Source organism: Acomys minous (genome assembly GCF_964271855.1).
Source record: "Acomys minous genome assembly, chromosome: 9".
NCBI lineage: Eukaryota > Metazoa > Chordata > Mammalia > Rodentia > Muridae > Acomys > Acomys minous.
The window spans coordinates 47,300,491-47,444,111 of NC_140490.1; the positions used below are offsets into that span (position 1 = coordinate 47,300,491).

Sequence of the window (143,621 nt, forward strand, 5' to 3'; positions counted from 1 at the left end):
TAGACCAGGCTGGCCTTGAACTCACAAAGATCCACCTGCCTGTACCTCCCCAGTGCTGGGATTAAAGGTGTATGTCACCACACCCTGCTCAGGTTTTCTTATGACTGCCAAACCAGTGGCATGTAGCTCAATTTTTTTTATTAATTTATTCAGATTACAACTCAATTGTTATCCCATCACTTACATCTTCCCATTCCTCCCTCCCTCCCGCTTTCACCCTGTTCCCCTTCCCTAGGTCTATGACCGAGGGGGACCTCCTCCCTCACTATATAGTAATAGGCTATCAAGTCTCATCTTGGTAGCCTGCATATTCTTTGTAGCTCAGTTTTTTTAACCACTATATTTTATTATGAACTTATTAAACGAGCCTACCTTTTATACAACTCGACTAAGCCAAACAATAGGAAAAGGAGATTAAAGAACACGACAATGAAACCTTAAAGATATTAGTTCTAAGGAACATTCTTCTAGGGTAGTCAGCAGGACCTCAGCAAACCAGCAATCCCATCAAAGCTGCTGCTGGACCCTGGAGCAGCAGCTGGAACCTGAAGCCTCAGCTGGAGTCCAAAGCCTTGAAGCTTTGCCTGCAGCAGTCCTCTCTAGGAGCCCTCTTGAAGTGTTGCAATCAACAGCCAAACAATCCCAAGTCCTCTCTCCCAAGGCGCCTGTTTTGGGCTCTTATATATATCTCCTCTCAGAGTCTCCACTAGGATGTTCTCAGCTGGCAACATCCAAGCTCCCCCACGAAGTGGTTCAGTTTCTAAGGGGATAAACATCCTGCTCTTTCACAAGTCTGTTCCCCATCCCACACTTGGGATCAACACTAAAAAACATGTTTATCTCTTCTATAGTGGCATACATGTGCACACTCAAAATAAATAAGTAAAGTGTAGTGATCCTTTAAAAGGTTGATTTGTAACTTAACAGCAGAATAAAATAAAGGGAAATTCGACATACACGAGTCACTATGAGATTGCACATACAGAATATATATGTGTATATATGTGTGGGGTATTTAGGTTCCCCAGAACAACAAAATCTGTGAACACTTCAGTCCCAGTTACAAAATGGTACGGTATTTGCATATAACCCATTCACCTTCAACCCTACACCTGTTTTTGTTGTTGTTGTTTTGTTTTGTTTTGTTTTTGCTGTTGCATTTGTTTTGGAGATAGGGTCCAGCTATGTACGAACTGCTGATGTTCCTGCCTCCGTCTCCCAGGTGCCAAGATTACAGGTGTGTACCACCGCGCCAGGCTTCTCATAGAACCCCAACACTTGAACTCATCTCTAGATGACTTCTAACACCTAACTTGAGGTGAACAGCAGTTACACTCTGTTATTTAGGGAATAGCAAGACAAAAGTATGCACATGTCCAACCCAAATGCCACCATCGGCGCCTAAGCACGTTTTTTAACTTTTTATTTGTGTGTGCATGTATGTGAGCATGCCACACACGTGTGTAGAGATCAGAAGAAAAAATTTGGGGGTTGTTTCTCTTATTTCACCATGTGGGTTCTGGGAACCGATCTCAGGTCATCGGGGATGGGAGCAAGTGCCTTAACCTGCTGAGCCATCTCGCCAGTGCTTAACAACATTTTGGTTCCACGGCTGGTTGAATTCCTGACTTCAAAATCTGTGAGCATAGAATCCACGAACGTGTAGCAACAACTGTGTGTGCATGTACATAGACAAGCATATATATATATAATATATGTATGTATATATTATATATATGTGTCTATATATACATACATGCACACAAACATACACATGCACATGTGTATGGTTCATACGTGGAAAGACAGTGAGAAAACATGTTATATTCACTGAAAGAGATGGGCTCATATGATATAGATGCCAAGAAGTCCTTCAGTCCACGGTCTCCACGTTGAAGAGGCAGGAAAGCTGGGTACAATTCAAAGACCTGAGAGCCAGAAAGGTGGTGGCGGGGAGACTTCTAGGAGTCAGGACAGCTAAGAGCAGAGCGTCAGTGTTTCCGCTTAGAGCGAACTCAACCCTACTTTGCCTTGTCACTCCGTTCAGGCCCTCTGTGGATTGAATGGTGTCCATTCATACACTGAGGAGAACTATCTGCTTTCCAATTAAAATACTAACCTCTTTTGGAAACACCTTCGCTAGCATACCTAGAAGTAATGTTTACCTTTGTATGTGGGCACTCTGGACAACAGTAAATATCATTGCCTTGTCTTGATCGTCTTTCATTTTCATTTTCCTCCCTGTAGTTCAGGATTTCTCTCAATAATAGTAAACATGCCCTATATCTCCTAGTTGTTTTATTGTTTGGTTCAGTTTGGTATTTTTTAAAAGATCTATTTATTATTAGTATACAGTGTTCTGTGTGACCACCAGAAGAGGACAGCAGATCTCATTATAGATGGTTATGAGCCACCATGTGGTTGCTGGGAATTGAACTCAGGACGTCTGAAAAAGCAGGCAGCACTCTTAACCTCTGTGCCATCTCTCCAGCCCCACACTTCCTGACTTTATATGTTATAGAGGCAATGATCAAATAGAATCAGTATCTCTCTCAATTTCAAATTCCCAAAGAAGAAACCAATTGTCCTAACTGAGGTCAGAATCAACATAAAACTGTGTCTACAAACTTCTATACACAGGAGAGTGCACACAGGTTGGAAAGATAGAAGGTGCTGTTTTGAATAGATGTTTCCCAAAGGCCCATGGTATGTGTTTGGCCACCAGCCTTTTGCACTACTAGACACTGGTGGTACTTTAGGTGTGGGGCGTAGTGGAAAAGGTAGGGTCACTGGGTGCATGCCCCAGACTGGGATGCTTGGAGCCCAGCCTCTCTGCTTCCTGGCTGCCCTGAGGTGAGTACTTCTCCCACATGCCCTTACTCTTATGTCCTACTTCACCACAGGGCCAAAAAAAACAAAACAAAACAAAACAAAACAAAACAAAAAAACAAAAAACAAAACATGGACTAAAACCTCCAAAATTGTGAACCAAAGTAAGCCTTTTTAAACTGATTTAGTAAGCCAGGAGGTGGTGGTGCACACTTTTAGTCCCAGCATTTATAGGCAGAGGCAGGTGGATCTCTGAGTTCGAGGCCAGCCTGGTCTACAGAGCAAGTTCCAGGACAGCCAAAGCTATAAAGAGAAACCCTGTCTCAAAAAGCAAAGCAAAAACAAAACCTGATGTATCTCTAGTATTTGTTACACTCTCAGAAAACTAGCTACTACCCAGAAGTATTTCAGGAGGTTGAGATGGAAGGGACAAGGCAGTTTTTCCTCAAAGGTTACTCTAGAACTCTAGACAACTCACTAGATATTTATTATAAAGACATAAATAACTAAAATATAATTTTACAAAGAATAAAAAATGTAGATACAAGGTGAGCACAGTATAGACAATAAGAAAAGGCATTTCAGCAGCAGAGGCCTGAAGGATGCTCATGAGGAAAAGCAATGCTTGGGCATTAATTATCTCTTTGTGCCAGATACAGAACTAACTAGCCTATGATACTGACAAGATTACTACTTGTTTGGTGGGTTGGCTTTTGGGTAATTCAGAGAAAAGATAAGGCTACAGAGAAAGAGACCAGTAAAGAAACTCTCAACAGTTTAGTTAAAACCTATGGCGTGGTCTGAAGGAAAACAGAACTGGGGGAAGCTAAAAAGATGGCTCAGCGGCTAAGAACACTGACTGATCTTCCCAGGAGCCTGGGTTCACCCACACGGCAGCTTACAACTTCTAACTCCAATATCTAATGCCCTCACACATACATACATGCAGGCAAACACCAATACACATAAAATAAAAATATTTTTTAAAAAAAGAAAGAAAATAGAACGGATGTAAGAGCTATTTAGAGGTATAGAATCCAGATGACCAGAGGCGTTGAAAGTGGCAAAGGTCAAGTCTGAGAGACATGGTGGACAACAATGAGATTAAACGAACCAGTAAAAAAGCGGGGGGAGGGGGCGGGGGGGAGCTGCTATAGAACAGGTTTCCCCCCCCCTAATATTGAACTTCAAATTTTGTTATCTGATGATATACAGAGCGAAGGCAGCCAATTGATAATACATTGTGGGGTTTTTGGGGTTTTGTTTTTTGTTTTTTTAGTTTTTCGAGACAAGGTTTCTCTGTGTTACCTTGGCTGTCCTGGACTTTGTAGACCAGGCTGGCCTCGAACTCACAGAGATCCACCTGCCTCTGCCTCCCGAGTGCTGAGATTAAAGACGCGTGCCACCATGTCCGGCTACATTGTATGTTCTTACGACACCAAAACAGAGTAAGTTGCTATACTGATTTAGATTTAAAAACTCTAATAGAGTCCATTGATATCTGAGGTGTGGATAAGATAACCCCGGAATATCATGTATGGGGGAAGAAGTAAGTGTCCATGTTGGATTCCTGAATAACCCTGAGTGGCCACTAGACTAAGGATAGCTAGCCAAGAGGCCTGGCCCAAGCAACTATTAAAAAAGCTTTCATCTTGGCTCACAGTACAAAGTTTGCAGTAAGGAGAAACCAATATTATGTAGAAAAAAATGTATGCAGAAAGAGGTGATAAACAGTGTCAAAGCTGAACAGAAACTCAGTAATAAGCTGGGCTTGGGAATCACACCTGTAATCCCACCCCTGGGGAAGCCGAGGTAAGGCAAATCAAGAGTTAAAGGCCAGCCCAGCCTGTACCTTAAGACTGCCACAGAGAAAAAGAAACCAGCACACAGTAAAGTAATTTTCCTACTTAGAAAGAAGGAAAGGTGGGAGGCAGAGGCAGGCGGATTACTGTGAGTTTGAGACCAGCCTGGTCTACAAAGCGAGTCTAGGACAGCAATGGCTACACAGAGAAACCCTGTCTCGCGGGGGGGGGGGGGGGGGCGGAAGAAAGGAAAGAAGGAAGGAGAAACTAAGGAGAACTAAAAACGAGGGCTTTTGACTGGGTTTGGAACTTCTTATCATAAGAAGGGCAATCTTGGTGAAGGAGCAGAATTGTACTCAGTTTTCCACTCTCAGCACGTGGCATTTTGTACCGGGTATACCTGTTGTCTGCGGAGGTCCTGGGCATGGCGTGTCCAACAGCATTCTCCGCCTCATTGCACTACATAGCAATAGCACCTCTCCCCCGTTTTGAAAGCTCAAACTATGTCCAGACATTAGTTATGCTTCCTCTATTCCCTTCCGTCCTTTCCTTGATGATCATGAGGTTAGCAGTTCTGAACACACGTTCACACTGTGATATGTTGCCCCACTACAGGCCTAAAGCGGTAGGGAAGCCAATCATAAACTTGGTACCTTTGAAACCTTGAGCCAAAATGATCTTTTTCTTTTTTTACAAGCTGAATATGTCAAATATGTGCTATAGTGACAAAACGTTGACTAACACACATGTAAATGGAAGAGAGACGTGATAAACTTATCTTTCAAAATCACATTGGGAGGTATTAACATTGTTTTATTTATTTTTTCATTATTTGAAAATATTTAATTTTTAAAATGTCTTTGGGACAGGTACTCATTGAAACCTCTAGTTCTAAAGAATAAATAAAATCTAAAAGTGCTTTATTTGTAAGAGATTCAAAATAATATTTATAGGACTATTTTACTAGATATATTGGTTTAGTAATAACACTATTTTGACAGTCCTGTGGTAAGGATATCTAACACGTTTATATTGATAAACATTTTTCTTCCTTTAATGTTATAACCTGACCTACAGTAACAACATTAAATACAACCATAGCCCTGGATGTCAATCCACAGACAGAAAAGCCCTCTTCTACAAAAGATATTATTTTATAGCAAACAAACAAACAAAAAATCTAAGTTCTATTGTTTCTCTATTCCTTCAGTTTCATTCCACTACTTGTTTTGTCAAGGTGATGCCTGACAAAGCAATTATTTAAAAAGAAGGCTTAATCTTGGCTCACAGTTCAAAGTTTATAGTAAGGAGCATGTTTTTCCTCCTAGCCCCACGCTCCCAGAATGACAACTCATGAGACTCAAAATACTATTTACAAATAACTAGGCCATATAGCTAGGCTCTTCTCTAACTAGCTCATAACTTTTATCCCATTTATTCCACTCTAAGTTCTTCTGCGTGGCTGGTTACCTCTGCTCAGGCACCATGGGTCTGTCCTCACGTGTTCCCAGGCGACTCTCCTGTGCTTGGCTCTATCCCAGAATCCTTTCAGCTTGCTAGACGTCCCACCTTCTGTTCTACTCTTTCCTATAGGCCATGGGTTTTTTGTTTGTTTTTTGTTTGTTTGTTTTTTAGTTGACAGGTAATGCATCCATACAATATACATATCCTCTCTGCATTTCCTCCCTTTAATCCAATAAAAGGCTCTTTTTCTTTTTTTTTAATTAATTTATTCTTGTTACATCTCAATGGTTATCCCATCCCTTGTATCCTCCCATTCCTCCCTCCCTCCCATTCTCCCCTTACTCCCCTCCCCTATGACTGTGACTGAGGGGGACGTTCTCCCCCTGTCTATGCTCATAGGGTATCAAGTCTCTTCTTGGTAGCCTGCTATCCTTCCTCTGAATGCTACCAGGTCTCCCCATCCAGGGGACATGGTCAAATATGAGGCACCAGAGTTTGTGTGAAAGTCAGACCCCACTCTCCACTCTACTGTGGAGAATGTCCTGTCCATTGGCTAGATCTGGGTAGGGGTTTGAAGCTTATGGCCTGTATTGTCCTTGGCTGGTGCCATAGTTTGAGCAGGACCCCTGGGCCCAAATCTGCCTATCATAATGTTCTTCTTATAGGTTTCTAGGACCCTCTGGATCCTTCTACTTTGCTATTCTCCCATGCTTCTCTCATCTAGAGTCCCAATAGGATGTCCTCCCCTCTGTTCCAGTTTCCTGGTAAGTGAAAACTTTCATGGGACATGCCTCTTTTACTTACATAATAAACTATGTACAATAAAAAAAACTATGAAACAACTATAAAATCTATCAGGTAAGAATTACATTCATAATGTCCAGTCCATTTGTATTTGGCAACTTTGGAGAAAGTACTGTACTATCTATCCTGTCTTGGTGAGTTCAGTTTTGTACTTAAGTCAGTTTGTTTGTTTGTTTTTATTTTGAGACAGGGTCTCTCTGTATAGCCTTGGTTGTCCAGAACTTGCTTTGTAGACCAGGCTGGCCTCAAACTCACATGGATCTGCCTGCCTGCCTCCCTGAGTGCTGGGATTAAAGGTGTGCGCCACAACATCACGCTTTTAAATAGTTTTCTATCACAGCTTGCATTTATCAACCTAAAAAAAAATCTTAGACCTAAAATTTCCTTTTTAAAACATTTTCTTAAATCCTAAACAACTTGAGCTTTATTGTAAGACTGTATCTGGTCTTCAACCCCATCAGAGACTTAAGAAGTAAGTGTTACCTGAGTATGCAGGAAATGCACGCAAACAGCCTCCAAAATAGAGAATTGACAGACAGCTGGCTACCTGGACAGGCACCAAAATTTCTCTGTAATGTTAGAGCATCAATTTTCAGCCTTATGGCATATTTGTGAAGTAGGAATTATGAAGGACTTGCTTACTGTCTTGGCAGAGCTTGGCAGTCGACTTTGCCTGCATCCAAGTTTGCCCACTTTGGACACCATATAATCTGCAGAGGGAGTGGGGAATTTCTTTGCCTAGTGGCCCCTTGCCACTTTTGATGCCAACTCCTAAAGAAGACTCCTCGGTGCTCGTCATCTTCTTTCTAGTCGAATGGGGTACTGCCAGGGAGCTAACAAGTCTCCAGAAAATCCTTAAAACAACAAAACACATTTTTAAAAAAAGATTGTATTTATTTTATGTATATGAGGGCTCTATCTGCATGTATACCTGCATGCCAGAAAAGGGCATCAGATCTCAGTGTAGATGGTTGTGAGCCATCATGAGGTTACTGAGGATTGAACTCAGGTCCTCTGGAAGAGCAAACAGTGCTCTTAACCACTGAGCCTTCTCTCCAGCTCCATAAAAAAAAATCTCTAAATGCCATATTCTGTGGATCTCTGAGGTTACTGAGTACCATCTATTATCTATAGTATAACTGAATAGACAAACATTGCTTGTTTTTAGCTATTTACTATCTGTTCAACCTTGAAAAAATATTTCTGTAATAAACTAAACCAGTATCTAACATGCCATGAGTGTGATTATCTGACTGTTAATCTGCACTACTTAATTATCCTAAACAGTTTATAATAGTAGCTTTTAAAAAAATTTCAGGACTTGTTTATTTATGTGTGTGGGTGTTTTGCCTGCATTGGCACACCAGAAGATGGCATTGGATCTCATGGGACGACAGTTATAGATGGTTGTTGAGCCACTGTGTGGGTGCTGGGAACTAAACTCAGGACCTTTGGAAGAGCAGGCACCCTACTTTTAACCACTCAGCCATCTCTCCAGCCCTGTAATCATAGCTTTTAAAAGGACCAGAATTTCACATTGCATTTTTATTTTTTTAAGATTTATTTATTTATCTATTCATTATTTGTTTATACAGTATTCTGCCTGCAGGCCAGAAGAAGACATCTACCCTTATAGATAGTTGTGAGCCACTGTTTGGGTGCTGAGACTTGAACTCAGGACCTTTGGAAGAACAGACATTGTTGGTAACCTCTGAGCCATCTCTCCAGCCTCACATTGCTTTGTAAATGAGTTACATAGGCCCTATACCTTATACAAGAGCTGAAACAGACACACATTATGTGTATCACAATATATTTAAAATTGTATCAATAATCTAAACCAATGAAAACCTTAAACCTGTGTCACTATGCAATAATCTATATCAATGTAAAAGTATTTGAGAATAACAGTAGCTTTATAATTGAAGAGTTGATTCAATAATCTACTCTTTTATCCCTATTAGTCCTATATCATTTCTCTTATCTCAGCCTCCCCCCTTTTTTCTTTTAAGCCCTTCTCTTCCTATATAAGGAAGAAGGATTTTTAAAAAAAAGGGGGGGGGGAAGCAAAGGGAGAGATCAGAGCCTAAATTCCTATACCATGTTTTCTCCCTGACAAAAATCCTAACAATTTGCAACCAATACCCTTTTAATGACAGCAAATATTTATGAGCATCCATCACCCATTGCACGGCCAGAAATCCCCCACTCCACCTCTCAAGAATGAGGGTGTCATGTTCTCTTAAAATTGTTTTTTTGTTGTTTGGGGTGAAGTTTCCCTTTTGGGGGGCCCAAAGAAATTAGAAAAATGATTAGGTCTTTAAAAAAAAAAACTAGCTGTAAATGGTTGTCCAGCCTTTAAATGTAGTGACAATGCAGGCTTCAGTGAGGTTTCAATTGGAACAGTCTGAAAGGCTGGACCAATTGGGATTTGCAGCTTTCTTTGAAGCTGTCTTGGAAACAAGCTGCGATGAAACATAGGCAGTCTGAGGTTGGATCAAACAGCATGCTGCAATAAACATGTGTTTGCATCTCAGCATCCTGAAGGATGAGTCCTGTCAAGGCCATCTCCATTCTATTGGTGTTCGCTCCTTTTGTTCTGTAAACATATAAACTCTCACAAGTAATACACAGTTATGTAGTTATGCAGTATGGAATGTGCAATGTGCACAGATCAGTTAAAGATGATGCTCGGGTCTTTGTTTGAGCAGATGAAAGAAATCATCTGTCTGTCTTTATAAGCTAGTTTGGACTGTCTAACCTAACTGTAATATAAACCTCCATCCATGCCATATGAAAAGACGGCATGTACTGAAAAGTCACGAGGACTCTGTAGCCAACAGGATTTACTGGTTAAGGACATTTAAGTCTCAGCCACTCTCAGAGCTGTTCCCTTGTAGAGGGATCAGTGCATACCTTACCTGCCTCGACGATCCTGATGCCCTCCCTCTTCCCGCCTTCAGCCAAGATCTTCAGGGTGCCTCCCTCTGTCAAACCTGATGTCTACTAATCTGAATGGGAGACCTAGCTTTCCTTTTCCTGTTGGAACAAATGCAAAATCTCCTCCCCAACGCAACAGACCTCCTTCCTCCCACTCTGAGGTTATCACATGTAAATGTCATCAGTCCTTTCTAACTGCCACTGTATTTCAGCAGCAGTGTTGCTTGTCTTGTTGACATTTTAGAAATTTAAAGTCAATAAACCATTATTTAACCTATTTCTTGGAGATACTACGTCCCTCTTCTGTTCTATGAGAACCCCTTTAAAGTCCTGTTAGATTTCTCCCTAACTGTTTGACCTGTCAGACAGTAAGTTGTATCTGTAACAGCTTTCATGCCATAATATCTTTAAAAAGAAAAAAGTTCTATTCTATTGAATACATATGTCAAAGTTTCATTAGCGTTCATCTGCAAAGGAATTTCTGAAATAGTCATCACTTCCAACAATCTCAAGAATCATATTCCTCAGAATTCAAGGCAAAAGCCCACTGGAGTTCTCAATATGAACCTAAGGGATGGTGCATATATTTTAGTCCTTTAAGCTCTGTAAAATGAAAACCATAAGCCATTGTATGACCTTGCTCCAAGGCAACACCAAAGAAGATCTGCATTTCTAATTTAGCATACAGACCTTCCTCCAGTAATTGACCCTTGGTGATGCATACCCAGTCTGGCCGTGTTGGCTCTACCTGGAGCCTTTCTACCCAGCAACTCGATGGGCTGCCGTTCTGGAATTTCCTCAAGCCTTTGTGGACTTTCCTCATCTGGAACTACTTTTTCTAATCTCTGTTCTCAGTGTCCTCCTTCTCCAAGCCTGTCCCATTTTGATCTCTCCCAAAGAGGATGTACAAAACCGCAATCTTCACTGAAAAAAATATTTCTGTACTAAGAGAAACAAACTCAAATGGAATTCGGATGCACTGTGTCATCGTCTTCCTCCATTCTTTAAACATAGGAAATACTTTTCCAGCTCTCTCCCTAGGACTTTATTTCCTTATTTTCAAACCAACTTATTTTTTCCTATGATATTTTTTTATGCTATTTCCCTTTTCTTTTGCGGTTCCAAACTCAGTACTTGTTCAGTTTAGATGCTTGGGGCTTCTCAGTTTGCATCTCATGCTGTCCTGAGCCCCACCCCAGCCCTTCTGCCCACTTGCCATGCTTCTGTGCAGCCTCAGGCCTTCACCCTGGGACTGTTGGGGCCACAGCAGGTTGGTGTGCACTCCCGTTCACCCCTGCAGTTCACAGGCCTTCTTTCTCCCTAGCAGCAGCTTTCCTAAAAGCATGGACCTTCTTAAAAAAAAAAAAAAGCCACATTCCACTGTGGCTTCCTGCTCCTTTTTGGCTCTTTGGCTAGAAAAACCTCCTTCCCAGCCTCTTTCCCCGGCTCATTTCACTCAGCTGTTCTAGCAGTGTTTTTCCTTCAGGGCGAGCCTGAGGCTCTGGTTTGAGAGAGACTTCAGCGTGGCCCCCACTGGCTTCCCTCTGCTAGCTTTGCCGGGAAGCTTCTCTTAAAGGCAGTCCGGCTCTGAGTCCCACCCCACCTGCCCCCTTCTGCTAGGAAACCACCTTTCACTGGAGATTTCTCGGGGCTGTAAACTTAGATTCCAGCCCCACATTCAGTGCTCCATCTGAAGTAAGGAGCAGGTTTTTCATCCTGGCCCCAGGCTCTGGGAATAATAACTCATGAGATTCAAAATATACTTACAAATATCTAGACCATATAGCTAGGCTCTTCTCTGACTAGCTTATAACTTATATCCCTCTGCTCTCGTACGCTGCATCTGTCCTCACACCTTCCAGGCTGACTCTCCTGCACATGGCTGTATCCCAGAATCCTTTCTGCCTGTCGGATGTCCACTTTCTATTCTACCCTTTCTTATAGACCATAGGCAATGCATCCATACAATATACAAGAAATTCTCTCTACAAAAGTTATGGTCCATTATGGGGATGAGTCTGCCATGGTGAAAGATGTGGCAACAGTTTAAGGAAGCTAGCTAGTCACATTGAGTCCACAGTCAGGAAGTAAATAACGATGAATGCTGGTGTTTAATTCAGCTTTCTTTTTGTTCAGTCCAGGACCTCAGCCCATGGAATGGTGCCACCTACGTTAAGGCTAGTCTTTCCACTTCAATTAACTTAATCTGGGAAATTGGGAGACTAACCTAATCTAGATAATTCCTCACAGGCATGCCTACAGGTGACCCTATCAGTATTAACCACCACAAGTCCATCCCTTCTCAACTTGACATCCAAATGCATCACTTTTAAGCCATAACCTCCCACTCCTTGTCCCCACAGGCCCATGACCATCTCATAATGAAAAGACATAATGCACTCTCCAAACTATGGGTGTCTATGGTGGCACATACCTTTAGTCCCAGCACTCAGGGAGGCAGAGGCAGGTGGATCTCTGTGAGTTTGAGGCCAGCCTGGTCTACAAAAGTAAGTGCAGGATAGCCAAGACTACAAGAGAAACCCTGTCTTGAAAAACCCAAAACAAACAAACAAACAAACAAACAAACATGGGGATGGCCTACATTCACATTGTATTAAGGTGTGATTCTGTTACTTGCTGAGCTGGCAGTGAGCTAAATGCTAACAGATTCTGGTATTGCCATTATTATTGAAGAATCTCCTGTCTCAGTGTTGTGTAAAAATTGTTCTCCATCATCTCTGATTGGTCAATAAAGAGCTGGACAGCCTGTAGCAAGGAGAGTTAAGGCAGGAATTGCAATTCCCAATCCCTATGGGGGGTTGGGGGGGAGGGGAAGGAGGAAGAGGAGGAGGTTGCCAGGCCTTGAGAAAGAGGTCCCCATGGAAGAGTTGCTATGAGAACAAAGATGGCACAGGAGTGGCCAGGGAGAGACGAGAAGACAGGTAACAGGGCATGTGGCTAGGAAGTAGGCCAGGCTGGCATAGATGGGTTAGAATAGTGAGAGCCGGGCGTGGTGGTGCACGCCTGTAATCCCAGCACTCGGGAGGCAGAGGCAGGCAGATCACTGTGAGTTCGAGGCCAGCTTGGTCTACAAAGTGAGTCCAGGACAGCCAAGGCTACACAGAGAGACCCTGTCTCGAAAAACCAAAAGAGAGAGAGAATCTGCCCAGCTATTGCGCTTTAAACTTATTAATAAATCTAACGGGTCTCTGATTCATTATTTGAGAGCTAGAACAGGTTAATGGGGAAAAAAATTATTTAATTCAACAAAAGTTACATATTCCCAATATACAATTGTACATTGTAAACATTTTTATTCCAAAAAAGGGAAGGATGGAAGAAGAGCAAGGAAAGAATGAACCAGAGTGAGTCCAGAAGGCAAACATCAAATCCTGAAACTCCAGAAGACCTTGGGTTTGCGATAGAATCATCTGGGTTCTGACGAGCTTGTGTAGCTCAGCCCTTCCAGCACTGCCGCCTGCAGCACACACAGCCTTCCTCTCGGGCCAATCCCACTCTACACGTGCCACTTTGCTCAGTGGCTATCAGTGTCCTGGTGTCTCCAACACCTTGTAGTCACCACTGCAGCTTAGCTTTCATCTTCAACTTAGGTAGCTTGCCACAGCCTTCTTGCACGAACTCCAACCCTGAAAGCTATTGCCTGGCCTCTAAAGCCATGGTGCACGACTCCACAGCCACTCAAACTTGCATCTTTCATGTCTGCAAAACCAGCAGCATGTGGACAACACTGCCAATCTTTGCTGCCAGCTAAGGATGGAGCCTGGTGTCCCTGGACCACAGCTGCAGTAGCCATTATGTGCTTACCCAAGGTAAATATTTTACCAGACAGTAGCTTTCCCAGATCAGCGAACACTAGCATTCAAAGTGGATCCTTTTATAGGTGGGGACTAGCCTCACTGAGGACTCCTTTCCTATTGGCCCACTACTAAGCTGATGGTTTAACGATTAATTACAGCCTAATTTTAGTATAGGTCTTGGCTGCAGCTTTAATTATATTTGAGCTCTTTTTCTTGACAGAATGTACTTGGGGCGGGGGCTGTTGAGACAGGGTTTCTCTGTGTAACAGCCCTGGACTCTGTAGATGAGGCTGGCCTCAAACTCACAGACATCCTCCTGCCTCTGACTCTGAGTGCTGGGATTAAAGGTGTGCTCCACCACATACCACACCTGGCCCTTCCCCGCCCCCCCCTTTTCTTTTCTTTCTTCGTGAATGCACCTTAAAAAAAAAAAAGATTTATTTATGTAGTTTGTGTATATGAATGCTCTGCCTGCATGTACACCTGCGGGCCAGAAGAGGGCATCAGATCACATTATAGATGGTTGTGAACCACCATGTGGGCGCTGGGAATTGAACATAGAACCTCCAGAAGAGCAGACAGTGCTCTTAACCACTGAACCATCTCTCCAGCCCCCAGAATGCACGGTTTTAAATGTCTTTTTGCCCTGCTTGTTGCTCTTTTTCACTATAGACCTGATGAGAATAGCAATCCCCATGTCATAGATTAAATGCTATCCTGCCATGACATTTTCTCTACCAAACACATTAGTCTATTAATTTTAAATTCATTTCAGACAAGTTCTTAAGACATGGGCAGAATGCAGTCATATCTTTTTCTAGAATATAATCTGAAAGGCTTCTAGACCTAGTAAGAATCCCCATTTCCCTCTAAAACCTCATGAGCCAGGCCTCAGTGTCATTTCTCTTGGTTTTCTGCTTTTCCATCAATATTTGAGGCCTTTTCTAGCCCAAAGTTCCAAACTCTTTGACATTCTTCCTGCAACCAGTTCTAAGTGTCTATAAAATGTATACAGTTAAGGAGCCAGGCACTCAAGGAGGCAAAGGCAGACAGATCTCTGTGAGTTCCAGGCCAGCCTGGTCTACAAAGTGACTCCAGGACAGCCGGGGCTACACAGAGAAACCCTGTCTCGGGGCGGGGTGGGGGGGTGTAGGGGGAGAATGGACGGTAAGGTTTCTCACAGCCACACTTCTCAGTACCAATGATCTGTATTAATTATGTGTCTCAGAGCTGTAATAAAACACCTCAGGAAAGCAACACAAGAAAAACAAGCTTTATTTTGGTTTGTCATAAAAGGTACAATTGAATCTATGAGGGTAGGAAAAGAAGTCATGGTCACAGCAATCTGAGGCACCTGGTTACACCTTATCCACAGCTAAGAAGCAGGGAAAAATGAATTCTAATGCTCAAAGCAGTTTGATTTGTGTCACTCCCAGACCCCAGCCTATTGGATGTTGCTACCCACAGTGTAGGTAAGTCTTGTCACCTCAACCTAATCTAGATACCTCACAGGCATGCCCAGGGGCTAATTTAATCTAGATAATATTCCAAGGGCTTGGGGCTTGCCTTCTAGGTGACTCCAGTCACACATAGGAAGCAGCTAATATATTAACTAAACGAAACCCAGCATGGTGGCACATACCTGTAATTCCTGCCACTTGGGAGGCAGAGGCTGGAGGATTTCAGGTTCAAGTGATACATAGTGAGACCCTGTCTCAAAACAAATCCAGATATATTAATGGCATGTGTTCTGATAAACTTGATTCCTAGGAGCAAAAGTTTAGTAGTACTGTTCACTGTTCTCCAAGAGTTCCTTATCTTATGTACTCTAACTGCTTACCTTGAGTAGTCCTCCCCAGCCAATGTTAAGCTACAACAACCAGTTTATCACCAACTGGCAGGACACTACAGCATTCAGACAGACTAAAACCATTATAATCTTGATGTGTACTTTGGCTAACTCTTTCTACCAAAATAGAGTAGGATATCTTGTTTTTAGAAGAAACAAATGTGTCACTATATTTACATTTCTGACCAGGCTTAAAAAAGAACAGGTCATCAGCTTATTCAAACCATGTTAACCCACTGAGTTAATTTTGCTGAACAATCTTTAAATAGCATCCAGACAACAGACGTGTGCCACTGCCTAAGAGGGGCACGGTGTAATTAAATATTCTTCTCAAAGTATCAGGTCCCTATGCCAGCACTGGGAAAATAAAAAGCATGGACATGGTCTCTCGCCTATGAGGCTTACAGGGTGGGACAGATATGTGTGTGTGTTTGATAAACGCATGAGAAGCACAGATACAGCTATGTAATGGAGGTTTAGAGCTATCAGGGGCAGGGTGACAATTTATGAACCTTTTAACAGCTGCCCAAATAAAGCTAACAGGTACAGTCCACTGCATCCTCTGGTCATTCCCAGTGTACCACCTAAGTGTGCGGTTGTTGTCCCTCTGGATGGCAGAAAGCAGCAGCACTCCCCAACATACACCTTCATGCTCCCACACTGGCTAGACCGTGCAGTGGGCAGTCTTACAACTGACCCCTAGCCAGGCTTAAAGAAGAGCAGCAGGTGTCACTTCTTTTGTTCTTTCTCTACTCTCCGGAACATGAAGGGCGCATGCCAGGAGGGCAGATCTTTTAAGATCAAAGGAGCCTGCAGCAGTGAAGACATTTCATGAATGGAAGCCCTAGAGAGCTGCCTCAACAGACCAGAGTTTTATAGAGCACAAACCAACCCCGAATGCCAGACAGCTGAAATAGCTTGTTGCATCAGTCGCATTGTTAGGGACGTTCTAGGTCCTCGTGACACGAGTTGACTTCGGCTTGCATTCGTTCGTTAGGCAAACACTGCCTGCTAAGGCAAGGCTTCCTGTGCTGAGGATGGTGATGAACGAGACAGAGCAACGCTACAGCATCTGAGAGCTACATTTTAAGGCAGACAGACAGACAGACAGTAACACAGAACTTGCAGGCGCCGATAGGAATGTACTGCCGAAAGGACCTCCCCAGCCCCGCCCCTCTTCTTACTCGGGGTCTGTAGTCCATTCGCCACTATCAGTGCATCTTCCCAACTCAACCTTTGCCCTTCTATTTGTAGCTTCCTGTTTGCTTAGAAACATTCCAACCTAGTTAAATGTGTTTTCTGTCCCTCTCGCTCCCTTCCTTCCTTCTTGCCACCTGTGTACCTACCACTGGGGAGCCAGATATGAGAACAACAAAAGGCTGACGTCATTGATTTCACACCCACTAATCTCGATGGGTCCTTGCAGCTGCCCTGGCAATGCTCCCTGCTTCCTCCAGTCATATCCCATGCACCTACAAGACTAGCTCAATTCCCAGCCTCCTCAAACCTCCAGCAACCTTCTCTTGAACTCATTATCAGTGATTTTATACTTAAACGTACTAAGAAACTCACCAGGAATCACAGCTTCTAAGATTTTCATTGGATCTGCCACTCTGAATTTGAATGCATGCATAGCTTCTGAATTCCCTCATGTGACCCTGGTGCTAGGGTGTGAATATGGTGCCCAAATTTCATGTGTTGAAAGCGTATTAGGATTAGAAAAGGCTTTGAGATCTGACCTAGCACAGCTGCTCTCTCTCCCCATATGATGGACTTTTCTGTAGTGACACAGCAGCAATGCCTTTCATGGTTGGTGGCACCACGCTTTTGGACTACTCAGCCTCCAGAACGATAAGCTAAATAAACCTCGATTGTTTTATCAATTACCTAGTCTCAGGCACTTAACGGAACAAAGATTAAGGTATATGTAGGAGCTGTTTGCTATCTTACTTAAGGACAACTCTTCCACTTGTGTACTAGGTCCCACGTCCTCTTAGCTCCTGTGACAGAGTTGGGCTGGTGCCACTCATGTCTTTCTCCAGCTGTAAAGCTGTGGCCAGTGGACAGCTCCCACTTGTCAGTCCTTCAGGATGTGTCAAAGTTGTTGTCAGGCCCCATCCCTACCCCAGCTCAAGCCCTTCCTGGAGCAGCCTGAATGCGAGGGCTGAGCAATTAGCGGGTCAGCATTCAGGACCTCTGAAGAGCAGTACTCACTCCACGACTCCAGGGCTGCCTGGCTGACTGTGGGTTCCGCTGCATGCTTCCTCTGTCCAGCCTTGCTTCCTTCTCCTTCCTCTCACAGGTCTTGACCTCTTCAAAAAATATTTAGTGTTCCAAATTCTGTTTCTTCATCTATTCACAGAGACCCCAACCTGACAAACCTGCTTCAGAGGCTCCAGCTGCCGTCCTCTCCTTCCTTTGCATTCTCAAGGCTTCTCTTTACCAATTCACTCATATCACAGCACAGTAACATCTTCTTCCTTAAAAAAGCAGAGGCCCTGCTGCTTTCTTAGACTCACTGTAAAGACAAATTCCTGGAAAGTGTCTGGATTTACTTTCTTTTTTACCTCCCGAGACAGGGTTTCTCTGTGTAACAGCTCTAGCTGTCCTGGAACTTGCTCTACAGACCAGGCTGGCCTCGAACTCACAGAGATCCATCTGCCTCTGCCTCCCCAAGTGCTGGGATTAAAAACATGCACCACCTCTGCCCAGCTGGATTTACTTTTTTAAAAAGATTTATTTATTTATTTATTTATTTATTTATTAATTATTTGTACAGTGCTCTGCCTGTATATGAGCCAGCTGACCAGAAGAGGGCACCAGATCTTAACATAGATGGTTGTGAGCCACCATGTGGTTGCTGGGAACTGAACTCAGGACCTTCGGGAAGAGCAGCCAGTGCTCTTAACTTCTGAGCCATCCCTCCAGCCCTGGATTTACTTTATATCCCCACTCCTAACACCTGCACACTCACTACCTAACAGAAATGCCGTATCCGGGTTATTGAGACTACTGTTGTAGCCAATGGTCAATTCTCCATGCATATGTCACCCAGTTTGTCATCTCTCCTTGGAAGACACTATTAGTGAAGAAGTCCCTCGGCTTCTGGGATGCGGCTTTGATTCTCCTCCATCACTGCTGGTGCTGCTCTCCAGCTTCTTAGCTGCCTTTCCTTCCCTCTTGAACCCATAATCCCTGGAGCATTCAGAGATTCCGTCTTGTAACTTTCTCCTTGCTCCTTACAGTAATCTCTCAGCACTACCTTTATTCATCCTGTCTGTGACCTTATCCAGTGCCAGGGCCTGAAACACCAACTACACGTTGACAACTGCTAAGTTTGTATCTTGAGTTACTGCGTGCTTCTTCCTTTGAATGCTAGATGCTCAAATCCAACTGCTTATTTTTAATTTCCACTTTGATGATCGTAAATTTCGATCCTAACAGAGATCTCATCCCTAAAACAAAGTAAGTTCAGCTCTCCCACAAGCTGTTCCCTAAAAGACGTTTGTTCACCCTCTTTCCCTAAGTCTTCCTTATCCCAAGAGGTCGTGTTTGCAGTTGTCTGAACCAAAATCCAGTCATCATTGATTTCTTCTTCTCACTTCCCACATCTAGTAATTTAGATAACTCTTTAGAGCGCACCTCTTCTCTTTTTTTCAGATGTCATTTTATTAACAAAACCTCCTTTCACTGTTGAACTTGTAAAAGGAAAGCCCATCTGCCCTGCTGGTACTCCAAATCTCCCTTTAATTGTTATTATCACTACCATACAATATACACATGTTTCCTCACTGTCTTAAATACAGTTCAAGACGACAGGCACTTAACCCTACTCCAGCCTCTAGCGAACAAGAATGAGAATAGTGTCCAAATAGTGGTGGCCTTGAGGGAGGAAAAGGGCTTGGTGAGAGAAATCAGTGGCGGGAAGAAGCAAGTGAACTGAAGATTATCAGGAAGCAGCAGCCGTGGTAGTAGAAGTGTGTACTACTTCTGTGTGAAGCCCACACAGTATGAAAGACAGCCATGTGAAGGAACATGAGGTTAGGCTTGTGTGACTACACAGCCAATGCGACACAGGGCCAGGGCCAGCAGCTGGGTTATGTAGCCTCTTACACATTGTGATAAGAAATTTGGAGGTTATTCCAATTATGATGGGACCATGGTAAGCAAGGGAGTCTCTCTCTCTCTCTCTCTCTCTCTCTCTCTCTCTCTCTCTCTCTCTCTCTCTCACACACACACACACACACACACACACACACACACACACACACAAAGGCTTTGCCTGGGGTGTGACTAGTGGGGGGGGGGCTCCGTTGCTATGCAAACTGAAGAGGGGCGAGCAAGGAGTTACAACAGGGAACTGGTCTGAGACCTGAAAGCAGCTGTAACAGGACTCTGCTTATGTTTCAAAAAGGGGCACAGAAGGGAAAAAAAAAAAGTCAAACTATTGTCCTGCAACTTGGAGTCCATTAAAGCAAACGTTAACTATATTTCACCAGATCTATTGGATTAAAAAGAGGGCGATCATTTGGCAGCTAGTGTTCTCGGGGTAGGGAGAAAATGAAGATAATTACACGTAGGAGGGCACGTGAGGGAATATTGATGAGTTTTAAAAGTGTGGAATCTAAACGGTATCCGTGGGGGTTTGCCTAGAATTCTTGACAGGAGGGTGTGCACTGGACAAATGCCGTATTTGCATTATAGGGAAGACCGAAGGGGAGGGAAAGAAAGAGAATTAATTTGTCTTACATTCATTGGTATGAAACCTATTTACGTCGGGGGTGGTATGAACACTTAACGCGGTGGGTCCCTGTCACGGGGTCCTCAGAAGTAGGTCACATTTGGGAGCCTTCAAATCTACAACGTTCTCTAGGAGACATACGACGTGATGGCTACCTGGTCAAGCCCCTCTGCAGGGTAACTACTCTGTGAAGTGATGCCGAAAGAGACTTCCGTGGACCCGCCAACTTCGCCACCTCCAGCCGCCCGCCCTCCCGGCTCCGCGGCCCAGGACGGCCCGTCATCTTCTCCCGGAACGGCCGCGGGAGACAAGAAGCTCGCAGGCGCCCTAGAGTCGGACCGTTCGGCGCGGAAGCACCGCTCGTGCCCGCCATCCCGAGCGCCATCCCGTCCGACTCCTCCCGCGGAAAGAAGACCCTCGCGGCCCCGCCCCGGCTGCCCGCGGGAGACGCCGCCGCCGCCGCCCCGCCCCCTCCGCCCGCGCGCGCCAACTCCCAGCGCAGCGCGCTGATTGGCCGGCGCATTCCCGCTCTGCTTCCCGAACCGCCATTTTGAAAATCTTGTTGATTCTGAGGAGCGGGGAGAGAGAGCGAGAGGAGAGCGCGCGGCGCGAGGACCTCGGCCCGCGCGCCTTCTACTCAGCGGCGGCCTTCTCGTGCGCACCCGCGGTGAGGACGGCATCGGGGAGGCGCGGCTGCAGCCCCCGTGGCGGAGCAGCGAGGAGGAGGGACGCGGCCATTAGCACGGCGGCCCGTCGCGGGGCGGGGGGGGAGGGGACGCGGCTCGGCTCCGCTCGGCTTTGGCCGGACTGGACTGGCCCGGGCCCGGAGCGGCGCAGGCCGGGCGGGAGCGCGCGCGCCGGCGGCGGGAGGGCGGCGCGGTTTCCCGCCTCGGGCATCCCTCTCTCCCACCCGCCCTCCGGGGAGGCGGGCGGAGTGACAGACCGGAGTAGGCGCCCAGGAGGTGAGCTTCCGCTGGGCGGTCGCCACGGTCCTGCCTGCCGGCCCGTGCGAGCGAGTGAACCGAAGCGTGCGGCTTCCTCCCGGCCCGCAGGCCCCCAGCATGTCGGCGGCGGCCCCCGCTGCAGAGGGAGAAGACGCCCCGGTGCAGCCCGCGTCCGAGAAGGAGCCGGAGATGTCGGGCCCCCGGAACGAGAGTGAGGAGGAGGAGGAGGAAGAGGAGGAGGAGGACGACGAGGACGAGGAGGAAGAAAAAGGTGGGCAAGGGACGCGCGACCCTCGAGGGTGGATTTTTCAAATCAAAAGTTAATTCCCCCTCCTCCCCTGGGAAACAGTTGTCTTGCTTTTTGGCGCTTAGAGGCATCAAATCGGAGTGGTTGATTTCACGCGAAGGATTTAGTGTATTTTTGCTAACGGTCAGCGGCAGAGAATCTGTGGATTCTTTTTTGGGGGGGCGGGGGGGGCAGTAACTTGCCAGGGTGTCGGTGCCAAGTGTAGCAGAGTTTTCGCGTTGTGCCTTCGGGAACACTTCACTCGTCAGGAAGTTTGTAAAACTGGGATCTGCTCTGTTACACCAGTGCCGTGTTGCTACCAGAGTGTTTTAATTGTGCTGATTTCGTTCTGAAGCCTTTTGAGGTTGCCCTAAGGTCTGTAATGTAACCTAACACTACCAGTATTCTTGCTAATCCTGGAGATGTTTTCATACCCTCAACTCCTTGTGTCTGCTGATTTTTTTTTCAGTAAGGGTTCTTGTGGGAGCGTTTTTTCTTTGCCTAGCAATCACCAGTGAAAGCTTCTGCTGTTGGGGAAAGTAGTTTAAAAACGAGGAAACTGAACTGAAAGTTAAAATACGAAGCCGCAGCTGTCTCGGTTTTGGACCACCACTATTTGACTAGAGGATGTGCAGAGCGGTATCAGTTACCCATGATGCATGCTTTTTGTTTCTCTGTGGGTACAGCCGTTTTCATCAGACAGGCTCAACTTTTGGAAAATCCGAGGCACAACTTAACAGTCCAGCATCACAGTGCAAATGGCCACCGCTCAGCCAAACTTGGGAGCAGATCTCCGAGTTATTAAAAAGTTCTCTTCCCAACCTGTCTTTTTTGTGTGTGTCATTTTCTTTTTATAAATACAGTCTAGGTTTTTTATTTGAAATGGTACGTGCCCTAAGACCTTACGGGAGTGTGTCACTTAAGTACAGCACTGGCTTTAATTATAAATCCTAGTAAGAATTGTTTAAATCACTTCTAGGTCGTTTATAATATAATAATTGAAAGTTGGCTGCAGTATCTCTGTATAACTGAGACTTTCTTAACCCTTTTACCTCTGATATTTTACCTTTTTTTTTTTTTTTTTTTTTTTTTTTTTTTTTTTTTGGTCTTCCTAGAGGGGACAAAGTTGTGATTTTTAGAGTGGTGAGTTCTTGGGCCAAAGAAATTGAGAAGTTATATATAAAAGGCCCAAACAGTAATATTTGGAGAGGCTAACATTAATTCATAAAACCCTGGATTTTGTTCTAGTTGAATACATTGTTTCTGTTGTTTTGTTTAAGATTTATTTATGTATAAGAGTGTTCTATCTGCATGTACACCTGCATGCCAGAGGAAGTCATCAGATCCCAGTATTGGTTGGGAGCCACCATGTGCTTCGCTGCTGGGAATTGAACTCAGGACTTCTGGAAGAGCAGACAGTTCCCTTATCTGCTGAGCCATCTCTCCCCTAAATTGGTTGTTAAAATCGATTTTGTAGGTTTAGTCATTTACAGTTTCAGAACTGGTTCATTATTACTCATTTTTCTCTTCGGTGGTGTTTGGGATGGCTGGAATTATAAATTTTTATTCTACTTAGGCCAGAATACTCACCTTAAGTATAATAACGGAAAGGTGCAGACAGTGACATTACTGAAGTCTGTCATATAAGGCAAGAGTTGGAAGTGATTTGAGGGAGATGAGAAAGATGACCTGGAACTGTGACTGTCAGGCTTTCATTTGTAGGGTTTGGGTGATGCTGGTCTGTAGAAAAACAGTTACAGGAGTGAGCAAGTTTGGATATGACAGGGAGTTCTTTCAGGTGTGTTGTTTGGGTTCCTGTAAGATATAGAGGAGCTGTCGAGATTACCATTGGGTATGCATTAATTTGAAAGCTTTGCTCCAAGGTTAGACTGAGAACTTACTGGTAGTTTGTAGATCCTGACCCAAAGCAAGTGAATGACTGAAATTACTAAGGAAGAGGAGACTGAGTGACAATAGACCAGTTATAACATCCTTACTGCTGTCTTTCTTCATCATTCATTATTTTTTTTTAAGATTTATTTATTTATTATATATAGTGTTCTGCCTGCATGTACACCTGCAGGCCAGAAGAGGGCATCAGATTACATTGTAGATGGTTGTGAGCCACCATGTAGTTGCTGGAAATTGAAAACTCAGAATTTCTGGAAGAGCAGTCAGTGTTCCTAACCTCTCAGTCATCTGTCCAGCCTCCCCCCCCCCTTTTTTTTTTCAAGACAGAGTCTCTCTGTGTAACCTTGGCTGTCCTGGACTCACTTTGTAGACCAGGCTGGCCTCGAACTCACAGTGATCCGCCTGCCTCTGCCTCCCTAGTGCTGGGATTAAAGGCGTGGCCCAGCTCTTCATTCCTTCTTTACAACTCCTTATATTCCCAGTTCTGAACTATCTTGTAAAACCTACACTAATATTTTGATCCTTTTCCCTCCCTGACCCCAAAATAATTCCCCTTCAACTCAAAAAAAAAATTTAAGATTTATTTTTATTTTCTCTGTATGAGTTTGCTTGCATGTGTGTATGTACACCAAGTTCATGGATGGCCTGGTGCCTGATCATGCCCTGTGGGTGAAGTTAGAGACGGTTGTGAGCTGCCATTGGTGCTGAGTATCAGACACCAGTCTGAAAGAGCAGTAAATGTACCTCACCTCTGAGCCATGTCTCCAGTCCCTCACAAAGCATTTTGTAGCTTTTATTTCTTGTGTGTGGCTAGGAGTGGTACATGTAGGGGTCAGAATGGACTATATGGAGTCAATTATCTCCCACCATATTTGTTCTAAGGCTTAGGACTAGGCAATTGGATCACCAGGCTTGGCAGCAAGCACCTTTACATGTCCAGCAATCTGGCCAGCGAGGCATACAAATCTTATATTTCTTATCTTTTGCTCTTTCCAAAGTTGAATGTTAAATCCAGGGACTTGAACATTTTAGGGAATGTTGGACTATCTCTCCAGCCACCACAACTTAATTTTTAAAAAAGATTTATTTATTTATTATTATATGTACAGTGTTCTGCTTGCATGTATATTTGCATACCAGAAAAAGGCACCAGATCTCATAGATGGGTGTGAGTCACCATGTGGTTGCTAGGAATTGAACTCAGGGCTTTTGTAAGAGCAGGCAGTGCTCTTAACCTCTGAGCTATCTCTCCAGCCCCACAACTTAATTTTTTAAGGAAGTCTGGACTAAACAATACTTAACTTTGTCAGTGCCTTAGGGCTGTTGTGAACATTATTATCAAACTACAAAATAATATCCAGACAGCTGTCTTACAACAAGTACCAAAATACAGTTAGATAGGAGAAATATGCTCTAGTGTCCATAGCATAGTAGGATGCAACTAGGCCTAAGATAATTTTTTTTAAAGATTTATTTATTTTGGGGCTGCAGAGATGGCTCAATGGTTAAGAGCACTGTCTGCTCTTCTAGAGGTCCTGAGTTCAATTCCCAGCAACCACATGGTAACTCAGCCATCTATAATGTGATCTGATGCCCTCTTCTGGCCTGCAGGTGTACATGTAGTCAGGGCACTATATAAATAATAAATATTTATTTTATGTATGAGTGCTCTTTCTGCATGTATACTTGCATGTCAGAAGAGGCCACATATCCTAGTGAGCCACCATGTCGTTGCCAGGAATTGAACTCAGGACCTCTGGAAAAGCAGACAGTATTCTTAACCACTGAGCACTCTCCAGCCCAGCTTAAAATAATTTATTACATGTTTGTATGAAAATTTAGGAGAGGCCAGGCACAGTGGTGCACACCTGTAATCCCAACACTCAGGGAGGCAGAGGCAGGCTGATCTCTGAGTATGAGGCCTGCTAGGTCTACAAATCAAGTTCAGGACAGCCAAGCCTATACAGAGAAACCCTTTCTCAGGGGAAAAAAACAAAAAAACCCGAAGAAATAGAATTTAGAAGAGCTCAGAGGCCCACAACATAAGATAATGAGATTAAAATACTAATTGATATGATATATGCATGTAAATACATTTCTCTTGTGTATCAAAAAGAAATAAGTGAGAAACTAGAAGAATTTCCACAAGTCAAATAATTAGATTGTAATAGTGACCATTGTAATTGGCTAAAAGTTTTAGACTCGATGCTTGACAAGCTTGAGGTAGCATTAGTCTTAAAAGCTCCATAGTGCTTCATTTACGTCTCAAGACTGGCTTAGGGGAGTAACCTGTCGAGTTTGGGAGAGCTTTTCCCTGCCTGCTTATATATTTAAGAATTATTAAATTAACTTCTAGAAAAGAGTCTTATCGTGGAAGGCAAGAGAGAAAAGAAGAAAGTAGAAAGATTGACAATGCAAGTGTCTTCCTTACAAAGAGAGCCATTTACAATTGCACAAGGTAAGTTTATTCTCTACTTTATAATGAAAATGCTCAATTAGGCAAAAATGATTAGCTAGTAAATACTTGTTGATAGCAGCATACCTGTTAGAAAGTAAGATATATTGATTGGGCATACTTTTAGTTTTTCCTATTAGCACAAATTTAGCTGTGAGGATAATTTTCATTACATTAATTTTGTAAATGTTATTAAGGTGGAGTGTTTAACTGTGATTTTTTTTCCCCCTCCCCCAGGGAAGGGTCAGAAACTTTGTGAAATTGAAAGGATACATTTCTTTCTGAGTAAGAAAAAAACAGATGAACTGAGAAATCTACACAAACTACTTTACAACAGACCCGGCACAGTAAGACGTTTGAAGAACATTTTTACCACGTTTTTGATACCTAATATATTAAGATGCCTCACTATACAGCCAGAATTTTAACTCTGTAAGACTTTAGTGACCAGCTAGTTCAGTTTTGTACTATACCAGCGAGTAAATTTGAGACACATACTTCGTAATGTATCATACTAGTTGCAGACATACGGTGCACATAGCTAGTTATTAAGAAGTGATATCTAGGGTTCTTTTGTTTTTCCTCCTAACTAGGACTAGAGAAATTAGTTTAAAGATAGATTGTTTATCTGCAGTGTCCAAGGCCCTGAGCTGGGTCTCCCATCAAAAAGAAAAAAGAAAAAGAAAGAAAATAAACTTTGCTCTAAACTGAAAGTCTAAATTATGTAATACAATCTGTTGTGATTTTTAATGGCACTAGAATTAATTTGTTTTTCAATGTTCTGGCCATTCACAAATAATTCTTTGTAATTATGTCTTATTTTAACCAAATCCCCGTAAGAGTGGTGATTTTTTTCCCCAAATGATTGGTTATTTTATTATACTATATGTAACTATATTTGAAATGAGAGGGATGGTTTCATTTGGGTGCGTGTTTTGCCTGAGTGTATATCTGACTGTCATTGTGTGCTTGGTTGTGCCTGAGAAGGAGATATTGGATCCTGGGCTGGAGAGAGCTAGCCCACCATGTGGATCCTGGGCTGGAGAGAGCTAGCCCACCATGTGGGGCCTGGGAGTGGAATCTGGGTCCTCTGGAAGAGCAGTCAGATACGTCTCACCAGCCTCAGTAACTATGGTTGATATAAGAAACTGCTTTGGGTTGTATGTATGTGAAAAAAGTTAGATGCTATTGAGGATATCTGAAGCATGGTCTGGTTTATTTTCACATGTACTCACCTCAGTTTGCACAACAATCTAATTTACACATGTCTTGTAACTAGTAAATGGCATTAACTTTTTAGAATACTTAATTATTTACTTTTCAAAAAATAGTCGTTGACAAGTAACTTTCCACATCTGCCTTAGGAACCATTACGGTAAATATTCCTAGGTAAAAAAATACATCAGAATCAAACTTCAAAGAATTCAGTTTGTAGGATTTTTGTAATGTTTTGCTGAACAAAACAATATTTAAACTTGAAAGATGGATCTGAAAATAAAGACTGTACAAATTTTTTTCTCTTGTACATTACTGGATAGTAGCATTAACAATTAAAAACATTTTCAGGTGTCCTCATTAAAGAAGAATGTGGGTCAGTTCAGTGGCTTTCCATTTGAAAAAGGAAGTACTCAATATAAAAAGAAGGAAGAAATGTTGAAAAAGTAAGTTATTTTTATAAATACTGTGTTTGATTTAGCTTGCCTTTAATATTAAAAAATGAATGCCTATGCGTTTTTTTAGTAGTTTTCTAACCATGTGTCAGGATTTGACAAGATTTTTTTTTTAGCAACAACTTGGTTATCTCTTATATTTAGTAAATAATGATTGCTATAATTATTGAAAACCTTGAAACTTTCATTTCCTAGCTAAAAGTTCATAAGATCTGAAAGAAATGTAGTGAAATATATTTCTGTTTCCTGCAGTTACTGGCTCTAGCTAATGTTTTAAACTTGCTTTGAAGATAATTCCTTTGATGGGATACTGTTATTTTCGATAATGCTAGCAATGTTGCAAACTTTTAGGACTTTTTTTTATTAAAGGCCATAGATGAATTTAAATAATAAAAACTATTAGTGTTTTTTATTGAGACATTGTGAATCACTAACACAAACCATTTTTAAGTCCATGAATTTTGTAGTAATGGAAACTTATGTGATTTTTCTAGTGAGTTTACTTAAACTGTTAGTAAATATTTTTCATTTTTTAATGGTTGTACACTGGTCAGGTTGATTAAAGAGTAAGCTGTGCAGAAATACTTGTAATTGCTAAGTAAGCAAAGCAAACTAATTTTGTTGGCGCTTGTCTTTATATTGTGAAGAATATTTACAAATTCTTACATAGTCACCTTGTTTTTCCCCTTTCTGTTTCAGGTTTAGAAATGCCATGTTAAAGAGCATCTGTGAGGTTCTTGATTTAGAGAGGTCGGGTGTGAACAGTGAACTAGTGAAGAGGATCTTGAATTTCTTAATGCATCCAAAGCCTTCTGGTAAGGTAAGGATAAGTTTTTACCATTTCAGGAATTTGGTTATTAACAGTCTTTCCTTTCTCTTAATGGAGAGTTTAGCAACAGAATTATCACCTGCATGTAAAATATATGCCTTCTGTTGCCAAAGGTGCAACATTTCATAATGTAAGTCAAATAGCATATTTGTTCCTTCAAATCAAATATGAGCAGTATAAGATTAAGAAAAGTACCCAAATGTCATGTAAGGTAAGATAAAAATGTTATGATTAAATGGTATTGGAATAAGGGAAATAAATGAGGAAATAGTTAATGTAGGGGTGTTACCTAGTTTTTAAATTTTAGAATTTAGCAAATATTTTTTGTTTTGTTTGTTTCTTTTCTTTTTTCTTTTTTTCTTTTTCTTTTCTTTTCTTTTCTTTTTTTTTAGACAGGGTTTCTCTATAATGGTTCTAGCTGTCTTGGAACTTTCTTTGTAGACCAGGCTGGCCTCAAACTCAGGGATCTGCCTGCCTATACCTCCCAATTGCAAATACTTCTAAGAAAGCATTTAAAAATAAGTTCATTGGCTGATCAAATCATTTTCCTCATGGGATTATAAATGCATATGGTTTAACTAAAGGCAAAGAATAGCAAGTTACTTCATGCCTGATGCTAGTTTCATAATTAACATACTCAACATTTATTGCATACTGAAGGATGTCATTGAGAACTTGTTATTACTGAAAGAAGTGGTACAGTTCATTTATAAATTTAATGTATATTATGGCTAATTGAGTTTTATTTTTCTCTGTGAGTGGTTCCTCCCACTCTTTTGATTCATGGGACCTATAAAGCAAGGACCTAGTAATGGCATCTTTAGTTCTTAAAAAGTGAAATAAATAAAGTATAATTTCACATATTCTTTTGATCTAATGTAAACACTAACTGAACTCATTACAGTGCGGACTTCCAGTCCTATTTTAGAATTAAGGGCACCCTTTGCAAATGGACTTGCCAGGTGTTTATGACGCAGATGAGAATACCTATAATGAAGCCTGGCATATTTAAAGATGAGCCCTCTGCCAAGCCTGGAAATACTTTCTGACATACTTTGAGTTGAGAATTATCAAAGGAGTTGATTGACTTAGAAATAACCTTATTGATGTTACTGCTAATACATTTATATATACAGCCATTGCCAAAATCTAAAAAATCTTCAAGCAAAGGTAGTAAAAAGGAACGGAACAGTTCGGGAATGACAAGGAAGTCAAAGCAAACTAAATGTCCTGAAATCCTGTCAGATGAATCTAGTAGTGATGAAGATGAGAAGAAAAATAAGGAAGAGTCTTCAGAAGATGAAGAGAAAGAAAGTGAAGAGGAGGTAAAATACTATTTTATACTATTGTTTTCTGTCAGAGAGATAAATACTATCTAGACAAGCAAATGGTTTAATGTTGGTTCTTTTTCATTGTGAAGGTATATAAATAACTGAGTAAGCTTATATCCTTCCCCAGTCAAACATTAAAGTTTCAGAACAGTTGAGTTTGTTACCTAATTTGAAGTAGTCCTTGAGCTGGCTATCACCATATAGAGTGGGGAAATGGTAAAGGAAGCAACAGAGGTGTACACTGTAAACACAGAGCAGCGTGTTCTTTATTCTTTAGTATTTTACATAGGGTCTTTTATCTGCAAGTATGTCTGTACAGTGCCTGCAGAGACCAGAAGGGGATGTCAGGATCCCTGAAACGGGAGTTATATGGGACTGAGCCCTACCATTTAGGTGCTAGGAATTGAATTTGGATCCTCTGGAAGAGCCACTAGTGCTCTTAGACCAGTGAGCAGTCTCTCCAGTCCATCGGAGCACATTAAGAGTTTTTTTAAATAGTATATTAATATTTTATAATTGACTTGAACTGATTTAATTTGCTGCAAAAAGTAGTGTTAAAGGTTGACATTTTCCCCCAGCCTTTTGGAAATTATTTAATGAGTATAAGAACATTTAAAATTTATGTTACTTAGAAATTGAACATCTTTTGTTTACAAGTATTTATAAAATGTTTCCAAAGTGCATACTAGGTAGGAGAACTTAATTTAGGTTTTGCTATATTCTCAGTCAATGTCTAGCAAAATGAATTCCTGTTCTTTGTTTTTGGTTTTTGGAGACAGGGTTTCTCTGTGTAGCCTTGGCTGTCCTGGTAGAACAGGCTGGCCTCGAACTCACAGCAGTCTGCCTGCCTCTGCCTCCTGAGTGCTGGGATTAAAGGCATGGGCCACCATGTTCTTAATGATGTGTTGTATGTTGTGTTTTTTTTTTTCTTCAGAGATTAGAACTTATTCTATAAGTATGCATATAGGCTTCATTAATCCTGGATTCACATTGTAGTCTAAATAGTTCCTTGTTGTGGGAAGTACACACAGTTGTTATAGCCAAAAATGTCTCTGAACACTTAAAGATGTCACTTGTCAATCAGGGAAGGTGCTTTTCAACTCCTGAACACAGAATTGGAAGAGTATGGGAGTAGAAGAGTGGCTCAGTGGTTGAAGAGCTTGTTCTGCTCTTGGAAAAGACCAGAATTGAACTGCCTGTTGCTCCAGCTCTAGAGGTTACAATGCCCTCTTCTGGTTTCTGCAGGAAGCTATACTCAGGTGCACGTTGTTGCACAGACACATGCATACCTATACTTTGTCCTTTATGTTGGTTTTTGAGACAGGTTTCTCTGTGTGGCTTTGGCTGTCCTGGAATTGACTTGTGGACCAGGCTGGCCTTGAACTCAGAGATCCACTTGCCTCTGCCTCACTGAAAGCTGGGATTACAGGTGAGCACCACCACAACTGGCTGCATACCTATAATTAAAAATAAATCTTTTTTTAAAAAAGACATGGTAAGCCTGTTTTATATAAATGTTATTAGTGTATATTATTTGACCTGAGATCTCAATTTTAATATTTATTTATTTATTTAGTATATGAATACCCTATCTGCATGTACCTCTGCATGCCAGAGAGGGCATCAGATCCCATTATTGATGGTTGTGAGCCACCATGTGGTTGCTGGGAATTGAACTCAGGTTCTCTGAAAAGAGCAGGCGGTGCTCTTAACCACTGAGCTGTGTCTCCAACCCCCAAGATCTCAATTTTAAATCCATGCTTGTTTGAGTGTCTGTTGCCTACAGAGGCCAGAAGAGGCCATTAGATCCCCAGGGATTGGAGTTATACACAGTTAAGAGCTGCCATGTGGGTGCTGGTAATTAAACCCTGACTCCTTGGAAGAACAGCTCAGCCATCCTAATTTCAGGTTGTTAAAGATGTCTATGAAACTAAATATGAGCTACTTTCATAATGTGGAACATTTTTTAGAACTCTTGCAGGTGCTTCATATATTTGTTTTTATTCATGTGCATGTGTGTTTATGTATGTATGATGGGTGCAGTGCCATAAGAGGGCATCGGATCCCCTGGAGCTGTAGTTACAGGTGGTTGTAAGCCGCCTGGTATGAGTGCTGGAAATTAAACTGGTAAAAGAACAGCAAGTGCTCTTAATCACGAAGCCACTCTTCCAACTCCTACTTTATAAATTTTTTAAAATGTATTTTGGTATGGCGGGTGTTAGATTAAAGGTTTGTTTTTGTTTGTTTTTTTCCTATACCTGCTGCTCTAGCTCCCACTAATGGGACGGAGACTTGTTACATTTATTAATAAGCTTTAAAGCACTATAGCTGGGCAGATTCTCATCCACTCTAACCTGACTGTGCCAGCCTGGCCTCCTTCCCAGCCACATACCCTGTTACCTGCTATCTAGTCTCACCCTGGCTGTTCCTGTTCCATTTTTGTCTTCCTAGAAACACTCATGGCTACCTTCTCATGCCCCAGGGACCTTCCTTCACTCTTTATTGACATATCAGAGATGATGAGAACAAGTTTTACACAACGCTGAGACAGGAGATTCTTCGATAATAATGACAATACCAGAATCTGTTAGCATTTAGCTCACTGCCAGTTTAGCAAGTAACAGTTGGTTCAGCAGCTTACAGTCGAATAGACAGACACTCCATAGTACAGTGTGAATGAAGGTCACCTCTACAGGAGGGAAGATGAGCAATCTGAATACTTGCACTCAGATACCTGAGAGGAAATCATTTGTTCATATTTATATAATTAATTGTGACATTTGTGTGTGTGTGTGTGTGTGTGCCAGAGAAGCAACCCTTAAGAGCCAGTGCTCCCAACCTTCCCCCTTTTACTGACTAGCCTGGATCTCACTGTATAGACCACGTTGACCTTGAACTTACAGAGATACGCCTTTTTAGTGGTAAATTAAAAGCATACATCACAACATGCCTCCATCCACCTCTCCCTGGGGCCTGGCCCTGGGCCATACCAAATAGTTATATTGGCTGGCCAGCAAGCCCCCAAGGTCTTAGTGGTTGTTTTTAAAATGTATTGCAATCTCTCCCCTCCCCCTTTCTTTTGTTTTGAGACAGGATTTCTCTATGTAGTCATGCCTGTCTTGGAATTTGCTCTGTAGACGACGCTGGCCATGAGCTCATAGAGATCCGCCTGTCTCTGCCTCCCAAATGCTGGGATTCAAGACTTGTGCCACTATAACCTGGCTGCATTTTCTATCTTAATCAAGCTAGCACCCAAATAATTGAGACTGAACTATTTTATTTATTTAACAAGATTTATAGCACAAGAACTGAGAAGTATTACTCTATTTTAACCCTTTAAACTAATCTGGGTCCCTTCCAGGGTAAATCCCCAAGATAGCTTTTTATGGCTTTCTCTGCTCCAGCTCCCTCTCTCATGATGTCTCCTGAACCTCTCCTCATGGCTAAATCTCTACTTCCCCACTTTCTCTTCTCCCTTAGCTGACAGAGAGTCCAGCCTTATTCTCTTCCCTGCTCAGTCATTGGCTGTCAAGCCTCTTTATTGATATATGAGGGAATAATTGGGGAGCAGTGTTCACACAACACTGAGACAGTAAATTCTCAGAACAAGGGTTGCAACCAGATAGGGAGGCAGCAGAAATCAGCATTTAAATCTTTACACAGTGCACAACAACATGCCTACACCAGAGGTTCTCCTGTCTCATAGCATACTGTGGTAATGATGATGATTCTTAGGCATTGCATCACTGAGTCTGCTTTTATGTGGATGCTAGGAGTTAAATTCAAGTGTTTACGCTTACGTGGCATGAACTGTCTCAACAGCTCCCATGATTTTAAACTGTTTTCCTTGTTCAATTTTTTGCTCATTTACCATGTCACTTTTTTTGGCTTTGGTTTTAACTTTAAGGAAAAATCATGAAAGGATAAATTAGAAAAAGTTGTTACGTAAGCTTTCTTTTCCTTGAAACAAATCATGAGGTAGAGACTCTGGTTTTCCACTATATGACTTTATTATATATGACTAAATTACATAATCTCTACACTCAAGATTCCCATTAGAAAAATTGAAAGTTGCCATATAAGGTCATATTAAATTAATTCAAAGTGCTGGCAACACATTCTGTATATATTTTATATTATTACTATTAGAATCCTTAGCCAGGCATGGTGGCACATGCCATTAATGCCAGCATGCATGAGGCAGAGGCCACCCTGGTCTGCAGAATGTATTCCAGGCATCCAGAACTACAGAGAGACCTTGTCTCAACACCCCTTCCCCACCAAAAAACAACAACAACAAAAAGAATACTTAAGATATTTTATTCTAAGTACCATTCTTTTTCTTGTTTTTCAAGACAGGGTTTCTCTGTGTAGCTTTGGCTGTCCTGGACTCTTCTTTGTAGACCAGGCTGGCCTCCTGCTCACCTCTGCCTCCCAGAGTGCTGGGATTAAAGGTGTGTATCACTACCCCTAGCCCAAGTACCATTTCTAGTCTAGTCTTCTTGTTGCCAAAATAAAGTCTAGGAAGATGATGCTTGATGGACAAATATAAACCGTCCCATTTACAAATCAGAGATTTGCTCTCCAGTGAGAAGAACAGAAATCCAGGTCAAATGATGGAAATCCATGAAGAATTAAAGAAAATGTGCTATAGACATTAAATCCATCAAATCACCCCATATTAAAGCTGTTAGGGGATTTTCCTGCATGGGTTTGTCCTGACAGGCTTTATGAAGTACAATTCCAGTAAAGTCTGTAGATTGGTTTGTTTAAAGTAATTTTCCCTCCAACAAGACTAATTTTATACTGCCCAAAGCTCCTTAAACTTAGAACTAACTACCTCAAAAACTTTATGGCTGAATTAGTTTCTGCAAAAGGTTCTAAGTGACTTTGAAAGGTAAGTTCTGAGAAAAGGAATAGTATTTTGTGACATGTTGATCTTTTCTCCCCCCTTTTTTTTTATAAACATACAGTGTATTAGGCTTATTAGTATCTCCCATTACCCTCTAGTATCCCTTTTCCTTCTGAACTCTTTCTTCCCTCCTAGTTTCCCACGACACTGTCTCCACCAGCAACCACTAATAGTCATTAGCTCCTAAGGAAGTCATGGATGGGCTTTGTGGTCGCCTCTATCCATGATGAAAAGTCAAAAGGCCAGTCTTATTCAGTATTCAGAACTGTTGTGTGCTTGTGCTTGCAGTAGCAGTGTCTTGTCTGGAGGGCCGTGTGCTGTGACAGTCGTCCCCATCCTCCAGCTCTTGACTTCATTCTGTTCTCTGCTGTAATGTTCCCTAGGCCTTGGGTGGGAGTTGATACTTAAGACTTAGTGCTCATCACTTTCTCTGTACTTTGACTAGATAGGACTCAGTGCATTAATTGTTACACTTTGCAAAAGGAGCTTTTCTGCACTAGGCTGTGAGCTGCACTACTTACAAAGCAATTTGACTACATATTCATGTAGGTAAACATTAGTAATATGATCCTCTTCTGGGCCCAGTTCCTTCTCATCTATTGGCTCTTGATCCAGGTTTTATAGTACTGATGTGTACTCCTTCCTGTGTCCTGGTTCTCAGATAACCATAGACTAGTTCATATGAAAAGCAATCTTGTCACCAGTAGTGGGAATGTGGGAATACATACATGTTTTGCTATTCTTAAATAATGTTTTTAGAAACAAACTTCATAATTTAAAAGAGGAAATTCCAAAACTGAATAATTATGTAAAATGAAAGATCACCTTGATTAAAAATCCATTTATAGCAGGGCATGATAGTGCATGCCTTTAATCCCAGCAGAGGTAGGAGGATCACTGAGTTGGAAGCCAGCCAAGGATACACAGAGAAACCCTGTCTCAAAAAACTAAACAAACAAACAAAAAAATCCATTTACACTTATCTTTTTGTGAACTATAACAGGAATTACACATTTCTTTTCTCTTGGCATTTTGGGTTTTCTTGGCCAAGTTGTTAGAAGAATCCTGTATTTTAAGCTAATTTTTATTCTGTTCATTTGTTCATTCATCCAGTACAACCTTTCTGCTGTGAGGACAGAAATCTGGCTCTGTGACAGGCGTCTTTTTTGGTGACCCTCCTTCAAGAGCCCTGCTGCCTATAACAGATAGGTAAGCCTTGTTCTCGCAAGATTTTTGGGTTTTTGGCCAGAAAGTGTTTGTGCCATTTCTCAATTCTACATGGAAAAAGCTCTCCAATTTTTTGAAAATTTATTTTATTCATCTTAATGCTTTGGATTGGAGAGAAGTTCAGCTGTTAAAACCTTTGCTGCTCTTCAGTGAACTCAAGTTCAGATCTCCATACACATGTCAGGGGACAATACCTATAAACTCCAGCTCCAAGAAATCTGATACCCTCTTCTGGTCTTCTAAGGCACCCAGCACACAAACACACATTTACAGAAACAAAAATAAATCTTTGAAGGCAAGTTACAGTTTGGGAACTAGCTTTTTGTTTATTTTTCTTCCACTTTGAAACTTGTTACTTAATTTTTTTCCACATTTTACAAACAACCCAGTCTCAGTATCTGTTTGGTTATATATCAAAGGTGTCTCTTAAGACTTTTGCACCTCTTAAATTTCATAAATTCTTAACTCTTGCTTGTCTTTGGAGAGGTAGAAGGTACACTTTTATTAACATAGTTTAAGCATTATTGTGAACCTTTTAGAAAGTGTCTTGTGTATTCTGCTGGCCTTGAACTTGTAATCCTACTGGCTCAGCCTCACTAGTATCCTAGGATTATAGGAGTACTCTTGATGTCTTGATACAATAGTCTTTTCTTCCTTTTCTTCTTTCTGAAATAAAAAAATCTACATGTAAATTATACCAGAATATAATGATGATACAAATCCAGAGGCTTGGTGAATTTCTACTAATAAGAGACTCTGTGGCATAGCAAGATGACTAACAAAACTGAACTTTAGGGTGGACTGAAAAATTTAAAACTTATCTAGGCCTCAAGTATCACTTTCCACTTTAATAATTATGTGGCAATTAGAAATGTTAGTTCTAAGCTCTATAGTCGAGATCAAGATGTCAGTAACGATCTTTTTTTTTTTTTTTAAGATTTATTTCATATACAGTGTTCTGCTTACATGATGTCGACACACCAGAAGAGGGCATCAGATCTCTTATAGATGATTGTGAGCCACCATGTGGCTGCTGGGAATTTAACTCAGGACCTCTGGAGGAGCAGACAATGCTCTTAATCTCTGAGCCATCTCTCCAGTCTGTTATTCAGTCTTTAGCCATATGTATCCTTATATACTTTAGTAACTGAGGGTTGGCCACTTACTAGAAGGAAAAAAGGTGTAGTCAAGTGAAACTTAAACCAATTAGCCAGCCAGTGCACATTTGTTATTAGTAATGCTTTTACAATAGAAAAGATGTACATTCAGCATATAGCAAATAGGCTGTCATACCACTTGGTTTGCTACTGTAACGTAGTTTTGTAGTTTCAACCCTAGCTTAAAGGAACACATAGGTAGGTAGGTGGTTCTTAATCCTCCATATAGGTAGGACACAGTAGCTGTAAGGTGCAGACTCACTTTACTACTGCGTTTCCTCATTTATTACTTCAGGAATTTGGTTGTTGTTTGTTTTTGGTTTTTGGAGACAGCCTCCTGAGTGCACCCAGAAAAAGGGGCTGGAAGGGGTAAGTAATTTGATTGAGAATGCAGAATTAGTAGTGAAGTCCAGATTTAAAGCAAAGCTTGATGCTCTTATTCATTGTTGTACTGTATCTTCCACAAGGTGGGGATTATAAAGGCTAGGTGTTGTAGGAATGTGAAATCAAATTGGAACATTGTAAGATGTCTAATGGGTAGTAAGCCGGTTTTACAATCTTAAGGTTTTCATAAGGATTGAAAGTTAGTGTAAAATTACAGTGAGCATTTTTGACTTGTCTTATCAGATGTCCCATTGGTGTTTTTGTGGGGGGGGGGGTTTGTTTGTTTGGTTTGGTTTTTCAAGACAAGGTTTCTTTCTCTATTGATAGCCTTGGCTGTCCTGGACTTGCAGAGATCTGCCTGCCTCTGCCTCTTGAGTGCTGGGATTAAAGGCATGTACCACCACCTACTGGCCTGTATTTTTCCTCCGTTATTTAACTTCTAAAAATGGGTCCATTGTTGGGAAACAGTTGACCCAGTTTTAGAACTTAAGGTAAATATGGATGTTGTTTGAAATGTCCATCTTTTCCATAGTCACCTGTACCTAATAGTAGGTGAAGTGATTGTTACATTCATAGAAAAACAAGGTATAAGTCCATCGGCTATTTTACTGTGCCCAAGATTGTACCACTTAAGTATGAGCTTGTTGGTGTACTGTTCAGTTTTTAGTATTTCCAAGTCATCAAGTCTAAACCAGTTTCTACCTTAAGTGTGTCACAAAATTTACAACTGACTAGGTAAAATAAGTGAAACACTGTATAGCCTTATGGGAATGAAGATGTTTGTGAGGCATGGTCAGTGACGTGTTGATTTTTATAATTTTCATTCTGTAATAGCTACTTTGCTTTTAAACGTTATTTACAGCATCAAATTTTAGGGAAATTAATACGCATATGAAGGAATTTCTCAGTCACCAAAGGAAACACTTTGGTAACACTGGTGAATAGTATTGTTTCCTGTACGCCAGAAAGCATCATTTTCACACAGCTGTACATTAATCTCCTATAAAGAAATAATTTGGTTCCTTTATTTGGTGAGTGGGGAATGTAGGACCTGGAGATGAACTGAGGCTATAATTTAAAGTAAGCAGGTTGCTTCAAGACCCTACACTCTAGCCAGGTGTGATAGCACATACCCGTAATCCCAGCACTCAGGGAGGCAGAGGCAGGCAGTTCTCTGTGAGTTCAAGGCCAGCTTGGTTTACAAAGTGAGTCCAGGATAGCCAAGGCTACACAGAGGAATCTGGTCTTGAAAAAAACAAAGACCCTACACTCTATAAACTGTATTTATCTTACTCTGTAGTGCTTGTGTGGCATAATTGCATTTACATTTTTATTAATCAACAGTGGGCTAGTGTTTATATTTTAAAAGCTGTGGAATGTTACCCTTTCTAGAAGAAGGTATCAAATATAGATAGATGTATTTGTTTGTACAGAGGCAAATTTTCTAACAATGGTTTCCCTACCTACCCTCTTTTCACCCAGATGTTTAGGTATATACAATGGTAACTAACAAAAAGATAAACACTAAAAGTTGAACTAATTCTGCTTAAAGATATTCATTGTTTCAGTCCACCTAGTTTCTGAAGAGAAATTGGTCTAAAGGACTGATTAAACACAAGATTTATACCCTTTAAAAAGGATTAAGTCAGGTGAGGTATGACATGCCTGTAATTGAGGGCTCTAGTGGCCATTGCAAAAAGATTGTTCAAGGTTAGTCTGGGTATGTATAGCAGCAGTATCTCACAACAAAAGTTGATTTGATGATGTAACTCCAACATCAAGACTGTTATTTGTGGTAGTTTCGATGTATAAAGATGAGAATCTTAGTTTTGTTTTGGGATTTTTCTCTGTAGCCCTGGTGTCCCAGAACTCGCTCTGAAGACCAGAATGGCCTCAAAGTTAGAGGTCTGCCTCAAATTGCCTGGCCTTAGGTGGTGTTGTTGTTATGTGTAATACTTTGAGAATGTTGAATTATACTTGCTAGTTCAAACAGAGTACTTTTAAGCAGTAATTTGTGCAAATGTCCAGCATTAGCTTCAGAGCATGTGATCTGGAGTCAGATCTGTATTTGAGTCTTTGTATTAATCAGATTTCCACATATATTCACAAATTTATAGGAACAACTGCTGTATACCAGGCCCTATTTTAGAAGTTATCAGTGAACACAAAGGGATAAATAAAAGCTTGTCTTCTTGTCTTAAAAGCTTGAATTCTAGTTGGGGAAGAGAATAGGAGATAAGAGGTAGCTATATTTTGAGTTACCTATCATTCTCAATTAAATGGAATAATATATGTGAGCTATGCTTAGGCTTGCATTGAAATAACTAGTATTAGGGTACAATTGCTCTCACCAGTTGATAATTAGTAATGTTTAAGCTGAATTAGGTAGTGTTTTCTGTAAGAAAGGAGAGGAAGGAATAATAGTGACTTGTGTATGCCTTTTTTTTTTTTCTAGCAACCACCAAAAAAGACATCTAAAAAAGAAAAAGCAAAACAGAAAGCTACTCCTAAAAGTAAAAAATCTGTAAAAAGTGCTAATGTTAAGAAGGCAGATAGCAGCACCACCAAGAAGAACCAAAACAGTTCCAAAAAAGGTACATTAGAAATGAATAACAGAACTGTCAGCGTACAGCATATGTATGTACGTTTTGAGTGTATGGAAAACAAACTGAAAAGAACACTGGGGGAAGTAGCATGCCAGTTTTCAAAGGTAAAATATTTCCAATGCATGCTTTCTTTGTATGCAATTTTAAGGTAAAAGTTTTGTTTTAAAATGAAAACTAAGCAACGATTTATAGTTGGGAGCTTATGCCATGAAAACTTGTTATGCAAAAGGATTATTCACATTATCTTAATCTTTTAGAGTCTGAGTCTGAAGATAGTTCTGATGATGAACCGTTAATTAAAAAATTGAAAAAACCACCTACAGATGAAGAGTTAAAGGAAACAGTGAAGAAATTATTGGCTGATGCTAACTTGGAAGAAGTCACAATGAAGCAGATTTGCAAAGAGGTAATTGGCACAGGTTCAAACATCTCTGTCCTAAAGAGTTTTATAATGTTATCCCTTCACAACACATTTTTCTGGTGTGGAAACTTAATAATGCATTCTTAGCTTGTATTGGCTTAAATATAATCTTAGGAGTCACCTTATTCCCTTGTTAGTATGCTAAATGACTATCAGATTAGGTTTATTAAATTTCTGGAATTCTTTTAATACATCTTAGGGAAATAAAGTAAGTCATTATCCATATTGTAGACATAGTTGGAGATGTACAAGTTTTTGGGTTTTATAGTTTGCTTGTTTTTGTTTTTACCAGATAGTGTTTCTCTGTGTAACAGCATGGACTCACTTTGTAGATCTCAGAGAAATCCACCTGCCTCCTGAGTGCTGAGATTATAAGCGTGTGCCACCATACCCGGCCTAAGCTTTTCCCCCCCTTTGAGACAAGGTTCCTCTGTGTAGCTTTGGCTCTCCTGAACTTGCTTTGTAGACCAGGCTGTCCTCGAACTCACATCTATCCGCCTGCCTTTGCCTCCCAAGTCGGCCTAAACTTCTTAATGACTACTGAAGTTAAATTGAAATTCACCAAACTAATCTATGCTTTTATTGAGTTTTTAACTCATTAGATTGAGCCTTTACTACATACTAGGCTGAAAGTAGGTGTTTAGAGTTAAATCAGGGGCTGAGATGGCTCAGTTAAGAACATTGACTTCCTCCAAAGGTCCTGAGTTCAATTCCCAGCAACCACATGATAGTTCATAACCATCTATAGTGTGATCTGATGCCCTCTTCTGGTGTTCAGGAATACATGAAAGCAGAGTACTCCATACTTTTTTTTTTTTTTAAAGGAGAGAAGTTATTATTGTCTTTAAATATGCCTGCTATTCAGTGAGGTAGAGAAAGAAATATTCCAGCAGTGGGCTGTGTGAAAGCTGTTAAGAAAACTTTGGGAAGAGCACAGCAGCACAGAACAGATACATCCCCACCTGGGACTGGGCAGGGCTTGAGAGACCTGGAAAAACACCTAGAATTATTCACTGAGTTCCAAAACAATAGACCATCACACCTTTTCTCCATAGCAGTGTTCTTAGCCTTCCTCATGTTGTGGTGACCACCAACCATAAAATTATGTTATTTCATAACTGTATTTTGCTGCTGTAAAACACTGAGAATGTCAGTTGATTCATTGCTTTGAATACAGTATTAAATATCATTTGCAAGTACAAGTCTTTGGTTAACTGAGAACACTCAGAATCTACATGTAATTCATAGCAAAACTGACTTTTAATTCAAAGACAGTATTATGAATTTTTAAATCTGTTTTTAATGTTTTTTAGGTATATGAAAATTATCCTGCTTATGATTTAACTGAGAGGAAAGATTTCATTAAAACAACTGTAAAAGAGGTAAATATTTTCTCCCTTTCCTATGATCACTTGACATAGAAACCATCTTAGGTATTGATGTCAGTGAAAAGTCAGAGTTGGCATCCTAGGGTTGGTAATAAACACAGATGAGGAAATATACTGAGTAAATTTGAACAGTTTTGAGAGAACCTAGATTAAGATAGAGTCCTAGTTCGCATGGTAGTTTGAAGATGCGAGTACAATTTTGTGGTATATATGTACTTGATTTTGTGTATTGGGAGTGGTAAAGTGGTTTTCTTTTTCATTGCAGCTAATTTCTTGAGAGGACAGATGGCGTGTTCTCAGATTTGGAGATCTGATTTATACCAGCAAAGAGAATGTATTCTTTTTTAAGTCTGTTGTTGTAGGTAGAACTTGCTGCTGAGTCCTTTTGAGTGTTAAATATATTTGAGCTTGCGGTTTTAAATTGCATTTTCTTGCAGTTTTCAGTCTTGCATGGCTGTAATTGTTCCTTGCTTTTTATAGTTGTACATTTTGGATTTCTTAAAGGTCATAGATTCCTGAACTGTTGTGAATTTTAGTGCATTTAATGTTAGCTTGCTTAAGACATACTTTTAATCAAAGCAAAAACTATTATAACCAGCATTTATACGTGCAGAGACTAGTATATGAAATATTTTGAATACACCTTCTGTCAGTGTGAAAACCTAGTGGTGGTTTGTTCATATTAGAGCACAGCTGTTCAGTTGACCGAGTTGGAATTTTTTTCTGCATGTGTATATATGTCAAGTTGTCGGCATGACAGAAGTGACAGATGTTATTTTTGTATTTTTAAAAAACAATTTGTTGTATATAATTTTTTTTAATTTCTTTTGTGCAGATCAATTTTTAAACTCTTGTAGGTGTCTTTACACTCATAACTAAATGTCAGTGTTCAGCCAGGCAGCAATGACAGCAGTCAGAGTTCAGTGGTGGCAACACTGAAGGACTGTTCAGTTCTGCTTTGCTCTGAAAGTGTCATCAATTTGTGGTTGTGTTAACTTTAAGTGTCATAGAAATTTTATATAGAGGATCAACAAAAAAACACATCACAGCTTCAAAAACTGGGAGCAAGTGAGCACACTTGACTTATATGTAAGTGAACTGATTTTGACCATATAAATATTAGATACAAGAAACCCAGTTACCTTCATAATTATGATTAAAAGTATCAGGTGTAATGCCAGAATTGTGTGGGCAGTGTAGGTATCTCTGAAAGTATTTCTCAAAAACTATACATTAAATTTCTTTAAATTAAGTATTACAGAATCAAAGTTTTTTGATTTCCCCCTCTCCCCCAGACAGGGTTTCTCTGTGTATCCGTGGCTGTTCTGGACTCACATTGTAAGCCAGGCTGGCCTCGAACTCATAGAGATCCACTTCTGCCTCCCAAGTGCTGGGATTTAAAGGTGTGTGCCACCACGCCTTTTGTTTTTTAAAATTTCGGTCAATCAAGATTTTAGGTAATAAACATGGACTGCCCCTGAATTTAGATTTTGTCTTTGACTGTCCTAATGACCTATTTGAGTTACAAGAATATGCTGCTTGAGGAAGTGACATTTGATGTACCAACCAAGTGTTTAATCTTCACATCATAGATTTAAGCATTAACAGGTATTTTCACACATTTGAACTTTAGTATGCTTTGAAATGGAACAAGCAACTGAATGGGGACTAAAAATTGGCCTTTTAAGTAATTTGTTATAAATCTTGGCAATAAAGAATAAATCAATGTTTTAAGTGTCTTGTATTAATCTTTCAATATCTGCTTAAGTGTCATATCTCTGGGGTAAGAGGATTTAGTCCCCTATCATATGACTTGGAGTTCTTCATCAGTAACAATATTTCTTAGACCATTTACTATTAAAGAAATAGAAGGGGCAGGGAGTGGAAATGAGGTTGACAGAGTGATGCTATGACCATTTATTAAGGGTATTTGCAAAAGTCTACTTATTAAGCAGTTTTACATAATCAGTTATCCATGATATGTAGCTAAATCACTGTAAGTATACTTCTGCTCATTAACAAAAATCTTAATTAAAAACCACAACTCAAAAGTACCATAGTTCCTATCGAACACAATAGGAGATTAAGTATGTCACTTGAAATGGGAGAAAATTAAATACACATTTATATTTGAAATAGTATAACAAGCTCCAGTGCCTAGAAACTAAATAACTTAAGACGGAACCATTTCAAATTTTAACACTTTGCATTTCTCACTTCACACACACAGTAAACATTGTGATTACTTACTCTTGAAAGAATACTTCCCTTATCAGTACCAATGAGTCTCAACAAATAACCTTCAAGTACAGTGAATAATTAACTTTTAAATATGTAGTCATTGGCCTTGTATCATACTTTCACTGGAGAGAGTATATTATATTGTCTAAAGCTTGTTTCACTGTACATTCTTTAAGGTCTTTTGTTAACAGGTATTCTTGAAATTCAAAATTAGCTTAGTATTTCAAAAAGTGGCTGTAGCCCCCTTTTAAAAGCAGCCCAATATAATTCAAAGAAGAATTGTTCAAAGACTTTTTAAAACAAAAGCATTTCTAACCTATCAACTGAAGTTTCTTGGCAGAATAGGCATCCTAAAGACCCTGAAAACCCATGTTTATTAAATAGTCTGTAAGTGGAAAAGTTTTGCCATGCCCAGACTTTCACATATGGCTTATAAAGTAATGTGCTAAAAGTAAGATTTTCTACAGTTTTCCAGTGGACCTGCCTATGGGAAACTCACTGTAAAAGTCACATTAAAAATAAGAGGGGCTTTTTAACTTCTGGCAAGATTTTGCTAAATTTCAGGTGCTATCCACCCAAAAATGGTTTTATAGTGAAAAACCTGCACCTGTTGAGAATGTATGCACACATACTCACTGTTAAGGGACTGTGAGTCTTGTGTTGCTGATCTAAAATACCAAAATATATCTAAGTTTCAAAAACCCAATGAAAAGAAATATATGTAGTATAAAATAGCTCAGAAATGTCATGTCATACCTTCAAATTGCTGTATCAAAAAAGAATTGTAGATTTTAAGGAAAGCCCAAGATTGGAGCTTTGTAGAAATATTAAGGCTCATTGGTAAAGGTACTGATAAATTGTCACAGAAGAACACATGGCTTTCTCTAAGTTTGCTAGTGACTCCTGATGGATTACTTGGTTTCACAATATATGAAAAGTAATCTGCCAACCAGAATGTCCAAATCTGAGGGGAACCCTCAACCAGAACTAAGGTCTCAATGGTATACTGTGCCATCTTCTGAAACCCACAGGACTTAACACTAATTTGACATGGAAAAATACAATTAAATATAAGTGCCTAGAAGGATTTTGAGGGTCAGTGATTTCAGAAGAGTGAAATGGGTTTATGTTTTCCTATCACCACAGAAACACTTCAATTTTACTATACCGAGTCCCCCCTCTTACAAAACTTGTGTTTCAAACTTTTCCATTTATGGTACAGAAAGATCCATATAAGTTCTTTTTAATAGGCTGCAATCTTGCTTGCTTCTCGAACACCACTCAGATATGCCCCAGTAACGGTTTGTGGGAAATGCCTGTTTGTTGCCTGCAGGGAGGGGGGGAAAAAAGAAAGCTGTTTCAGACTGCATAAATAATTTAGATGGCATCAAAAGGTAATATGACCTTAAACTTTTTCTAGTCCACCTAAAAAAAGATTTGACTGTTTGTGACAGCCTTTGAGTTTTCCTTTACTATGCTTGCCAGGTACTTTCTTTTACAACATACATCTAATGTCCCTTGCCAAGTACTGTAGCATTCATGGAACTACCTTGGACAGTGAAGTTGTTGAGGGAGAAAGCATGAGAAGGAGTACGAAGGAAAGCATGAAAGTTCTACCTTAGCCTAACCCTGGCATCTCTAGAAGCAGATTGCATTCTGCCCCACTTGCACAGCTGGCTCTTTAAGATGTAACAAAACCCAACTTCCTGATAAAACTAGATTTGTAATCCCAAATTACAATATACACAACATGACTACAGATATTAGACTTGTAATAGAGCTGCCTTTATGCTGGGATGGGAGCTAACAAAAGGCAAAAGAATTCTACAAAGAACCCTTGGGAAATTTTACTCTTAAAAGAGCTTCAGGTACCAAATGCTGCTATCCCTCTAGTTGGTAAAGTATTTCAAACACAAAGACCTACACTTCATCCTCAGAAATCCTGTCTCAGAAAAATAAGGGGATGGGGAACACCCAAGCTCCAGGGGACTGGCACATAATTACCCCTCAAACATATGCCCCTCTCCCTAACAAAAACATAGGTATGTTATATAAAAAGTATCCTTCATAATTATCAATGAGTGTTCTAGCATCCAGAATGCTTCAGAACAAAGTTACTACAAAATGGAAAGGTTCTCAGACTGTTGGAGCTATCAGAAAGCTTTTTAAAACTGCCTACAACCAGCAAGGAAAACAAAACATTTTTCAAGAGCCTAAATAACCAATGGGTCAAGTGTGAAGACAGAATCAACTTTGGGGTGGGGGGCAGGGCGGGAGGAGATGGCAACACTCATTTCAGAATGGAAAGATTACCAAAAGTAGGAGACACAAGAAAAACGATTTTAGGAGAACGAAACGTTGAAGAATTAAAAAATGGGGGAAATGATCAGAAGTTACTGGAGTACACCAAGCAGAAAACCTTACTACAATCTCATGTCAGTGAACAGCAGGGCAGAGACTCCAAGGTTTCAGACAATGAGCCAGCTAGGCAAGAGATCTGAATTAATTGTGAACTGGAGATGACTGAGGGGCAGGGGAGACAGGCACCAAAATAGTTGCCTTACAGCCATCTATCAGAAAGCTGTTTAATAATGGGACCTATGAACACCTAGGCTCAGCAATAAACATTACACTGAACATGATAGTTGAAAACACAAATACCAAGTGGGTTGATTCACACCTATAATCTCTCCAGAGTCTGGGACAGGAAGACTGCTGTAATCCAGCCTGAACTACAGAGAGAGACCTGATTTTATAAGAGCATGAATAGCAACTAGGTAAAATAGCTCCATTAAAAGAATGGTGCAGAGACTAAGTGGGCTATATCTGTAACATGACAAAGCAAGCTGAGTCTAAAATAAGTCATACAGTGTCAGTAAAAACACTTTAAGAGAGGAAGGTAAGTCTACAAGAAAGATTTGCTCACAGGAAACTAGACAGTTAAAAGTGGCTGCCAGTAAAGACTAAAGTGAGGCTTGCAGAATGGAGAGCTTCTGCCATTTGCAGTCACAAGACCTTCAAACACCTGATTTGGGCTTTAAGACTGTTCATACCATTTTTGTAGAAATTAAAAAAGTAGAACTGAGTTTGGTGCCAAGATATGTACCTCACCAGCAAAAAAGACAGTTCCTTGTATTTCTTCAGCAATGATGTCATAGGCCTCGCCACTCCCAAATGTCTTCACGAAACTATACGCCATCTGGATCCATGGCTCTGTGCTCCACCGTGTGACAAAATACTTTGTGGGATCTGGGATCTCCTTACGTGCAAACAGAAAGATTATTAAAAAATGTGGATATACCACAACTCAATTAGAAATAAGTATTTTCCTCTTCTAGGCTTGAGTTCACTGTGGTAGCTTCCTAGTATGTTCCTCCTACCCATGAACTCTTTCCCTACCCCAGCCATATTTGATCCTTTTATGTCTATGTTTCACCTACCAAAGACACATTCTGTACAATAAATCATTACCAGTGGCTAATAGTACCCATAGCCTGGCTCATGTGAAAAGAAAGTAAAAGTGGAATGTGGCCCAATGCAGATAGGAGGGGCGGTAACACACATTATAGTTTGGAATTTTCAGAAGTCTTCCACAAGACCACAAAAAGGTATGTTTAAGTCACGAAATTTTGTTTGCAGGCCTCTGGCAGGCTTTTTTTTTTTTTTTAACATGAGAAACACTTCCCTATAAAACTACAGTCTCAAACAACTAAAACTCCAGGTGAAAACCCAAGCTGATGAGAGTGTGGCAGAATCAGTTAGATGCTCTTTTACAAAGAGCTGGCCAGCAACTGCTCCTTAAAATCTATTTAGCATTTGAGTTATTTCACTTCTTTTTCTACTCTTAGTTACAAAAGACAGGTCAAGTCTACATCCACATCTCCCAAGAATGGAAAGTAAGGTTCTTTGAGCTCCTTATAGGAGAGACTTGTATATGTGGTGCACTAGAAAATCTCAGAAAACACCCCTCTCTAAAAGGAATGTTATATTTACTGCCCACTAAGCTCAGTACCCAATGACCTGAGTGATCCTCTGAAACTCACAAAGTGGAAGGAAGTTTTCTTCAGACGTATACATATATGTGGTGGCATGCACATGCTCATTTATATACATAGTTTTTTGTTGTTTTTAAAGAATATTGTCAGCCAGGCATGGTGGCGCACACCTTTAATCCCATCACTTGGGAGGCAGAGGCAGAGGCAGGTGAATCTCTGAGTTCGAGGCCAGCCTGGTCTACAAAGCGAGTCTAGGACAGCCAGTGCTACACAAAAGAAACCCCGTCTCAAAAAATAAAACAAAAAAATGTAGTCAAAACTGTTCCAATGGCTTGGGTAAACATGAGAACTTTTAAAAATATGACCTTTTACAGTTTTAGGAAAGGAAATCAGTGTAAATGTTTAAGGAGACATGGCCCCTGACAGACCCAAGTTCAAGTACTAAAACCTATCAGAATGGAACTTGGAAACTTTAGTCTTTACAATAGGGATGTTAGAGACGAGCTAATTCAAAATTACCAGCATATGTCTTTAGAATACAGAACTTTGTGTGTGGCATTTTGCTAAGGCAGTCCTAAGCTGGATACTCAGGTGTCGAGGGACACTGCAAGGAAAAGCAATGTGGTGTCATGCCTTGTCCCTCTGAACTGAGTAACACAGATGGCTTCCAGTCCCACCTGCTCACAAGATGACACTGGCAATAAGCACTTTCTTCCTTTCAAGGCGGCTTTTTCTCACCTGCTCCTTAAACAGCTCCCGAAGGATGCCCATGCACTGCTGCAACACCTGCTTGTCATCCATGGTCCTGAGGGATGCCACTGCCTCCCCTGTGATCACGGACATCAGTACACTTTGCTGCTTTTGCAGGCACACAAGGAAAAGCATAGGACACCTGCTTTAAATGCTCAGTTCCACAGACAAGGGCCTCATTCTCCTAAGCTGGATTTCATTACATCCCATTTTCCTCTCCTCATGCACATTACACACACACACAATCTCTCTCTCTCTCTCTCTCTCTCTCTCTCTCTCTCTCTCTCTCTCTCTCTCTTAGAAAAAAGGAAATGCTCATGAAATATGTCAAATTCAAGGTTCCCTCAGCTGTTTATGAAATTGAGAAGCACAGAAAGATTTAAAAAAAAAAAAAAGTCTGCAGGACAAATTAATACTTTCCTGTATGGCTTCTCCATGAAACCCCCTTAAACCATCCCCAGAGTGAGGACAAGTATGGACAGTGGCCAAGTCCCTTTGTGCTGGCAGCTCGGCTCAGGGGAGTTCCCACAGCTTTCTACTCCCTGCTGTACTCTCTCTCTCACACATCTGCTCCCATCAGTGCTCGCCATGGACGTTCTGGTGCCAGCCTGCCAGCTCAGTAGAGGCAGTAGTTAAGAAGTGTAGTCCACTTTCCCTGACCTTACCAAAACAATTCACGTGCACCCTGAAATAAGCTTTCACAAGTCATGCCCTGGGAGCAGAAATGATACTCTAAGAAAAAAGGGCAGGGATTGGGACTCCTTTCCCACAGGGAATGCCCCAGTCAAAGCATTTCCCTTACATATCCTGATCTATACACTTATCACTCATTTCTGAGCATGGCACATAATTAGAAAACCCTAACCCTTCAAAGAAGGAAATTCAAACCATACCAGAAATTTTTACCTGGGGGTCCATGTCATAGAATACAGCAAAGAGCCCTCGCTGGCTGGCACTGGGAGGGACATGGCCAAAAAAGTCAGCCCCTTGAACTTTACTGTCCCAAAATCTATATGGAAATTGCAAGGCAATCTGGAAAGCAAGCATAGAATGGTTAAGCATGCCCTGTGTTAGTCACAGGCCATCTCCCATGGCAAGCTAGATGTCTACTCAGAAACAATCGCACTAGCTTCAAACTGTCCATTCTCCCCACCTACTTCGTTCTCTAAGCTTCCTGCTTACGTGACACAGCACTCAGGAGGCTTCCAGTCTCCATGGCACCTGACTGCTAAAGGTGTCCATAGTGGTGCAGAAAAGCACTGGGCATACTGGGACCAACCACTGGGAGAAAGGGTGAACATAGAAAACAGAACAAACTAAGGGGGGCTGGAGAGATGGCCCAGAGGTTAAGAGCACCATCTATCTACAGAGGTCCTGAGTTCAATTCCCAGCAACCACATGATGGCTCATACCCATCTATAATGTGATCTGATGCCCTCTTCTGACATGCATGTGTACATGCAGACAGAGCACTCATATATAAAATAAAATTTTTAAAAAAGCAAGAAAAACAAACAACTGCTTTAGCAAAGCCAAATGCTGATAACCTGGATTCATCCCCTGCTGGCTGTGGTAGGCAGGCCAATAATCTCAGCACCTGATAGGTGAGGGCAGGAAAATCAGGACTTCAAGTGTGTCCCCTAGGCCACCCACACAGTTTGAAAACAATCTGGACTACATGAGACCCTATCTAGGGGTTAGAGAGAACTGATGATTAGGGTCACCTAAAAGTCAAAATGGAAGTCAGCTGGCCCTTTTTATCCAGATTATATTGAAAAATTTAAAAATAGGCCTAAATTTTCTTAATATTTTTTTTTAACTGTTTGACAATTCATTCGTGTATATAGTACATTCCGTTTACTTACTCCTTTCTGTTTGTCTAATTGTACAAAAGGTTATTATCCAAACAAAACTATCATCCAGCCCTGAGCTCTGAGGTAACGTAGGTCACCTTTTCGATGATGCCTGCACCCAAGCTACTGATGGCCTTCATCTTCTTCTCTGACAATGGTGGATTAAACTGGATGGCACCTCTCTGTAGTATGGCCAATGGTACAGTGACTAATACCTGTGGGAAACAATTAACAGGTAACACATGACAGCAGCTGAAATTGCGCTCACTTCTCAGTGGCCCATACAACATCTGCACGTTTTTCTCTTCTGTCAACACCCACTTTATGTTCTGTGATCTCCATGTGAGAGCACACAGGTTGCTCACTGCACACAAGTGCCTGGGTGAGCAGAAATAGCATCCACACAGGAGTGTACCTGAAGGACTTCCCTAATGGCTATGATAGAGCTGGGTCACGGGGGTAGCCGACTTCATTTCCAAAAAGGAGTGCTATGGAAATGCCCAGCCAGGCATGGTGGTTAAACACTCGTGATCTCAGCACTCCAGAGGTGGAGTCAAGATGATCATGCCAGCCTGGACTACATAGCAAATCCCAGGCAAATCAGATACACAGTGAGACTGTACAAAAATTGAACAAAAAGAGGGAAAGAAGACCCAAAATAATCAGCTTGTTTTGTTACTCTCAATACCATCCCTGTCAACAGCCTATAAAATAAAGGAAATGCCCATCCTTACTAATCTCAGAATCAGAGTAATATTAAAACTAAGAGGCAATAATATGTTCTATAATTGATAAAGCTTATCACAACTATTAGGGTTTTAACTGTGGAACCACATGAGAACTTTTTTTGTTTTGTTTTGTTTTTCGAGACAGGGTTTCTTTGTGTATCCTTGGCTGTTCTGGACTAGCTTTGTAGACCAGGCTGGCCTCAAACTTACAGCGAACTGCCTGCCTCTGCCTCCCAAGTGCTGGGATTACAGGTGTGTGCCACCACGCCCAGCTCACATGAGAACTTTTTAAGCACAAGTACTTTAGTACTAGATCTCCAAGCAGTTCTACATGTCAAACTGAGCTCTTTTTAAGACTGCTGGCTAGGTGTGGTAGCACAAACCTATACTACTACTAGCATTTAGAAGAGTAAGGCCAACCAAGGCTACAAACCAAGGACCTATGGGGGAAAAAAGATCCTTGAGGCCACATAATAAAACCAACCCATCAAGGATGAACTGTTACCTAACCTTACTGTTCAGAAAGTTCTAGTTCCAGAATCGAATCACAGCTCAATCAAGAAGTCATCACTACTGCTACCAGCACCAGAATGAATCACCTCACATATAGCAGGACCTGCACCAGCAAAACGGGTGTCTCCGGCCCTGTCTTTTAGCTCCCTAGGATCTCTGCTGTTCCCTGATGCAGTAGGACCAGGAGCCTTGCCCACTGTGTTGTCAGCAGAGGCAGCAGTAGTGAGGCAAAGCCAGGCAGGCCACACACCCCAAGATATGTATATAACTATCTACTCTCATCCTCAAATACTTCATATATTTAGGTTTACCTTTCACTCCCAAGTTCGAGAAGACATCCAATACAGACTGTGATGAGTGCTAGTCACATAACAAAAATATTTGCTTTAAACACTTCATCTGGAAGGCCTAAAAACACAAACTCAGAATGCATGTGTCTAGCTAATGTGAGCAGAGAGGGTCTCACCCAACAGGGACACCAAGTAGCATGTCATCCTAGACACTAAGATGTGGGCCGGTAAGTCCCTCAGTTGGGTAAGATGAGGTGCAATTTTAAAAGCTTGTACTTAAAATGCTAACCTTAATAAGAAACTTATTGAGTTGGAGCTTACAGACAGTGACACCACTGCCCAGGGGCTCCTAGCAAGCTGCTCAGAGAATCAGGAGAGAGGCTTGTCAAGCCAAATTCAGTGAGAATCTCTGCGGGGTGCTGAGACCCAATGCAAGGTCTCCTAAACAGCGGATGATAGTTTTAGGATATCCCCAACCAAAGGCATCCTAGGCCCTGTCTTCTCCCTGACATACAATCCTTTGTTTCTGTATGAATAACCACGGCTTTGGAAAGGTGTGGACAACAAGGAGAAAGCAAAACTAGTCTGCCAACAGGGGAGGTCTCTATCATCATTCCAACCTCAGAAATAAGCAAGCCTTCAGGGTTTATTAAATTCCTTCTGCCCCAAGTAGCTGCCTACTTCGCACTGTCCCTCCAACTTAAGATGTTTACTGAAAGTCCAAAGTTACATGAAAGCACTTCAACTACACTACATCAAACACCACTTTCAAGACGAAACCTGAATTTGACAAGGGCTCCATGGCAAAAATAAAGAACTGAAGCAACAGGTCCCTTCGACGCACAACTTCTCCAAGCCCTTTCACCCCTGAGAGGTTTCTGCCATGACACTTCCCAAACTCATCTGACCAAGGCACTTTCAGGAGGAAGAACGGAGAATGGCACCCAGGCCCTCACACTGGAGCTGGAGCTCCACTACAGCCCTGGGAATTTTCTTGTTCAATTATTAGAACCAACATACCACAGGACCCACTTAGAGGGACAGTTAGAATTCCATCTGCCACATGTTTCAATGGTGCTCAACTATTTCAGACTTGCGAGCTACATACCACTACTGGGTAGATCTACTTCATCAGAAACCAACAAGTCTCTAGGCAGAAGACTGCGTTCTTCCCCACAGGCCCTCAGCAGTACTGTGCTCTACCTTAGTAGGATCCCAGCACCTACCTTTTGTGCAGAATGCTCCATACCATCTGTTGTGGTGACTTGTACTTCATCTCCGGTATAATCTATACTTTGTACCTGTTTAAGACAAACATTTCAAAACGACATGAGGATTAGGACCTTTCCAGCTCCCGTGGCATATGTGAACTGCTGAGGCTATGGGGACCCAGTGAGTGTGGGACTCAAAGTTTACAAGCATGTCAGGATACTAGGAAACCCTTTATATTACAGCACAAAGTAAGGACAGATCGTCTCTGATGCTGTTAAGCCCACAGGGCTGAAGACCTGAAGTGTTAGGTTAGGATGAGGGGTTAAGCAGGATGCAATACTTAAACAGGGCATCTTTAGTGAAGTGTCCCCAGGCTACTCCAGGTTTCCAAACCCCAGGCACTATTTAATTGAATGGGTACTGTGCTTCTCGGGCTACAGCTGTACCCTCAAAGTGTTGGGAGATACTGGCTGGCTGCCCAAACGCCCCTATCTGAGAATCATATCCCCAAAACTAACTTCCCAAAACTTCATATCCTCACCAAACAAGGAAAAACCAGAGCCTCCCACCCATCCATACTCACTGGAGATTTGAGGCGAATGTCTAGTCCTTCAGCTAGTTTCTCAATAATAGTGGAATAGCCAGGAGTCAGCAGAGTATGGTCACCAGCAAACTGGGCAAAGAATTCATTGTGGTCCCAGGAGCGAGCAGATACCTTAGAAACAACATAAGACGTTAGGATGCCCCTGAGGACATCAAAAAGAAGCTTCAGGAGGGAGAAGCCACCCAAGGCAGCAGGGCAGTGAGGACAATCAACCAGCCCCAGTGGATACCTATTTGGGGAAGGCAAACCATGTGACACACAGAAGGTCTAGACAGACATGGTTGCCTTTGTTATTCTAGCAAGAAAACTGAGGCACTGGCCTAAATTCCAGGCCAGCGTAGGCTACAGTGAGACTGTCTCAAAATAAAAAGAAGTAGACAGCACCTGAGGAACAGTATCTGCACGTGCACATCCATGATAAGTAGGAGTGATGGGGAGCGGGAGAAGGTTTAAATAGTTTGGACATGGGTACCACTCCTTGATTATGCATCAGCAGCTCTGGCCAAGATAAATTCTATGGAGATCAATCTGCATTTGATCAGCTCCACAGGAGAATACCCAATGTTCTCTCTTCCACAAGGGCAGGAGTCCCAGAGAGGCCAAGCTGCAGCACACTTGGGGGAAATGCATCAATTCAAATTGTAATGCAGAGTGGCATGGAGGTGGAGGTCCTCAAGACTATGCTTAAATCATCATGCAGCTTCTACGCAGGGTGATAGCAGTGGTAGAAAGAGGAGCTGGAGGTAAAAAGCAACGTCAAGGCCAGCCTGGGCTACAAAACAGGGCCAGGAAAATGGCATTGTGGGTGAAACTGCTTGTTGTGTAAGAGCGATGACCTGAATTTTTTAAAAAAAAGATTACTTATACAGTATTCTGTCTGCCTGCCAGAAGAGCACACCAGATCCCATTATACACAGTTGTGAGCCACCATGCGGTTGCTGGGAATTGAACTCGGGACCTTTGGAAAAAGAGTCAGTGCTCTTAACCTCTGAGGCATCTCTCCAGCCCCCTTGATGACCCGAATTTGATTATTAGAACTTGCAGTGAAAGCAGAGAACTAGCTCTCGACAGCTGTCCTCCAACGCTCAAGCAACTATATGTATATGTACATACACAACCCCCAAAGAGGGGGAGGGGAGAAGGAGAGGGAGGAGGGAGAGAGACAAGAGGGAGAGACAGGAGAGGGAGAGAGGAGAAGGATAGAGGAGAAGAAGAGAGAGGAGAGGGAGAGAGGGAGAGAGGGAGAGAGGGAGGAGACTGGAGAGGGAGAAGGAGGGAGGAGAGGGGAGGGAGGGAGAGGAAGGAGAGGGGAGGAGAGGGGAGGGAGGGAGAGGGAGGAGAGGGAGGGAGGAAGAGGGAGGAGAGGGGAGGGAGGGAGAGGAAGGAGAGGGGAGGAGAGGGGAGGGAGGGAGAGGGAGGAGAGGGAGGAGAGGGGAGGGAGGGGGACAGAGGGAAGGGAGGGGGAGAGGGAGAAAGAAAGACAAGAACTTTAAAAGAACAAAACCAAAAAACACTAGAATTAATACACTATAAAGCCATGATTATCAAAGTTCTGGGCACCAGAACTATTCTTCCTTGGTCCCAAACAGCCTAAGTTCCATATTTATACATATAATATGCACATGGTTATAAGCGTTCTTTTGCGTATGTGTACACAGATATAGAGGCCAGAGGTGGACACTGGGTACCTCCACTTCCTTCCCTGCCTTAGTTTTTGAGATGGGGGTCTCTCCCTGAAGAACCTGGAGCTCCCCAGTTGGCTAGGCTGGCTGGCCAGCAAGCCTCATAGAGCCTCCAGTCTCTGCCTCCTCCGCACTGAGATCTCAGACACATGCCACCACAGCTGGCTTTTTCATTGGTGCTGGGGATGCAAACTCAGGTCTGCATGCTTGCGTAGCAGGAGTTTTCTGAACCAGCCAGCTCCCCTGGGGCACGCCGGAGTACTTCCCGGCACATTTCAGGACCCGCTGGCTTACCTGGTGCAGGCTGCTGCCACAAGCATACTCCAGGTTACTCAGATGGAACTGCAGCACCTGTCCCTCCAGCTCGCTGAACTGGATGCCAGACTCCTTCACAAAAGCTCGGTAGATCTCCTCTATCTTCTCTGTGGTAGGAATGGATCAGAGCAGAAAAGTCAGCTGCGATGCAATTTCCTGTCCAATCCTGTTTTCCCCAACAGTGCCCAAACTTCCAGTCTTCCCCAGCAAACTCAGGAGTAAGTGAGAAGTAATAAACTCTTGATGGGACCAAGCCTTCAGCTGGTTAATGCTGATCTTTATGGAGACAGAACCACAGAGGAAACTGTACATTAACACATGTGGAGTCACTGCTTAGCTGAGAAACTGTTCCCTCTCTGCTCAAGAAGTAGAAAAACATTCTTATACATGTATGTATAACATATAATTACTATTCCATTTCTGATCTGACTGCTATGGCCTGAAAGTTCCTACAGCATCTCCCTTAACTACCGGAAGCCTGCAAGGCTGCATTCTCTTCTGTGGACTTCTGCTGTGTCAGCCATCTTCCTCAATACCATTAATGAATTCCTGCTGCAGCAGACAATTAAGTTCCATAAGCTGAGAGCGTGGGCACCTATGGCCTCGCCCAAGCAGCAGCTACAACCTGCCCACTTGGAAGCTTGGCCACACAGCTCTTAAATGCTTTCAGGGTAAGTCCCAGCCACGTTGGGCGTGCTTCCCTTGCTGTGTAGCTGAAGTACACTCCCCAGTGCCTGGGCCTTCCGCGCCTTCCAATCTAGTGTTTCCTAGCTGCTGCTGCCTCGGCCTCCCCTGTGCTGGATTACAGGTGTGTGCCTCCAGTCTCTGCTCAGCTTTCATGTTCTGTTTTACAGACTGTGCGATCTTTCTCCACTATCAACCTCAGCATTTATCTACCCCATTACTATAGACATTCCTGTGAAACCAGACATAGGGGAAAGGGGGGACACACTGAGGTATCTGAAGTTCTGGCCTCATGCCAAGCATCCTAACTGTTTAGTAACGACAATCACCCGCACACATTACAGACTCCGGGTTTCTATGAAGTGCCGTGTACCTGTCTACCTAAAAACCCTAGTAAACATCTGTTCTGTTTTGTTTTCAGAGTTGGAAAATGGACTCAGTGCCTTGGGCAGGGTAGACAAGTGGTCTCCTACTAAGCCCCAGCCTTGACTTTCTGTGACAAAGTAAGTATGTATCAACAATGTGATTGTGGGTGTGTGGGTGGGGGTCCCCACATCCTGACTCCTCAACACCTTAAGGCCAACTCAACTTTTGTTTCTTTGCCAACTCCTAATTCTGATATAATTCTTACACTAAATTGTAATATTGAGATACCTAGGGACCCTGAGTTTTTGACAGATTTCTGCCCTGGAGTCTTGAGCTCTTTGTCACTCTCAAGGGCCTTTGCTGCTGCAGCCCGATCCTGCTGACAGAGTCTGTACACTTCTGTCACTTGTGGAAAGGAGAGAAGCACATTGTTACAGCCCAGCAGAAGTTAAGCATAAGCAGGCTAAGAGGGGCTTAACCTAATTTCTACGTACTATTTTACAACTTTACTACATATTCCTTGTGAAATGACCTCCAGCCCCTTTCTGTCCCCCCCCACCACCATGTGCTGAGATTGCAGCAGAGAACTGATATATTGATAGGCAGAACACAACACTATATCTTCATACACATTACCAAAGCTTTTATAGTAAAATATCAAGCTTAAACAATTACTTATAAGTTATTCTTGGGCTTCCTTTAACTTCTTAAAAGCAAGGCCAAGAGAAAAAGCTTCATCAACAAGGTGGGTAACTAGGAAAGAAATATAAAGAGAACCCAACCAGTGTCTGTCATACAGGTGTAAAAAACTGAGAAGAGAGCTGGTGTGATGACGCCTACCTAAATAAAATTCCAGAACTCTGGAGGCTGAGGCAGAAGGACTCCAAGTTCAAGGCGAGCCTGGGGTACATAGTGAGAGTCTCTCAAAAAGAAAAGAAAAAAAGTAAAATTTGGAGAAATCTTAAGTCAGCCTAACAATTTTCATTCCAAGAGGTTAATCAACTGGTCTACACACTGCATATCTGTTTCAATAGACCTGCTGCCTGAAGGGTACTTCTGGGAATTCTGTCATGGTTTGTCTGCCAATACTTTCTTCCAACAGTGATTCAGGTCTCTCTCAGAGGTGTCAGGAAGGGACATGCCTGGTCTGCCCATTAATTTTAATTGTCAACTTGACACAAAGTAGCATGTCCTGGGAATGGAAGTGATCTCAGTGAGGGAGTCACATGATTGGGGTGGTCTGTGGGGATTGCCTCAGCTGCCCTAATTGCTATGGAAGACAAAGCCGAAAAGTGGGCAGCACCAGTCCTGAGGCTCGGGCCCTGACCTATTACTGAAGTAGGGAAGCCGAGGCACGCACTGCGGATGTGACGTGACTCTCCTGCTGGCAGGGACTGTAAACTCCGATAGATAAGCCCTCCCTTTCCTGAGCTGCTCTTGGCCGAGTGCAAGGCAGCAGCAGCAAACTCAAAACACGCAGGGCTGAAAAGTGCGCCATGAGTTGAAGGACTGAAAACACGCTCCTCAAAATACAGGGTTAAAGAAATTACCACATTACAGAGTTTAAACATTCATGCTTAAAAAAAAAATGCCTCCCTCTAAGAACTACAAATGAAAAATGCAGATCACAAAATTTCAGGTGATGTAAACAGAAATGTAAGAGGCAGCACGCAGAGTCCCAGCTGGTACCTTCATGAAACCATGTCACCATAAGCAGTGAAATGCTGGAAAGTTACCAGTGCTATTGCCCATTTAAGCACCACAGTCTAAGTTCTGATTCTACATGCTTACTTTTAATATACATTAAGCAAGACATACTAAAAACTTAACCTGTTACTACTGAAGCCAAAGAAAGAAAAGAAATCCTGATATCCAAAGACCTTCAGAAAGTATGTATGAGCTAACAGCCGTATACATGGAGGGCTTATCATGGGTTTCCACAAAAGTAAGTTTCTCTGGGAGATTGAAAAGTTTAGATAATTTTGTTAATGTACCACTCCAAGTAAGGTGCCTCTGTGTGTGTGTGTGTGTGTGTGTGTGTGTGTGTGTGTGTGTGTGTGTGTGTGTGTCTGCATATCTGTGTGTAGCGTACATACATGCATGCCAGCAGCACAGGGGCATGTGTCTCTGTGTGTGTGTGTGTCTGTGTGTGGCACCAGCACATGCACTCCAGCAGGTCCCAAGGAAGTACTGCCGACCTCTGAGAAAATCTGCAGAATTGAGCCAGTGATGCACGTAAGGACTGGCTTTCCTGCAGATACTACGAGGGAACCATCACACCACCGTTCTCCCCATACCTCCTAAAGGGACATCTTGGAGCAGAGTCTTATCCTTCCTCCACTCAGAGACAACATCCAAGAGAGCATTAAAATGAAAATCCATGCGCTTGTCAATAGTGGGGTCAGTTATCCGTCCACCTTCCTGAATTAAGTCACATCTCTCTCCCAACTTATGCATGCTGATGCCAAGCTTCAAAATAACAAGAAGAACATGGTGAAAGTCTTTCCTGGAAAAAAATATCTACAAGTTCTAAGCTGAAGTTAGGCAGCGCTCTCATGAGAGGAGTCTAAAAACTCAAAACCAGGGCCCAGTACACTTGCTGGGGTGACAGCCAAGCAAGGCAGTAGAAAATAGGAAGATGAGGGTGACAACAGCTTCCAGGCAATGCACTCTGACTTTTCAGCTCGTGTTTCTGGGGCTGTGGGCTGCCTGGCCTTACTCAACATTCTGTCTGTACTTCAGACTGTCATGCAAATGAGTATACACACTCAGAGAAGCTGAAACCTTTAGGGGGAAGGGGTGGGGGGTGGGGTGGAAATCACCTTATATCTACAAGTTAGCAAGACAGCAGACGGGATGCCAGGTGACTGGCTCTCAGAGAAAGACCATCCTTTAAAAGCATTACTTATGCCAGAAATGTTACATGTAAATTATCTCAGGTAATATTTGGAACATATTTAACACTAAAAAAAAGACTTGTTCAAAGACAAACTTATCTAAGAACCCTACATTTTCACCTGCTACCTCCAGCAACCCTGACCTTGATTACAAACCAAGTAAATAGCCTGCAAATGACCCACCAATGAAAATGAAAGGTCTTGGGAAAGTCTCACATGCCAAACGGGAAAGGCATATTGTAACCATTCTTATTTACTCTGCAGAGGACATGAAGGAAGTTATGCATGCTGCCCACTCTGGAAGCACAATTACCCCACCCCGCACACCGAGGGTGAAACCAGGCAGGTGTTCTACCACAGAGCCACACCCCCAGCTCTGTTACTACTCTATGCAAAGACAGACAAGCTTTATCCTCCTTGTCTACAAGTCCTCAAGACACTCACTTGCTCACACATTAGTGCTACTGGGTTATTAATACAGCCATTGACTATCTGAGGTCCTCTTCCCACTACGACGCCTTTAAAAGACTTGTCATCCCATACTCGGCCTCCAATTCGGTCTTTGGCTTCTAGGATAGTCACCTAAAAAGACAATTGGGGAGTGTAAACAGAGCAGTCATACCAGATGCAGAATTACAAAAACAGAGGATGGCAGTGTTAATCCTCACTGGGAGACTTACTTCTACAGGAACAACTCTAAAGCATGGAGAGAAGCCCTGGCACATGCGCAGGCCAGACTAGGCCCCGGCAGAAGTGGGAGGGAGGGCTGCACATGGACACCCTTCCACTGCTCTTTCAATTCGGGCAAGATTCAAGGACCCAGGTTGGCAGCTCACCCCTGTAATATCGCAGCACACTGGGGGCTGAGGCAAGAGACTGCCAAGAGTTTGGTAACACCCTGGGTACACAGAAACTTCTAGGCCAGCCTGGGCTACAGAGTGAGACCCTATCTTAAATAGATAACAAAGAGAGAAAGATGTGATGAATGAGTGCAGCATTGAAATTTGTTAACTGAACAGCATTCCAAATTACTTTGTTTCGCTTTTTCATTTATTTAATCACTTTACAGCCCCCACCTTCCTCTCCTCCCAGCCCCACCCTCATGCCCCTCCCAATCCTCCCCTCTTTCTCAGAGAAGGGGAGGCTCCAAAGGGGTCCCAACCCACCCTGGCATCTCAAGTTGCAGCAGGACTAAGCACATCCTGTCCCACTGAGGCCAGACAAGGCAGCCATCCAGGGGAAAGGGATCCAGAGGCACGCCAGCCCCTACTCCCATCGTTAGGGGACCCAAAAGGTGACCGAGCATCTGCTACATATGCATATGTGTAGTTTTTTTTAATGTGTATTTTATCAAAACACACACCCACACCTGTACCACATGTGTGCAGTGCCCTTGGAGGTCATAAAGGGGCATCAGACCCCCTTGTAACCGGAATTATCGTCAGCTGTGTGCCACCGTGTGACTACTGGGAATCAAAGCCAGATCCTCTAGAACTTCCAGTGCTCTTTACCACTGAGCCAACTCGCCAGTCCCTGCACAAGTTTGTTTTTTTCTTTTTTCTTTTCATTTCAATTCGTTTGTGTAAGAGTGGGTCTATGCGAGCTGGAGAGATGGCTCAGAGGTTAAGAGTACCACCTGCTCTTCCAAAGGTCCTGAGTTCAATTCCCAGCAATCACATGGTGGATCACAACCGTCTATAATGTGATCCGATGCCCTCTTCTGGCCTGCAGGTGTACATGCAGGCAGAACACTATATACATAGTAAGTATTTTTTAAAAAGAGTATGTCTATGTGTGTACATATATATGTGCTTATTTGAAGCAGACTCTCTCGCACTGAACCTGGAGCTCTCACTTCCACCTAGACTGGCTGGACATTGATCTCCATTCTCCCAGCATGATGGGATTACAGACACATGCTGCCACATCTAGTTTTATATGAACACAGGAAATCTGAGTCTTCATGCTCACATGGTGAACAATTTATCCATCTCCCAAATCCCTAGAAGTCACATTACAATCTAGTCTAATTCATGAATGGTGGCATGTGCTTGTAAACCCAGCACTCAGGAGACAGGCAGATCGATCAAATGTGAGGCCATTTTGGGTCACCTGGGAATTCCGCCTCAAACAAATCAAACAAGAACTATCTTTAAGAGCTGAGTTGTCCATGAAATCCCTATCCTTTTCAAGTATGTAGGTATGACCTAACAAAGCTGGCTGAATCGAGCGAGTCCCACACCCATCTTCAACTTTCTAATGCCAGTAAGATGCAGAGCTGCTCTGGGGGCACGTGCGCACACCCGCCCACCATGTTTCCAAGTACCCTGGGATACAGTAGGTGCAAATAGAGTATTCCTTACTGTAGTGTCAGCCATTGGCCCCCGGATCCTCAGGAGCACTACTCTGAATTGTTCCAGCAGCTGCCCAGGTTACTCACAGGACCCCCCTCCTGTCAAACCTCAGTGGGACAGAAGGTCTCCTAGCCTGTCTCAGTCACTTGAGAGGAGTGAATCCACTGGGCCTTCTCCACCAGCCGTAACTAGAAGGGCTACAGCTTGTGGCTCCACCTTCTCCACCCTCTTTCTCTGAATTAACAGTGGCCAGCTTGTTTCTGTGGGCAGAACACTAAAGGCCGCCTCCCCAGACTTTGGATGTTAATAGCCTTCCCTGTAATATAAACTTTAAGTTTCCCAGGTAAAAAGCAAACAAGAGACACTGACCCTAACACCTAATACTGAAACACCACCAACACTTTTATAGCTCACAGCAGGGACCTCCTACTACAAACACTTCTTCCAACCCAACCAGCTTTCCCCCTTTGCCAACAGTGTGATGTGATCCACAATTTGAGTCCTCAATCCACCCAGGAGAAAAGTGTGTATGCATAGCCAACACCCTGAAATGTGACTTTGAATGTCTACTGCAAAGAAGGTACTGTTTACATTCTTTGGGCAAGATAGGGAAAAGTGAAAGGATTGAAATCTTAAATTTTATATTTGTGTGTGTGTGTGTGTGTGTGTGTGTGTGTGTGTGTGTGTGTGTGTGTGTGTTTCGAGACAGGGTTTCTCTGTGTAGCCTTGGCTGTCCTGGACTTGCCTTGTAGACCAGGCTGGCCTTGAATTCACAGCAATCCACCTGCCTCTGCCTCCAGAGTGCTGGGATTAAAGGTGTGTGCCACCGTGCCCAGCTTAAATTATGTATTTTTTAAAGATTTATTTTTATTTTATGTGGATTGGAGTTTTGCCTGCATGCATGTCTGTGTGAGGATGTCAGATCCCCTGGAACTGGAGTTACAGACAGTTGTGAGGTGCCATGTGGGTGCTAGGAATTGAACCCGGGTCCTCTGGAAGAACAGACTGTGCTCTTAACCATTACAGGCATCTCTCCAGCCCCAAAAAGACTTTACTATTTTTAATTATACACAGAAATGTCAATGTCAGTGCCAAGACCAAAAGAAAGTGTCAGATTTCCTGTGATCTGTCTGTTGTGGGTACTGGGAACTGAACTCAGGTCCTCTGGAAGACTTAAGTTATATTTAACTGCCTCTGCCAGCACTCAGGAGGCAGAGGCAGGTGGATCTCTGAATTTGAGGCCAGCCTACTCTATAAAGAGAATTCCAGGACAGCCAAGTCTATACAGAGAAACCCTGTCTTGAAAAAACAAAAAAATGAAAAAAAGTATATTTAACTTTGCCATCAATGAAAACCAAAGTTCTTGCAAAGTTTTAAACAGAGGTAATGGGTCTAACTTAGCAAATCAGAGAAAGCCAGGGGAAGGTTCCTGATATGATAAAAATTTAGATACCAATTTCTGAGACAGTCTCACTATGTAGTCCTGACTGGCCTAAAACCAGGCTTGCCTACAGCTCAGGATCTGCCTGTCTATCTTGTCTCTTAGTGCTGGGATTAAAGGTGAGCACCACTGTACCCAGCTGAACCATCCTCCCTCTACTCTCTTGCAGTCTATCTTGGCTAGACGTAAGGCATTTTCCAGTAACTGGCACGGTCCACATTTGCTAGGCAAAGCCAGCTTCCTTACACATCTATAGTCCTCAAGAAATCAGAATTCTAGTTCAGCCAGGAGTTAAGAGTCCAAGGAAATCTGAGGGCTAGTACAGAGTGAGGCCGGGGTGCCATCCTCAGTACTAAGGGTTTAAAAAAGGAAAAAGAAAAACGCTGAGTATTTCAAAACTTCCCCAAGAGACAATGAATTTCTGTGCTTTCATCTGTTGCCACAAACTATCCCATCACCTCTACTGGTTAACAATAACCTGCCAAGAACTTCTGTGGATTCCAGGTTAGAATAACAAAGTTCCTTCCTACCATCTAGGACCCTCCAAAGCTCTACCTGCTCTGACTGGCTCAATGCCAAGGCTTCTCTAGAACCTACTGTAAAGATGTAGCCGGGCACCATGGCGCACGCCTGTAATCCCAGCACTCAGAGGCAGAGGCAGGCAGAAGTTCGAGGTCAGTCTGGTCAGCCAAGGCTACACAGAAAAATCCCATCTTGAAAAACAAACAAAAACCAACCAAACAGAAAAAGGTGTGAGCTGGTACAGTTGTCACAGGCCTTTAATGTTAGCACTTGAGAGGCACAGGCATGTGACCTCAGTGAATTATAGACTAGCCTGGCCTATATAGTGAAAACTATCTCAAAAGGTCAGTGTGTGTGTTATTCTTCATTAAACTTAGGAATTGGTTTTTATGTCTTAGAAAATTTAGAGCAAAGGAGCCGTGAACCATCTGTGCCCAGCCCCACATCCCCAGAGTCTCACCTTCATCCCAAAGTTATGTAGTTGCCTAGCCGCTGCTAAGCCTGCTGGACCAGCCCCAACAACCAGAACTGATTTCTTTAAAGAGAAACAAAATACCAGTTAGAAGAGTGGTAACAAAATGCTGTTACAGTTGCTCTGGAAAGTTCTAACTGCCAAGCAATGCTAGTCTCTTTCTCTGGAGTCACTGGGGGGTCTGTTCTCCTATAGTGTGTGATGGCACCTGTGCTTCCATCTCCCCTGGGGCAGTCTTCACGGGCCTAGCTTATGCCTAGCAGTTGATGTGGTTTCTAGTACTGTCACAGCAATACACGAGCCTCTTCTCACCACCAAAGCCAGAGCTACTGCTCACCCAGTTGCTTACATTGTGATAGTGTTTAGGAAGAAGGTACTGGCCGGCTCCCACAGTGAGAACTCCTGTGTTGATGAGGCCTTTCCTCGTCATAAAGTAAAGAATCCGCTCCACTTCCTGTACGCAGCGAATGCGCACAAGGCCCCGGACGATGATGTGGGGAATGCACTTCTGAGGGGTAAGAGCTTCCTGTGTTCACAACAAAACCAAACCCAACAGCAAGGAAGTAAGTAACCCAATGAAAAACAAAAACCTAAGGCTAAAAGCGTATTTTTACATTTTATCGTTGAGACAAGGTCTAACTTTGTAGCTCTAGCTGGCCTTGAACTCAATAGATTCCCCTTCTGCTTCCTGAGTGCTGGAATTAAAGGTAGGTGTGTGTGTGTGTGTGTGTGTGTGTGTGTGTGTGTGTGTGTGTGTGTGCGCGCGTGCGTGTGTGTCACAAAGGCTGACCAGTTTGCTTTCTTTAAACCTAGCATTCCCTGCTCTTCCTACTTCCAATTTGCCTTCAGCCTTTCAAGTGGATGCTATGTTGATGCCCCAAATATTTATGCAGTCCTAATAAAAGCACTGGTCTTGCTCGGCTGGGGACAGAGGTAAATAAAAATCTTTGTTCAAGGGCTTATAATCCTCTTTTCGATTGCTTTCTGCCTTTCTGATAACACCCCTCAGCTCTTTGAACCAAGCTTTGCACCTCCTCATGCATTCTGACTCCACTTGGTCCAAAGCTGTTCTCAACATGGGCTGATCCTGTCTCCACCTGAAAATGCCTGGATTCACACAGATGAAGCACCTCTGATTAGAGAACATGAAATCTCAAATGTTCTCCAAATCTTTTGGCACTCAAGTCTCAGATCTGAGAGCATCTGGTCTGGATTGGGGATGCACAGCTGGGGAAGCCTATTCCAATAACTCAGAAACCTTTTTTTTTAAATCTATGTATTTATTATGTACAGTGTTCCACCTACATGTACACCTGCAGGCCAGAAGAGGACATCAGATCCCATTATAGGTGGTTGTGAGCCACCATGTGGTTGCAGGGAATTGAACTCAGGACCTTTGGAAGAGCAGTCAATGCTCTTAAACCTCTGAGCCATCTCTCCAGCCCCAGAGACTTCTTGAAAATTCCAAAAGCTGAGACTTCTGTTGCCAGTGTAAGAAGTAATCAACATGTATCTATTCACTTGTCTCACGTGGAAGTAGCACTGGAGTCCCCAGAGCAGAGGCCAGAGATAGAGCAAATACACCACGATGCATATAGAACGCACGGCCTCCTGAGCCATGTGCCCCAGTGGCCCTCTGGAGAGCCCGTGGTCTAAGGGCCTTGCCCTCCCTCCCCCTTAGCACTCTGTTCTTCACTGATACCCACTACTCCCATGATGCTGTACAGCACGCCCTGACTTACTTTGCAGTTCGTGTACCACAGAGCAAGGATGAGGTTTCTCAAAGCCAGGTACATGGTGGGGTCTCGCGAATACTCTGGGAACTCATAGAGTTCATCCAGCTCCATCACATCCGGCCGCACACACAGAGCTTTGCCACACTCGTTGGGCTGGTAGAATGGCTGGAAGTAGCGGTTCATCCCTAGAACTGACAGGTGGCGGACAAGCAGCTCTGCAAGCTGTAACCTTCACATCCGTAAGAAGCATCTGCACACTCGAGACTGTACCCTCAACAGTGTCCCCACATACACACACGTGCACGATCACACCCTCAACACGCACCCTCCCCCAATACACGTGTGCCCAGGCATACACAAAGGGGCTGGTAAGATGGCTCATTGAGTAAAAATTCTTGACATCAAGCCTGATGACCTCAGGTGAATCTCTAGGACCATATGGAAGGAGAGAACTGACTTTCCCAAAGGTGTCCTCTGACCTCCTATATGTGCTATGGCACATACATACATATAAATGCAATTTTAACAATTAAAAAGAAACCAAGTTCACTCTTTGGCACTTTCTGATTGTAAAGTGGAATAGTCCCAAAGCTCTGGTTACGTCCCTTGTCGGGCTGTGTTCCAGGATCCAGAGCACCCTGTTACTACCATTCTAGATACTAGTTTTTTACAAAGCTGGACAAATGCCATGAAGATGTTGTCTCCCAGCCTGCTTTAAAAAATAATAAAACAAAATTTAAAAAAAAAATCAAGCTGAAAAAAAAAGAGATGCAATAAGAGATCAATAACAACAACTAATTATGAAATAGAACAATGATAATATCATTATAATAAATTTATGTCAATGTGGTCAAAAATAAATAAATAAAAATAAAAAAATAAAATAAAGTTTACAGTGTTCTAAATGTTTTCGTATGTCATTAAATATACCCTCAGTGGCTTTGGGTCTTACTATGCAACCATTCCCCTCTCCTGGGCATTTATATCACACCTATTAAAACCATAAGCAACACTAAAGCACATTTTATATGCAAATGCAGTTTTGAACCAATTGGCTTTAATATATTAGCTTAGAAATTTTTGATAGTTCAGAAGTCCTACCGTAAGGTCTTTACACACTACCAAACTGTCCTCACAGATGTGTACTCTGGTAGCACTGACAGTAAGGTCTTTACACACTGCCAAACTGTCTTCACTGATGTGTTCTCTGGTAGCACACAGGTATATACTCTGGTGCCCAGCTCAGTGCACCTTCCAAACACTGGGAGCTTCCACACTAGCACTAGCCTCGATCTCCCTACAAACCCACTGTTAAGGATCACCCAGTATTATCAGCTAAGTCTTACTATTGGACCTTGATGGAAAAATCTAATTTCACCATAAAAAAATGGGATTTGTTCATGTACAGAGGGAAGATGAGGGGTTGTTAGAATCTGAAACCAGTAAGATATACTGCCCTGACATGAACGTCTGAATTTTTTAGAGTAGATCTCTACTGGTATTATTAGGGACAAAAAGAAACAAAACAAAACGAAACGAAAAAGCAGTGCTCACATGGCATAAAATTTCATTTTGATAAGTCAGTTTGTAAAATCTGTAAATGACACAGCTGTCCAGCTTGGAGATAAACACTCATCAAATCCTATATGTAACTCAGTTAGGAGTTATAGGCTTTCCAAGGTAAACTGTACATGTATGCTAATGTACAATAGACCCACAATGCCATCCTTCCTCAACATCCTCGGAGAACTAGGTCTGGGGCCCACTACCACACAAGTCCCTCAAAGCCATACATGCTCAGGTCACTCAAACGGTGAGCAGGCCCATCTCTAGATGACTTAACACCTAATACAATGAAGAGGCTATGCAGAGAGCTGCTCGTGATCAGATATCCTCTCTTCTGACTGCCACGGTCATGCACAATAAAGGCTACAATAAGGAATCTGCATACAATGAATACAGGCAAAACTAACCTCTTCCCACCAAGGTTGGCCGAATCCACAGATGAACAGCAGATGTACATGAAGGCCAACTGCACAACCAAATGCATGCACTACTGAGTGCTTTATATCATGCCACATACAGTGAGAGTCTTCCGCAGTTTGCTTACCCTTAAATTTCCAAGGAGAGGGCAAGGGGTGTAAGGGAAAGGGTACCAGAGCATCTCTCACCAAGTGGAGAGGGGGCCACTTTGGAGGGCTCCATCTTCCCTGGGCTGGCACTGCTGCTGGTGGTAGTGGTAGTGGCTGTGGCAGCGGCACGGTTTGTGCTGGTGCAGGAAGGGCTCATGCCAACACAGTCAGGGTAGTATGCAGAGAGCAGCGGCGCTGCCACACTGTGTTTCAGCAGAGGAGGCTGGATGAGCATGGAGTACCACCAGTGGTTGGAAACTTCCAGCACTCTCTGTGATGCATCGGCGGGAGGAAGAGAGGAAACGCACATACTGAGAGATGAACATCTTTATCCACAGCTCGCCTGTCCCCCCACATCCAGACTCAACAATTCTCAGAGTTTCATACAAAGAATCAAAAACAGCTAAGGACACCAAGAGACAATATTTCTTAGGTAAAATTCTTCCCCAGGGACAGGAAGGCGCCCCGAACCAGAAACACCCACACACTAACACTAGGTAAGCATGCGGCTTCCATAATATCCCAGGTCCGCCTTCCCCAACCCACTTCTTTGCGGTGATGGTTATATTTTAAAGGTCAACCATTGGCAACCTAGGAAGGCCTAAGGAAAGATTTTCAAATGAGGAACTGTCAGCATCAGGTCAGCCTGTGGGGGCTGTCTTGCTTGCTAACTGACCCAGCCCACTGTGAGTGGCACCTTCCCTGGGCTAACCCCTCACCTGGGTAAACGTTAAGAGAACTATCTACACAAAAAAAGCAGAAAGCAAACAAGCACGCATGTGTTTACTCTGTTTGGTCTTGACTACACTTATGATGTAACTAGCTGCTTCAGTTCCTGCCTTGATTTCCCCTCAATGATGGAGTCTGAACCAAATACACCCTGTATCGCTCCTACACCACTTCTCATCTGGATGTTCTACCACAGCGGCAGAAATGAAACTAGGACGTTTGCTCAGCTCCAAGCAAAGAATTCAGCTACTGACATCCAGAATCTGGCAACTTAAAAATCATGAATCCAGGCTGATCCCATTCTGTTTCCTGGGCCACGCCGCTGAGAAGGAAGCTGAGCAGACCCACCCTAACATCCTGCTAGGAGCCTCTAGCTCTCTCTCTGCTGGAGGCCCACTGTAGGGGGATGCTCCAACTGGTCTCCCCATGCTGCCAGTGAAAAACAGCAACCAGTAGGCTCTTGCTAGCTGCCAGTCCAGGACGCCTGACCATGGTGGCTGCTTGGCATGCCCAAGGCCAGGCCTCGTTACCCAGCAGCACAGAAGCACAGCAATGCAAGTCTTTCTGCCTTGCGCATACAGCCTCTGCCTTAAAGTCAAGGCTCTTCTGAGTATAAAACAGCCTTAATATTAGAGCCAGTGGAGAAGGTATTCCAGTTGCACTTAAGCTGTTTCTCCTTCTTTCTATAAACTCATCCTGTTTACCCCCAATCCAGGAACCACCTGCTCCATATGGGAATGACACTTAATAAAAATGTAAACAGAACCACTCATTTAAAGAAGAGAATGGATTCAAAGTAAACATAATATATACCCCTTCTCCCTTTATCTGAAAACTTGCTATGGTCCTTGAACTTGAGACACTGAGGACAACCCCAAACCACTAATTCTGAATCATGGATTAGACTTGGAATTTAGAATATTCAAAATCATTTTAAACCAGATCAGGTTACATGGCAAGTAGAGTTTGCCAACTCAAGTGGCAAAATTTGCCAGAAACAGCTGGATTGTGCCAGGGCATGGCCAGCTGGGCATGCTAAACCCCCTTCTGTGTCTGAGCAGGGGCATGGCAGAATGGCTACCTTTTAGTCAGAAAGCCCCAGAGCCCTCTCCTGCTGCTGAGTCCAGGCCAAGAGAGTCAAACCATGGCCAGCCTGTTGTCTTGGAAGGACTGAGTGGAGCAAAGTTCATAGCCACGTTTAACAAACAAGCGTATGAAGCTGATCCCTGCAGCAAGGTGGGGGCAGCATCTTCCCTCCTGTGCACTTAAGTGTGAAGCAATATAACTTCACACTCTACACTGTGAGGGGCAGTGAGTCTACAGTAGTGCTACCACCGTCGCCGTCTATGACGATGGGCATTTTCACAATGCAGTCACCATGGCAGAGTCGAAGACTTTGCTGTACATCCAAACAGACCTTATCGTTAATAGCCCAGTTAACCCTGATCCAGAGCACAAGTACTCACTAGATCCTCGGGGAAAGAACAGTGGTCAGGGCTGTCCGGCTGCAAAAGAAGACCAGATCTGAATTAAGTGTCTGTGAAACATACAGTCTTAGGTGTCCATTTTCTTCCAATATGGTACCTTTTTTTTTTTCAAACCTATTTAACTGGCAAAGAAAAATGTCTGACGTGCACTAGAATGAGAGTGTGGGAAGATGGTACTTTAAGATGTTCCCCAATGAAAAAAGGGCTGTACTAGCGCAGAGAAGGCTGTGACAAGATACACACGTTTGGAAGACATGCAGGCCTGGTGTTCTCTCATGGAACTAGCGCTGTGCATCAGATAAACACACCCAGTGACTTTCACCTCGGAGTACATTGCTACAGGCCCTGTAACGTGTGCGCTAAGCAATGCACAAGAAGGTTCAAAGGCTGAGGACAATGTTCATGAAAGAGTCTGTGTGCTGGTTCAGTCCTCGCACTGCACCGAAGAACCTCAAAAAAGGAAACATGGTCAGCAAGCATGGTGGCAGCACCTGCAATCTCAAGTGCTTTGGAGGGTGAGGCAGGAGGATGGACAGTTCCAGCCTGTAGCAAACAGTGAGTTCACAGCTAGCCTGGATGACTGACTCCAAAGCCAGCCTGAGCTACACAGAAAAGGACAGAAAAAGCATTTGAAACAAATTTCACTGTACATATTTCTGAAGTCCAAAGAAGTTCTGTTTGTGATAGAAGAAAGCTAAGTACAAAGTCCATCAGCAATAGAACAAGTAAGCTAAGGATATTCAAACACTGTCATGCTACACAGCAGTGACAGAACAAGTGGCAACTACATGCCACAACACAGATGGACCTCGACAGCAGTTCTGAAATAGCACACTGCACGAGTCCATTTATGTGAGAATCAAAAACAAACAAAGCCAAATCCATAATACTGTAAGCTAGAAAAGCAAGCAGGTGATTTACTCTACGGAGCAAAGTCGGAGGCTGTGATTGACAGGAGTCACCAGGCACCTGCCAAGTATTCCATTTCTATATCGGGAGCCAGATGAACAGGTACTTGTGAGAATTCACTGGGCTGGGCATTTTGATATGTGTGATTTCTCTTTCAACACAAAAATACTGCCTAACTGAAGGCTGGGAGAACACAGAGCCTAGCAGATCCAATCTCCAGACTACATGCCAAAGAAACTCCTCTTACACGAGTACATTGGTAGAGACCTGGGCAAGCTGAGGCAACAGCACTCCAGGAAACACATCGGAAGCAGCCAGGACTTAGAAAAAGACACTTTATCTCTCCTTGAACAGGGAAGCAGATGCGGTACAGGAGATCCATGGCTCTCAGACACTACTCAGCAAGGATAAGCCAGAGCTGTAGGCATCAGAAGCCTTGGGTTGAACAGAGAGCAGAGGAAGAGCAAAGTGGTGTGTCGCACACACAGTATTCTCCCTGACTGAAACACACCCTAGGTACCTTCCTAGGCCCGGTACCCACAAGAGCAGGCACTCATTTTCCGAGGCACGTGTACTTTCTCTTATATCGTTCAGAGGCCTTCTACCTGGAAGGTGAAGCTAAGAATCGATCATGGCTTTTTAAATTACTAAACCAATTACAAGTGTTCTCATAAAATTGTGTGTGTGCGTGTGCGTGTGTGTGTGTGTGTGTGTGCGCGCGCGCATACAGACACATGTATGGTTATGCACATTAGCCCAGACTAGCCATTCTAGAATGTATACATATTCCAGGATATATATGTGAATATACTTAATTTGTGTATTAAGATCAGCCTGGCCTACATAGCAAAACCCTGTTCAGAACAACAACACACTTCACAAGTCTTGGCAGGTGTCAAGGATTGCCATAATCCCAGTCCTCAGAAGGATAGGACAGCAGGGTCATCCCAACCTCAAAGCTGGCCTATCTCAAAAATGCCATTATTCTTCCTTTTTTAAGGCTTAGTGACAATAGAAAGAGTAAATATAGTCTTTGAAAATACTCAAAATGTATGCATATCTAGATTGTGTAAAGAATTATATACAAATCAGGAAGACTGACTGTCCAAAACTATTGAACTAACACAAGCACAGCTGAGAAACAACAGAAGCCACAGATGTTAAAATAGACAACCGTGATTCCTTCAGAACCCAACCCAGTTCTGCCACGACACAAGGCTACTCCTTACCCACTCACCCACAAAAATGAAACACAAGACACTTGCACAGAACCGTCACTAGTTCCATTCACACAAACGTTTACAACACAGATGTCCTTCCACTCGGCAGTGTGGAAACACTACGGCATGCACACAGACATTGCAACACTCCTGAGAAGTATAAATATTGAACAAGCTCGGCTTGCAGGCTGCGGCCTGTACCATAGCTCTGCAGGCCGACGATCTTCCTGGAATGCACAGAGTGAGTTCAAGGTCAGGCTGGGCAGCTTAAAGAGACTCTTCCCCAAAAAGGAGAAAGAGGGCTGATAATATAGTTTTGTACTTCAATGCTTGCCTATTATTTGTGAGGCCCCAGGTTCAGTGTGCAGCACGGCAAGAAACACCGTCAAAACAAAACGCCCTATTGATCCACACACAATCATTTTTTAAATGTATTTTATACAGCGAAAGACCCCAAACACTGAAAGAGCACACCAGGCTGATTCCAGCTTTATGAAGCTAAGAGTCAGAAAGCCTATGGCGATAGACAGAACGGCTGACTCTGGCGGTGGGGAGGAAGGAACGCGAGTGCGCAGGATGAAGGAAATGCTGCGACGCAGATTGGCATTCTGGCTGCACCCTGTAGACATTTTCTAAAACTCAACAAGACCCCATGCTCCACGCACAGAACTACAGTATGTACTCATCTCTCAGAAATGAAAACAAGATGCATGTTCTCACATGTAAAAAGTACACCAATATGCTTAGGGGCTGAGCTCCACAGTACAGCGATTCCCTGGCGTGTGCAAAGCTACAGGTTCAATCCCCAGCACCACTCGGTGTGGGCACAGTTCCTATTTGATCACTGAGTCTGACTTTAAGATACAGCCTAACACTGGGCATGGTGGTGTACGCCTGTAATCCCAGCACTCGGGAGGCAGAGGCAGGTGGATTGCTGTGAGTTCAAGGCCAGCCTGGTCCACAAAGGGAGTCCAGGACAGTCAAAGCTAACACAGAGAAACCCTGTCTCAGAAAACCAAAAAAAAAAAAAAAGACACAGCCTAATGTATTCACATAGACCAGGCTGGCCTTCAACTTGCTATATGGGGAACACTGGCCTTGAACTCCTGAGTCTCCCGCTCCACACTCAGCTGACTTTTTTTTTTTTTTTCAATCTTATAAAAGCAGTTTGGATACTCTTATTAAAGCCTTAAAGTGAGTCTGTCATAACAAATCTATGTTTAAAATTGTATTGGAAAGATGAATGAACCATTAAGACTATATCCTCCGGCCTGGAGAGATGACTCAGATGTTAAGAGCACCACCGCCTGCTCTTCCAGAGTTCCTGAGTTCGATTCCTAGCAACCACATGATAGTTTACAACCATCTATAATGAGATCTGGTGCCCTCTTCTGGCCTGCAGGTATAAAGCACTCATATACATTAATTAAATAAATAAATCTTAAAAAAAAAAAAAGACTATATCCTCCACTCCCCACCCACAGCCCCACCCCCCTGCAATGCTATGTTAATGTTTGTACCCAGGGCTCCCGGCCTGCTAGGCAAGCACTCTACCACTGAGCCACATTCTCCAGGCTGAGAGTTCACCCTTGAAGACAGGGAGAGAAAAGATGGCTCAGAGAACTTTCTGTTATGTAGCTGTGTATGTATTTATAAATACATACAACCTGCTCTGGTTAAATCTTAAGGTTATTATCATGTAACACGTATATACAGCATACTTATGTGAGTGCCCCATCCCTGAGCTCTACCCATAGGCCTCAACACTGTTTTCACACAGTGAGTGCGGTCACTTTAGTTTTACCCACCCACGGGAGGGAGGAGGCGCTTTCCCTTTGCAGAAGAGAACAAATCCCGGGGCTACTCCAAACACTGTGGCACTGAGCTACATCACCAACCCAATAACATTTCCTAATTTGAACCATAAGTTTAAAAAACAACCCTTTGATCATAAACTTCACAAAACTTTGCACTTATTGTTTAGAATGGATGTGTTTAAAGCAGCAGAGCCCTTCGTGGGCAAGGACTTTGTGTCCGACTATACACCGAAAACGGCTGTATTTACTATCTGCCATCACCCTTCAAGTCAAGAAAAAGAGCTATTTTGACTGTGGGATTTGATACCCAATATTCTTTAATATTCAAAGTAGGAGACGTTTGTGTAGATCAGTACGTTTCCCACATTTCCAAACCCTAACTGGCAAATTTCAGAACAGGCATACTAACTATGGCTGATGCCTAACTGCCCGTCATAGCCATTCACCCTGCCCTCCTCACTGACAAAATGCTGCTTTGCCTGGTGTTGTAATATACAGGGAAACACACAGAATGGTGAAGCATTTCCTTCCTTTGCCCTCATGCAGTCTAGCATACAGTTGTGCAACTCTGTTCTAGCCAATGACATGAGCAAAACCCTAACAGGCCAGCTGCTACCCAATGAAAGAGGGACAGACTCAGCTACGACACTACTCTTGCCCTTTGCCTCTTTTCTGCTTTGAATTCAGACATAGTCCCTCGTCACTTGAGGATGGAAGATAAACTAAAGATGGACTGGACAGGAAACTGTGTTCTTGGGTAACTAAACCAACCCCAAACAGCTCATTACCAACCTGCCTATAGTAAAGGAAAACTCTTACTCGATTACCCCATGTTGGGCTTCTGTTTACATACAGACCAACACAGCCCTATATAATGAGAAAATGACACAGAAAATGACAAAGACATGCTACCATTACAAACAGGTTGGTGTATAAACTATTCAAAAGGCCGCCAATTCAAAGGCCACCACAGAACTCATACCTTGGTAATAGTATTTGGTTTCATGTCACAGCGGTAAGTCCTCGCCATGTGTGGGGTAAGCTGGATTTCCTTGGTAAGCTGCCTCCACTTTCCACACTCAGGTTTTGTGCACTGAACCTACACGGGAAATTAAGGCAAGATCAATAAACTGCCTAACCTTGAGCTACCACATCTGCTCTCCAATTACTCTCCTACATCTGTGAGCCTAGGACTTGAGCCTGGGGCTTAATGCATGGTAGGAAGCTGCTCTGGCATTCAGTTACATCCGCAACCCCGTGGCTACCCTAACAATTCCAGCATTTCTTTATTTCCCTTGCTTCATCATACCCATTTTAACGCCATCGGGGTAATTTCCGATTCAATGCTATCTCACGCTACAGCATAATGAAAAGAAATTTTGAAAACTGTCATCAGAAAGACTTTCCAGCTCAAGCCCAAGGAAATAAAGAGTTAAATTTAGATACTACTACTGAAAAAGTATGGACATGAACTGTTCCAGGGTCACTGAAAGGGTGAGAAAACTGATAAAAATTCAAATCAAGTTTGGCAATGCAGTTCCTCACACTGTGCCTGCGCTAATTTCTCAGCCTGACAAACAGCCACAGTGCGTGCCAGGAAGCACACGGCTTTTAGGGGCTAGCTCTGCAAGCTCGTTGTATTATTCCAAAACAGAAAATTCTGCATATCCGTATGTAGACAGAGGAAGTTAGATCTGGCTCTCCACATACCCAGAAATGAAAATGAGTCAATGAGCTAGATGTGAAATCTAAATCAGTAAAATTCTTCTATGAAAGCACAGAGATGGAGCTTTATGACCTCAGATTTGGTAGTGAGTTCCTAGCAGGGACCAGAGACATAAAGAAAATATGATAAAAGTTTATCATCAGAACTAAATGACCCATACAAAGGAAAAACAACCTGCAGAAAAAAATGTCTGCCAATCGCAGAGCTGGTAAGGGTTTTATATCAAGAACATGTAAGTAATTCTCACGAAAAGAAAGACAGCTCAACTTGAAAATGGCCAAACAGCACTAGCACTCAGAAATACAAAGCAAAACTACAATGAGTTGCCTATTCACATCCACTCACACAGCTGGCTTTGCAAAACACAAATAAGAGTTGGTGAGGATGAAGGCAGGAGAGTCAGGAGTTCAAAGTCACCCTTAACTACTTAGCAAGTTTGAGACCAGTCTGCTCTACTTGACACCCATCTCAGAAAAGGCAAAAATAGCAAGGTGTGGCAGCCTTTAATGCCAGCACTGGGGAGGCAGAAAACAGGTGGACCTCTTGATTTTGAGGACATCCTTGGTCTTCTCAGTGAGTTCAAGGCCAGCCAAGGATACATAGGGAGGCTTCTGTCTCAAACAACAAAAAGCTAAAACCAAAAAAAGAATTGGTGATGGTGTGGAGAAACCCGACCCCCACACACTTCAGACTACAGTGAAAAATGATGGATTGGCTATGGGAAGAGTTTGGAAGTTCCCGGAGTTAAATTCCAGCCTTTCAGGAGCATGGCAAATACAAGGCCTCTTGGGCAACTTAGCAAGCCCTGACTCAAAATAAAAAGGAGGAGTGGGCTGGGAGTGCACCTCAATAGTACAGGACATGACCTAGCACGCTCAAGCGCCAGGACCACCAAAACCTAACCAACTACAGAAATGCTATACCCTAGGTATATATGCCTAAAGAACTGGAAAAAGATGTCTGATTATTTGTAACCCTGGTCATACTAGCTGAAAGATGAAGCAACCCAAGTGCCTATCAAAAGATGGGTGGATAAATACAAAGCCAGATGGTAGTGTGTGACACTACTTTCTTCCTTAGGCAATACTGAGTTAGCAGAGATTTCTGCAAAACTTAAAAGTATTTGCTCTAGTAAGTCTAGAAATAACTCAAGAAACATTTCCTGCAAAGCAGTACTGCTACCACCACTCAAGCTTTTAGTGCACTGGGCAGCAGTGGCCCTCCTTACCCAGTAGGGCAGCTGCTGGTCTGCCATGAACGCCTTGGGGCTTGGCTCAGTCTTGCCATTGCTGGTCCACACTCTCTTCCATGCGCTGTATTTGTCATATCCATCTTTGTGGCTAAAAACCATTTTAAAAAAAAGTCAACCTACAGGTTCATCAGGTTTCACTATAATTTGGGTTGATGTCGTTTACTTTTGATGACTTTACTATTCTTAGGCACATGGACAGATGTTATGAGGAATGTTATAACAGCACGTCTGTAACAGACTAGGAGGAGGAGGGGCCTACTCTGGACAGTTACATCTATAATAAACAAGGGCAGAGTCCTAGATGGTGAAAACTTTCACAAGGCAAATCCTACAGCAACCGTTAAATTTTTAATAGGGGAAAATAAACATTCAATTAAAATTGGAGGGGGGAGCCGGGCAGTGGTGTCACACACCTTTAATCTCAGCACTCGGGAGGCAGAGGCAGACAGATCTCTGGGTTTGAGGCCAGCCTGGTTTACAGAGCTAGTCAAGAACAGCCAGAGTTGCAGTGAAACCCTGTCTCAAACACTCCTCCTAACCCCACCAAAAAAAAAAAAAAAAGAACAAAACAGAAAACTATTAATAAAAGCCAAAGCAAGGCCTGGTGACATAAGCCTGCAATCCCAGCTACTCAGGGTGGAAACACAAGCTCAAGGCCTGCCTAGGCTATGAACAATAATAAATAAAAAGAGAGGATGGCAGCCCAGGGCTCTGCCAACTCCTCCCAAATGTCTGTACCCTATCTTTATACACTGTGACCAAGCTCTCCAGAGCTTACATATACCTGACATGTGTCATAGCAGACACATGAGCCTGCACACATACCAAGTTATAACAGTTTTTCCTCTTAAATTTCATACATGTATACACTGTATGCTGATTACATTCTCCTTTTCTTACCCCCACTTTGTTAACCCCCTCAGCCCCACTAGATAGTTTTGCTTCTACATTTATCTCATGCATACCAATGTGATTTTGTTACCTATATAAAATCTAGGAACCACAATTGAGAAAATGCACATACTATGTAATAACCATCTTTCAGAATATCTTAATTCACTCAGTGTGGGTATCTCTAGTTGTACCCACTTTCCTGTAAGTAGCATGACTTCACTCTTACTGTATGTTTTCCCCGTCCAACCCTGTCCATGCACACCCAGGTTTGACCACTGCGTGTCATGCTTACAGCACTGAATCTCTGGCCACACTTCGGGTCATCACAGGCATTAGATGGCCCAGTAACTTATGAAGCCCAGGAGGTCTCAGCTTTGTCACCATTCTCCTCAGGCCTTTTCACATCCCTTCCACCACAGAGCTCTCACTCAAGAAACAAACCTTCTGTAGTAGTGGTCAAAGCATTCATTGCAGAAATGTTCCCCACAGGAAAGGTGGTACCAGCGCGAGGTGTAGCCATTTTTGGCACATCTGAAAAGAGCAGAAACATGTAGCTTTGGTAATGAAGGCTTTTCTTCCCACTTGTTTTTATTTAAGGAGCTTGTCACCTGGGCCCATCCTGCAGCATTTCCACTTCTAATAGCCAGGGGCTAACAGGGGAAGCTAGGAGGAGTTGAAAGGTCAAACAGGTTGAGGCTACCTGAAATGCTTAGGATCAAAAAGATGTTCTATGGGTTTCAGAATGCTTACTCATGTACAGTGAGACCTCGGGAGCAGAGAGGAGGGTGTGGGACCCAAATATAAACATAAAGGTTTCTGGCACTCAGAAGTTCCAGAGGTTAAGATTTTGCATTTCAAGTTACAGACGTACTTGCTTCCTCAGAACAGTGGCAACAGGGGGCGTTGAGGCTGGGTGGCTGGCTGCCTGGGGCCCTGGAGTCCAACCACGACTCAGGAGCATGAATGGTGTCTCATGAAGCAATGACTCCGCAATAGCATCTGCTCAGCTGCGGCCTCAACAGCAAACAAGCAGGCTGGCGGTACCACTGATCAAGCGGCCGGTGGCACAGCACAAGAAGTCACATCACCATGGACATGGCCACCTTGTGTTCGGACCCAGGTGCATTTTGTTTGTTCAGATTTTACTGAGCCAGCCTTTACTGAAGAGTTCTCTATGGAACTAAAAGTCCTAACTGTGCCACAGCAGTCACAAATGCATGCTGGGACTAGAGTTGGTGCTGTAGGTTTCTGGGTTTGGTTTTGTCTTGAGGCAGGGTCTATAGCAGCCTGGGCGAGCTTCCAGTTTACTGTGTACTGAGGAAGACCTTGAACTAACTCTTGGTGCTCCTGCCTCCACTTCCCAATTACCAGGCGTGTGCCAACACGTCCAGTCTACAGAGCACTGGGGTGGAAGCCAGCTCCTGGCACATGTTAGGCAAGCACTGTACCAACCAAGCTACCTCCGATCACCAACTCTAGAGTTTGAGACCTGCACACGGATATGAAGAGGCGGCATGCTATATGAGGTAAACAGCCAACAAAAAACCATACGTGGGTTCCTACCACAAGCCTGAGCCTGTAATGTCCTACACCCTGAACCTCAAGGCCCAGGGCTGCTACAGAGAAGGCTGGGTGTCTGAGGACCCAACTGATGTGGATGTGACCTCTCCTGCTAGGTTAGATACTACCAGAGTGTCGAGGAAGCTGTGGTGTGCGGTGACTGTCTACACAGTCAGAATTAGCAGGTTACAGTTCCTGCACTTGTCTTTAGAAGGACAGCTTGGAGGATGCTTATCCCCACAAAGCACATGCTCACGGGCAGACACACAAGGTCAAGGTAAGCCTTCAAACAGACCTCTCAGAAGCGCTTGCAAAGCACACAGGATACATTGCCGTGCAGCCTGCCTTTTCACATTTCCTGTACTTCTTCTCTGACGAACCATCTTCATCCTCATCTGCGTTCTCTACTACTTTCTTCTTTGCCTATGGAAGAATCCGCTGATGTCAAGATTTCACTGCGTACAGGAGGGCTCGTGGCAACTGAAGGTTTGCTACTGAGGTCACACGAGAGCTGGAACTTCTAAATGTCATTATGCTTGTAGCATTTGGGATTAAAACGTGTGCACTAGGCAAACACTTAACCAACTGACATTCTAAATGTGAAGGTCAACAGCATCCTGGCGATAGGACAGGGCTGGGCAGTACTGGGCAGTACCACAGCTTGTATAAACAACCCACTGTCTTACTAGAGGAGCTAGAAATACCATCTTAATGACAGGTAAGTTCAGAACAAACATCCATGAGCTTTTCTTAAGGAAAAAAGTGACAGCCAAGATAAGTCATTTTGGAGGACTGGAGAGATGGCTCAGAAGTTAATAATAGCACTTACTGCTCTTATAGAGGACCCAAGTTTGTTTCCCGGCACCCACAGGGCAGCTCACAACTGTCTAACTCCAATACCAGGAGATCAAATGCCCTCTTCTGACCTCTGTGGGCACTAGACACATATGTGGGTACACATACATACCTGCAGGCAAATGTTCATACATACAAGATTTTTAAAAACCCTTAAAAACATAATTTACAAACTAAGAAATGTTTTTCCTCGCTTAAAACAGGTAAGTCAGTATGGAAAAATTTAAAGCTAGAGGGAAAAAAATCTAGAGAATTAAAACACTCAGCTTTTACTGAATACTCTTCTATACACAAACCTTCCAACATCAAGCAACAAGCAGCTCAAATCCAAATTCCCTTGAATGACATAAAGCCAGGCATGACCCGGCCTGAATGCCACACTCTGGAAGCAGCCACCTGGGCTGCGATTTCTCCCAGCACCCCTCTGGGATCCAGTCTTTGCCCTCCCAGCCCCTGCTGCACACTCCACACGCGACCATGAGCCCCTCCACAGAGGGCAGCACAAGGTGGTGGCTGTGCAGCTCTAACTCTCCAGTCCCCGTCATAATTATGTCCTTGAGTGAACAAAGAGTACCTGCCGCCCGGAGCTCCTCAAAGGCAGACTATCAGGACAAAGCTCAAAAGCACCTCTCTTCTTTGACCTCCCTCGAGGTGCCGCCATTGTTTTGGAAAATCTGGAGAGGGGTGGTTAAACCATTAAATTATTAGTATCTGCGAATATTTCAATCCATTGTCATGGGGTGGTGCTGCTTGACTAAAAAGCCCCCTCATGATGCCTGTGTTGTCACATACAGAATGACAACAGCCCAAGCATGCTGGGGTGCACCTGTAAAAAAAAAAACTTGGGAGGTAGAGGCAGGAGGATCAGAAGTTCCAAGGTTATCCCTTGCTACACAACAAATCCAGGGCACTGAAACCTTGTCAGTCTGTTGTTATGGCCCCTTCACCTACTATGTTTCCTATTTCCTGAATCGTGATGTTTTAGTATTAAAATTACTCATTTCTTCTTGGTCCAAGCTGGCAAATACCGGGCACACTGTACTGGAATACTCAGAAATAGAATACAGGAATCTGGATTCCATAAAAGCACTAGTATCTCCTATCAGACAAATACTAAGAATTTTCAACCTCAGCTGGACATGGTGGGACACACCTGTAATCCCAGCACTCTGGGAGGCAGAGGCACGAGGATCTTTGTGAGTTCGAGGCCAGCCTGGTCTACGAAGCAAGTCCAGGACAGCTAAGGCCACACGGAGAAACCCTGACTCAAAAAACCAAAAGAAAAGACTGTGCAAACTAGTCTGTTAACAGCATGGTTAGACAAGCGTTACGAACAAACAACTAGTTGGGCATGGTCACTCATGCCTGCAATTCCAGCAGAGACGGAGATGGCGGCTGAGGGCTGGAAATTCATAACCAGCTTCAGCTGCACAGTGAGTTCAAGGCCAGTCTGGACATGAGAGACTATCTCAAAACCAAGCCCCCCCCCAAAAAAAAAAAAACCCAAAAATCTCTAAATTAGACACTGAAACCACGAAAGATTATAAGCTATTAGAAAATATTTAGTAAGAAAAAGCTTACAGCTAACAACATATGGATCTAATTATTCAAGCCTTCCCTATCATGTGACCTCTCTCATACATCAAATGAAGGAATTAAAAATAAGTAGGGCATTGTATGGACAAGTGACGTGGAAGCAAGGAAGTGGTACCACAGAAGACAGTAACCTTAAAAGTCACACCACGTTAACCTTGTAGTACTCAGTTCCCATCTGTATATTCTTGCCCACAAGACCAGTTCTCATAACTTATTAAAATCACAGGGAAATTCTTATATTCACACATTTTTTTTTCAAGACAGGGTTTCTCTGTGTAGCCTTGGCTGTCCTGGACTTGCATTGTAGACCACGCTGGCCTGGAACTCACAGAGATCCACCTGCCTCTGCCTCCCTGAGTGCTGGGATTAAAAGCGTGCGCCACCACCGCCTGGCCTTACATCCACACAATGCAAGAAATCACGACAATACTGTAAACAGTTGAAGTTTTCATTACTTTCTTAAAGCCAGTATAAAGCTAACTACAAACACATAAATCCTGCGTATTCCAAGACGCAGAATACTTCTTTTTAAAGAGGTGTGGTGGTTTTTTCCTTTATGTTTATGTACTTGGCAGAGGTGGGCACGTACCGAAGCACAGATGTGGAAGTCAGAGGTCAAACTCTGGGAGGAACCTGTTCTCTCCTCCAATGTGGGTTCCAGGGATCAAACTCATTAAGTTTGGCAGCCAATGCCTTTTTACCTGAAGATCCATCTCCATGCCTCAGTGGCCCCCAGCAGGGGTGGGGTGCTAGGAGTTCAGTCCAATGATAAAAGGCAAGCCCAGTATGCATGAGACCCGGAACTAAATCCCCAACGTGCACAAAAAATAAAATTGGCCATATGGAGTCTACTATACTGATAAAGTACTAATAATATTTTTGAAAACACCACCTACCTCCCACTATTGTTACACAAAGGCTTTCTAGATCCCATTGCACTTTAACTTATTCTATGCTGTATTGGGGAATACAAGCTACTAGGCAAGCACCTATCACTGAACTACAGCTCATGCCTTATTTGTACTTTCAAAAGGGTGTCCTACTTAACCCTTCACATAAATATAATTTTCACATAAATAAAAATACATGTAAAAACATGTATTCTGCAGTCCCAAAATGAGCCACAAATAGAACATGTAAATATTAGAATATATAAATATTCTATGTTTATGAAGCCTAGTTAGCATACTTAAGTACTGTAGCAAAAAGGAAGCCCAATGTGAGGTTGAGGACCATAAGGAATCAGTGCTGATTCATCCAACACTGAACAACACCCAGCAGGAGTGCACAGCTCCTAAAGGCAAGCAAGCATGGTTGCCAGAGGTCTCAGGCCTTTACATCTACACCATGGAAAAACAGGCACAAACGGGCACCACGAAATGTCTGAAGAAACGTGAACCCTGTAAAAGCAAGAAGTGCACATCTCCACCTTCAGCTATACAACTGAGAGTGATGTGTTTCCACTTTTCCACTGCTGCTGACTCCATTAAAATGAAGGGGAAAACAATGGGAAGTTGGAAAACTACTGTTGTAAATCACACTCTCAGAAATGAAGTGTTGTTCTAACGAACAAGTACAATGAATGAATGCTTTCCCACCTACCTCTTCTCGTGTTAGCGCAGGGTTTCACATGTAGCCCTGACCACTCCGACTACTGGCAATCCTCCTGCCTCTGTCTCATGAATGCTGGGATTACAGGGAGAAGCACAAACTCACAGCTGCTCCTGCCCGCCTGGTTCCTCAGTGAAGACACCCAACAAAATAGAAACAATCTGCTTTGTGGTCAATACTTTATAAGCCCATTTCTTCCTCGTTTTAAAGGCAGAGCTTTAGGGTTTGGTTTGTTTAAGCATTAAAAATAAACATACAAGTGAATATGTCAATATTTAGAATTATGTTTAAATAATTCACAGGTGTTCTGAATGTAGCTTATTCAAGAGTTTAAACACCGACACATAGAATTCATAAAAACATGAATTCAAAAGAATCCAAAATACAGTAAAAATTTACAGTGGAGGCGGTGTTATTTGTAAGAACAGGGAAAGCTACTAGAAAACATCCTTAACGAAAGAAACTGAAATCCCCTTGGGTCATTTAAAATAAGGCAGGCAGAGTATTTCATATTCCCATGATAATCTGAGTTTCTGAAATATGGACCCAGTGCTATAATTTAATACTGAATACTCAACTCAATAATTTAATTCCGAATTCCCTATTGTCCTGTGTCTTTTCTTGACTGTTTCCTGTCTGGGAAACAATCAGTAATAGAATTCTCTCAAGTACCCTCAGAACGGATTTCACAATATATTTTGTAAACATTCAAAGCAGGTGTGGCAACTCTGTATCCGCAGCTGAGAGGCTGAGACAGGAGGGTTACTGTGAGTTTGGGGTGTGTGGGGGTTGGAGACTAACCAAAGCCCTGAGTTGTGTCTGTGTTAAGCGAGGGATTCCCCACACCTGGCGTGGTCAAGGACTTGAGCCTCTGTGGCTGGGATCCGTATCATTCAACCCCAACTTTCTGCAGCTGGGCCAGCTGCTGCCTTTTTCACGTGCCAGCTGCGCGGACTAATAGCCACCCCATGCGCCCTGGGCCCCGGGCAATCCCAGGGGAGGCAACCCGGGAGTCCTCCTCACCAGCCCACCCCGGAAGCTGCGCCGGGTATCCGCAACACCTGCGAACCTGGGGGCGCCTCGTTGCCCCAGGTAGGGAGCCTCGAGTGGGAAGCGCAGCCTGGAGTCCCTCCTCCTGGCCGCAGGGCGCCCCACTGGCCCGATGGGAGTCCAGCGTGGGGTTTCTCCTCCCTCGGGGTTCCTCACCGGACAAAGTGGGGGCCCTCCTCCGGGCTGCGGCTCTGGGTGGGGAGGGCAGTCTGGAGTCCCTCCTCCTGGCTGTGGGGTTCCCACGGCCACCAGTGGGAGCACAGCCTAAGGCCCCTCCCGCATGCTGCAAGAGTCCCTCCTTCCGGCTACGGGGTCCCCCAAACCGCAAGTGGGAGCGCAGCCTAGGGTCTCTTTTCACGGCTGGAGGTGGGGGGCTCCCAATGCCCCGAGTAGGAGCTCTGAGGAGGGCCTCCTCTAGGCTAAGGGATCCCCCCCTCAGCTCCAAATGTGAGTCTAGCGTGGGGTCCCTCCTCTTCGCTAAGGGGTTTCTCCTACCGCTCCGGCCGGGTCTCCATACTGATGGGTTCCTACGGCCCTGGAAGGGATCCCAGAGTGAGGGCCCCCTCCTCCAGGCTGCAGGGTTTCTTATAGCCCCGGGTGGAAATCCAGACTGGGATCCTCTCCTCCTGGTTTGGGGCTGGTGACGGCTCCAGAGTGCCAGGTGCAGCCGCCGCCCCAACTCACCTCCGCCCGGCCGAGGCGCAAGCAGCTCCTAGTCGGCTTCAGAGAGCGCGCCGAGTGGGAAAGCCCGCAGCCCCGCGGCTCCGCAGCCCAGCAAGGGAAGCCCCGGCTCGCACAGGGTCCCCCACGCCACCCCTTCCAGATGCGGGACGCTGGGGAGTCCTGAGGAACGCGCGCGCCTCCCACCCGGACTAGCCACACAGCCGGACGCTTTGTGCGGCGCTGTCACCCGAAACCCGTCGCCACCCTCAGGCGCGTCCACGGAGCCGCGAGTCCTTACCTCAGAGCTCTGGCCAGGCGGGGAGCGCTGCCCCCGGGCTGCACAAGAAGGCAGGAGCCGCTCCGCCAGCTGCAGCAGCTCGACCGTCGCCGCTTCCGCCCCTATCACGCCGTGACCCGGAGTGGGAGGAGCCCGCAGGCCCAAGGAGCTGGAGGGTCCCGGGGCTTGCCCCGCCCCGATTATTTCCGCCACTGCGCAAACTCCGCAGCTGCGAGAGGCGGAGCCTAGGCTTTCTGGGCGGAGCCCTTGCGCCGGGGCGGGGCTTATGTTTGAAGGTGGGGCCTGAGAGGCCCGGGCGGGGTCATAGCGTCCTAGGAGGGGCTGCTCATCCTGGGCGTGGTCTGCACGCCAGGCGCAGTCTGCGCGTCCTGGGCAGGGTTCTCACGCCGGGGGCGGGGTCTATAGGAACCAAGCCTGAATAATCTTTCCGGGGCGGGACCTGTCCACACTGGGCGGGGTCTTTGTCCCTGGGGCGGGGTCTACGTGTCCTTGCAGAGCTCTAGGCTCTATCAGACTGAAAGACCCGCGAGGGTTTGTGGCAGGCCTCTGGACTCAGCGGAGGTAAGTTCCATGCGTATGAGAAGGGCAGTAGTTTGTTAAGACTGTGTGAACCTGTTGCGGTGTTTTTATGAATGGGGTGTCCGAAAAGCACAGATGACCCAGCTACCCCTATCCGGGAACTGTAGCAAAAACTAGAAATAAAGAGATCAGACTGGGAATGCTTTGAGTCCATTGTATTACGTAGCCACCACGTCCAAGCGTAAGATACTTCCCTGAGCCATGCTGGAGATTTGTAGACTTCAGTGAAGTTGCTTTTCAGTGTAACGAAATTCAAAAATAAAACTAAAGCAGAAGCCAGGTTCACGCCTGTAACCCAGCACGAGGGAGCTGAGGCCGGAGGATCATAACGAGTTAGAAGCCAGCCTGGACTACATAGTGAATTCCAGATAGACCCTCTGTTTAATTTAATTTAATCTAATCTAATTAAAATAAAATCTTGCCGGGCGTGATGGCACACGCCTGTGATCCCAGCCCTCGGGGAGGCAGATCTCCGTGAGTTCGAGGCCAGCCTGGTCTACATACAAATTGAGTCCAGGACAGCCAAGGTCACAGCCAAGGTCTCAGGGGGGAAAAAAATCCTAAAACAGAAAAAGGTATTTTTTTAGGTGTGGAAGTCTTGGACATGAGCATATTGGAAGTAAACATTTATAAGTGGGAATTACTGTGTGTTTGTCTTTCCGCGTCCTTGTACTTTGCACTTTTACTGTGTTTTTGAATTTTATGTCTCCAGAAATGAGCAGTGAGCACCACACTGAGGTGTTGTTACAACAGCTAAAGTGATTGTATTTATGATCCTTTCAGCCCCAGCCAACGAGCTGGGCAGGGTAAAGTCTTCTTTATTCTATGTTCAGAAGAGCACTTCTTTCTGAGGGCACCGTTTGATATCACGGCTTCTGGTGGAAAACAGAGACAGAAAAAGAGCAATTCTCTTGCTTTTCTGTATCCACCATAATCCCATACTTCCTGCTGACCTCTCAGAATTCTGGCCTCTGCTCCCTGACACCAGGTCCTGGAAAAAGCCTTCTGTTAGTAAATACTTGCCGTGAAGTGCATTTTTGTTCCCAGAGTTGATGGGGGTGCCCGTCTTTAATCCTAACCCCAGAAGCTAAACCATGCAACAAAAGGGTCTTTCCTTACAATTGCTGCTTTTGTGGCTTTTTTTTTTTTTTTTTTTTGCTGTTTTCACAAGTAAAATCATCACATCCAAGTCATGTGATCACCAGTGATTTAAAAAGCAGGTCGGAATCGTGGAAAATTTTTTAAAGGTTTATTTATTCATTTTACTTTACTGAACAAATTGCCTTGCATTAATTGGATCCATTGCAACTGGGATTACAGACGGCTATGAGACACCATGTGGGTTCTAGGAATTGCCCTGGGCTCTTTGCCTGAACAAGTGTTCTTAACCACTGAACCATCTCTCCAGTCCTAAGAATGGTGATATTATGTTGCTCTTAATATTGGAAGGGCAGGCATCTACTTATGTGCTCAGTCTGCAATTGCAGTTGCATAGAGTTCCTACGCTCTCAGTTCCTTTCTTGTGCATATACTCATCCAAGTGAGAGAGGCAGAGTATAACTCAGTGGCAGAGGGCTTGTCTGCAATATATGAACCCATAGGTTCAATCTTTACTACCCTTCCAAAAGCTATGAGAAAAGTATTTGAAACCCATGTGTCTGGTTCTTTTTTCTTTTTTTTTTTTTCTCAAATCTGTTTATTTTTATTTTATCTGCATTGGTGCTTTGCCTGCATATATGTCTGCGTGAAAATGTCGGATCCCCCACAACTGGAGTTGCAGACAGTTGTGAGCTGCCGTGTGGGTCCTCTGGAAGAGCAGCCAATGCTCTTAGCCACTGAGCCATCTCTCCAGCCCCAAATGTCAGGATTTTTTTTTTTTAAATACATTAAAGGAAGGACAGGTAAAGACACAGAAAGCAGAGGATTGCTGGCTAAAGGAGCTCATGGGTTCAACAAGCTGAATTCTGGTCTAGCCATGGGGTCAGCCAACGGATGACTATGGACAATACAGGATCCCTAGACCCTCCCAGAAACAGGAGCAGGAATGAAACTAGGGCGTTGGGTTGTTAAATTTCTAGTTCAGAGAAGGCTAAATCACAGGCTCCTTTTGCTAACTTCTTCCAACAGGGTTTCTAACCCTTGTCCCATCTGTAGGCTTATAGGCTGCGGTGCAGGTTATTCTCTGAAGACATCTTTCCTGACCCACATGCCTCTGCCTCCCTAGAGCTGGGACTAAAGGGATATGCCACCATTCCTGTCTTGTTTGTTTTTGAGACAGGGTCCTGCTATGTAAGCTTGGCTGCCCTGGAATCCACTATATAGACCAGGCTGGCCTGCAATTTGCAACAACCCTCTTCCCTCTCTGTCTCCCAAGTACTGGGGGCATGTGACGCCACTCCTGTCTTTGATGTTGACACAATTTTTTAAAAAGCTATTGCCAAGGCAGAAGGGTTTTGTATAGTTCGTCAATGGAATCACATGTTCCTGGATGACATTATTATAGATATTTTTCTGCTTAGGCACTGGGGACGCCAGCCTCTGAGACAAAAATTGTCTACCCACCATGAATGATACCACGTCACTTGATGTGAAAGAGCACCCTGATACTGAGGCGCAGAAGAACCGAGTACTAACCCTAGAAGAGTGGCAAGACAAGTGGGTGACCCGCCACATCGCATTTCATCAGGAACAAGGGCATAAGTAAGACACGTTTGGTCTCTGACAGAGAAATGCTTTATCGGAAACTGTCTGGTGGTGGTGGTGGTGGTGGGTGCGTACCTCAGGTCACAGAGAGCTCTCTTAGCATCCAGGAAGCTCCTGGTTTGATCTGCAGCACTGAACCAAACTGGGCACGGTGGCATATGCCCGTAATATCAGCATTTGAGAGATGGGAACAGGAGGATCAGAAGTCGAAGCTACATAAGTGAGTTTGAAGCTGGCGCTTGCTTGCAAGAGATTTTATCAAAAAAAAGAGAGAGAGAGAGAGAGAAAGAGGGAGGGAGGGAGGGAGGGAGGGAGGGAGGGAGACAGAGGGAGAGAAAGAAAGAGACTTCAAAATAAAAGTAATATACAAATACATTATTGGATTTGCTTTCAGAAATACATTGTAAACTTCTCACATTATGCAGCCCTTTGGAGATCGGAAAGTACCCATAACACACCATACTTTAATTAGCAATGTGTTTTTTTTCCTCAGTGTATAATGATGTGACTTATGGATGATGCCATCTTAGATTTATGAAATATATCCTTTTTAAAGATTTACTTATTTATTATTATGCATACAGTGCTCTGCCTACATGTACACCTGCAGGCCAGAAGAAGACGTCAGATCCCATTACAGATGGTTGTGAGCCACCAAGTGGTTGCTGGGAATTGAACTCCGGACCTCTGGAAGAACAGTCAGTGCTCAGTGCTCTTAACCTCTGAGCCATCTCTCCAGCCCGAAATACATATTTTTCTTACAAACACCTGTACTTACTTCACACTGGTCGTGGGTGCTTATACATTGTAGCAAATGCTGAAACACCATTTAGGTTTAGGTCTCTGTCTGTCTAAAAGTGAGGGTGAAGGCCAGCAAGCTGCCTCAGCAGATGAAGGCACTTGTCACCAACCCCAACAGCCTGAGATTCTGTCCTTAAACCCCACATGGTGGAAAGGGAAAACTGACTCTTGGAATTTGTCCTCTGACCTCCAGACATGGGCCATGACCCAGATGTGTACACACAACATACATTACCTTCTTCAACTAAAATTAAAGAAGAGAAGACTTAAGCTTATTGAGAGGATATTCTGTGAAGTTTTGAAAATATAGAGGTCCAGAGACCCCCAGATTAACATCACCTTCATAACGACAAAAATAAGAGTATAAATGGGATGATTATGGCAGACTTTTCCAAATATGTCACTTGAGGAAACACAAGCATCTTTGGTGTCCCAGTCATGAGAACTCATTTAGTTATACGTAACACTGAGTAGCAGGGTAGTAAAGCAAGTAACCTAGCTGCCCTGTTTCTTTCTTTCTTTCTTTCTTTTTTTTTTTTTTTTTCTTTTTAAACTGCCCTGTTCCTTGAAGTGTAAAGTCCAGGCTGTAATGATTAACATTACCTCCTTGTTGCGTTGTTGGGAGTACTGAGAGAACACATGAGGGGCTCTTAGTGTCACAGATTCTACTCGTCCCCTCTCCTGTGCGTGTGGGCTAGTTAAAGCAGGCGTTGTTGTGACTTTGGCTTTTCTCCCCCAGGCTATTAAAGAAGCATTTGGATACATTTCTTAACGGCCAGAGTGGACTGAGGGTGTTTTTCCCTCTCTGTGGAAAAGCAGTTGAGATGAAATGGTAATGGACAAGTAAGCACTAACTAGTTTCTGTGGCATGATACTTGGGGTGACTGTTTAACAGGCTGTGTGGGGGTTAAAACAAAAATTCTCAGTCACATGTGGCAGAACAGGCCATAATAGTAGAGCTCGGGAGGTGGGCAGCAAGAGGATCAGGAGCTCAAGGCTAGCCTTGGCTACATGCTGGATTAGATGAGACCTTGTATCAAAAAGCCAGTCAACAAAACATGCAAAGAACAATAAAATCACCAACAGTGGTGGCGCATACCTTTAATCACAGCACTCCTGAGGCAGAGGCAGGCAGATCTCTGAGTTCCAGGCCAGCCTGCTCTACATAGTGATTTCCAGGGCAGGCAAAGCTACACAGAGAAACTCTGTCTCGAAAACAAACAAACAAGCAAGCAAAAACCCATCACCAACAGCAACAAAATACCATTCTCAAACGTAAGAGTGTCTTTATTTTTAGGAGATTCTGTAATAGTTATAAAATTAGAGGTAGATTTCTAAACAACAGGAGGGCAAACTGAATCGGGTATGACCTTGTCTTCTGTATTTTGTTTCAAAGACAAAAACCCAAACAAACAAACAAGCAAACAAAGGAGCAGGGTTCTGAGGGGTTAGCACAGCCAGAAGAGCTCTTGCCTAGCACGCACATGCCCTGGGTTCAGTCCCCAGTGTTACTTAAAACACGGGTGGTGGACACACCTGTGAGCTTAGCATTTAGGAGGTGAATTTGTTTGGAACCAGTGGGGAACACCACCTTATTTTTCATGTCTCTTGGCTCTTTGTATGTCATTTAATAATGTTTGTAAGTGGCTTAGAAATTTCAAAACCTATGGATGTTTGAAATGGAAGGCAACAGAAAAACACAAACTGTCCCACAAGCTGTAGCAGGGCAGTGTTTATAGTCCAGAGTTGAGCTCCGCTCTCTCCCGCCCATAAACAAACAGGAGGTTTTTTTGTTGTTGTTGTTGTTATAAAAACCAGTGGTCAGGAGCGTGGTTCTTAGGAGCAGCCCTCTACAGAGCTCACGCTAAGTAACAAGCCACTTTTTCTGCAAGGTTGCCCTGAGTCACAACCCCACGGATTCTTTTTTACACAAAACACTGCTGCAACACAAAGCACAGCCACAGACACATCCTCCGAGATGTGTATTTCCTTAAAACCTTAGATGTTAAGAACCTTCTATCACTAAGAGGAAAGAGCAAAAGATTGGTAGGAAAAGTTAGTAAATGCAAGCCCGACTTTGAAATGTTCTGCCCCGCCCCAATGTAAATAACAGTGATCTACCCACAAAACATACATGCATTTGTATTTTATTCTCCAATAGAGAGAGTACATTTTTTTTTACAGCCCACACTATCTCAGCTTGTAGCTGAGAGCATATAGTAAATGGCTGTTATGGGGCTAAACAGGTGGCTCAGTGGTGAAGGGTACTTGCCGCTCTTTCAGAGGACCCACGTTCAATTACCAGCACCCACATCAGGTGGCTCACAACCACCTGTAACGACCCCTTCTGCCTTCTGTGCATACACAAACGCACAGCATACACACAGCAACACCCACATGCTCTTAAGTGAAAAATAAATTCAACAAGTAAAATTTTTAAATGGCTGTTAAGGACCGATATTCAAGTGTGGCCATGAAATTAAGAATTATATTTCTTATTAGACATATATTTTAGTGGGCTCTTACCACTTTGACTTTGCAGAATGCCTGTGAGAAAACAACTCTAAGCAGAAGTGGTGATCTTGCGGCTAGAGCAGAGCTTTTGCACAACATTAATGAAACCATATAGCTGGCTAGCTGGGTGTGGTTGTTGAATATTTTGGGGTCTCAATCCATTTGTATCAAATACCCGGGATTTGGGGTTGTAATTCAGTGGGAGGGTACTTGCCTAGAATCCACAGACTCAGGGTTCACTTCTCCAAACTGCAAAATAATAATAAAAATTAAAATAAAAATACCAATCAAGCCAGGCCTGGTGGCATATGCCTGTAATCCCAGCACTCTAGGAGGCAGAGGCAGGTGAATCACTGTGAGTTCGAGGCCAGCCTGGTTTACAAAGCGAGACCAGGACAACCAAGGATACACTGAGAAATCCTGTCTTGAAAAACAAAAACAGACAAACAAACAAAAGTAAAACAGAATCAAACTACTAATTGCACGTAAGTTATCATATTAGAGTAATTATTATTCATGTAACTGCTCTATGTAGGAGCAGTTAAACTAACCAAGAACAGAGGCTAAAAAGCATTAAAAAGAAATATGAAAGTTATTTTAGGGTTTCACTTTTGCCTTGTTTGTATTCCAGGCTAAATGCATGTGCTGAGTGGGAAATACAAAACGCGCAGTCAATTTGGATAACTTCTTTGCTCATATTTTATAACTTTAAAAGCACGAGGATGAAAGAATTAGTCTCTATATGCTAGAGTACAAATCCCCTGGGCACTGTGAAAGACAAGTTATTAGTATGTTTCCTTTTAGAACTATAAATAGTTGGTGCTCTGCCCACATTGGGAGCGTGCACTCTTGTGAAGATAATAGGCACAGTCTGTCTCGCTCTTGTTTCAAAATGTGACTTCCATCCCCAGTCAATATACGAGAGAGCGGTTGGAACATCATGTGATGTTCACCTTCATTCACCTGTGACTTCATCTGAGGAAGACATGGGAAAGACAAACTCTGCCAAGATGACTTTCACTGCGTGTGAATAGACTAAGTGCACACGTATGCTCCTCAAACAGTGCCTTGCTACCTCAGTTTACCCCAAGGCTCAGCCTTTCTCCTCCACATGTGGTTTCAGAAACTTCCTATTAAGGTTCCCTCATCCCAGAACTTGACAGCAATTCAAACAACAGTTTCCAACACCCACCTTCTGCAACCAAGTTTGGGACCCCATCCAAAGGGCAGTGTCTCATTGTGCTGTTTATCCAATGTGACACTGATAGGTTTTTTTCTCTCTCTGTCTATATGTGATATATGTGTGTGTATGTGCACTTGTATGTGCAGATGCACATATACAATATGAAAATACACACAAGGCATCTTTTTGGGGGGGAGGGTTTCAAGACAGAGTTTCTCTGTGTAGCCTTGGGTGTCCTGAACTTGTTTTGTAGACCAGGCTGGCCTTGAACTCACAGAGATCCACATGCCTTAGGCACAGCAGGGATTCTAACACTGAGCTGTATTCCCAGGCAGGGGAGAGGGGAAACCATGTCTATTTATTGTGGTTTTTATTTTGTGGTATATATGATGTAAAACTGAAGTGTAAATGTGGTTTTCCGCAGGTTTGCAGACCGGGGCCACACTGTAGTTGGTGTCGAAATCAGTGAAATTGGGATTCGGGAATTTTTCTCGGAACAGAATCTTTCGTACACTGAAGAACCACTTACTGAAATTGCTGGTGCCAAAGTATTTAAGGTTTGCATCACTTGTGGTGACTAAGTATTTCTGTGCCTTACCAAAAACTGATTTTTTTTTTCTTTACCATGATTAAGTGAAGATGTTAAACAAGTGGCAGATGGCTGCTCTTCACCACAGATTCCCCACACGTCATACACTTTGGGTAGGTAGACCTTCAGCAGGTGGCAGCTCAGCACTAATAAGGCAGAGACAGGAGGGTCATTGGTTGAAGGCTAGCCTATGCTACATCCTGAGATTGTTCTCTCAAAACAAAAGATGATAGACAGATAGAAAGGTAGGTAGATAAATAGACGCTAGCTAGGGAGGGAGATAGATGATACATAGGTAGATAGATATTAAAGATAAATGAAAGAGTTGGAGCTAAGCATATTGGTGATATATTGATATATAGATGATAAATAATAGCTAGATAAATTGATATTAGAAAAAGACATATAGATAGGGCGTGGTGGCACATGCCTTTAATCCCAGCACTCAGGGAGGCAGAGGCAAGTAGATTGCTGTGAGTTCGAGGCCAGCCTGGTCTACAAAGCAAGTCCAGGACAGCCAAGGCTACACAAGAAACCCTGTCTCAGGGGGGGAAAAAAGTATATATGTGATAGAATATGTTTTTGTGTGTGTGTGTGTATGTATGTATGTATGTATATGTGCATATTCTGTGGTCACATATGGAGGTCAGAGGACAGCTTATGGGACATCCACCATGTAATCCACCAGGGATTAAACACAGGTTGTCTGGCTTGGCTGCAAGCACCTTACCCTCTGAGCCATCTAGCTGGTCCCCATCCATGTTTTTAAAAAAAAACATAAGGTACAGTTAAACGTCAGTTATATGTTTAATATGTGTTCCCTCCCTCTCCTTGGCTTTGTCTGGGCCCTGTTTCCTTTCCTTGATCATTTAGACATTCCATAGTTCGGTATAAAAAGTGGTTTATGTTGTTTTGTTACAGAGTTCTTCAGGGAACATTTCGTTGTACTGCTGCAGCATTTTTGATCTTCCCAGGTAGGACCGAGTGCACTATCTACAGCGTTATGGCAGTGTGTGAATGAGTGTGTGTGTAACTGTGAGTGTAAGTGAGTCTGTGAGAGTGTGTATGTAAGAGTGAATGTGTGTGTGGGTAAGTATGTATGTGTGAGGTCATGAGTGGGTATGTGTGATATATGTGTAAACGTGTATGAGTACGTGTGTGTAAATGTTAGTGTATGTATCTGTGTGACTGAGTTCTCTATCTGTGCCAATGTGTATATGAGTGTGTGTGTGAGTGTATGTGACTGAGTGTGTGAAAGCATGAGTGTGTGCATGTTATGGTACATGAGTGGTGATCAGAACACAACCGTAGGTGCCAGTTCTTGCCTACCACCCTGTTTCATGGCCACTTTGTACTCCAGACCAGCTGGCCTCCGAGCTTCTGGGGACGCTGCTGTCCTCACCTCCCATCTTGCCATAGGAGCAGTGGTATTATAAGCATGTCTTGCTTTTCCATGGGTTCGGGCTGTCTGCACTCACGTCCCTGTGCTCACGTGATAAGTGCTTCTTTACTCTCTGAACCACCCACTTGTTCATTTAAGAAGGCACGGTGGTACACGTCTTTAATGCAGCACTTGAAACGGGCAGATCTCTGTGAGTTCGAGGCCAGCCTGGTCTAGTGGTCTAGATAGAAAGTTCCAGGCCAGCCAAGGCTATATGGCAAGATGCTATCTTTAAAAAAAAAAAAAAAGCAGGGGTGTCCTTGGTTCAGCAAGATGGCTCAGAGAATAAAGATTGTAATACAAGCCTCATGACCTAGATTCAGTCCCCAAAACCTACAGTGGGAGGAAAGAACTAACTCCTGAAAGTTGTCCTCTGACTTCCACCTACACACACACACACCACACACACACACACACACACACACACACACACACACACACACACTGGGTAATAATAATAACAATGATGGTGGGCCTTGCTAGGCAATACTGGGGTGGGGATTGTATAACACTCTTGTCCACTTCTGCAGTATCAAGTGCTGCTGTCCTGCAGCTGTTCTTACGAAAGCTTTGTCCTTCCAGTTCGTGGGGATAGCCCCCAGACTTTCAGAATTGTTGTTGTGGTGCAGAGCAGGTAGGTGAAGGTAGGGAGAGGAAGACTGTCTTCTACCAGACACCCGAGCCTGTAACCACAACGAATCACAAGGTACAAGAGGCAGTATGGTACCTGACAGAGCCTGATGCCTGAGCTGGTACCTGGGAACAGAGCTGTCACTCACTGCCCTCTGTCCCTCCCTCTTTTTCCCAAGTCACAGCAAAACAGGATGCTGATGAAGTTAGGAAGTGAACAGTCCCCACAAGCGGGTCAGTACACCCCACCAAAGTCTATGAAGAAAAAAAGCTGACATGAGATCCTGATACCTTGACGACGGGTGAAGTCCCAACATGTCCCCTGGGGAACATCAGACATCCTGTTTGAGATTTGACCTTTTTCAGACAAAATGTAACGACCTTTCCCCTCTCTTGAGCAGAGCGAATATCGGCAAGTTTGACAGGGTTTGGGATAGAGGAGCGCTGGTGGCTGTCAACCCAGGTGATCGTGGCTGGTAAGCTGATTTCTTCAGTTGTCTTAGTGTTTAGCTGAGTCTGAGGAAGGCTAACATACGTGTGAAGCCAGTGGCTCAGTCACTTTGCAAGCTCGGTTGCCTTGACCAAAGTACCATGGTTCTCTTGGCCTCAGTTTACCCCTGTGTGACCTGAGGCTGTTTCTGCGAGTATCATAACCAATGCTAACACTTGTTGGACTCTCATCCAGTGCCAGGCATAGTTTGAAATACGCAGTGTGTGTTACCACATTTAACTAGCCTGGCAGCCCTGTAACATAGGTGCTGCCTTGATTCTAATTTGCACATGAGAAAGTTAAGGGCAAAGAGATATGTCCCAAGTTAGGCAGCTAGTACCTGACAGTTGAGATTCGAACCTGCAGAGTTTGCTCAGAGCTCCACATTAAATGACCTCTAAGAGTCACTGTAGCAATTCAAAGAAAATAAATATGTGAGCCAGGTAAAACACCCACACACATCAAATAAAAATAAATAAAATCTAAAAAAAAAAAAAAAAAAAACAAGACAGAAAACCCTGCCTGGCATGCACAAAGCCCTTGGTTCCAACTCAGCATGCTATAAATTGGTGTGGTGTCCCATGCCTATAATCCCAGCATGTATGAAGTGGAGGCAGAAGGATCAGGAATTCAGGATTGCCTTGCCTACATAGTGAATCTGAGGCCAGCCTGGGCAAGGGACACTAAGGTCATCTGAATCACTATTCTGTCGTAATAAAGAGACACCATGACTGAGGCAGCTTATAAAAGAAAGTATTTCATTGGGAGCGTGCTTACAGCTTCAGAGGGTCAGTCTATGACCATCACGGTGGTGCAGACATGTCAGCGGGTAGACAGGCATAGCACTGGAGCAATAGCTGAGAACTCACATCCTAATCTGCTGGCAGAGGGCAGAGAGAGAGAGAGAGGGAGGGAGGGAGGGAGGGAGGGAGGGAGGGAGGGAGGGCGAGCGCACGAGACTGGGCCTAGCTGGGCCTGCCATGGGCTTTGGAAGCTTCAAAGCCCAGCCCTGTGACACACCTCCTACAACAAGGCCACACTCCCTAGTTCTTCACAAATAATTCCACCAACTGGGAACTAGAATTCAAGTAAACGAGCCTCTGGGGGTATTCTCATCCAAACCACCACAAAGGTTTATACAATTATGAGAGAAACTCACTTAGAAGTTGATAGTGAATGCTGGCTTCCTTCATTGCCTCCTGTCCCCTCCAGCCTCTGTCTGTACAGAGAAACGAAATATACTTTTTGTGTTCTTTCTAGCTATGCAGAAATAATACTGTCCATACTGAGAGGAGGGTTTCACTACCTTGTGGCTACCCTTTCTTACGATCCAACAAAGCATGCAGGTAACACTTGTTTTTGTTGTTTTGTTTTGTTTTTTAAGACAAAGTTTCTCTATATAACAGCTCTAGCTGTCCTGGAACTTGCGCTGTAGACCAGGCTGGCCTTGAACTCGCAGCGATCTGCCTGCCTCTGCCTCCCGAGTGCTGGGATTAAAGGCATGCGCCACCACAGCCTGGCCGTAACATTTGGTTTTGTTTGCCTCATTTCTCCATTCAAGTCTATAAACATAAGAATTACTTTTTCCTATCTCATCTCACAGGACGCGCACTGGGCTAATGAGAACAGTAGACCCTTTGTGGTCTTCCTCACTGTCCATGTTTCCTTATATGCCTTTCCTGTTTTGTTCATCGGTCATAGTGCAAACCATAGAAGGAGGAGAGGGCGGACACTAATGTAAAGAGATGTCTCACAAGCGCTAGATTAGGAGAGAGAGATGCCATGGGCATTGCCTGGCTCTGCTGTTCCCCGAGGCGGAGCTGCATGGCTTGAGTGTTGATGCACACTCAAAAACATCCCCACAGGAGTTCAGCCAAGCAAGGAAGAGGCACGAGGAGGTGTGGGGTCGTAGGAAAAATCTCTGAAAGAGTGCGGTTTGGTTTTAGTTTTGAGACAAAGTCTCCCTTTAAGGCCAGCCAGAGCTACATAAGACCCTATCTTTAAAATTCACACATGTGCGTACACACATACACACACACACAACCCACAATAAAACAAAACAACCAGAAAGGCATGCTACATCCTCACCTGTCTAGGTTTCTGAGTAGTTTATAGAAGAGTCTTGTAACCCCAAGACTTTGTTTGTCTTTGGTATTTGAGTTGGAAAAGTAAATCATTCTTCATCACACCTCTTTTTTCCTAGGCCCACCATTTTATGTCCCAGATGCTGAACTTAAAAGGTTATTTGGTAAGTTAACATTCCTTTTTTATTACGTGTGTGTGCATATGTGTCTGTGTCTGTCTGTCTGTCTGTCTGTCTGTCTGTCTGTCTGTCTGTCTGTCTCTCTCTCTCTCTCTCTCTCTCTCTCTCTCTCTGTGTGTGTGTGTGTGTGTGTGTGTGTGTGTGTGTTTGTGACTTGTGGCAGTCACAGGCCAACCTGTTCTTTCCTTCCATTCTGAGGATCAACTCAGGTTGTCGGGAAGGCAGCAGGCACCCTTATCATAGGTTAGAAGTTATACTCTTTATGCTTATTTTTAAGGATTAATTTTTATTATTCTAACCATGCTTATGAATATATGTGATGTATGAGTATATGCACGTGTCTATAGAGGCCAGAGGCATCAAAGCCCTGGGAACTTTACGCTATAGCTGCTGGACTATCTCCCACCCCAATTATGTTCTTTTTACATAAAGTCAGCAAATCAAGCATGGTGAGCTGGGCATGGTGGCGCACGCCTTTAATCTCAGCACTCTGGGAGGCAGAAGCAGGTGGATCTCTGTGAGTTCCAGGGCAGCCTGGTCTACAAAGCAAGTCCAAGACAGTCAAGACTGCACAGAGAAACCCTGTCTCAACAAAAAATAAAACAAAACAAACCCAAGCATAATAGGCACAATTGTAATCTCAGCCCTCAGGTAGTGAGTCAGGAAGGAAGAAAGTCTCAGGTCAGCCTGAGTCTGGACCAAGAAGAAAAGCCTGTCCAAAAAAAAAAAAAAAACAGAGTTAAAAAAAATAAACGAGAAAGTCAACAGTGGACTTTTGAGTTGCTAGTGCACTATTAGTGCATGCAGTTAAAGTATATAAAATGTCAAGAGCAGAGAGCATTTAGTGGAAGGGTCAGGTCTCCATAATGTGCCGCCTTCTCTGTGTGCTTTATGATAAAGATGCCACCTACAGTGCCAGCTCCAGGGAGGCTAGTGCCAGAGGGTCAGAGGGTCAAGGTCAGCCTTAGCTACATAGTGAACTCAAGGCCAGCTTAGTTTACCTGACACCTTTGTCTCAAAAAGCAAGAGCGGAACGGATGGGAAGACAGTGTAGTCTGTCAAGTGCCTGCCATGCAGGCCTGAAGACCAGAGTCTGGATTCCCAGCACCCACATCAAAGTCAGACCTGGCCGCTCGTGACCGTGCGAGCTCCTAGCACCTGGCAGTGGAGGGGGCTCAGGCCGATTACAGAGCTTGCTGACCAGTTACGAGCCCTGGGATCAGTGAGAGCCCCTGTCTGAGAAGATAAAAGTAGAGAGTGATACAGATGACACCAAGTATCTGCCACAGGCTGCCACACTCACACACTCATGTGTCCACGTGTGCATGCACACACACACACACACACACACAGACATAGACACAAAGAGTAAAGATTTTCAGCCACACAATCCTCAAGAGCATTTCCAGAAGCATGCCTAATGTCCTTCACAACATTTTAACTTGTTACCTTCTTACTTCAGGTACAAAGTGCAACATCCGTTGCCTTGAAGAGGCTGATGTTTTTGAAGAACGACATAAAACCTGGGGAATTGACTCCATATTTGAAAAATTATATCTTCTTACTGAGAAGTAAAAAACAGCCCACTGGGGGCCGGAGAGATGGCTCAGAGGTTAAGAGCACTGGGTGCTCTTCCAAAGGTCCTGAGTTCAATTCTCAGCCACCACATGGTGGCTCACAACCATCTATAGTTAGATCTGGTGCCCTCTTCTGGCTTGCGGGTGTATATGCAGGCAGAACACTGTATATACAATAAATAAATCTTTAAAAAAACAAAACAAAACAAAAACAGCCCACTGGTGGTACACACCTTTAATCCCAGCAGGCTGGCCTGGTCTACAGAGCTCCAGGACAGCCAAGGCTACACAAAGAAACCCTATCTTGAAAACAAACAAAACAAAAACAACCAAACAACAACAAAACCAATACCCTCCCCCACAAAAACCCCCCAAACAAACAAAAAAACATAGTCAATCCCTGTATGAGTTTTTGAACAATTAAAAATTATGTTAAAGCTTGAAAATATAATCACTTAAATTTTTTCCTCATGCAACATACAGATCTTTGCTCATGACTTTTTGAAAATGAAACCACATACTAAAATGTTACAAGTCAGTCCTTTAAAGAGTATGTGACTGGTAGCAAAACATTAAATACTCATGTGTCTTTTTTTATAGTCAGCATGTATTTCTTTTGCAACTGAAAAACAAAAATATGATGCTTATAACTTTAAGAAACAAAAAAACATATCCTGCGTGAAAGTTAGAATCACTAAAGAAATGTGAGATTTTAATAGGACTTGGGGTAGTCTTAAATTCTTTATTAGAAATTATACTTGTGCCAGACATGGTGGTGTATGCCTTTGATCCCAGCACTTGGGAGACAGAGGCAGGCGGATCTCTGTGAGTTCAAGGCCAGCCTGATCTACAAAGTGAGTCCCAGGTCAGCTGGAGCTGTTTCACAGAGAAACTCTGTCTTTAAAAACCCAAAAACAAAAACAAACCCTTTTTGCTATACATCCTAATCTGCTTAGGTTCTGGGACCCCCATCTTCACTTGCTTTCCCTTTGTTATAATTTTATATGTAACGGAATCAAGAAAGAAAAAAATTTAAACCAACCTATATGGAAAACTTTTCCCCTCAAACTGTAAGAATAAAACCTTAAAAAAATTTTTTTTCTGAGTGTGGTAATTTTTTTCTGTTAATTTATTCTTACTGAAATGAGTGGCTTAAAGCCGTTTCTTGTGAAAGCTTGCGTTCTGAATGTGTCAGGTTTTATGAGCAATTGCGTTTTGTTAAATCATACATCAGTCTATTTCAGCACACTTAACACCTGCGTGGTTTATATCTTTTAACTCATGCTAATACAGTGATATATAGTTTAAAAACAGGTTGCTGTGCATATTTGTGTATATACTAAGGTGATGGTTGTTACTGGGAACACCATTAAAATTGGTGAAAGCCGAGTGTGGTGGGGTTAGAACACACCTTTTATCCCAGCACCAGGGAGGCAGACACCAGCACATCTGAGTTCAAGGCTGGTCTGGTTTATAGAGTGAGCTCCAGGACAGCCAAGGTTACATAGAGAAACCCTATCTCAAAAAACCAAACAAAAAATAATAAAAGCTATGGATAGTCTTCCTAGAGGTTATCCTTTAAACTTAAGAGCACTCACTACTCTTCCAGAAGGCACCAGTTTGGTTCCCCGCATTCATATAGCAGTTTACTGCTGTCTATAGCTCCCTGCTGGGGTGCAACACTCTCTTCTGGCCTTGGCGAACACCGGGCATGCAGGAAAACCACTTAACACATAAGAAACACATTTCTAGTGCTAAACTTTGTGTAAAGTTCTTTACTGCTCAGCGCTGAGCTCACGTCCTCTCCAGCAGCATTTAGTTAGAGTGCTGTTCTTAGATGCCTTCTGCCCTTGACCTACTTGGAAATCCTGCTCAAACCTGCTTCTCTGAAACCTGCCTCAGTCTACAGAGTAGACTCCTAGAAACCAGGAGTAACTGACTTCACCTTTGTAGCCCGTTGAAAGAACAAGGTTGGACCACTGAGCTGGGCCAATCCAATTCTCTTTAGAGATGTATTCCATTTCTTCCTAGCTCGGAGCTGAAAACCAAGTTAGCTGCTCAGAGGACAAAACTAATGACTACAGGCAGGCAGGATCTCGGGTTGCCGTGGCCTGCCACAGAGCCGAGAAGTAGAGACGGGGACAGTAGAGGGGCTGGCAGTGTTCAGGGGCCGTCAGGGTTCCAGCCCCCTGGTTTACTCTTCTAAGAGCCCTGCTGTCAGTGTAAGGAAGAAAGCCTCATGTGGTATGGTAGACTCCTGCTCATGCAGTAACTGGAATTCATTTCCATAACTCAAACCCAGAGAGTCTTAAAGGAGACCGACGAGATAGCCTTATGTAGTCAGTCTTCTACGTCATGCATCTTCTCACTGAGGGAGTTGTGATGTTTAAAGCCTTGAGGTTGAAAACACACCCCATATACATCCTGGTACAGACACTGAATTATTCTTGGTATTTCCCCAAAATGCCTCTTTTATAATGTTGTTGTTTTAAATAACAGACTGGCTGCCCTGCACCGTGATTTGCTAACTGCCCCGCTCTGCATGCATGACCACACAAACACGGGCTTAACAGCTGCAGATGGGAGGAAATAAGAAAAGTGTGCCCTAGGCAGTCTATGTGGCCGAATGAGGAAAGAACACATAAAGGATGACAAGCAAAGCATCCACTGGCCGGCTGGAGATTGGTTCTGGAAAGGATTCATGCTCGGGGACCACAGAAGGTGGCCTGGAATATGTTCAAGAGAGGCTCTCAAATGCCAAGGGACCGGTAGATGAATGGAAACTCAGCCCACAGAGGCATTAGCTTGCCCGCTCACTGCCATAGGATGTTCTTGTCATTTTATTTCATAAAGGAAGCAATTTTCAGTGTGTGTTTACACCTGCGTGTTATGATTTGAATGTGAACTGTCTCACGGTCTAAACACCTGGTCTCCAGCTGGTGGCACTGTTTTGGAAGGTTCTGGAAATTTTAAGAACCTAGCTGAAAGAAGTAGGTCACTAAGGGTAGGTTTTAATGGTTTATAGGGAGCCTGGGTTCTGGCCCAAGCCCCCTCTGCTTCCTTCTTAGTGCCAGTGAACTGTCAGATGCACCGCATGGCAGCTGCCTCTGTCCAAGCCCTCCACCATGTCTTCCCTCAAACCCGGACCCAAAACAGACTCCCCCCTTCTTCCCTAAGTTGTTTGTGTCTAGTGTTTGGTCACATCAATAAGAAAAGTAACTAGTGCGTGTGTGTCTGTGGTCACTGTGTGTGGGTGAGAGAGAGGAGGGATTTTTTCAAAGAAACCTTTCTGGATGCTTTTATTAGAATTGTCTTTAATTCACATGGCTCTGGCTTTCTACTTTGTGCCATTGAATGCATTTTATTCCTTGTCAACATAACAAACCCACCAGAGCGGCCAAGTTAATACTGGGCACAGGAGCGGATTCATACGTGAACCTTAAACATAATCGCCCTGTTTTTAGTAAACAGTCCCCATCTCCCAGCTTTGTATAAGCTTAATGTGTAAATTTTTAAAAATCTGCCTGAAAACCTTCTGTGAGTGCTGAAGAACAGGTGGAGAGAAGACATGGTTTCTCTGTGTAGCCCTGACTGTCCTGGAACTCACTCTGTAGACCAGGCTGGCCTCGAACTCACAGAGATCTGCCTCCTGAGTGCTGGAATTAAAGGTGTGCACCACCATTGACTGGTCGAAGCAGTATTTTAAAACAAGAGGTGAGCATTTATTTATACTTAAATGATAAAAACAACTGGGCATGGTGGCGCATGCGCTTAATCCCAGCATTCAGGAGGCCCAGGCAGGCAGAGCTCTGTGAGTTCGAGGCCACCCTGGTCTATAGAGCAAGTTCCAGGACAGCCAGGGCTACACCTGGCTTGAACAACAACAACAACAACAACAACAACAACAACAAGATAAAGACAACATGCTGGGAGCTGGAGCAGTGGCTTGGTGGCTAAGGGCACATACTGCTCTTCCACAGGACCCGAGCTCAGTTTTTAGCATCCATGTGAGGTAGCTCACAACTACCTATAACTCAGGTCCAGAGGATCTGATACCCTCTTTGTTCCTCCATGAATACCCTCACATAAGTGGCACATACATGCATTCAGATAGCCTACAGCATGAAAATAAAAAATAAAAATAAATCTTTAAAAACTAGTAATAATAACATGCTAGGTTTGGGATATCGCTCAGTGGTAAAATGTTTGTTACTACAAAATAACCATATTATCTGAAAACTTGGGAAGTCTAGGGAGGACTACCAAAGGAAAACAAAACCAACCTTTCACTAGAAGCAATTGCTGCTAAGACAGGGATGTTTTCTTTTACTTTTTTTTTTTTGGTCTGCCTTCACATATGTGTTTTTACAAACTTATGCTTGCACTACACACCCCATAGCACATCCGTAACACCTGCCTTTCAAGTTCTTTGGGCCTTTTCTCAGTGACAAAATTTTTCTGAAAAGCAAACTTATTTTTTTTAGTCAGGGTTTCTCTGTATAGCCTTGGCTGTCCTGGACTCGCTTTGTAGACCCTGCTGGCCTTGAACTCACAGCAATCCACCTGCCTCCTGAGTGCTGGGATTAAAGGCATAGGCCACCAGGCCCGGCCTAAAAGCAAACTTTTTGTGTTTTGTTTTTTAAATTCTGATTGGTTGGTGCTGGTGCTGTAAGCAACACATTCTACCATGGAGCTACCTGCCTAACCCAAGGCTTTCATTATTTATTTGAGGCTAGGTCTTACTCTGTAGCCTTGGCTAGCCTGGAACTCACAGCAGTATGCCTACCTTTACCTCCCAAGCCCTGGGATTAAAGGTGTACCCCACCGCATCCAAGATCTTTAAATCCCTGCATATTTCCTCCTGTCCCGATAACTGCGTTCACCCAGTAAACGGAGTGCATGCCTGTTGGGCCCGTGATGGGGACGATACAGTGTTGAGCAAAACCAAAGATGGACTTAGTGTCCCTTCAGAGACAAAAGCAATAAAAAGAGATGAAAATGAAGTACAAGTGTTTGGTTTGTTTTTTTTTTTTCAAGACAGAGTTTCTCTGTGTAGCCCTGGCTGTCCTGGATTCACTTTGTAGACCAGGCTGGCCTTGAACTCACAGAGATCCCCGCCTCTGCCTCCCAGCCCAGCTGAAGTTCAAGTTTTTAAATAGATTAGGCGGTCAATTAGACTCTCTATCTTTGGTTATACAGAAAGGAGAGCTGGGCTGTCATCTTGGGCTGCAAGAAACACTAGAACATACTGGTGGAATGGTGAGATGGAGGCAAACTATGAACGTGATGATGACTGAGGACCCTAAAATTCAATAGACTCAGGCTTGAAGCCTTGCGTATCTGAGGAAACCTCAACTGCCAATCAAACGCCACACTTTCATTTTACTACTTGGGCCTGGCACAACAGGATACACCTGTCATCACCGGACTGGGGTGTTAGAGGCAAAAGGACCATAATGTCAAGGCCAGCCTCAGTTCTTTAACCAATGTGAAGCCAACATGAGCTACATGAGACCCTGCCTCAAACAAACCAAACTCTTGTGGGGTGCTTCTTAGTAAAAACCCAGGAGGAGATTGTGTGCTTGCTGCTCTGCAAAGCTGACCCTGCCTGGGGCTAACAGTGCTAGTGGTGTAGTACTGCCAACAGCCTCACGGAGGCAGCAAAGGACTGAGAAGGCAGAGAGGGACGGTCAGCAGGGTGCTAGCTGTTGGAAGCCCCAGGAAGATACAGCTTGGCTACAGTCAGCCTTGAATTGGGGTGTTAGAATAGTTTTGATGCAATGCTGGAGTGGAGATAAGTTAGACACAAGTAAGGGATTTGATGAGGGAAATACCTTTAAAAAGTAACGTCTATCATGACTGGGTCTGTATTTGTCGCGCTCCGTGTGGGAGCCACCAGCCACAAAGGGAAGTTAACTGAACTGAACTGGGTACACCTTGAGTGTAAAACATGCCAGATTTTTACTTACTACATAAAATGAGTATAAAACGTCTCATTCACATTTTCAGGTGATTGCAGTGTCCAAATGGTGGATTGAATAAAGTATACAACTAAGTTAATTTCCTTTTTGTTTTACTTTTTTTTTTTTAAATGGAGCTAAAGGAAATTATTTTAAGATGTGAGTTTCATCATATTTCTGTTGCTCAAGACTGGTTCTAAAAATAGTCCAGTTTTTGTATCCCAACTGTATTTCTTGATTTAAAAATCCTTTCTGAGGAGCTGGAGAGATGGCTCAACAGTGAGGATCACTTAGTGCTCTCACAGAAGACCGAGGTTTGATTCCTGTACCCATAGCATGGCCCACAGACATCCATAACCTCCAGTTCCAGGGAATCTGACGTCCTCTTCCGATTTCTCACAGCAGCAGCCATGTGCGTGGTACACACACTCAGTGTAACGAAAACACTTATACACAACACTGTAAGTCTATATTATGCCTGAGGAGCTGGAGACATTGCTCAGTAGTTAAACACGCGTGCTGCACATCCTGAGGACCCATGTTAGGATTCCATTACCCACATCAAATGGCTCAGAACTGCCTATAATTCCAGCTCCCAGGTACCTAATGCCTTCTTCTGACCTCCAAGGCCGTGCACACGTGTGCGCACGCGTGCACACACACACAGAGACATGTGCACATACACTTACACAGACACCCACCTGAACACAAAGAAATAAAAATAAACAAATAAACATTACTACTAAAAGAAATTTCTGTGAGATAACACTTTCAGTTTCTTTCTTATTTAGAATGGGAACACATTCTGAAATCATAGCATTGGCTTGGTTATTCAGTCTCTGAGACTTGTAACACTTGATTTTTTAAAAAGTGCTTTTCTTGGCCTTCCATGGACTCTCTCTCCAGGGGTGTTAACAAAGGATCGAATCCTCCATTTTCTTGAAAATCTATGGAACAAGAGGGCGAACGATCATGATTATGGCCTTTAAATAAACAGGGATGATCTCACACATGGTTTTACCAAGGACCTTGTGCATGTAAAACAGAATTAGCTCCGGAAATGAGAGGTTTGAATACTGCACAGTGGATTCCTGAAGGTGACACTGACCATAACTTTAAGATTGTTCTAAGATAAATGCTAGATCATCTTCATCCAATCATTTTTAATTTTGAAATATTTCTCATACTTATTTATATGCAGGTGTCTATATTTGTATGAATATATGTATGTACTAGAGAGGACACTGGATTTCCTGGAGCTGGAGTTACAGGTGATTGTGCACCCCCCAGTGTAAGCTCTGGGAACTGAACTCGCGTCCTCTAGTGGGGCAGGAAGCGTTCTGTACCGCTCAGCCAATTCTTCAGTCCCTTCACCTTCAGTCTTACCTGAGCCTGGAAGACTGTGGGATGGAATCACTGGCTCAAATTTACCTCTATGTAAACAGGCCACGCTGGACCAGTTAAGCCTTTGGCAATGAGACTCAAACATTTGTCATACGCAGCCATGTTTGATGACCTGTGCCAGATAGTGAGAGGGCGTATTAGTCAGCCTGCCTGGCTTCCAGTCACAGCCCAGCCATTCTTTATCCAATTGTCCACGGGGTGTGAATAAAGCAATGCGTGAAAACCACTTAAAGGAAGGTCGGTGTGGAGTCAGTTCTATAGGAACTGCTCTTAACTCCAAGTGTCTTGTTGTTTTATTTGCTTTTGAGACTGGGTCCCGCCATATAGCTCTAACTGGTCTAGAACTCACTATGTAGACCACCAGGCAAGGGGGCGAACCCATCTCAAATGTCTGTTAGTTTGCTTCTCTCTCTCTTTCCCTCTCTCTCTCTCTCTCTCTCTCTCTGTGTGTGTGTGTGTGTGTGTGTGTGTGTTTCAAGATAGGATTTGTCCTGGACCCACCTGGCCTCTACCTCCAGAGTGCTGGGATTAAAGGCGTGCACTACCACACAGGGCCCTACAAGTATTCTTTTTTTTTTTTTTTTTTTTTTCGTTTGTGGTTTTGTTTTGCTTTATTTTGTTTTGGCTGGGTTTTTGTTGATGGTGGTGGTGGAGTGCTTGCTTGTTTTAAGACACTGTAGTCTAAGCTGGCCTCTAATGACCAACTGCTATTCTCCCGTTTCTGCCTCCTGAGTTCTGGCATTACAGTTACCATACCCAGTGCCGCGAGTGTTACATTCTCACAAGTGTGATTAAAACACACCAAAGAAGTATGCACACCTGCCTCGGCCCTTGAAGTTATTTTCTTTCTTGTATCTCTGCCCTCAAGAGTCATAATATACGGAGACTAGGAGCCGTGTCATTCCTGCGCAGCTCTGGTACCCAGCACCTAGGGCAGCTGATTGGTGCTCCGTTGGGCATCAGCGCTGGGAGACTCTGATCTCTAAAGCCCCATCTCCCTCCCCACCAGCGAAGTGGTTTAAGGTCTGCGCACGGCGCATGCGAACGGCTGCGGCGTGTTCCCGCCAGAGGGCAGCAGCGGGCATTCGGTCCGGGGGCCTGCGACGCCGCACGTCAGACCGGACGCCCCGCCCGGTGACCGTGACCGTGACGGAGGACTGCGAAGAGGCCGCTGCGCGGCGGGAGCGATGGGGGAGGAGGCGGCGGGGGTGCGGACCGAGCTGGTGCGCGAGGCGGAGGTCAGCCTGCTGGAGTGCAAGGTGTGCTTCGAGAGGTTCGGCCACCGGCAGCAGAGGCGCCCGCGCAACCTACCCTGCGGCCACGTGGTCTGCCTGGCCTGCGTGGCCGCGCTCGCGCACCCGCGGACGCTGGCCCTCGAGTGTCCCTTCTGCAGGCGGGCCTGCCGAGCCTGTAACACCAGCGATTGCCTGCCGGTGCTGCACCTTCTGGAGCTCCTGGGCACCACCCTGCACGCGTCCCCCGCTGCCCTCAGCGCCACCCCCTGTGCACCCGGGGCTCTCACCTGCCACCACGCCTTTGGCGGGTGGGGGACCCTGGTGAACCCCACGGGACTTGCACTGTGCCCCAAGACCGGGCGTGTAGTGGTCGTGCACGACGGTAAAAGGCGGGTCAAGATCTTTGACTCTGGAGGAGGAGGCGCACATCAGTTTGGAGAGAAGGGGGACGCAGCGCAAGACGTGAAGTACCCACTGGACGTCGCTGTCACCAATGACTGCCACGTGGTTGTCACCGACGCTGGCGACCGCTCCCTCAAAGTGTTTGATTTCTTTGGCCAGATCAAGCTGGTTGTGGGAAAGCAGTTTTCCCTGCCTTGGGGTGTGGAGATCACGCCTCAGAACCAGGTCCTGGTGACTGACGCAGAGGCGGGGACCTTGCACCTGCTGGAAGTGGATTTCCCCGAAGGGGTCCTTCGGAGGATTGAGAGATTGCAAGCTCAGCTGTGCAATCCCCGTGGGGTGGCTGTGTCTTGCCCCACCGGGGCCGTCGCGGTCCTAGAGCATCCCTTGGGGATGGCAGGCTGTGTCAACACAAGGGTGAAAGTGTTCAACTCCACTATGCAGCTGATTGGCCAGGTGGATAGCTTCGGGCTGAACCTCCTCTTTCCCTCCAAAATAACTGCCTCCGCCGTGGCCTTCGATCACCAAGGAAACGTGATTGTTGCTGATACCTCCGGGCCGGCCATCATCTGCTTGGGGAAGCCTGAGGAGTTCCCAGCCCTGAAGCCAATGGTTACGCATGGTCTTTCCCGCCCTGTGGCGCTGGCCTTCACCAAGGAGAATTCTCTTCTGGTGCTGGATACTGCATCCCATTCTATAAAAGTCTTTAAAGTGATGGAGGGTAATGGAGGGTGATGGGGATGCTGGGGCCTGGAGTCCGAAGTCCTGTTGTGAATTGCACCCTGGGCGAGTCAGTTATCACTCATCCATCCAGGCAGGGATAGTGTTAACTGCCTGGCACAAGTACCAGATTTGAGGCAGTAATAACTGCCTAATAAGACTAATAATTAACTTTGTCATTTAGTGAATGCCTATTCCCGATGTTAAGAAATGTGCAAATCTTAGTTCAGTTGCTCCTTAACACACAGTGGTGTAATTTTTATTATTAGTCCCATTTTAGAGATGGGAAAACAGACCCAAAGAATTTAATATGTTTTATTCAGAGATGTATATACTGGGACAGTCACAGATTGAACTCAATTCTCACTTCAAACCACGTGCTCTTAAATACGATACCAGGTGTCAAAAAAAAAAAAAAGTCATCGGGTCTTAAGTATGCTCTGCGCGTATAAGTAGCCAATTGATGAAGCGCACAAAGAGACAAAGAAAGGGGTCTCCATGGAATCTTTTAAGAGAGGGGATTTGGTTTGGTGTTAGTCACCTTCACCTGTGAGCTCCCCCAAGGGCAGAGTAGAAGGATTATTATCAATCCCAAGATTTGAACAAGAAACAAAGTTGAGCTCTTTCCTTGTAAGACAAAGGTTGCCTGGATGTTAGTGTGTGTCAGTGATCCCAGCACTTGGGAAGTGGAGGCAGGAGGTTCAGTGTCACCTACCTAGTAAGGTTGAGGCTTGGCTGAGCCTGTGAAGTGTTCTCATCCCCCTCCCCCTCCCCCTCCCTCTCCCTCTTCCCCTCCCTCTCCCCCTGCCCCTCCCCCTTCCCTCCCCGTCCTCCACAGGCACAGGGGACGTTCCCTAAGTGATGTGTTGTGAAAAGCCTGCAGAGCTACTGTATGCTAGGACCGTGGGCAGATGAGATTCCTGTGTTCGTTCGATGTCTCCCTCAGCTCATTCATGGCGGAAGTGATTTTTTTGCTTCCTGTGTGGTAAATCTCTGCTGCCGGAAGCACCTTGTGATGGGGATCTTCTCTGTGCCATTTAAAATGAGATTCAAACACTGTGTTCTCAATAAACAGTTGCCTCGTCCTTTCAGAACTGTCTAGAACTGAAACGTACACAGCCTTGACCAAACGCAAGGGCTCCTTGAGGTTGTAATTAAGGAAAGGAATAGGAGGGCATTTCGGGTGACAATCCTGACTCACTTCATAGACCAGGCTGGCCTCAAACTCAGAGATCCGCCTGCCTCTGCCTCCCGAGTGCTGGGATGAAAGGCGTGGGCCACCACGCCTAGCTCCAAAGAGTTTTGGATAGTGATGATGCGTCCACTGAAGATTGCCTCAAAAGTATGAGTGAGGCATCTTCCAAAAGACAGGAGCGCTGACATTAGGAGCCCAAGGTGAAAGCCTAGCTGCCATGCCAGACCATAAAAGTCCATGTTGCTTGTTGTTGTTGTTGTTGTTTTGTGTGTTTGTTTATTGTGTGGGTGTGGGTGCACATGCCGTCATGTGTGTCGGGGTCAGAGGACGACTTGTGAGTGAGCCTGTTCTTTTCTGCACCCCATCTGGGTCCCAGATGTTGAACTCAGGCTTGGTAGCAAGCATCTTCACTTGCTAATCATCTTCCTCCCCCCCCCCCCCCAACTATTGCTTTCACCGCTTCCATCACGTAATATCAATAGTAGCATTTTGAGTACCCCACAACACCACTGGTCCTAACAGGAACTTGGGTGGTTGATTCTTTCTCCCTCACCCCATAGCCTTCTACTGGGTATTGCAGCACACACCTCTAATCCTCAGGCCAGCTTAGGCTACATAGTTAGACCCTGCCTCAAAAAAAAAAATCAAATAAATTATCACCCGTAGACCAGTGACTTCACAGCTACTTTGAATGTTAAGCAGCGAAACTTCTCCAGGCGATGAGATGCGAGCTCAATTTTAAGGAAGGTCACCATGGGTGGACACTAGAATGAGTTCCTTCAGAACATGACATGTAAATAATGCTAGTGTTCAATGACCCAATTAAAAAGATTTTAAAAATACATTATCAATCACATCTTTTAAGCTTCTAAAACATTTTAAACTTTATTTTTATTTCATGTGCATTGCTGTTTTGCCTCCGTGAATGCCTGTGAGGGGTGTTGGATCCTTTGGACCTGGAGTTACAGTTGTGAGTTGCCGTGTGAACTACATCTCCGGCATCTACCAAGGGCTTTGATTAGACTAGGAATGTGGACTGGAGAGATGACCTGGCTATTAAAGGCTGGGCTCACAAGCGACAAGAAAGGCTCCGGCTGTGGCTACAGATTAGCCTGGGGTGGTCAGATTTTTCTTTAAAACAAACAAACAAACAACAAGAAGATGAAACAAAAAACTGAACAAAGGAATCCAATTTGCCTCTTGTCCTTGAGATCTGGATTTTTAGAAAGATGGAGCAAATGGAGGGTGGTGGAAAGTTAAGCCCTGGGAACAAGGCAGATCACAAGGAGAAGTCTCTAGGCAGAGAAAAGAAACCTAGTGGAGGATGAATTGGAAGGCCAGAAAGGTGGCCCAGCCAATGAAGACACTTGTCACCAAGCCTAACTGCCTGAGTCAGATCCCCAGGACCCACACGATGGAAGGAGAGGCCCAACTTCTGCAAGTTGTTCTCTGACCTCTATATCTGTGCTGTGGTGTGTGCGCCATTAATTAAAACCATGGTATTCCAGAAAGCATCCAATGCACTTACCCCCACCCTTCTACCCTAGTTACTCCAGCTACCCCTTCTACCTCAGCTACTCATTCCACCCCAGCTACCCCTTCTACCTCAGCTACTCATTCCACCCCAGCTACCCCTTCTACCTCAGCTACCCCTTCCACCCCAGCCTAGCATCATAGCACACTATGACATGTAGGCCATCGCCTCTCATGGAAGAGCAGACTAGATGCCTCAGCTCTTTGCTTCCCTTTGGTATCACAAGAGAATACCATACTGCATCTATCTTAAGGTCAAACTTCAAAACTGGACCTTTTCCTGAATATATAACACTCTTATAGGATCATAAAGTAGAAAAATCATCAATGGACCCATTGGTAGAAAAATCACAAAATGCAGCTGGGCGTGGTGGCACACGCCTGGAATCCCAGCACTCGGGAGGCAGAGGCAGATGGATCTCTGTGAATTTGAGGTCAGCCTGGTCTATAAAGCAAGTCCAGGACACAGAAAAGCACTGTCTCAAAAAAACAAAACAAAACAAAACAAAACAAAAAACCTTCCCTGGTTACTCCAGCTTGTGTGGAATTTTCTGCTTATTGCAAAGAAAGTTTCTAACAAAAGTTATACCTTTCTCTTAACTGTGTGTTACCACCTAGGTGGTCCTCAAACTTGTAATCCTCCTGTCTTTGCTGCTTCCCAAGTGTGGCAATTTCCACACTCAGCTCAAAAGTCATACTGTTCAGTTGATCTGTTTGCAGAAATTTGGACTTAAACCTACAAGTTTTGGTGCCAAGAATAAAAAAAAACCTAACCCTGAAGGGAGTAAACATTCCCGTGAACACATCGACAATTCTGGTGTCCCTGAGACTGGCACAAGTGGAAACTCTTATGCCATGGGGGCTGAATACTTAAGTTATAAAATGAGACACACTGATCTTCCTACATTGGCAAAGGTAAATATAAATACTAACAATATGCTCTCATTGTGAGCTGGAAGCCAAATTACATTTTGAGTATTTGGAGGTTTTCCTCAACTCAGCGATGACACATTTTAAGAAAATTGTGGTGACATACACCTATAATCCTAGCACTTGGGAAACTGAGGCAGGAGAACCTTAATTTCCAAGCCAGCTTGGACTGCAAAGTGAGACTCAGTCTCAAACAGACCGAAACATACAAAAACGTAGGCCAAGCTGAAATGTCTTTAAAGGCTATGAAGAACAGATTTCATTTTCTACCAGCTTTTAATTAGAACATAATCCATCACGAAATATATTTGTACTGTTCAAAGCTGTATCTTTTGTGCCCGACACACTGAGACATTCGGGTCTACTTCTTGAATAAAGACATTTTCTAGACCCTATTTTCTACTCACTGATAAAAAGTGAGGTGGTTCAGGCAGCTGGGACCTTGGAGATGTCTAAGGTGATCAGTGCTGGCTTTGCTGGGTGATTAGGGGACAAAAAGGCATTGTGGTGGCTTTGCGGTAGCCTGGGTTGGCTTTGTGGGAAGAGCTTTGTGTTCATAGTTGCCACCCTTTCCTATCCTCACCCACGTGCTAGGATGTTGACATCCTGGAGCTCCTGAGTCTCACATCCTTGGTCAACCCTTGGACCACCAGAGGTGGCACCGCTGGCTAACTCTCCCATGTCAAACAGCTCCGGAGGCAGAAGGAACCCGGAGTTTAAGCACTGCTGAAGTCACCTCCAAGTTAATTTTAGTTAATAATGGGTGTACAAAGTGGCTTCTGCCTTCCCCAGGAATGAACCACATAGGAAGCTTGGCCACAGGCATTTGCTGACTCCAGGTTGCAAAAATAATGCATAGTGTATCCATTACTGTAGGTGACAAACAGTCCCTATTTTACTGAAAAGTGATGGCATTATAGGGACTAATCTCCTGGCAAGAGGTCTTAACCAAATAATGACATAAAAGCAGCTACAGAGAAAATCAAAAGTCATTTACAAAACGTTTTTAGATGACCATGTGAAATTGTGCTTCAAACCACTCAGTTTTAGGAATGGAAAGAAATTCCAACAGTTTCAATTACTCTGTACTCAGCTCCAAATGAGGCCTATAGAAATAGAAAACTGACTGAGGTCACACAGTTAAGGAAGGATTAACTAGGAATAGGCTCCAATGGGACCCATCTAGTGGGAGAGGATTTGAAAGTCAATGGCTGAGAACACACACACACACACACACACGCACACGCACACGCACACGCACACGCACAGGCACAGGCACACGCACACACACCTGTTCTTGATCTTTGCAAATTGCCCTAAGTGAACATTCATTGTTTCATAGCATCTGCTGCCATGTCTTAGTGTTTGCTTCCCAAATAACATACAAGTTTGTACACACAGTGGCCCAAGAAAGCATTGCTATTTCCTGCAGTGACTGGTTTTACCATAACCCTGAGGTCACTCTCAAGCCATGTAAGCCATATGGGCCCAGAAGCATAGGGTTCAGTCCCTACAGGTACCAATTCCATCCCATGGTCATCAAATATCATCTGTGCTCATTTTGTCACAGAAAGGAGCCCATGGCTGCAAGAAGCCCATGAAAGATCATAATGTGACTAACATGTCGCCATGTTCATGTGACTTTAGAAAGCAATCGTTTGTGTGATCTTTACAACAGCTCTTTAAGTAGCCAAGATTTCTCAAGTTGGATTTTTAGATGTAGAAACTGGGGCTGACAGAAATTGAGTGGCCTGCTCAAGATGACACAGCTGAAGCCTGGTATTTTTTATTTGGGAGAATGAGCATTTTTATTTATTTGTTTCTTTATTTATTTATATTTATTTCAAGTGTAGGGATGTGTATCTGCATGTTCATCTGTGCACCTTGAGTGTGCAGTGCCCATAGAGGTACCAGAAGAGGGCGCTGAATCACCTAGGACTGAAGGTTGTGATGGTTGTGAGTTGCCATGTGGGTGCTGGAAATTGAACCGTGGTCCTCTGGAAGAGCAACCAGTGCTCTTAACCATGGATCCATCTTTCTAACCCAGAGAACGACTGTTTTTTTTTTTAAACCCCTTGCCCACGAAGGTGATTTCTTGTTCACCCAAGGTTGGGCATCACTTCTGTGCCCAACAAACGTAGAGCCTAAGTTTCCCTTCATGGTGTCACCTCCACTATGTTCTCCATTCCCATCTACCCCAGGGGTGTTTAAGGGGAGGAAGGGGGCCCCCCGCCTCTGCAGGACTCAGAGCCTAAGCTCACAGTGAAAACAGTCACTCCACTTCTGAGTGCTGCGTGATCTGCACAGTGGTCTTTGACAAACACACACAGAGAGAGAGAGAGAGAGAGAGAGAGAGAGAGAGAGAGAGGAGCTCCCAATATGAACAGTGTGCTTATGAGCTGGAAGATCTTCCAGCTTGGAGAAGAGGGTTCATGATGGGAATCACATTCAGTGAATTCCTCTAAGTCAACTGCTTTCATTGTGAAAAAAAAAATGAAATGAGCTAGCTTTCAGAATTGCCAGTATTCTGTAGTTTTCTAACCAGACTACTGTGTAGGGCAGACTCAACAGATTAGTGCCAAATGATAGACCAAGGGACACCTCTCTTTCCAGACTTGGAGGCCCCAAAGTAATCTTCTAGTTCATCCTCTTGTCACCTAAAAGGACCAGAAACAATAGAATGCACATGTATGTATGTATGTATGTATGTATGTATGTATGTATGTATGTATGTATGATAAGAGGAGATTTGTAGAATGGTTTACACCAGAGGATTTGCGTAGGCCAATGGCAGTCATCTGCAGACTCTAGAGGAAGAGAAATCATAGCAGCTTACTTAGTCCATGAAGCCTGGACAGTCCCAGTCTGTTATTGAAGGCCTAAAGGAATGCTGGAGAGCTGCCTGTACTCAATTTGCTTTGGAAGGTGAAAGAAGCAGCAGTATGAGGCAGCTGCAGCAGCAGCAGAAGCAACAGCAGGGTAGATGCACTCAGGAAGGAGTGGAAGCAGGCAGGCAGGCAACACTACTTTTCCTTGGACCTTTTCATATCTGGGCCACCTGTTGGAAAGCGCTGCCCACTCTGAGAGCTAATCCTCTCCCTTAGTTAATCCTCTTTGGAAGGAAGCTCACAGGCACACCGGATGCGATCTTCTAGGTGATTCCATCCAAAATCAAGATTAGCTATCACGGTTGTTTTCCTGGTGGTTATTTATTTATCCTCACCCCCACCCCGACACACTATAGAAGAAACATGTTTATTGTAGCATTGGAAAATGCAGCTAAGCATAAAGAAAATGCAGCTAAGCATATTTTTGCATTGAGTTGATTGCTGCCAGCCCAGGATTAACATTCTTAGAAATCACGTCATATACCCAAATTTCGTTAAAACAGTCAACACATCCATAAGCCACAAATTCTTCTGCCAAAAAGGAGATTTAAGGGACATGCAACTAACCACGGGAGGCAAAGCTCTGTGGGGATAGGAGAGATCACTAAGTCAGCAGACATCTGCCCTCCTCATGTCCCACTCCTCTGCAGCTCAGCAGGATCATGTGACCAGTTCTTCCTGAGATGTGAGAGGACAGGAAGAAAGAAGACAAAAGTGATGCAGACACAGATAGAAGGTGAGTTGAGCTGAGCGCTCATGTTTCATAATGCAAGCACTGAAATCTGCACAGACGAAATACTGTGCTTGGGTTTTGCAGGGAACTTAAACGAGCTAACATAACACTAGTCTTGCCATTGGTGAAAACTTGGCATCAAGAGGGAAGTTTGGTCTAGTTTATGTGTTCAGGATTGCGCCCACCCCTCATCCCCGCCCCACTCCTGTGCCCCTACTAATTCTGCTGAAGGCTGAAGAGAGGTGAGCTCTTTAAACATGTGGAATCAAATGCTGGCAGAGAGAGAGAGAGAGAGAGAGAGAGAGAGAGAGAGAGAGAGAGAGAGAGAGAGAGAGAGAGGGAAACATTTACAGGGTGATGGACGTGATAGACACAGAACTGGTCTAAGCTCTTTGTGGTGGCCCCTCACACCCTCTCCCCAGCCCATGCTTTGCTGAGCAAGGTGTCCCACAGCAGTCTTCCTGTGAGATATGCCACTCCGTGCCATCAAACCACTAACTGATGTACCCAGGCTTTGAAAGGGCGACACAGAAAGCTAATTCTATTACATTTTGAAGTTAATTTCTACATGGCCATAACTAGTGTTTCCTCACAGACACCAAAATAGGAATCTCTTCTGTCAAATCAAAAGTCTGACAATATTTACTTGGTGTATCTACTAGAAATATGCATGGGGAAGGAAGATGGGGACAGTCCAGTGCGACCCTTTGTCCTCTATGGAGGTCTCAGCCATTAGAGCTATCTGTACTAGTCCGATCAAATGAGTCAGAATATGTCTCTCCCTTTAATTTCCAAAATAATTAGTGCAGCATTATTATTACTGTTTCCTAAGTGTTTGGTAGAAGTCACTAGTGAACTCATGCAGTCAGGAATTCTCTTGTTTCCACAATTTTGTTTAATAATGAATTTAATTTCGTTACTACTCAGGGAATCAAGATAGTTTTGGCTTCGTGTTATTTTTGTTTTATAAGGAGTATTTTTCAAAAAAAAAAAAAGGTCTAGTTAAACCAAGTTGTTTAATTTGTGGCTAATAAAGATGCTCACAATATACCCCTTTTATCATTTAAAAATCTGTAGGACCTGCAGTCCTCACTCTTCTCTCATCCCAAAATTGCAGATATATATTTCCTTTATTTTTCCTGATCTGTCTAATAAGGACTTGACTGGTTGTGTTAATTTCAAATAGTGGGTTTTAGCTTTGTTAATTTCCTTCAGGGTTTCTCTGGAACTCTCTCTGTAGACCAGGCTAGTCTCGAACTCACAGAGATCCACCTGCCCCTGCTTCCTCCCAAGTGCTGGGATTAAAGGGGGGCACCACCACCACCTGGATTTTTATATTTCTTATACTTAAGATTTTCTGTGCTAACTTCACAGTTACTTTTCAAAAAGGTCTTATTGCATATATTTAATTTGTGTGTGCGTTTATGTGTGCCATAACACACATATGTGTGTGTTTATGTGTGCCTTGGATCATGTGTGGAAATGAAAGAACAGCTTTCAGGGGTTGTTATTGTCTTCAGGTACATGGGTTCCAGGAATCAATCTCAGGGCACCAGGCTTGACAGGAAGCTCCGTTAGCCACTGAGCCACCTCCCCAGTGCAGCTTTCCTGCTTCTTAAGCATTAGGTCACCAACTAGGGCTTTTTTTTCATGCTGTGCTATGACATGTATGTGTGCATGTATGTACATGTCTATGTATGTATGCAGGAGCTCTTAGTCATGTTGTATATATACATGCACGTGCATATATGTTCATGTGCAGAGGGTGCATATGTAGGTGTTCTGGTTAGAATGGTTTGGGTGTTTGTTTAATTCGTCCCTTGTCATCATGACACAGGCTCGCATCATCTGGGGAGAGGAACCTTAGTTGAGGGAATGCTTCCATTGTATTGACCGTAGGCATGTCTGTGGGGCATTTTCTTGGCACGATGGGCAGTGCCACTCCTCGGCAGGTGGTCCTGGGTGGTGTAAGAAAGTAAGATGATCAAGCCAGTAAGCTACGTTCTTCCATGGTCTCTGCCTCAGTTTCTGCTTGAGTTCCTGCCCTGGCTTCCCTCGATGGTGGACTGTGACGAGGAAATGAAAGCGTAAGAACCTTTTCCTCCTCCGAGTGATTTTTGGTCCTGATGGACAGTGTTTTGAGACAGTGTCTTTCATTGGCCTGGAGATTACCATGTAGGTGAGGCTGGCTGGCCAGACAGTCCCATGGATCCAGTTGCCTCTGTTTCCCCAGAGCTAGGATTATAAGCAAGCACCATTGCATCCAACTTTCTTAGTGGGTCCTGGGGACTTGAACTCAGGTCTTCAAGCTTGTGTGGAGGCACCTCACAGACCGTGTGCTCTTTCCTCAGCCCAGAAATCCCCTCTTGGGGTGGTTCAGCAGCATCCCACCAACCTTGATAAATATTTTGTTCAAAAGCTTTTACTTGATTTTGTTTGTCCTTTGACTTTTGTGTTTTGAGACAGTGTCAGATGCAACCTCGGCCAGCCTTAAACTTGTAGCTGAGGCTGTATTTGAACTCCTGGTCCTCCTGCCTCCAAAGAAATCTTAAAAGCAACTTTTAGCAGAGAATGGTAGAGGTAGCACACCTCTTTTGTCAATCCTCTTGAACAGACTATTTCAAAATGTTACTTAATCTCTAAATATTTGCAACTTCCCTGTGAATTGTATTCACTTCTAATGTAGTAATTAGATTGTATGATTTTTAAAATCATTTTCAATGTGTTAAAATATGCTTAACGAGCTGAGCATGGTGGCCCATGCCTGAAATCCCAGCACTTGGGAGGCAGAGACAGGAAGAGTTCTGTGAGTTCAAGGCCAGCCTGGTCTACAAAGTGAATCCACGACAGCCAAGGCTACACAGAGAAACCCTGTTTCGAAAAAAATTTTTTTAAATATGCTTTATGATTCAGCCTGAGCTCTATCGTCATCAGCTTAGCCTATACACTGGAAGGAATGCACAGCCTGCACTTCTCAATGTCCCTTAAATGCAGCTACACATTACTTAGTGATGGGGACGCATTCTGAGTAATGCATCATTAGGGGATTCTGTTCGTGTTTAAAAAACGCACAGTGTACCCACACAAACTTAGGTCCATCATTTATAGAAGAAACATTTTTTTTAAAGTTCCATCATATGATGTGCCCATACAGCTGAGGATGACCTCGAACTTCTGAGCCTCCTGCCCCTACCCCCCACCCCCATTCTAGGATTTCAGGTGTGAGGTACCATTCCTTGCTTATACCGTGCTGAGGCCTGAACCCACAAATTCCTGGAGGCTAGGCATGTATTGTTTTTAAAATTTATCTGTGTTACCTGTAGGCCCAGCTAACGTTCAATCAAGACACAGACATTTGTTATATTTTAAAATAGCCTTAGTTAACCTGGGGCGGGGCAGATATCAATCCTCTAAACTACTTCCCATAGTGTGGCAGGCATGGGATCCTTGCCTCAATCCCATGCCATCTGTTTCCAATAACTTCTATCAACTACCTCCCATCCATAATCCCAGATACTTGCTGGTGTTCTTCATCCGGATTCTCCATCCACGCCGCCGGCCATGAGCTTCTCCTCCAGCTAACCCATGGTGGCCTTCCTCTCTTCACTTTAGGTCTCTCCTTTCTCCTGGTGGTGGTTCTTCTTCCCAGAATTCCTCTCTCTCCTAGCCCCACCTATCTCCTTTGCCCTGCCCAGGTGGGATGACTTTTTATTAAGTAAAAGCTGAGTCTCACACAGCAAGCAGTAATTAGCATCAAAATACATCAGACCATCCCCCATCAGGCGTGCACTTAGCCCACGGTATTATATCTGCAGCCCTGATGTGGCCTCTTTATGAGATCAAGACACTGTCAGAAGAGGCTGCAGTTTAACATGGAATACGTTTTCATAGTAAATTTTCCTTTTTTTGAAATGTGTGTTCTGCTAGGCTGGCCTTGAACTCCAGCTGTCCACCAGCATCAGCCTCTTGGATGGCCTCTTGGATGGACCCCCATGCTTGACCTGCAAACTACTGTTTGTACAAGTAAGAGGAACACACCCTAAAATACCAAGAAGAAACACAGTAAAGTCTATAAATGCACCACAACCATTTACTATTAAGGTTGGGTTTTACACACTCTCTATGATTGTATGTGCTGCACTTCTGTATGGTTGACAGCACCGTGGTCTGTTTCCACCTACATCACTAGAAACACGAGGAACTCACCACCACACTCTGATCTTACAAGCACCCAGTGTCACCCAATAACGGATTTGCCAGTGGCTTTGCAACCTTATGGAGCTATCTTCACACATATGGCTTATTCCTGGAGTGTATGCTGCCCACATGCTCTTGAAAGTGTCGCGTGTCACTTTCCTTATAATTCTGCCCCCGTTCAGCTCATGCGTTGTGAAATTCAACATAACCATCATTCTGACTGTCGGGGGCTCCTGATGTAGTCATTCAGCCGTGAAAGGAGTGACTACATCATTCGCAATCTGTTCCCAGTGTTTTTCTTCGGCTTCCTTGAATCTCTTGGTCAAACTTTAGCAAACCCAGCAGCCTCCACGTTGTTTCTGCAGAGCGATGACCCAGTGTCCATGTTGCAGGATTTGTGGAGTAACAAGGTGCTAACCCTTGGGCGCTTCTCCACTTAGGTTTCTTGCCTTCGTTTGAGAGTTATCTGGGAACACATTGGCGGACCCCGTCTTCTTTGGAGAAAGTTAGGGGTGAGTGGACTCTGCTAGGTCAGTGGGGACCCCTACCTCTGAGGCTGCAAGCTCCTCATGAGAGGTACAGTCTGGTTCCATTTCCACAAACTTCCGGCAGCCAGAGGCTGGGAAGGAGACTCGCACAGGGAGGCCTCTAACTCGCTACACAGCCAAGAGTGACGTTGAACTTCTGATCCTCCTGCCTCATCTCTTCCTGCATGCTAGGATTATGGGTTTGTGATACCACAAGCCAGCTTCTGAGTGTTGTATGTCAGGCCCAGGGCTTTGTGCATGACGGATGAGCCCTCAACCAACTGAATTACAGGTCCAGGCCAGGAAGGAGCTATTCTGCTTCATCGTGATGCCTGTCCTAATTCAATTCTGGCATTAAGCCAACACAACAGGAATAGCTATTTTAGCACCGGCCTACAGCACATGTGTCCATTTGAACAAAGCTTGCATGTGTGACAATAGAATTGTTTCCATGACATTTTATGACTCATTCCCATCTTCAACACTCTCCTATCAGCGAGGCCAACAGAGATTTCTTATGAAAGGAGTCAACTTGACATAACACAGTTTTCCTTGTTCCCAACAAGCTGTCTGCCATCTTCTTGGCACTGGGTATCTTGCTGCTGATGCTCACTGTTGGGCAGGCCTCTGGCAGGCAGTTTAATCAGAGGGATTAAGTTTCTTAAGTTCTCTGTGCTCCCCAGCTCCGGTAGTTCAGATGGCGTGGCCCCTGTGCATTTACTGAGGGAACACGGAGGGGCAAAAAGATGGGGATCAAAAACGTCCCCTCTAAGTTGGGAGTCATCTTAAAGGAGGTCTACAGCCCTGGCTAACAGGGAGCAGGGCAGGGATGCCTGAGGAGAGTTTGATGCCAGACACTCATCAATTAGTTGGGAAATTGAGAAATAAGCCTCGCAATTCAACCACTACAATGATGCACTGATTTCACGGGCTATCTCACCGTCCAGTTTTAGAAGTATTTGTTGCTGGCTCATATATTAAATTTTCTATGAGGCACTTGCTATCTTTGTGGTGAAGCTTGCCAATAATTTATGAATAGTATTTAGTGCCATCCCTTCATGGGCTCGCCATCAATGAAAGACTTCCTGTGAGGATATGACCTTCACCTGGGCTCCATACTCTCTCTTCCAGCCAAGTTGAACTCATTACCATCTCCCTCCCGGGGAGACTGGGCTGACCCCCAGCACTCTCCTGCTGTCACACTCTTAAAGCTGGCTCCTCTGGTCCCTCAGCTTTCAGGTCCCTCGTTTAGTCAGGGGCTTTTGTTAAAGGTTTTCAACTGGGATGTGCCATCCAGTGCATAGGCTTGTCCCTGCCCCCCACCCACCCCCCATCTAGGCTGGCTGACAGCTCTGACCCTGTCCTACTCTCAGCCCCAAACTTACACAACAGACACAGTCGTCCTCATTGGAGGTGACCCCCTGCTGTCTCCTCTGCTTTTGCTATGTTGTAGTGCCTCAGCCCTACCAACAGGCTCTGCTGGGTCAAGGTTATATAAAGTAGACACTTTGACCTTGAGGGCCACCACTTCTGTTCCAGCTTGCCCAACTTGGCTAGCTCAGGTGGCAGAATCCTTGCACTCTTACTAGGTAACGATCCAGTCCAAATCAAACACCCACTTTGATATGTTTTTGTTAATCTAATGCTACTACAGGGTGAGCACCCGTGCTGGCTAGTTTTATGTCAGCTTGACACAGGCTAGAGTCATTTGGGAAGAGGGAACTTCAGTTGAAAAAAAAAAAATGCCCCCACCAGATCGGCCTGTGGGTTCTTTTTTTTTTTTTCTTAATTAATGATTGACATCAGTGGGACAATCAAATGGTGCTGTTCCTAGGCAGATAGATGGTCTTGGGTGTATAATAAAGCAGGCTGAGTACCCTGGGGGAGCAATCACATCCTCTATGGCTTCTGCTTCAGTTCCTGTTCCAGGTTCCTGCCTTCAGTTCCTGCCCTCACTTCCTCTGACGACAGGCTGTGATATGTAAGTGTAAGCCAAATAAATCCTGAGGGGGAACACAGCAAATATAACCAATGCATAGTTGTAGAACCATAGCCATATAGAAAATAAAAAAATGTAGTCGCTTAAGAAAAGAAGTTATGTATTTAAATATATTTATGAGGTAAGTGGATTTCTTTCTTCCTGGAGTACTTCAGTACTCTGTGCCATTGGTAAGTAGTTTTGCCTCATAATCAGGGTTGCACATGGGCTACAATGCTTTACAAAGCCACCATGTCACAAGTCTAGCACCAGGAACACCTTAGTGGAGGCAAGAATTTACACATTCCCCTAAAGCTGAGCAACCACCTGTCTTAATGATTCAGCCTGTCTTTCCCCATTCCTTTTTCTTTTTCCTTCTTTCCTCCCTTCCTTCCTCCCTTCCTCCCTTCCTCCCTCCCTCCCTCCCTTCCTTCCTCCCTTCCTCCCTTCCTCTCTTCCTTCCTCCCTCCCTCCCTCCCTCCCTCCCTTCCTTCCTTCCTTTCTTCCTCCCTCCTTGCTTCCTTCCTCCCTTCCCTCCTTCCTCCCTTCCTCTCTTCCTTCTTCCTTCCTTTGAGACAGGGTCTCAGTCTGTAACCCAGACTGGGCTTGAACTCATGGCAATCCTGTCTCAGCCTCTCAGCCTGGGATGAGCTACCACACCTTTTTCTTTGGCGTTCTTTCTGGATAGCTACATTCTTCAGTTCTCAGTCCCCTGCGGACATCTGTAATTTTTTTTTCAATCCATATACTCAATAGTTCTCTTGTTATGGTTTCTGGGTGTGAAGGTTTTATTCTGTGGATAAAGAGGTCCACTGAGCCAATGTCTCTGGCAGATTTTAGTCAAAGAGCAGTGATTGGCATGGCCCACTCTGAAAGAAGCAGCCCTGACTTAACTATATATCAATAGGCTCCTCCCTCCTGTGGGAAAAGGCATATACCCATGCCTTCAGAAGTCTACAAGAGCCATGAAGGTCACTGTCCCCATTCAGGCTCGCTCCCAGCCATGAGTCTGACAGAAAGGTCTCTGAAAATCTGTAAAGTCCTGTCCTGATTGCCAGTATGTCACAGGCAAGACAGACTCAGCTCAGCGTCTCCTCTGGCCTAAGATAAGATGGCCCTATGTCTGTGGCGCATTTGTATTCTGACTAGAATCATTTTCCTTTGTAAGATCTGTGGCAACGATCCCTATGTATGTGTTGTCTTCTCTTTCACAAGTACTTAGTTAGCTTGTGTTTTGTTTTGAGATAAGGTCTTATGAAGCCCGGGATGGCCTCAAATGCATCTATGTGGCCAAGGCTAGCCGTTTTTTTCTGCCTTCACCTCTGGAGTCCTGGGGTTACAGATGTGCACCGTCATAGCAGCTCTTTCTGAAGCATTCTGTATTGTCTGCATTTGCTTTCTTATGCTTTAGAATTCTACCAGTCTTTGTGAGTGTGCTCTTCGCAGTGGGCAGGGTGTGTTCATTATTTAAATCGGCAAGACCCAGAGTCTTATCCTAGCTGCAGGCATCACATTGATGCTTACAAACAACAGGACACTGGAGTCGACAGCACTGTTGAAGCAATTGGATTAAAATCACTTTTTAAATAGTTTATTTGTTTTGTCACGGGACTTATTTTCCTTTTGGAACATTACCTATGCCTTATTTGCCCTTCCTAAAACTCAGAGGCATTTTGTACAAGTCTGTCTTTTACAGAGTTTCGGGAACATTGATGAAGGATATTGGTGTTGAAGCCAGGCAGGAAATTTAAAGGCCAGGTAAAATCTGCTGACACGGGCAGATCTGGAAAGCCTTTGCAAGGGCTCATTGGCATCAGTTCCATTTCCAATACAGCCAAGACCCCAAAACAGAGTCTAAAAGGCTGAACATAATGTTGGTTTTAGCTACTTCAGCAGCACTCCTGAACACATGCACAGTCCTTCAATAGTTTATATGGAGCCAAAGCCCACCTATGGATGGCTGCTGTCAAACATCCCTATTAACTAAGGAGCTGGTCACTTGTCATTACACAGTTTTCAATGTATTTTTTTTTAATCTCTAGGAGTGTGTGTGTGTGTGTGTGTGTGTGTGTGTGTGTGTGTGTGTGCGCGCATGTATATGCGTATATGAGTACAGGTGTCTACAGAATGCAGACGGAGGCTTCAAATCCCACCGAGCTGAAGTTATAGGCAGTTTTGAGCCATCTGATGTGAGTGGTAGGAATCCAACTGAGATGTGCTCTTAACTGCTCAGCCATCGCTCCAGCCCATGTCATGACACATTTGTAAACATTCTGGTTTATCCTGAGATGCCTGCATCCCGAACCTCTGTCTCCTTGGCATGCTGAAAGAGAACTGTACCCAGCCAACAGAATACCCTTCGGGTTCCCCACCCAGCCTTACCTTAAGACTCACTAAAGATGATACCCATTGCCTACCCAGCATGCCCCTCTCAGGTGTAACTGAAGGAAACCAGAATAGAGATGAAGGATGCTCTGATAACACCCAGATCTCTCCCAGGAAGGAGGAAGCTAACCTGAGCACTGAGTGTCGGGTAACCGGGTAAGCGCGTCCTGGCTGTCCACTTGTTTAAGAAAGTTGCCTGTTTGGCTTCAGCTACGCGTTAACCCAGTGGTAAAGGCAACAGATAAAGACTTACAAGGTTTGGGCTTAGAATATTCGCATACTCATAACTTCTTTCTCTTGTCACATTGCATCCAGAGCCTGTGACTGACCCGGATCTCAGGACATCGCTTGAGCTGACAGGCCTGCTGAAGCAGAGACTGCGGCTCACTTCAGAACGCCCCCCGCTCTATGCAGCTGTAGGAGCCACCCAGGCTGTCCAACTGTCCTGATGGCTTCCGGGCTCACCTGGATTCCGAACGGAACCTCAAAGCCTTGCAGAATAGGGCCACGGATTTTCACATGAGTCTCAGGGATTCCAGCTAGACAAAGCAATGCCTCTTCTTCTGTCAGAACAGCTAGCAGGAGGACAGCCAGATTAAAATTCCCACTCCTAGCCAGGGTACCAGTGGGTAGCTTTGACAAGCAATCAGGAACCAAATTCAAGCTACTTCAAATGAGGACATTCACTCTTACGTCATCGCGCCAGAGGCAGGATGGTTCCAAAGTGCATCCAGCCAGTAGCTCCACAATATTGCCACCTACTCCCTGTAACCCCTTTGTGTTAGTTACTTTTCTAGTTGCTATGACCTTGGGGCACAAGAGATGGTTCAACAGTAAAGTGTGTCTACTGCCTTTGTGGAGGACCTGGCAGTTTCCAGCAACCACATAGGGGAATCTTACAACTACCTACAACTCCAGCTCCATGGGAGTCCAATGCCTCTGGCCTCCTTGGACACTTACACTCATGTGCAATACCACCCCCCCACCACCCCCCCCCCACACACACACACACAATGAAAATGAAATAGACCTCTAGCTTCTGTGACCAAGCACCTGACAAGAAGCAGTGTAAGGAAAGAAATGTCACGGGCTGCTATTTTGGAAAGGCATTGAGATCGTACTGTGGAAGCTTTGCATTACCAGGCAATCCCCTCCCTCTGCTTCCGGTCGACCAGATGTACGCAGGCAGCCTTCTGCACCTGCTGCCGCAGCTGGGACCCACTCCTGTCACCATTCCTACTCCTTCCACATCAGACCATCTAAGGATCTGACTCGGAATATGAAACAGGAATTCATTGACTGTTTTGGCAACTAAGTCACATATCGGGTCACGGGCATCTGAGGTGTCTTCGTTTCAGCACCTTAACATCATCAGTGGATGAACACCAGAGTTGAAAAGTTTGCCTTCCTGTGGCTCATCTCCATCGCGATGATTCTGCTGTGCGGTTGGCTCGAGGCTGGTGTGAAACGATGGATCAAAAGACCATCCGAAGCCTGGGGGTTTTGCTCAGCTCTCACATTAGTAACAGCCTGGAGTGGAGACTCTTGCCACGGGAAGTGGTGCTGAGAGCAGTAAAGAGTGAATGTCAGGTCCGAGACTGTAAGCACCCTCTGAAGAACTTCCAGTGACACAATGATCAGATGGCAAAGCGATGGGTGGGTACATCAGGCACAGTCACTTAAATCTCCTTAAAGCTCTGTGCCTACACAGGAGTCGCCTAGCCAACCACTTTGTCATTCAAAGGCAACACTTGTCACTTGTCCTGGTGCTTTCTATGTGCTCTTTGTTCTCTAGACATGATACTTTATTTTTTTTTATTTCCATTATTTGAGTGAGTGTGTGTGTGTGTGTGTGTGTGTGTGTGTGTGTGTGTGTGTGTGTAGATATGCATGTGTCCATATCTTTATACATGGAGGTGCTTGTGCATATATGTATGTGTGTGCATGTAGGAGGCAGAGGTCAATCTCTGATGTCCTTGTTTTTCTGAGATAGGGTCTCTCACTTTTACCTGGAGTTTTCTGAGTTGGCTTGGCTGGTTGACTAGTGAGCCACAGGGCTCTGCCTAGCTCTGCCTCTGTAGCACTGGGACTACAAACATACACCACCATTCCTGGCCTTTCTAAAGGGGCTCGTGGTATCAAACTCAGGTCCGTCATGCCCGCATGGCAAGCATTTTACTGGCAGTCTTGTCAGTGTCTAGAGTCACTGCTAGTTTGTCCCATCATAGATTATGATAAGTTTAGAGGCTTAAAATAACATGTTTATTGTCTCTCAGCCTGAATGAAGTCCCAGATATTGGATGCCTGCATTGTCTCCTCAGGTCCTCACAAGGCGGAAGTCAAGAGGTGCACGGGCTGAATCCTTGACTCAAGCCTGAGCTTAGCTAAGGAAGAATTCACTTCCAACCTCATTAAGTTGTTGGCTGCGAGGACAAAGGAGCTGGGTTTCAAGTTGCCATAGGACCTAGGTGCCTGTGGTCTTCTTGGCTGTTGACTGAGAACTGCTTAGAGAGGTTGCTTACAGGCCCTTGGCTTGTGGCCATGCCCAACTTCAAAGCCAGAGGTGAAGAAACTTCCTGGCATTAAATCATCCGCATGCTTTAATCTCTTTTTCTGTAAGTCTGGAGCTTTGATATGGTCAACCTCTGGCATGCAAGCACACACATTTATATATGCATCCCCACACACAACAGCACACACAAAAACATACATGTATATGCTAAAAAGCTCAATGACACTGTCATTAGGAAAATGTAAACCAAGGGGCCAGATGTAGCTCAGTTGGTAGAGTGCTTGCCCAGTAGGCACAAAGCCCTGGGTTCAATTCCCTGTGCTGTGTGAAACTGAGCATGGTGGTGCACACTTCTAATTCTAGCACCCTAGATATGAGGCAGGAGGAGCAAAGAAAAAAAATGGACACTTTCAGCAACAGTGAGAGTTTGAGGCCAGCCTGGGCTACACCAGACCGAGTCTCAAAATGAATGAATGAATGAATGAATGAATGGATAAATGAATGAATGGTAATTTTAGAAAAGGAACAAAAATACTCATCAAAATGATGAGATATCATTTTATACTCATAACAATGGGTATAAAACTAAAGAAAACAGAAAATAAATATTGATGAAAAAATTTAGACTGGAGACCCTTAAACATTACCTATAAGGACATAAAATGTTGTTGCTGTTTGTGATTCCCCAAAAGATAAAATGTAGAATTGCTATAGAGGTTAACAGTTACCCTTCTAGACATATGCTCAGAGGTGAAAACAGCGCCTCAGATAGATACTTGTGCAGAACAGCCTGAAACTGTAAACTATCCAGATGTCAACCTGTAGATGGCTGGATACATAAAATGTGGTATATGCATTCAAAGGAATATTATTCAACCATGAAAAGAAAGGAAGCCAGCTGGGAATGTAGCAAATTCTACTGTTCTTACCTAATGTGCACAAGGCCTATTACTCAAATCCCTTCCCACTCCCTAAGGTCCCAACAAGTGATACTGTCTTAGGCAAGGTCTCTGTTGGCGCCATGAAACACCATGACCAAAAGGCAAGTTTGGGGGGAAAGCATTTATTTGACTTACACTTCTACATCATAGTCTATCATTGAAGGAAGTCAGGATAGAAACTTAAACAGCTCAGGAAACCGGAAGCAGGAACAAATGTGGAGGCCATGGAGGAGCTTACTGGCTTGCTTTACATGGTTTGCTTAGCCTGCTTTCTTACAGAACCCAGGACTGCCAGCCAGGGACGGCCCCATTCTCCTCTCCCATTCATCACTAATTAAGAAAATGTCTTACAGATGAATTTTATGGAGCCATTTTTTCCAATTAAGGTTTTCTCCTTTCAGAGAACTTTAGTTTGGGTGTCAAGTTGACATAAGACTAGCCAGCACAGATGCCACCAACGTTCCCTCATGGCACCAATGAGGGGTTCTGGAGAACTCAGGTCATTGTGGGTGCATAGCAAGTGTCTTTACCAGAACCATCTTGCTGGCCTGATGAACATATTCATAAGGGGCTGACCTTCAGTTGTAAGTGCCCCACTAACACTCACCACAAAGTGCTGCCGGAAGCACTCTTCTTCAAATTACAAAATGTGTTTGCTGAGTGACAGAAGATATTTTTCTCCATCAAAACAGCCGCTGGCCTGGTGTACTGCCAACGCCCCTAGAAACTATGAAGATGGAAGCTGTTAGAATAGTCCATGGACATGAATGGTAAAATTAAAAATGAAACACATAAATTAAAGCATTTTTTTCTTAGTCATTAAAACAAGCTCTGCCTAGATACTGCCAGTGCTATTAGATGCCTGGCCTGAAGACCTTCTGAGGCCTCATGCCATTCATCCTTGATGTACTGAGGGTCATCTGATCCAGGAGGGGAGTCATTAACTATGACGCTCTTATTTTCTCTTGATGCACACCGATTTTTCACTGTTACAATTCTAAGGCAGGTCTCATGTAGCTCAGGCTGGCTCCAAGCTCACTCTGTAGTTAAGACTGGTTTTGAACTCCTGGTCCTCCTGTCCCCACCTCCCAAGTACTAGGATGACAGATGTCCACGACTCTGCCCAGCTTTGCTGATAATGTCTATGTTAATATCCTGTTAGTAGATTTCAGAGGAATTAGTGATTGCCCAAGAAACCAGAAACTTACTTCATACTTAAAACACTGGATATAGCTCAGGGGTTGAGCACTAGCCTCGCATATGCAAGGCCCTAGGTTCCATCTCCAATACCACAAACGTAGCTTCTATTTCTGTAAATTTGTTACTGCTTTTGTAATAAGGGTTATTGAGTTGGGCTAAGGACAAATGAGTTACTGGTCGTGCTGAGATCCTTATTAGTTGTGTCTTTTGGGTTAGACTGGCCTCTGAAGTGTAAATGCCACAACAGAATGACGTGGGTATTCAGTACTGGGTTGTGTGTGTCCAAAGTGAGAATGTGGAAGTCCTAGTTCCTATCACCTCAGGAAACCATTCTCTTTGGAAATAGTACTTAAAGTTGAAATTGGTTTAAAAAAAGAGGTCATTAGTGCAGGCCCTCATCCAATAAGATGATGTCTTCATATGAGAGCAAATACACACAGAGACCAACAGAATGCACAGGGAGAGGTCAGCCATCTGCAACCCAGGAAAGAGGCTTCACAAGACACTAACACCTCAGGCATCTTGACCTGAGAGTTCCCGCTTCCGGAACCTCAAGACAATGTTTTTCTGTTGAAGCTAAGCTAAGCTGCCTGTGACACTTGGTCATGGTAGGACAATGGGCGAATGCAATGGGTAAAGATCTATGGGGGATGGGGTGTTGTAGTGCGCACTCAGGAAAAGATACAGGAGATGGGGGGGGAGAGGGTAATCCAGGTACAGTGCAAGTAGGACTTCCGGGGATTAAGAGAAACAGGAGGACAGGGTAGGAAGACTTCCCTCTTTCTCATGTGTCTGGCAGCCCCTGAGAGACTGCTGTTTGTTAGAGAAGTCCTCCCTCCTGGCTCTAATACCCTGGTCACACTCAGAAGGGACTCAAGGGCACACGGCTGGACATGAGCACTGCAACAGACCTACCTACAGGCGGGCTGACAGCCATTCACTCTCCCCACAGTGCGTTGTGCTGACAGGAACCCAGGCAGCTCACCTCTACCACAGTCACGTGCCTCAGGCCTTTCCCTTCCCAGGGCCTCTCCACTTCCCTGCCTGGCATTGAAATTCTGTTCATCGAGAATCCTCGTGGGCTACAGGGTCACGGGACATTAGAAAACGAGGGAGGGAAATCTTACCTGGCCGGGCTTGATGAACTGTGCCTGTGATCTAGCATTTGAGAGGCCAAGGCAGAAGGCAAGCATGGATGCCTCGTTAAAGGTCAGCCTGGGATACATAGCAAAGCCTGTCTCAAATACCAACAACACAAAACAATGAAAACGGCTGCAGATAACCCCATACCAAGGAATACTTGTAAAACACCATTGTGAGGATATCAACCCTTCCCATCTCATTGGACTGTAACCCTTTGAGAGAACCATATAAACATGTTTTACACACACACACACACACACACACACACACACACACACACACATACACACACACACACAGAGTTACCGTACAAGTAACGCATATGTACATTTTACAGGCTGGCACACACCTGTAATTCCATCACTCAGGAAGGTGAGGCAGGAGAACTGTGAGGTTTGTGTCCAGCCTGACCTACATCCCAAGACAGTGTCTCAAAAATACCAACAAAACCAGGCAAGGTGATGCACATCTTTAATCCTGACACTCAAAAGAGAATGATGGATGGAACTCTATGAGTTCAAGGCCAACCTGGTCTACATAGCAAGTTCCAGGCTAGCTATGACTATATAGTGAGACCTTGTCAAAACTCAAAACCTAAAATACCAACAAACTACAAACAGCATAAAGCTAGAAACCCCCAAAACCACGAGATAAAAAAAATAAATAAATTCCTAACCTTGGTTCCACTTTGAAGAACACCAACATCTTGGAGAAAGGCTGGAAAACTTAGCACAACATCCATGTTCTAACATTTTCCTTGGCCCCATTTTATTCTTCCATTTCTACCTTTTGACCACACTTGCCCGTCTTCCAACATGTCGTGATCTCTCTCATCTTTATACATTACCATTTCCCTTCTACAATGTTCTTTCAGGCTCCCATCTTGTTGACTGGCCCAGGTCAGTGGTGACCTAGCTCAGCTCCTATGCAGGGAACAAGGCTGGGTTCAAGTTGAAAGTCTTCTTCTTTTTTTCTTTTTTCTTTTCCTTTTCCTTTTTTTCTTTCTTTCTCTCCCCCCTCCCCAGGACAGAGTTTCTCTGTGTATCTTTGGCTGTCCTGGACATACTTTGTAGACCAGGCTGGCCTTGAACTTGCAGAGATTCCCCCTTCCTCTGCCTCCCGAGTGCTGGGATTATAGGCGTGCGCCACCATTCTCAGCTCAGGCTGAAAGTCTTACCAACTCTCACAGTCTCATCTCTCTCAGGCTCGCTGCCTTCAGATTCTTCTACACTTGTATTTTCTGTTTGCATAGCTGCATTCCTACTCAAGGGCAGGAATTTTTGTTTTGCTTGTGATTGTCACCCTAGCAACTATCACAGGAATGTGGTCGTAGCACTCACTGGGCTTTCAGCTGAGCTTGAGGATGAACGGCACTGCACATGGACTCTGTAAAAGGCCTCTAAACATTTTCAATGTGCAGCTACTCCGAATGCACTAAGTAGTTACAAAGTGCTGCCGTTCCTGCTAGCCTGTGCGTACATCTCACTCAGAGAAATGTATGTTGAGTTATTTCCTAGCAGGGATTATGATGCATCTTTTACGTTTATGGTTTATAATTCATGAATAGATGAACTGCAACCACACCCAATGAGGGGACAGGGCTGAGAAAATGGTATGTGTGGATGCACAACCAGGCTGAACATCATTACCCAGAGTTCCTTGCTGTGACCCATTTTAGTAACGTTAGAAGCTAAGATAAGCATTTTAGCCTGTGCTTTGTGCTACTGTAACAGAGTAGCTGAGGCTGAGCGATGAATAGAGACAGGGGTTTCTTTCTCACAGTCGCAGAGGCTGGGAAGCTGAGGGTTACGGGTCCCATAGTTGCTAAGCCTTACTTTCATATCAGTCTCTGGTAAGAGGTAGAGAGGAGAAAGAACTGGCAGCAGGGGGAAGATTGAGAGGCGGCCAAGGGGGAGAAAGGGGAAACGAAGAAGAGGGGAAGAGAAGAGATGATAAAAGAGAGAGGGGGCAAAAGAAATGCAGGAAAGAGATGGGAAGAAAAAAAAAGAGGGAGAGACAGAGAAAGATGAGAGACACAACTTGTGAGGCCGAGGACATGGCTCAGGAGGTAAAGGTGCTTGCCCACAACCCTGACCGGCTGATACCTGGTTGCAGTCCGAATGTTGGCATAGTGATTATTATTTTTTTTTTGAAGCATCTACTGTCTCAATGTTGTGTAAAAAAATGTTCTCCATTATCTCTGATTGGTTAATAAAAAGCTGAACAGCCTGTAGTGGGACAGAAGGGTTAAGGTGGGACTTCTGATCCCAGGGAGGGGTGTCTCAGGTGGAAGAGAGAGGGAGGGAGGGAGAAAGGAGGAGGGAAAGGGAGAGGGAGGACGGAGAGGGAGAGAGAGAGAGAAGAAGGTGGCCATGAGGGAGTTGCCATGAGGACACGGATGGAGCAGCCAGGGCAAGAGTAAGATGGCAGGAAACGGGGCATCTGGCTGGGAAATAGGCTAGACCAGCGTAAAATAGCTCAGTATCTGCATAGGTATAGTGCTGGAGGCTAATTAGTAAATGTAATATGTCTCTGTGTCATCATTTAGGAGCAAGAGAGGGCATAGAAAAGCCTATATTTTACAGCTGATGACCAGGGTTCGATCCCTGGGGCCCATCAGACAGAAGGATACAAATTGTGACTCTCACATGCACAAAACAAAACAATTTTGGAAGCAGTTATTTGTTGTTGTTGTTGTTGGTTGGTTGGTTGGTTTTTGCTGTTCTTGTTGTTTGTTTTGTTTTGTTTTTTCTGAGACAGGGTTTCTCTGTGTAACCCTGGCTGTCCTGTAGGTCAGGCTGGCCTCGAACTCAGAGATCTGCCTGCCTCTGCTCTGGAGTGCTGGGATTAAAGGCATGGGCCACCACACATGGCTTTGTTAGCAGTTTTTGGTCTTTGTCCTCACACACACAGAATCACAATTTGAGGGAGGTGGGGGGAAGAGACTTAACTAAAAATAGCTACAGGAATGCTTACAAGATGTGTTTCATCTTTGTGGCTAGGTGGCTGAGGGCTGAAGCAAGCGCCCAAATTACTGCAGGAGCATCTACAGAACGGGACTAATTTGTTGGGAGCTGAGGAGCTGAGCTGAGACACTGTAACAAGCGGGCAGGGGCTGTGCATGTCCAGCACTATGGCAAGTCATCGGGCCGTGTGGGAGCTAGCGTCGCAAGCAGACCAGTACAACTGATTACATGTCACCCTTTTTACAGACCCAGTGGGGTGCTTATCTCACAACCTTTGCTTTGGTTTGTTACAGGAAATGATTCCAGTGTGTGCCAACAGAATAGCATTGATCCGTCAATCAGGTTAATTCTGTGGGATGAAGATTTAAGATAGGCTTGTGTGGCAAAGGTTTTGTTTCCCTAAGACAAATATAAGAGTTATAGAAATAAATTTATATTATCAATAATTGGCAGTTACTCAGTCATCGGCAAGTGAGTGCTGTGATCACTCAGTTATTTAGTTAATGGAGCAACTACTTATTAAAAGTTCATTATAAGCGGTTACCACATAAAGTATAAGTATTTCAAAATAAATAGAGGGCTGGGAACATGGCTCAGTGAGTAAAGTGCATATGCATGAGGGCCTAAGTTTGGTCCTTAATACCCACATAAAAAGGTGAGGTGAGGGGCTGCAAAGATGGCTCAGAGGTTGAGAGCACTGGCTGCTCTTTCAAAGGTCCGGAGTTCAATTCTCAGCAACCACATGGTGGCTCACAACCATCTGTCATGAGATCCAGTGCCTTCTTGGGGTGGGCAGGCGCACATGTGGGCAGAATACTATATACATAACAAATAAATCTTAAAAAAAAAAGATGTCTTTTAAAAAAAAAGGTGAGGTGACCTGTGCCTGTGATTACAGCCTGGGGGAGGTGGAGGCTCCAAGTATCACTGGGCTTGAGGGCCAGCCAGGCTCAATAACTTGGTGAGCTCCACGTTCAGTGATGGACCCTGTCTCAAAAAATAAGGTAGAGAGGGATAGAAGAAGACAGCTGTTGAGAATCTTGCAGGCCCCCTTCCCAGGCAGGTACACATGCAATGCACATACAATATTTGTGGTAGTTTTTTTTTTTTGTTTTTTGTTGTTTTAAAAAATATTTATTTATATATTATTTATACACATTCGGCTCACATGCGTGCCTGTCTGCCAGAAGAGGGAACCAGATCTCATTGTAGATGGTTGTGAACCACCATGTGGTTGCTGGGAATTGAACTCAGGACCTTTGGAAGAACAGAGAGTGCTCTTAACCTCTGAGCCATCTCTCCAGCCCCTGGTAGTTTGAATAAGAATGTCCCATATTACCGGGGATTTTGGTGCATGTCTTTAGTCCCAGCACTCGAGAGGCAAAGGCAGATGGATCTATTTAGGTTTGAGGCCAGCCTGGTCTACAGAGCTAGTTCCAGGTCAGCCAGGGCTACACAAAAAAACCTTGTCTCAAAAAACTAAAAAACAAAACAAACAAACAAACAAAAAAGATTGCCCCTCAAAGGCTTTGAATGCTTGATCGTTAGGGAGTGTCACTACTTTGTAGTGATTAGGGGGTGTGGTCTTGTTAGTTTCAAAATCCCAAGCCAGTCCCAGTGACTCTCACTTGTGGATCCTGATGGAGACCCTTAGCTACTGTTCCAATACCATGTCTGCCTGTGTGGGGCCATGATGATAATGAACTAACCCTCTGAAATTGTAAGCAAGTCCCAATTAAATGATTTCTTTTATGAAAGTTGCGATGGTTATGGTGTTTCTTCACATAACAGCACGCTGGCTAAGACGATGTTAAATAAATGAACTAGGACCAGGGGTATAGCTCAACAGTAGAGTGTTTGCCTAGTATGTACAAGGTCGTGTTTTTAATCCTTGGTATGATGATGATGATGATGATGATGATGATGGTGGTGGTGGTGGTGGTGATGATGGTGGTGATGATGACGATGGTGTTGGTGATGATGATGGTGATGATGATGATGGTGTTGATGATGATGATGATGATCATGGTGATGGTGATGATGATGATGGTGGTGGTGGTGTTGATGGTGGTGATGATGATGGTGATGATGATGATGGTGATAGTGATGATGGTGGTGATGATGATGATGATGATGGTGTTGATGATGGTGGTGGTGATGATGATGGTGTTGATGATGGTGGTGATGATGGTGGTGGTGGTGGTGATGATGATGATGGTAATGATGATGGTGATGATGGAAAAAAAGGCGGGAGAGAGGAAGGGAAGGGCAAGGGAGGTTGGAACTGGTCTGCAATTCTGACAATTTTTAAAAAAGATCTGGAGAAAGTAAGGGGGTGAACTGAGTAGGGATCCAAGAGAGAGGCATTCTGGACAGGGAATGAGACTTAAAAGCTCCAGCAGGAGAACACAACCAGGAAACAAGGAGGGAGGGCTCCTGGGATGGATGGAGAAGCAGCGAGCGGGCCCTGAAAATGCAGAGGTAGGGATGGCTGGCCACCGTCCTCCGAAACCTTTGTCCTGGAGATGCTGCAGGAGCCTCAACAGATGGATGGCCACCCGGTGCCTTTTGTGGAACAGTTATTGATTGTTGATGCCCTTAGGGTGTCAATGGTACCTGGGGGAGTGACTTCCTATGTGACGAGGTGTCCACAAACAGAACACAGGATGAATTACTAACCTCCAACCCAGCACAGGGGAGTGGCACCACCTCTGAGGTGCAAGTCTTCCTGGGACATAGAATGAACCTAGAGATCAAATGAAATGATGAGATGAAAGGAGCATTTACAGAGAGGGCCCTGTGTGAGCTGGCACTTAAGATGAGCCCTCAGAAAGAACCAGAACCAACCCCAGAGCTGGCGATGGGTGGCAGGGGTGAGCCTGATTGGTGTGTCATTTATGCTCCTGCCGGGAAGCTACATAGTGCTCTTTTAAGGAGTTAACCTGGACAATGCCCTCTTACTCTGGATTTTTTTCTTTTTTCATTAAAAAAAAAAAAAATATATATATATATATATATATATATATATATATATATATATATATATATAACCACAACAACAAACCCAAAACACATAACATAAAACTTGCCATTTAGGAAGGTCCAGTCATCTCACGGATGTTATCAGTGCCTTACACTGCTATGCCACAGATCTCCCACACGCCGTCCAGAAAACCTAAACTAAATAGCCGCAGCGGGCAACCTGCCAGTCAGTCTCCGTGCTGCTTCCAGTCTCTATGACTTGGAATTTTCTAGATAGTTCCTATGAGTGGAGTCAGGAAACATTTGTGTGTTTGTGAGAGGCTTATTTCACTCAGTGTAAGACCAGCAAGGTCTGTGTGTTCTGGCCTGTGACCAATTAATATGATGTGACACCGGCTTTTGCTTATTTATTCATCGATTCATAGACACCTGAGTTGCTATAACGCTGTAATGAACATGAATATTCAAATAGCTGAGAGCTTGACTTCCTTCCTTCCTGTAATCCTTCCCTGTCTTCCTTCATTTTTCCCTCCCTCCCTCCCTCTTTCCTTCCCTTCCTTCCTCTTTCCGTGCTTGCTTCCTCTCTTTTGTCTGGCTAGTTGGTTCTGGATGCCAGAGACTAACCCAAGGGCTTCTGCACGCTTTCACACACTCTCTCCCTCAGGCATCCCCAGCCCCACGCTTTTATCAGCAGGCACTCCTTCATCCTATGACAGCTTGACTTACAGCTTCTGGACTTGGCAAGGGCGTGAATGGCACACATTCAGCAGAAACTGTACTTTGAATTTTGACCTTTTACCAAGCTATTGATGTACATAATGCAACACTGTTTCGCAACACTGGGCAGCGACAGGAATCAGGAGCTCTCAGAGAGGCCTGTGATCAAGATGAGGGACAGCCTCTACTCTTCAGTGTGTTGTGTAGCTAAGCCTGGATTCTAGATAGGCTAGGTGCCTTGAATTGGCTGTAGCTAAGCCTGGATCCTGGGTGGGTTAGGTGCCTTGAATTGAATGCAGTTTTGACTTACCTCAGACTTAGCTGGGCAGGGTGGTGCATGCTTGTAATCAAAGACTTGAGGGATAGAAGCAGGAAGAGAAGGAGTTCAAGGTCATCCTTTGCTCGTCAGTGAATTGGAGGCCAGCCTGGGCTACAGGAGACCCTATTTCAGAACAAACAAACCTAAGAGTAGTCAGAATGCCCCCTTACCATAAGCCAGAGAGGATCCATGTACCCAGAAATGGACTTTCTGGCTCAAATCATAGGTACATTTTTACTTTTCTACGCAACAGAATATTATTTTCACAGTGGTTCTGTCATCTTATCCCACCAACTCTGTTCAAGTGTTAGTTTTTCCTCCTGGTTCTTGTTATGTGAGGCGAGGGTATTTGGTTTGTTTTTATAGTAGTAGTGTTAACAGGTGCGAGACGTTCTTTGTGGTGCCTCTTATTTGCTTTTAAGTCATAAATTTTTATTGAAGGGATTTCACATGTGATTCCCTCACTGTCCATCAAGGTCACTGATGGTCAAGATTTCCCCAAGGCAGCCTTTTCTCAAGTGATGCTAACTGCACAGAGATCTTTGGAATCCTGTTGTTCAAACAATCTACTTTCAGACCATCTAAGGCCAGATCTACCTCTCACATGCTGGCACCCCATATGAGCTCAAGTCATACACTTTCCTTTCACATGCTATGGGTCTGTGTGTAGGATATGCCAAGTGTCAGAAGAAGGCGAGGGAAATAGGCAGAGAGGAGGAGGAGGAGGAGGAGGAGGAAATTATTGAGTCTTTCATAGTTAGCTGTCTCATAGTTGGGAAACTATGGGCCCAAGAAAGAGTCCTATGAGCAATCAAGACCACAAGTTACTGTTGAGGCATTTCTCACAGTACAGGAGAAAGCCTACTAGGATAGACCTTAGTCTTTGTTGTTTTTAAGTTAAGCGTTACTCTGTCAATCCCCTTCCCTGCTTCTCCCTCCAACTGTCTCAGTCTGCATGCCCAGCCCACTTCCACTGAATTCCCCAATAAAACTTTTCTAGAACAAGTCCTGACACTTCTAAGCTGTGGGAGTCTAAGCCAGTAAAAGGAAGGAATGACTAAAAATACACTCTTTTTTAAAAAAATCATTTTACATTTTAAAATGTTACTTACTTGTATGAGTGTGTGTGCAGATGTGCACACAGGAGTGTGTGGAGGTCAGAGATCAACTCAAGGGAGTCGGTTCTCTTCTCCTTCTGTGTGATCAACTCTGGTCCTCAAGCTTAGCTGCAAGCACCTTCACCTGCCGAGCTCCCTTCCCAGCCCACCCCCACCTCCATCCCAGCCCAAGTGTGACAGGGAGGTTGACCATGAATTTAGCATTTTTGCTAATTTCTGTGACTTGCCTTAACCATAGGATGTGAACTCAGGAGAAGGCCTTTCCCTTGTCCTCTTGAAAGCCAAAGTGGCATCCAGCTCCTCACAGGATGACATCAACTTAGCCAGAATACTAGTTTTGGCCTGTGTAAGGATCCATACTTACCGAACACCCCATTTTTATAGTTTGGCGGTTAGGATTGAGTCTCCAGTTGATTAGATAAGGAATTCCAAGCAAGGCGGCTCTGGGTGGAGGAGGAAATTGATACATCACAGCCTGTCCTGTTCCGGCTCTGAGAAGCCCCCTCCGCCCTCTGAACTTGCCTCACTGCGTTCCCCTCACCAAGCATGTCCTTGGCAAGCACTGAGTCTCCTTTGAAAGTATTCTGTGTTGAATAAGAGGCCTTTGATTTTTTTTTTCCTTCTGACCTTTTTTTTTCTTTTTTAAATGGCTGTAGTTAAGAGCCCGGGGCCAGGTCCTGCCCCTAGTTACTATTTCTATGGCATTTGGATTATACACATAAGTAAACATTGAGCTGAGTTCGTTACAACCTTTTAATAGCGCCTTCCATCTGCAGTTGTCTTTAGAGTGGAGACGTCTGCACACATAACTGTCCATGCGGTCCACATAAATACAAACGCTGTGATAGATAAAGCAGAGATCAGTCCTGTCTTACGGAGGAGTTGAGCCTCAGAGGGATCAGATGACTGGCCCTAGGCCACACAGGCAAATGCAGGACTCAAGCCCAGACCTTTTGACTCTTAAATCGGTACCAAGGAGAATTCTGTTTTCTATTTGGTGATTACGGAATCATAAAAACACACGGAAAGGTAGGGTAAGGCATTATTCCTGTGTCTAGTGCTTGCTGAAGATTTTAAAAAGTGTGGGAAAGAATATAATCAAATGAAAGCAATGTGTTCGCAACCTGGGTGTTGTGACCCCTTTGGAGATCGAGTGGCCCTTTCACAGGGGACACCTCAGACCACCAGAAAATGCAGATACTCACATTACGATTCATAACAGTAGCAAATAGCAATGGAAATAAATTTATGGTGTACTTGGGGGGGGGTGTTACCAGAACCCCGAGGAACCTTATTAAAGGGTCACAGTATTAGGAAGGTTGAGAACCGCTGATCTACAAGGAGAGGATGGAAGCAATAAAGAGATTGGCTCCTGTGTGGAGTAGAGCTCTGGCCTCCAAGCCCAGCAGTCTCGAGGCTGAAGTAGGAGGGTCACAGGTTCAAAGCTAAGCCTGGGCCACAAAATAAGACCCTGTGTCAAACAGAACAAAACAACAACAAAATCAAATGAAGGAAATGAGCAAATAATCAAAAAAGCAAGAAGAAAGGAGGGATGCGCGTATGTGTATGGAGGGAGGACCCCTGCCTCAGAGTCACGGGTTCGGTACCAGTCCCTACATTGTTCAAGCAGCCTCTGCTTGGAGTTCACCTGGGTTCTCTGGGGTCTGTGTGTTAACCACTGCTGAGGGGGGCTGAAGGGAGTTCACCTGCTTCTCCTTGCAGTTCTGTGAGTGTTTTGGCTTCACACTTGACTAAGCGCTGTTGTGAGGCACATGCATGGCAACTCATGCTATTTCTTAAATAATCGATCTTTAAAAAATACATACTTTACATGTCTATGTCTGAGTGTGTGAAGGTACACTTATATGTGCAGGTGATCACAGAGGTCAGGAGGGGCTGTTGGATCCCTTGGAGCATTTGTGAGCTGCACGCTGTGGGTGCTGGGATTTGAACTCTAGTCCTTCGGGAGTAAGTTCTCTTAACCACTGAACCATCTCCCAAGCCCCTAAATGACCTTTCTATCACTATTATGTTCCTCTGAATAATAATTCTCCTGGCTCCCAAGTCTACTTTGTCTGAAATAAATATAACCACTCTAGCTTATTTTTTGATAGTATTAGCCTGGTATACCTTCATAAATTATTTATTTAGTTTACATTGGTTTGGGGTGTATTTGTGTGTGTGCTCCAACTAGTTTCCTTAAGGTTGTTTACAGGACCATGGGCACCTTGCCTGTAGTAAGTGGCTACCTGAGTAGGAAAACATTTCTTCTTCCACCATCTATTAACTTTGTATAAATATTTAGGGATAGATGGGCTCCATGACCCCTCCTCCTCCTTCTGTGACTTGATGTTGACAGGCTCCGTTTTGTATGGATCTTGGCCAGGTAATCACAGCTATTGTTAGTTCAAGAGTGCAACACCCACATCATACCTGCAAGTCAGCATTCCACAGGTCTTCCCCAGCTACTCCTGTTCATACTTTTTTTTTTAATCCCCTTTTTTTGGTAAGTTTCCTGTGCCTTAGAGGGTGTGATATAAGCTGTCTCCCTTATGGCTGGACATTTATTTATTCTCAGTACTTTGAGCAGTTATGAATCTTTGCAGTGGCCATTGAAAAAAGAAATTCTTCTGGCCAAAGCTGA

At 44.0% G+C, this 143,621-nt stretch overlaps 5 protein-coding genes across 10 annotated transcripts; 4 read left to right on the plus strand and 1 right to left on the minus strand.

The window, feature by feature from the left end:
* Positions 1 to 13,212: 13,212 nt before the first annotated feature.
* LOC311604679 (uncharacterized protein) lies at positions 13,213 to 20,757 on the plus strand (the record flags this gene model as incomplete). Its single annotated transcript, XM_084794715.1, has 2 exons — positions 13,213 to 13,669; positions 20,380 to 20,757. The coding sequence occupies exon 2, from the start codon at positions 20,443 to 20,445 to the stop codon at positions 20,755 to 20,757; it is 315 nt and encodes a 104-aa protein (XP_084650841.1). The 5' UTR covers positions 13,213 to 13,669; positions 20,380 to 20,442.
* Positions 20,758 to 20,768: 11 nt separating this feature from the next.
* DEK (DEK proto-oncogene) lies at positions 20,769 to 43,502 on the plus strand. The gene is made up of 11 exons (XM_084794708.1): positions 20,769 to 20,914; positions 21,300 to 21,462; positions 25,745 to 25,846; positions 26,081 to 26,190; positions 27,410 to 27,504; positions 28,213 to 28,333; positions 29,479 to 29,667; positions 39,809 to 39,947; positions 40,217 to 40,365; positions 41,694 to 41,762; positions 42,034 to 43,502. Exons 2-11 carry the CDS (start codon positions 21,309 to 21,311, stop codon positions 42,043 to 42,045), a joined length of 1,140 nt encoding a protein of 379 aa, XP_084650834.1. The 5' UTR covers positions 20,769 to 20,914; positions 21,300 to 21,308; the 3' UTR covers positions 42,046 to 43,502.
* A 154-nt stretch (positions 43,503 to 43,656) lies between these two features.
* On the minus strand, positions 43,657 to 86,353 carry KDM1B (lysine demethylase 1B). 3 transcript variants are annotated; one of them, XM_084794707.1, is made up of 21 exons: positions 86,223 to 86,353; positions 81,579 to 81,678; positions 80,445 to 80,572; positions 79,031 to 79,120; positions 77,672 to 77,783; positions 75,700 to 75,816; positions 70,751 to 70,789; positions 68,595 to 68,826; positions 66,430 to 66,614; positions 65,037 to 65,213; positions 64,676 to 64,750; positions 60,343 to 60,480; positions 59,299 to 59,470; positions 55,931 to 56,058; positions 53,934 to 54,065; positions 53,365 to 53,439; positions 50,706 to 50,822; positions 49,661 to 49,786; positions 48,743 to 48,859; positions 47,116 to 47,268; positions 43,657 to 45,336 (listed from the first exon to the last, which is right to left on the minus strand). In XM_084794707.1, exons 2-21 carry the CDS (start codon positions 81,663 to 81,665, stop codon positions 45,253 to 45,255), a joined length of 2,484 nt encoding a protein of 827 aa, XP_084650833.1. In that variant the 5' UTR covers positions 81,666 to 81,678; positions 86,223 to 86,353; the 3' UTR covers positions 43,657 to 45,252. The 3 variants fall into 3 exon arrangements, with proteins under 3 accessions (XP_084650833.1, XP_084650831.1, XP_084650832.1); XM_084794705.1 differs by having other exon boundaries at positions 48,743 to 48,862; XM_084794706.1 differs by lacking the exon at positions 86,223 to 86,353 and adding an exon at positions 84,203 to 84,232 and having other exon boundaries at positions 48,743 to 48,862.
* A 291-nt stretch (positions 86,354 to 86,644) lies between these two features.
* TPMT (thiopurine S-methyltransferase) lies at positions 86,645 to 102,089 on the plus strand. Of its 4 annotated transcripts, XM_084794712.1 has the most exons (10): positions 86,678 to 86,783; positions 87,514 to 87,607; positions 89,321 to 89,501; positions 91,045 to 91,137; positions 94,427 to 94,559; positions 95,513 to 95,565; positions 97,064 to 97,138; positions 98,413 to 98,498; positions 99,356 to 99,400; positions 100,878 to 102,089. In XM_084794712.1, exons 3-10 carry the CDS (start codon positions 89,365 to 89,367, stop codon positions 100,988 to 100,990), a joined length of 735 nt encoding a protein of 244 aa, XP_084650838.1. In that variant the 5' UTR covers positions 86,678 to 86,783; positions 87,514 to 87,607; positions 89,321 to 89,364; the 3' UTR covers positions 100,991 to 102,089. The 4 variants fall into 4 exon arrangements, with proteins under 4 accessions (XP_084650837.1, XP_084650840.1, XP_084650838.1 ...); XM_084794711.1 differs by lacking the exon at positions 87,514 to 87,607 and having other exon boundaries at positions 86,645 to 86,783; XM_084794713.1 differs by lacking the exon at positions 87,514 to 87,607 and having other exon boundaries at positions 86,680 to 86,783; positions 89,305 to 89,501.
* A 7,336-nt stretch (positions 102,090 to 109,425) lies between these two features.
* On the plus strand, positions 109,426 to 112,894 carry NHLRC1 (NHL repeat containing E3 ubiquitin protein ligase 1). Its single transcript, XM_084796255.1, has one exon. It carries the CDS (start codon positions 109,544 to 109,546, stop codon positions 110,726 to 110,728), a length of 1,185 nt encoding a protein of 394 aa, XP_084652381.1. The 5' UTR covers positions 109,426 to 109,543; the 3' UTR covers positions 110,729 to 112,894.
* The last annotated feature ends 30,727 nt before the right edge of the window (positions 112,895 to 143,621 follow it).

Coding starts and splice junctions, on each gene's coding strand:
- KDM1B (XM_084794705.1), bottom strand. CDS start 81,665: ATGGCGGCACCTCGAGGGAGGTCAAAGAAGAGAGGTGCTTTTGAGCTT. Junction 79,121..80,444: donor TTTGCAAGCGCTTCTGAGAG/GTCTGTTTGAAG, acceptor TGCTCTTTTCAG/ATGTGCCAAAAATGGCTACA. Junction 54,066..55,930: donor GTGGCAGCAGCCTGCACCAG/GTAAGCCAGCGG, acceptor GTTGTTTCTAAG/GTATCTGCTCGCTCCTGGGA.
- TPMT (XM_084794711.1), top strand. CDS start 89,365: ATGAATGATACCACGTCACTTGATGTGAAAGAGCACCCTGATACTGAG. Junction 94,560..95,512: donor CTGGTGCCAAAGTATTTAAG/GTTTGCATCACT, acceptor GTTTTGTTACAG/AGTTCTTCAGGGAACATTTC. Junction 99,401..100,877: donor TGAACTTAAAAGGTTATTTG/GTAAGTTAACAT, acceptor TTCTTACTTCAG/GTACAAAGTGCAACATCCGT.
- DEK (XM_084794708.1), top strand. CDS start 21,309: ATGTCGGCGGCGGCCCCCGCTGCAGAGGGAGAAGACGCCCCGGTGCAG. Junction 25,847..26,080: donor GCCATTTACAATTGCACAAG/GTAAGTTTATTC, acceptor CCCCTCCCCCAG/GGAAGGGTCAGAAACTTTGT. Junction 27,505..28,212: donor AAGGAAGAAATGTTGAAAAA/GTAAGTTATTTT, acceptor TTTCTGTTTCAG/GTTTAGAAATGCCATGTTAA.
- NHLRC1 (XM_084796255.1), top strand. CDS start 109,544: ATGGGGGAGGAGGCGGCGGGGGTGCGGACCGAGCTGGTGCGCGAGGCG.